Raw genomic sequence first — 144,179 nt, 5'->3', positions numbered from 1 at the left:
ATCTATTATATACTGTTAACATACACATCAACTGCATAAGCCTATTATGATGTACAAATGACTTAATTAAATGCTTTCTCCTACAGTGCTTTGTGCAGTGACCGTTTTCTTTTACTGCATAAACATTTCACATATGGAGCAGTTGAGTGATGAATGTCATACAGAAAATGACATTTAAACAGAGCCTGTGTACTGTGTACGTACATGTGTGCGTACATGTATGTGTTTCTTGTGTTTCTTGTGTGTGCCTGTGTGCCGTATGTATGTGTGCATAAGCGCTACTGCACTTTAACTGTGTTGCCATGGAACTTCTCATGGCTGTGTGGATGGAGGCTAGATTGGAGTGCCCACTGATTAAATGATTAAAACAGCTCCATCCTCTGCCTCATTGATTTTAAAATTGCAGGGACTTTTCTCTCTCCCCTAACACAAGTAATTCCTGGAAAAGCACAAAGCAGCTTCCCACACATAGCACACAGATTGAGGAGCAGTCTACCTGCACCATCCACTGAACCTCTCACCATGACCATAAACTCCTCAGGTCAGCAGGATCAAAGACATCATGTAGCATGTAAAGCTGCGCAGCCGTGATTAATATTAATGCTGCTGAACTGTACTGATGAAAGTGGATGACTGAAATGCATAATAACAGCCCTTCAGTTTTGTATCCTTCCATATGTATCATAATTGAGTCCAATTAGAGTGCATTTAACAGCTGATGTATGTCAAGCACTTGTATGCAGAGCAAAAGTCAATCTTGCTAATGGTTCTCTGTTCATCTTTAAAGACAATAGTACAACTCCCAACAAAGAATGCATCAAATAGGATTGAGATCCTGTTCATTTGGCACCACAGCAATGTACCAAAACATTCTGACCACCTGTCTAATTTGCTCCACAAGCCACCAAAACAGCTCAGACCTGCCGAGGAACAGATTCTACAAGACCTCTGAAGGTGCCCTGAGGTAGCTGGCACCAAGATGTTAGCAGAAGATCCTTTCTATAAGCCACAGCAGACAGGACTTCTTGTTCCAGCATCCCACAGATGCTTGATCGGATTGAGATGTAGGGAATTTAGAGGCCAGGGGAACACCTTGAGCTCTTCATCATGTTCCTCAGACCATTCCAAACAATGTGTGTAGTGTGGTGGCACGATTTATCCTGCTGAAAAAGGCCACTGCCATCAGCAATACCATTGCCATGAAGGGGTGTACCTGGTCAGCAACAATGTTTAGGTAGGTGGCACGTGTTGTGTTGACATCCACATGAATGCCGAGGCCCAGAGTTTCCCAGTAGAACACTGCCCAGAGCATCACATTCCCTACACTGGCTTGACTTCCTCCCACAGTGCATCCTGGTGACATCAATTCCCCAGCACACGGCACACACGTATCCAGCCGTCCACATGATGTAAAAGAAAATGGGACTCATCGGACCAGGTGGCCTTCTTCCATTACTCCAAGGTCCAGTTCCAACCCTCGCATGCCTTGTAGCTACTTTTGACAGTGGACAAGGGTTAGCATGGGTGCCCTCACCAGCTATGACACCCCATATGATGCACTGTGTGTTGTTTCTTCCATAAGCATCATTAAAAATTTCTGTGACTCGTGTCAAAGTAGCCCGTCTGTGGATTCAGACCAAACAGAAAATCATTCATTGACCTTATGCAACAATGAGCCTTGGGCGCTCAACATGCTGTTGCCCAACACACCACAAGCCATGCTGTTTCAGACTGGGCTCTGACCCAGTTGTCTGGCCATAACAATTTGACCCTTGTCAAAGCCACTCAGGTCTTCACACCTGCCCATTTGTACCACATCCAACACGTCAACTACAAGTACTGAAGATTTGCTTACCATCTAATATATCCCAGACCTTGACATGTGCCATTGTTACGAGTTATTCAGCGTTATTAGCTTCATCTGTGGTCATAATGTTTAGGCTCACTGGTATATGTTAAAATGACATGTTATTCAGTGATTTGTTATTTCAAGTGCAAATCAAAATGAATTCTGGACCAAGAGAACTGGTCCGAAATTACATGAAATGAAATCCTGGATTATCAGTGTACCTTTTTTTTTTACTCATCATATTAATTTACCATTTTGGTTTTGCAATAACAGCGACGAGTAACATTCAACAACAGACTAAATTGAAGTTGTGCGGGCAAATGCAAATCAGAATGAAAACCTGCACTGTTTTTGATATAATCTAAAAAGAGGACAGCAGTTTGCAATCTATGTTTATATAACAGAACAGACTAGGCTAGTGGTGCAGGTATTACCTAGCAATGCCTGCCAACAGGGTTACCTGGGAACAACTGAACTCATTAACTCTCTCCCTGTGGTACAACATGATGATGGTAAAGAGGAGAACGAGGTTGGCATATGTATGCAATTCACTGTATATATGTACTGTAAAAAATCTGAGATCACCTTTTCATTTATTTAATTTTTAGTCAAAACAGCCTTAGAGACTCATTTTTCAGTGTAAAAAAGCAGAAAACTTATATTTAACAAAAAATTACACAGAAGACACAACACCTAAGTATATAAGTATTCAGTATTTATTGTGTCCACTCTTTACCCTTATTAAAGCTTTTATTCTTTTCAGGAGTCTTGCTTTCAGTTTTGCAAAGAAATCTGCAGAGATTTTTTTCCACACCTCAAAAGTTTAGTCTTAGAAGTTGGTTGCATTTTCTGCTTCTCACGATCCAAGTTAATCCCAAATTTGGTAATGTTAAGGTCTGGTCAGTCTATTGTTCTGGGAATGCCAACAGCTTCTTTGCTTGATTTGCAACTCTTTTCTCAGTTCCTTTTCTCATTACACATCCTTTCAGTCTCACAGTGTTGAGTTGTCAACCATTTAGGACCCCTGGGTGTCAACAGTTTGTAATCTTGACATAGTTTTTGATAAGCAGTAAGAAAGTAGGCTGCATCACAATAAAGTCTATAAGACGTATGAGTGTTGTCTCTTCCTCATTGGCACACAGTGCATGACATACTGCTGCTGCTGCACCCATATCCACCTAAATGGGGTCATTCTTTGGTGCTTTGCTCGATTTTTGAGTGGTTATGAAGGCCTCCGCACGGATATTTCCGTATTGTCCACAGATTTGTTTTCCACCATTATACCCCATTCTCCTGTTGCACCTGGGCCTTCAGCCAATGTAATTGGCTCATGCATTGTCATGCCAGCAGTCGACGGGCCTTCTCGGCCAAATCTGGCACCCAGGAAAAATAACACACAGTTGGATCTGTACATGACATTTCATAATGCACAGGTACAGGCCCTGAAGAGTCACGTTCTTAACCATAGTTTTATTAGATCTACTGTCAAAACACAGTGTTTTTTTAGCATTACACCATGCAGGCATTGTAACTGTACTGTCCAAATGTTAACCGAACATCTAGATATAGACAATATACTGTTAAGATACTATCTTAAACTACTTTTCTACTCAAACTTCCTAGGATTGCAACATGTCAAGATTACAGTCTGTGGTATTTACTCAAACATGTCATCTGACAGCCAAGCATTCATGAATAGCAGGAGAAATTAAGTTGGTTATGGTCTATAGGAATGCATTGCATCAGAAGAAATCACACTGTGCACATACACTGACATACAGCAGAGTGGCAGTGGGACATAAACACATTATTCAGAATTAGTCTAAGACATGAGGTGCGGAGGGAGGATTAAGGGAGAACAAAGGGAGAATTACATTCATTAATCCAAAGGGATTTCATATCTCTCAGTGGACATTTAGTCTGTATGTAATGCAAAGTATTCCCACTGGCTCTTTTCTGTACTTTGGAGGTAAAAACATGTTGCTCTATCTCATTTGCACCTTATTGATTGCTTTCCTTCAAAGGACAGACAATAAACTCTGGAATTAAGTTCTGAATCGCAGTTGTGCCATGTGTTGCCCGTTGACACGGGTGCTCAGGAATCTTCTTCAGTTTCATTCTGGAGGAAATTTAGTAAGTCAAATTTTAAAGAGTAACTAGAAAGGGAAAGTTCGTGAACGAACTTTAAGTTGGCTTAATAATGCCAGCTACTGTTCCCTTAATGCCACTGATACCTTAAATCCAATGCCTCCTTAAATTCGTTGCTGCCTTAAGTGCACTGCCACTTTGAATTCAGTGCTGCCTTCAATTTACTGCCACCTTTAATTCACAGCCACCTTAAGTTTACTGATACCGTAAATTTATTGAAACCTTTAATTTACTGCCACCTTAAATTTAGTGCTACCTTAAATCTCCTGCCACCCTAAATGCACTTCCACTTTAAATTTACTGCCACCTTAAATTCAGTGCTACCTTAAATCTACTGCCACCTCAAATTGAGTGCTACCTTAAATGTAATGCCACCTTAAATTTACTGATACCTTCAATTCCCTGCCACCTTAAATGTAATGCCATCTTAAATTCAGTGCTACCTTAAATGCAGTTCCACCTTAAATTCAGTGCTGCCTTAAGTGCAGTGCCTCCTTAAATTCAGGGCTACTTAAATGCAGTGCCAACTTAAATCCATTATTTGTGTCATATTGCTGTGCATTAGGCTTTCAAGTCTTGTTGAAACAAAATTTTTTAACCATGGTAAGGCCTATAGGAGAGTTGAACCAGAGGCCTTACCATGGTTAAAAAAAATTGTTTCAACAAGACTTGACTTACAGCCTAATGCACAGCAATATCAGCACAAATAATGGATTTAAGTTTGCACTGCATTTAAGTAGCACTGGCACAACATAGCTCAGTACTAAACTAACTAAACTAACAATGGGCCTCATTCTCCAATATCTTCCTAAGTTTTTTCTTAAATTTGTTCTTGAGAAAGGTCCTAAGAAAAAGTCTACATCAGATTCGTGACATGTTCTTAAACCACAGAATTGTTTGTATCTTTGTGCTCTTGAGTGTGTGTAGATTCTGTACTTACCTATGAGCAAACCCCAGATCCCAAGAAAACACTGGTGAATGTCAGAATCTTTGTGAAAACTGCATAAGCGAGTTTTAAGAATTTCTTTCCTAAGAACGGTTGGTGAATGAGGCACAATATTATGTCACATTTTGCAAGAGTGAGTTACGCAGTTTACACCATGCTAAACAGGTGTCTACAGCTTCCATTAGTTGTTAGCTACATTAGCCTCATCGCCTCAAAAGCCTCAATGCAAAACTAAAGAGGAAAACCTTTGGAAACTAAACATGTCCTAACTGATCGACTACATTTGAGTAAGGTTGATGACTGTGTACACTTGATTTTTGGCCAAACTCTCACTTCAAATAAATGTGAGAAATGCACCCACTACAGTTCCCATAGGTGAAGATATTTTTAAATTATGGTTATTCAACATGAGAAATAGATACAACATGTATGACCTGAAATGCAACATGTACACAGTCTACACTCACTGTATAGCTGCACTGATACAGCAGAGCTCAAAGTAGTGTCATTATAGGGCACAATGTTATCTGCTGCTCACAAAAGACAAAAGTGCCCTTACAGTCACCCAGGACTCTCTGAAAAGGCCATGAAAAGTGGGTCATACTGAAGCAACAAGCATGAGTTGTCGACATTCTGCCTTAAAAATACTGACCATTATCTTCCTCTTCTTTTACAGTGCATAATGTCCCATCATCTTCAATTGCAGTGTCTCTGCATGTGATACGTGTCAGTTCTCAGCACACTACAAAGACACTACAAAAACAAATCAACTTCAAAATTCTTCTCAGTTCTGTCTTAATGTGCCATTCTCAAAAATGATTTCTTCTAAATGAAATTAAAATGATACTGATATGTGATTCATTTACTGGAGTTGTCAAGGGGTCTATAACAGCTGATGCCTCCATGAGGAGAGAGTTCACAATATTAAAATCTTCATGTACATGACTGAGACATAATCAGTTACAAAATCAAACTCTTTCGCAATCATGGAGGCTATTTCTTCTAAAACAGGAGTTACGGTAAGAGAGGATGAGAAGAAGAGAAGCTAGTTTAAAAAAGAGGACCTGACTTTGTTAACACTGTCTGACACTTGGGGATTGTGGACAGAGTCTCATTTCATGATTCCCAATGTGTGGAAGATGAGGAGGGTAAAGGAGAAGAAAAGAGAATGGGGTGGGGGGAAAAAAAGGAAAGATGCCTCGGAGCAGTGTTACCATGACAACTCCTTTGTGGCACATTCATTTTTTTTTTTTTTTTCATTAGAGCCCAGGGGCACAGAGCAGCATGTGTGTGTTTGTGTGTGTAATTGATTAGCATCATAGATAGGCTCAGGCTAAGAGACTAACCTGTAGGCTTTGTCCTGTGGCATTACATGCCTCATTTAGAGAGATTAGCTTTCTCAGTCAGTCATGTCAATATTTATCAGTAGGTAACTCAGCCAATCTCATAAGCAATGTGAATATGCTCCACCCACAAATGCTTTCGTAGCTACTGTTGCATGGTTGGGCAGGCTTGGCAAAACTCCCATTCAAACTGCTAAAACATTTTAGCACAGTTTCGGCACTATATAATGCTGAGTTTCTAGTTTACCAAGCTGGACTATGTTGACAGTTAATCAGATTGGAAATGATGATGAATTTTGCACCATGTTAGCTTTAGCTCAATTACATTAAAAAACTGCATCCAATCTATTCTAACAATGCGGCTTCTCAAATGTATACAAAACAAGCATCATTTGAAATTAATAAGGTGCTCTGAATTTTTGGGTATTTTGACAAAAACTATGCTACAAATTATCTTTAGATTGAATGGTATTTTTGTCCTACAATGCTTATCCAACCTAGCAACAGTCAGTAGTAAGAACACATCTGAGGGTGGAGCCAAATTCCTCGTAGGAAAGACTGTTCTTTTGGCGACCATCTTTGAAACGCCTCCGGGCAGTTATTTCCAGTCAAACAAAAGACTCCTCTCTATTTAAATGGGGAGAGACCTAAAAACTCAAAACTGAAGGTCAAATTGCTGTTTAAAAACATAGCGTCACTGTCCGAAGAACAACATGTATCTCCGTTTTTTGCAATTTTCACTTTTCTGCATCATTTGAGCATGACACTTGCACTGTACATTGTAGTGTGTACAATATACTTCTAACATTTTAAAGTTCAGCTTTTGCTAGTTGGAATAATATTTTAGCATGTAGAAAACTGAGTTAGCGCATGCTAACACTTCGTTTGTACTGGCAAAAATTGTTTCTTCCATGGAAATGAATTAGGAAAAGCATGAGTTACTGTTAACTCAGGGCCTGTATTTATTGGGCCTGTAGTCTATTCATACAGAACACAATAGGATTGCTGATCTAGGATCTGTTCCTAATAAGGTCAAGGTACATAAGAGAGAGACCCTAGAAAAGCACTCCTACTCTGAGAAGCTTAGGCCCTGAAATCTTACATGCTAAAAGCTTGATGTTACATTTATATTTAGATGTGCAGTGAAGTGACACTCCATTACTAGCCCTGCTAAACACTGTTCTAAAGCCTAAAGTTACAGCCAGACAAAGCACTGTTGATAGTAGAGTTTATTTTACTGTTGAGATAAGTGTTTCACTCCATTTTAGTCAGAACAGTGGAGCGAATTAGATGATACAGACCTGAATGTCTGCCAGTGCCTTGAGTCTGAAACACTTCTACAATAACAAACACCAGTTACTAAGGAGCTTAAATGCTGAACCGGCAGAGCGCCCTCTCTATCTTCAGCTCCCAACTAGCCACTTTCATTCCTATTTAAAAAAAAAAATCAGTTGGCCGTGTTTGCGACCCGGCTGGAGTAGCAGATGAGCATCTCTCCCCATGGCAACCGTGTTCAATATTGCCATGACAACCAGTTTTGTGGGGTAAAAAAAGACAACAAAGGTGGGGTGGGGGCACACCGAGCACCGAGCTGGGGGATGATGGAGAAAAGCACTGAGAAACAGCTCATCTCCTTAAAGCGGAAAGCATTTTCTCTCTAAACTTTCCGTAAGCTTTTTTGTCCAGTCATGCTGGTGCTTCACTGCTCACGCTGCACCAAACAGCTGCTGGTGGAAGATAGGAAAGAGGTGAGTGTAATTACCCACACAGGTAATTACTGTAGTAGAACTAAGGCCTTTTCTACTGCTGTCATATTAGAAATATACATGGCTGAGATAAATAACACAAATTCACTAAGGGGGACTATGGAAGCCTGTTTTCACCACTTGAATAAGAAAGCCATATAGCATGTCATTAGAATGAAAATTATGACTTACTATCTCATAATAATGACTTAGTGTCTCATAATAATAACTTACTGTCTCATAATAATGACTTAGTATCTCATAATAATGACTTAGTGTCTCATAATGATTTAGTATCTCATAATAATGACTTGGTGTCTCATAATAATGATTTAGTATCTCATAATAATGACAGTGTCTCATAATAATGACTTAGTATGTCATAATGATTTAGCATCTCATAATAATGGCTTAGTAGCTCAATAATGACTTAGTATCTCATAATAATGACTTAGTATCTCATAATAATGACAGTGTCTCATAATAATGACTTGGTATCTCATGATAATGACGGTATCTCATAATAATGGCTTAGTAGCTCATAATAATGACTTGGTATCTCATGATAATGGCTCATTATCTCATAATAATGACTTAGTATCTCATAATAATGACTTAGTATCTCATAATAATGACATAGTGTCTCATAATAATGACAGTGTCTCATAATAATGGCTTAGTAGCTCATAATAATGGAGTTGGAGATGTAATAATAATAATAATTAATAATGAAGTTTCTCATAATTATGACTTGAGATCAAAGTAATGACTTCAAATTGATCATCAAATTCTAAAAATGTTATCACAATTATAAGATGCTAAGTCAGTATTTTGAGACACTAAGTCATAAGTATGAGATTGTATGGCATAATTATGACATAGTAAGTCATAATTATGAGATGCTATGTCAAAATTATGACAAATGGTCTTTACTATGAGATAGCAAGCCATAATTATAAGAGTATAAGTCATAATTATGACACAGTATCGCATTATTATGTTATTATGGGACAGGAAGGAATGATTATGAGATACTAAGTCATAATTGTGGGATATCATCTCATTATTATGAGGCAGCAAGCCATAATCCTGAGATAACACATCATAATTATGAAACAGTCATAATATTGTGAAACGTTCTCATTATTATGACTTACTAAATGGCTATTTTTTTCTGTGGTGGAAATGGACAGACAAGAGCGATGCATTAGACAATGGTGTGAAAATGTTAGAAATAAGCTAAAGCATTATCAGTTAGTTTGGCATCAGAGGTTTTTGGATGGATTGCAGTTAAATGTGTCAGCTTTCTTGAAAATCTTGTGAAGGCAGTTCTCTAGTCTAGACACTGTCAAAAAGGGTGCTGTCCAGGTGAATTTTAGTCCACTAAGGTACAACATGGTCATTAATGTCCGACTGTACTGTATACCTTAAAAACGTTTTAAAGATACACATCAATTTTCTCAGGAAAAAAGGGATATACACAACTTTTAAAAATATAAAAAATACAATAAAAAGCATGGAGTCAAGACATGGCGTATGGAGCCAATGCAACTTGCAATGGAATATAATACAATTATGTTCTGTAACTAAAGGTATTGAAGTTGTGTATTATTTTCTATAAGATAATTATATCTTGAATATTTTCACTTTTGCATAATATTTCTACCATACTCTCTTTATGGAAGAGTATAATATTAGTTTAGGACACTGTAGTGTATTATAGTATAGAATTGACCATTTTAGAGTATAATAGGAAACCTGTAGAAAGTCCTTTAGCATTACTATAGCTCTTTTTCAGAAGTGCAGAGAGAGAGAGAGAGAGAGAGAGTAAACATGAGAGACAGGCAGGAGAGAAAGACAGAGGGAACAAGCAAGCTTAACAATAATTAGAAGAGCTTATCTGTCCCAATCACCATGGAGACGCATGTGTTTTCCTCTCCGTTTAGCGTTTAGCATGTGGCCGTGGAGGTCTGCAGGCAGGCAGGCAGAGGGAGGCTTTGGCAAAGCTCTGCTTTCACACATCCAAACCACGGCAACACACCCAACATACGCACACTGCCACCAGAGTTCCAGCAGCAGGAACCTTCAGGAGGGCTTTGGAAGATTATGAATTAAGAGTAATGTTCCAGCTTTCAGTATTTGGGGAATATTTTATTTATTTGTATTCCTGCAGAGGTGCATAGAAACACATGCCTACATGATACGATATATTAACAGCATCACCATAGACACACATTATACAGTTTCATTAACGGTTACTGTACTGTACCATACAATCTTATATGAGGAACCTCTTATTGGTGTGTTTCGTCTCCCCAAGTACACGCACAAATGTTTTGGGGGAAGCAACATTAAAGATAAATACAATAAAAAAAATAATCTCTCTTCATTTCATGTATAGTTACTGTTATAGCAGATAATGCATTTGTGGCAAGATTATGCTAACTGTATAATATATGCAATGACCTTACATACTGTGCTACATATGACTGTGCTTTTATTTACAAATTGTACTTTCTAGTCTAGGAGTGGGCTTGTACATTAAAACGAAACTAACATTCTGTTTGCTTCTTAAACATAAGGCAACTATGGCAGACTATATACTGGACAGAACGACTCGCCTGTTTGACAGATTATACTCTATCTTCCTCTGTCCATGTGTCCAAATATGATGGACATACGTTCACTTCTCCAAGAACAATGGGCAGTTTTCTCCATTACGTGACAGTAGGCACAACTGGGGCAGATTATAGCATGTATCCCTATATAGGAGGTTTAGGTAGTCACTCACATATACACCATAATGGTGCTTGGTCCCCTTTCAACCAGTGACATTACAGATGGTCACAAAAAATGAAGACAAGTGATTCAAGGCTCTTTTATAAGGAATTGATTGGTGGTTATTTCAATTGGAGCCATGAAAATCAGAGCGCTTCTGTGCTCTTCAACAGAGGTGCATCAAAGAATCTTTTTTTAATCCCTACAATAACCCCTTTTCAAGTGGTTCTTGGAAAAAAAGGGGGAAAAAAAATCATGTCTTTGGAAAATGGCTCTTCAAAGCAGCTGTCTAAAAGGGTTTCCCAGAGACAAAAGGCTTCTTAGAAGCAACTTCTTTAGTTCCAGTGTGTTCTGCGGGTCCATTGCACACTGCTGCTGTCTCTTTAGCAGAGAAGCAGAGCTGTGGAATGATGCTGATCAGATACAGACCTGCTATGCTTTAGTCAAAACAAAGCCGAGCTCCCGATTTGTATCATAAGGACAGTGATGATTTATAGAACTAGATTTATCCGATATAAGGGCATGACTTCACTAAGCAATTATCAGACATTGGTTCTACAGTACTCTATGGCACACCTCATGAGCTTGTGTTCGCTTCTGAAAATCCAACTCTGATATCATATACCTCAAAAACTTCGCCACTCACAAACAGTTTAAAAGTTCCTGAAGATTAAAGGAAATATTGCTCATATGGAACAAAGGTTTCCACAATGATGCTTACAATGTTAACGGCATTGTGAGAATTCACCTCAGGTAAGACGACATAGAGTACACTCATGTGCCCTAGTTATTAAGTACATCAATGTTATTTCAGATCCAAGGTATGACATACAGAGCAAGGTCATGCAAAGACATGCTGGGATGCTTGAAGACAAGTAGATGTGTACGTGACTATGCCATCAAAAGCGTTACATATACTACTAGCACGCGAATGTGTTGTTTAAGGGAAGGGAACATAATGCATGGATGTGACTGCTGGATGAAAGAGTGACCCCAATCACCCCTAAAGAGGTCGGCAGGCTCCATCATGATGCATTTGGTGCTTCAGGTCAAGGTAGTAACTTCAGGCTGGGTATAGCTGGCTGCTGCCGCAAGGGCGTCTTTGCAGGTCTCTGTAACAAAGAAACAAATGAAAGCACAGTGACTATGTTAATATTTATACCAGTTGTTTGATCTTGCCCTAAAGACAGCTAGTCTAACACATGATTATGTAAATAGCATGGTTCAATCACTATGGTCTGACGTTCAGTACTGTGCAAAGAGACCACCATTTATTTGGTTTCCAATCAAAACATTAATTAAGTACAAGTTATTCATTTTTAGGAGATATTTCTGAAGGGATTAGATATAAGAATCCACTTGCATAGTGAAAGTAAAATAAGAGTGTTCCCCAAACTGGATTTAAAATATATTTAAAAGGACTCCCAGAAACCATGTAAGCCCTTGTAGACCACCGAAAGTGTCAACATCAGAAAAACAGTACTTAAAGCCTTTATCTTAGAGAGAGAGGAGAAAATCAAGCTCCACTTTTGATTCAGATCTGAAAAAATCCACAATTGTTTCTGTCCATCCTTCCACTGTAAGAAGACAACTCAGCACTATGAGTCTGAAAGGATGTGTAACTGTCAAGAAGCCGTTTTCGAGAAAAAGAAATGTGTGATCAGAACAATGGACTGGCCACTATAGCTCAGACCTCAATATCACTGAATATGTTGGAGATTACTTGGATCGTGAGAAGCAGGAAATGCAAAAAACTTCTAAGACTGAACTTTGGAGACGTGGAAAAATATCCCTGCAAATTTCTTTGGAAAACTGAGAGCAATTCTCCTGAAGAGAATGGAAGCTGTAATAAAGGCAAAGAGTGGACACTAGAAAAATGTATATTGTATTTACAACCCAATTTCCAAAAAAGTTAGGATGTTTAGGATGAAATTTTGATTTTTGAAAAATATATGCCCATTTTGAAATTGATGCCAACAACACGTTCCAAAAAAGTTGGGACAGGAACAACAAAAGGCTGGTAAAGTTAAAAAACTAACTAAAAAAAATGGTGGTTGATTGGCAACAGGTCAGTAACATGATTGGGAATAAAATGAGCATCGCTGAGAGGCAGAGTCTTTCAGAAGTAAAGATGGGGAGAGGTTCACCACTCTGTGAAAGACACATGAAAATAGTGCAACAATTCAAGAATAACGTTTCCCAACGTAAAACCGCAAAGAACTTTTACTTTTCATCATCTATGGTACATAATATCATTGGAAGATTTAGAGAATCTAGAGAAATCTCTGTATGCAAGGGACAAGACTGAAAACCAGTATTTGCTATCCATGATCTTTGGGCCCTCTGGCAGCACTGCATTTAAACAGACATGATTCTGCAGTGGAAATCTGCATGGGCTCAGGAACACTTCTGAAAACCACTGTCTGTGAAAACATTTTGTTGCTGCATCCACAAATGCAAGTTAAAACTCTAAAATGCAAAGAAGAAATCATATATAAACAGGATCCAGAAATGTTGCCACCTTCTCTGGGCCTGAGCTCATTTAAAATGGATTGAGGGAAAAGTGTCCTGTGGTCTGACAAATCAAAATTTGAAATTCTTTTTGGAAATCATGGACACTGTGTTCTCCGGGCTAAAGACCATTAGGCTTGTTATCAGTGCACAGTTCAAAAGTCAGCATCCGTGATGGTATAGGGGTGCATTAGTGCACATGGCATGGGTGACGTGCACATCTGTGAAGGCACCATTAATGCTGAATGATATATGCAGGTTTTGGCAACATATGCTGCCATCCAGACAACATCTTTTTCAGGAAAGGCCTTGCTTATCTCAGCAAGACAATGCCAAACCACAGTCTGCACGTTGACCCCGAACTGTTGAGCAGCTAAAATCCTATATCAAACAAGAATGGAATAACATTTAACTTTCAAAACTACAGCAATTGGTCTCCTCAGTTCCCAAATGCTTACAGAGTGTTGTTAAAAGAAGAGGTGATGAAACACAGTGGTAAACATGCCCCCAACTTGTCCCAACTTGTTTGGAAATGGGGTTGTAGTTGTTGAGGCTTCTGCGTAATTTTCTGTCAGATATGTTTCCGCTTTTTTCCAATACTGAAAAATGAATAACTTGTTCTTAATGGCTGTTCTTACTGGAAATTAAATAATGAAGGGTGCTCTCTGACTTTTGCATAGTACCGTAAGTCTTAGTGCGATTAAAACAAGTGATTCAGCCCAACCTTGAGATTATTTGAGATTGATTTGGACATGTAACCACTTAAATTGCGAAACTGATCGTCTGTCCCACTTGTGGTTTTGTGTCCTTGTGAGCACAATCATGTGCTTTCCTGTTGGTGTCCAAGTGTTCTCCATTTCTCAAACTTGTAAAAGCACAGTGTGCAAGATTGTTTGGGTGGCCATGGTCAAATGACACGTTTTGTTGATTTTGATAAAGTGAAAATAAGTCCTCTAGAAAGAACACACATCTGCACATTTTAATGCACAATTACTGTTTATTTAGCATTTTGGAAAAAATAAAACATAAAATGCAATGCATAAAAAGGCCTGTGCAAAAGTTATGGCACATTTTAAGTTTTGTTTTATTTTTTTGTTCCCAAACTGTTAAACTTAGCTTTTTAGTTTGTTCCCTAAAGATGTGTTAACTTATTTTCACTTCAAAAATCAAAAACACATGTACTTTGATTAGGGCTGTATATACCATAGTTCAGCATGTTGGTGATGTTCTTACATGTTGTTTTGGAAGTACTGGACAATAACAATAATGTGTGAGAACATCTGCGACTAGCTGTCCCACAAGGATAAAATACATGTCACACCTGCAGTCTAGACAGGTTCTGGTGCACTTTTGCCAATTTTGGAAATCTTACTTATCTTGGAAATCAACTTAAACTGCAAGTGTGGGACAGGCCGTGACTCTCATGTGTGATTTTTTGAGACATTTTGTAGGAATTCCCACAATATCACACTGCTGATGTAAACTTTTTGACACAAAAACAAAAATGAGTGACAAAAGGTGAACAGACTCTCACTTTTAGGGGATAAAAAGACCCTCCCTCATATTAAACATTTTGTCAGAAACAGATATTAATGATACATTTAGATAAAAGAAAAATCACTAATATCAACAAGCATTACCTTATTGAATTGAGCATTTCACGTTACAGGTAAATCAGACTATGACGTGCATATAAACAGGACAATAAATGAATTTTTGTAAATGTCTTAATTTGGTCCAGCTTCTAATACTAATGAAAAATATGGTTGGGCTATTCTGTGCATGCCAACATAGCTAACGTAAAGCCAGAGTTTTATACCAGAATAGATTCCTTTTTCTCTATTGCCGTTATTTATTGCAGGTTGGAAAGGTATTAAAAGCCATAATCCTCATAATTGTGCTGGAAGTCAGAACATTGCAGCTGTAGTACATAAATATTGACATTGCAACAATGTGTAATTTTATTCCAATACAATTTTACACAGAAAGGCTGGAGATAACAGTAGGATTCTGTTTGTGCAACTGAACAGTGCTCCAGCACCTACCAGCCCAGATGCATTTATATAAGAATGTACACAGAGATACACTCCTGCTCTCTGGTGCAGAGCTGATTTAAACCAGACCACCTCTGGCCCTCGCAGACACCGAGCAGGCTCCCGCAACACAGTGGTGATCAAGAGAAAGGCCTTGAGGTTCACCCATGCTGCTTGTGAAGGCCTATTAGCAGCAATTAAAGTAGAGATGTCACTCGGGACCAGAAGCACGTCCAGAACTCACGCTGCTGCTGTGCCTGCTGATGGTGCGTTTCAGAGGTGGCTGACTGCTCTGCCACATCATTACACTCCCATCAGAAAAGAGGCAGCCTGAAACCGGCAGTGCTGCTCAAATGCACATGCTAATCAGGCAGGCTATTTATGGGAGAAAACCAGCTTTCTGAGAGGCATGGCTGTGACACATGAGAGCTTCATCATTTCTTCATTTTTTGAGGGGGAACAAATATTTGCAAAGCCTACAAAGAGCAAGATGAAGTCATTAGGAGCTGATGAAAAGACGAAAACTAATTTCAACTAAGAAATCACAATTAACAGCACAATTTAATCTGGAATTAGGCGGAGCGTATGGGCCAATGACATATTATATACTGTTTGCCAATTACAGTGAGTTAGATCTAATAATAGACCTTAATAAGGAAGTGTCAGATGTTTAGATGAAAATGTACTTGAGCTGCAAATCCTTTCAAATCCTACAAGCTCCACCAGCTTTTTTGCACTACATTCCAATGTTCTTTTGATAGAAGAAACTAGTATATAACAAAAACAATATATAATATCAGTTTTCAAGATATTTTCACCAGTAGAGAACCCTCAGGGCCTTCTAGGCCTTCACAGAAGACCTAATTATTTCTAGGAGCTAAAAAATTACATGACTGTAGTTTTTAGTTTATTTTGTATTAATCATACTTGTATTCTGCAAGTACAGTAGCAATCTTTGTTAAAGTTTGGTTAAAAACAACAGTGTTAAAATCTCGAAATGCCCAATAAAAAATTATTCAATCAGGATTTTTTCCCCTGTGGTATCTAGATGAAGCTAATTGAGCTCTTTCATAGGTTAGGCCTTCAGGGGCTGGACAGAAGGCCTTAGACCTTAGATTACCCTATATGGTGAGAGGAATCAACCAATCAAGTTTTCATTTATAATTGGTGGAACCAATTTTGTGAGTAAAAACATCACTCTAGGCCTTCTGGAAGCCCTAGATATGTCAATGTTTGCAAATATAAATAGCCTAACCAGGTTTCAGATGTTGGAAAATAGCAGCAGTACTGAAGAAATATGTGTAAAATATATGTGTGATATACGACAACATCTGTTACAAGCTTCAAGCGAAAATAAAGGAACGTCTTTTACAAGCATCGAATGTGCTTAGTCTAAAACAGCCAAAAATGTTTAAGAGCTTAGTGCTTACATACTATTAGAAATCCCACAATGGAACTGGCAGTAATTATCATTATTGTAGAGGTGGGTCTCTTCACTGTTTTTTGACCACGTTTTGCCATTTATGACTCAAACTGAAGGTCTAGCTATGATAGTCATGGTTCGCCACTGCAAAGGCACAGGGCAGTATCTATGCCAAGAGGGAAACAGAGAAAAATAGTTTCAATATTATTTTGTTTTTCAGTCAAATATGTTGTCTGTAATCATACTGATGATGAATGACACGTGACTTACATACCAACAGCACATTTATCTGGACAACAGAACATCCTCAGTTTCACTGTCAGCGTACTTACTGATGTTTGCATTTGTAGGGCAGAATGAATGTTTTGACTGACAGAACTTCCTTAGCATATATCAGTAAATTTGGCAATGACACGTCTAATGATAGCACGGCATCCAGAGGTCTGGTCATGGAGTCAGCGCCCTTAATCGCTGTTCATTTTCTGACAAGGCCACAGCTGCCACCGCTGCTGCTGCCCAGACTTCTATCGATTCTTCAAGTGCATCTGTCTCAGCACTGGCAGGGGAAATTACACGGCCTTTCAAACAGACCAGAAATCAACCGTCACAGCATGTCTGAACAGGTTATTCGCCCTTTGCTTGAGTCTTCTATGAATGGGGAGGAACCACAACATAACATCAGTATGGTTGAATAAGATACCATTCAAATTCTAATTAAGTTCCAAGCCAAAAACTGAATACTTCAAAATTAGGACACCAAAGGTACATTATCACTGATAAAAAAAATCAAAAACACCTTTTTAAATCTTTTTCACATTAGCTATACATTGCAATGGAATATATTTTAATGGAAGTTTGTATGATTTACAAAACTGGAAGTGACCTGGATTTTTATGGTTGTAGGTGAGCAAGCAACTATTATAAAAGTGTTTTAGTTGTGTTGAAATTTTATTTATTATTGTGGCACCTGTACACAGTTTTATGATATGAAGAAAGCTGTAGTTGTGGTGTCTGTTTTATCTAGGCACGGCCGTGGAAAGTGTGAATTTTTTCAAAACAGAAGGTTCTACCCTTCCCCTTTCACTCCTCATTGCTTGCTAGCAGTCATAACATTTCACAGACAGAAAGACAATCTCATAATAGATTTACAAAGAATATATTTTATTATATTTGTATTTATATTTTGTTGGAATGCAAACCTGTAGCCACACTGGCCCTTTGCGGAATAGACTGGACACCCCTGCACTAGGGTTAGAGCTACAGAAAAAGGTTAACCCCTTAAAATCTCAGGCTTTTTACATACTAAGGCTTATTATTTAGTAACTACAGGGACTTCAGTGCAAACTGGCTGAGCTGTTCTTAGGCTATAGAACTGTGTAATAGGACTTTGCATGGCCATTTAAGAGGTTAAATGCTGTAGACAGGATATTTATGCTGGCTGTGCACTAACATACCACAGTAGATCATTCTGGGTACTGAAGCACAAATAGCAGCAGATCTGACCCTACAACCCCTCTGGTTCTCCATATTTTCAGGCTCTAAGAGGTTAAAATGTCACAGCTAACAGCAGTTAATTCTCAAACATTCAAATATAAAATTGTTATTAAAATTGTGCATAATGTGATACTGCCCAGGTATCTTGTTGTAAGGACTTTTATGAATGTTTACGTATCGTCCATGTGCATTTTTCAAATGTTTATGTATTAACCTTGCACACCATTATGCCCAAAGTCACATCTGAACAGTTATCAATGGTACTGTTTCCACAAAACAAAACAAAAAAGAATTTGGCTTAAAAATACATTAATATAAAACAAAAAACACAAAGAAATGGGAAAACTGCCTTTTGGCATGTATGGCTTTTAGATTCTAATCATAACCTATATACTGTCGAGGACCCGTCCAGTACATCAAGACATGGTAGTCTGTCTTTTATAAACCTGAACTGCCTGGCTCAGGTGTGTTGAAAAGAATAAGAATGAGCAGGTCTTCACTGGCCTGGGAACATTTTGTCTCCATTAGCCTCATTCATGTTAGGGTACCAGATTTTTTGTCCTTATGCCAATCTACAGATGGGGCCTTCCAGGATGTAGCAAGGTACAAAAAGCTTATTCTCAGTACACTTTTGTATGTATCTAGATTTGGCAAAGCATAGCAAACGTCTACTGTTCACATTTTCCATTTCCCATTCCCCAAGAGACATCTTCAGATTTGAAAAGTGAATGTTTATGCTCCAGCTGAACACAACTTGCCTGCCTATCAGATTATTGGCCGGACACACTGTTCATGGCCAAGCTCTCTGATACTGCTGATATTCAATCCTGTAACTGTCAGATGTTAGGGTGAGTTTTATGACTGGAAGAAACACCATTCATTTTGTGGTTGAATTTATAGAGACCGCCATAAATGATTTGTATATTGCTAACATACAATGCTTTTACCAATCGTCCCAAAACTGTTGTAGAGAAACACTATTTGTAAGTTGATAAGATACAGTCATATGCAAAAGTTTGGACACCCCAGGTCAAATAACAGGTTTTGTTGTTTTTCTAAGTGAAAATGAATCATCAAAAGTGATTTAAAATGGCACCTCTCCTATTCCGAGATCTAAAGTCTCAGTAAAAAGTACCATCAATCAGTTCCAATCACTACAACTATGGGCTTCTTGGTATGGCTGATTGATGGTTTGAATGAATTAACTTCAGTCAGTATGGACCCGAGTCTGTACAGTAAGCTACGCTTACTTACACATAAACATAAAGTATGTGGCTGCATTTATTGCACTCAAGCCCTACATTTGTATAATAGACCAGACAATAAAGCATTAAATCAATCAGTATTACGTTTTGAAGTAGGGAGGCTAATAGACTCAAAGAGCTAAAGGGAGCCAATAGACTTAAAGAGCTTTTCCTATGACCTTAAATTTCCTATGGCCTTAAATTTATCTGATTTTTGTCTCATGGAAAAACAAATTTACTTTACTATTAAAATATAAGAGTGTGATATTGTATGTAAACATTGTGAGTACTGTTTACTCCCCAGTCTATATGGTCCATAGATGGAAACTAAGTTGCAAAAACAGCCAAGTAATTCAATGAATTCATTGTTTTTTCTTTTTTAATGTATTGAAAACCCAACACATTTATGTATACCCCCCTATTCAGCCTACATCAGTTTAGCCCTGTCCATTCACCTTGACGTTATGAGGAGTTTTTCAGGCCAGACTGCTTTTTGAACAAGGCACAATACAGGGCAGTCAATCAGGACAGAGTACATTTACATACATCGTTCTTAAAGGCACAGTAACAAAAATAGCCTGTTTAATTCTACAGGATAAACAGAGGTTGAAAAATGGACATGTAAATAAAAAAATAGTTCACAAATGTCAGAAGTGGCCTCAGGAAAAAAATAAAATTAAATACAAGAAAAATGTGGGATATGGGCCCTTTAACTTGGGCTGTTTTGGGTCTTCTGGACAGTGTTTAACCCCAACAGACAGCACAATACCATACAAGCCTGATTTGTGGTTGCGGTCTAGTGGCTGTACCTGTGCGGATGGTGGGATCAGCTCCACAGGAGAAGTCTCCGGAGGTCAGGAGGAAGCAGGTGCCCTCTTTCTTGCCCTTGTCTCGGTTGCGTGAGCGTCGTAAGGACCACTTCTCACTGGGGGAAAGTGGCTGGGTGAGACTGCAGCCCTCTTCATCTGACAGAGCTGCATTAGCATCCCCATTCTGCTTTGAGTCTGACAGCAAAACAAAGAAGAAGGAGACAGAGATGTCAATGGATTGGCTTTAGTTGTTATGGATGTATGATCTATTTGTCTACTTTTGCACGATGCATTCATTCTATTTACCTGAACGGTTTCTCACAATGTTCTCCTCAGGTGCAAGAGGGCATGTGTCACTTTGCGTGCTGTTCCTATGGGAGTTGCTCTCCGATTTTCCAAACGAGGCTGAATCCAACACTGCATCAGGGTTGGGGAGGTGCCTCTTCTTCTTCTTGGGCAGCTTCTGTTTGGCCATGGCCAGGGAGTAGTACATTCCAAAATTATTTACAATAACAGGGACAGGCATGGCAATGGTCAGCACGCCTGCTAACGCACACAGAGCACCAACCATCATACCCAGCCAGGTCTGAGGATACATGTCCCCATAACCCAGGGTTGTCATTGTGACCACTGCCCACCAGAAGCTGATTGGAATGTTCTTAAAATGAGTGTGACTGATGCCGTGAGGGTCATTCGGGTCTGCACCGATACGCTCAGCGTAGTAGATCATGGTGGCAAAGATGAGGACACCAAGGGCAAGGAAGATGATAAGGAGGCAGAACTCATTAACACTGGCTCGCAGGGTGTGGCCAAGCACCCTCAACCCTACAAAATGTCGAGTCAACTTGAAGATCCGCAGAATCCGCACAAAACGCACCACTCGCAAGAACCCGAGCACATCTGAGGCGGCTTTGGAAGACAGTCCACTCAGACTCATCTCCAGATAGAAGGGCAGAATGGCCACAAAGTCAATTATGTTCAGAAGGTTCTTAATGAAGACCAGCTTGTCAGGACAGCAGATGATGCGCACCAGGAACTCAAAGGTAAACCACACCACACAGATGCCCTCCACTAGGGTGAGCACAGGCTTGGTTACCACCTCCAGAGTGGCCACCACCCTTGTGGTGTTGCCTTCAGCAATCACCTCAGTACGGTTCTGAAGGTCGTTAAAGGCCTCGTGGGTCTCTAGGCAGAAGTTGGTGATGGAGACCAGGATGAAAAACAGAGAGACAAAGGCAATGATCTGCAAGACAAAACAACCATGTCAGCAGATGAAAGAGAATACATCTGGATCAAGAATAACATTACATAATATACTTCTCAAACGCCGCTGGTATTACCTTTTCACCTAAATCATTCAAATTTGATTGCATTTATGAGTTTTCACATCAAGTCTCATTGTGATACACTGATCATCACAGTGTGTCGATGATCAAATAGAACAAACCTGTTACTGCTGTCATAACAAAAACTTAGAGGAGAAGAAATAAACATTCTGTACTTTTAACATAAGTTAATGCAATGAAATTTTATTGGACCATTTAAATCCATTTGTCATAAAATATTCACACAGTGTAAAGGGCAGCCAGCATTTTCAGGAAGTGTGAAAAAATGAAAATTACATTTAAAAATTGAAATTAAAAAAAAGGAGATTTTATATGATAGCAACAATGTTCCATATCAAAATAAAAAAAGCAACTGTATCAATTAGGAAAATGCAGCTTAATCCATGTACATACAACATGATGTCAGCATAACTTTACATGTTTATAATAGGATGATTCTTTATATAAGCCTAACTACCATTTTAATTGAATTTGATTTTATTTACTTGTACTTTCTTTTTTTTTTTTAACTGTTACCAACGCACACTGACCTGTACTCTAGCATTTCAATCCAAATCACTGCCTTAGTTTGATTTAGCCAACTGGCATTAGATGGATTTATTCAGCGTGAGCACTCACAGCGCTGATGATCGTCTTCTGAAACTTACAAGCTGAATTTAGACATAGATTTTGGAGCCATACTCTAAACTTTCAAACTATACCACATTTGGGTTTGTAAGTATAAGAGGAGATATTTTATTATGATTCCAGTTTAATGAAAAGTTATTGTTGTATTGTTATTTTTTTTGTTTTGCGAGAAAAAATTCATTTGCGTCAACTGTTGACAAGAAACAAACAGAAGTGTCAGAATTGCTGACTCAAACTGGTCAATACAGAATATATACTGAATGCAAACTACGTAATTATGCCATTCTATAATTACATTTACACTGTAGCAAAATGAACCCTAGAATTAATGAATCCAAGCATTAATTCAAACAATTTGAAAAGGCCAAAAAATGTGGACTGGAAGCAGTTTTAGACTTTTTTGGGTCTCAGTCTCACTTGGACACAGATTTGACTTGGTCTCTGCACAATTTCTGGCCTCCATTGTTTATTGTAGGCAACATACTTGCTAACACATTTTGTAGAGACACCCTTTCAAAAACCTAAAACAAGGTTAAGTTAAACGGAATCTATATTACTATACATGCTTTGAATGTCAAGGTCAACAGGCCCTCACATCTCAATTCTAATTCACCCTGTTATCTATGCAATATCTGAATTAATCCCTGCAGTCAGATAACAGAAAAAACATATACCGGAAAGTGTTCTATGGCCCCATCCACCACTATTCTCAAGATGCAAAAAGAACATTAGTCTCTATTCAAATGATCCCATTATTTTATCCCGTCAAATAATTTCTTTAGGAATAGAAAAAACGTCTCTTACAGAATCGTCTCTCGAGTTAAATTAATCAAAGCAGTAACACACTGAGCCATGCTGTGTGAAAAAAAATCTCAATTAGCATTAACAATTACAGCTTCTTGGTTTAGTCGGCACAGCAGGTAGGCCTTCGTTTCAGCTCGACAGCAGCAGTGACAATTAAGACAAAGAGACAGAAATAAAGATACATACAACAGATGGCATCAGAGTGGCTCTTTTCTCAATGTAATGATCACATAAATAACCAGGCTATGGAAAGTTTCAGGCAAGCTTTATATTCGAATTATGTCATGGTACTAGGTGGAGATAGAGGGACAACAGAATGAGCAGAAGAGACATTAAAAAAGAAGGGGGTCTCTGGATGTACCCTGAGGTCCTGTAGCACTGAAAAGAATTTTTAAAAAGGCCCATGTCCTGCATTTATTTCGTAATTTATTTTCCCCTGAGGTCTACTTACAACGTCTGTGTGACGGCAACGTCTGTCATAAATCACTTTAACACGACCATTTTCCAACCTCCCTTTATACCTCAGAATTAAACAGGCTATGTTTGTTACTATGCATACATATATAAGAGTGACATGTAAATCAGCTCTCTTCTGATTGGTTGTCCTGTGTTGTGCCTCATTCAGAAAGCAGTCCAGGCTGAAACACTCCAGCATGAATGGGTATAGCTAAACCACGGTAGGTTAAGTAAGTCGATATTCAGCTTTCAGGTTTTCAGCTTAGTTTCCAGTAATGAACTGGGGAGTGACCAGTATGTTCTGAAACCTTAACAGTGTTTATATACTACATCAAAAATGCAAGGAAATAAAATGTTAGTTTCCATTATATGGACCCTTTAAGTGACACTAAAACTAAGCCATAAAAACTGTAAAGAGTGTGAACAATCAGAGTCAGCATTGCTGGAATGACAGTAATGTTGTTACACATTTAGACTTTAAAACTGTAAATGTGCGGATATTTAAGAATAAGAAGACTTAATGGATTTAATGCCATTTTTTTGTCAAGCTAGCGCTACTAGGCTGATGGTTTCAGGAAATAGCTGCCATTACTCATCCCTAACTAGGTTAGCATGCCACGGCTAGCTCTCTGAATGACACTGTTAGCTGTATGTGGAGACAACTAAATGCATTTTGAGGGAAGAGAGGGAGAGATGGAGTGAATGAATGGAGACAAAGGAGAGGAAGAGAAGGGGAAAGGGAAGGTGAATGAGAGAGGAGGCCATGGCAACGACGCCGTGCTTGTGCTTCACAGTAGGAGACGTGTACTCGTAATGAGAGCGGCAAGCCCGCCGGCATCACATGTTGCTAGATGTGCTAAGGTTTGTTTGTGTTTACATGTGCCCTCAGGTCAACCCCCTAACTGAATATCATGGTGACAGAAGCACTTACATTCAGTTGACTCTTTGCTGATTTCACAGCCACAGCAAGTATAGACAGCCTTGATTCAGCCCTATTCTGGATGTACTTTGAAACAGAGCCTAATAGAGCATCCATCATTCTGCTATTGACCATGTCATGAACACAATACCTGCACCTCTATTCTTCCGCTCTCAGCAGCTGTCTAAATATGCGCTCATGCCATACACACTCACAGCATCAAGCATCTCGTTTTCGACTTCAGAATCATAGAAACCACATTTTCACAAAAAGAGGAAATCTAATTTAAGTAGGCTAACTGCAAATTTCTATTCATCTGTCAATACCATTCATTTAACATGGCTCTATGCACTCAGAGCTGTTGGAAAGGGCAGTTTAATGTGCAAGTGTGCAACACTGAATCTTTAGTAAGGCCTCACCAGCTGTTATCCTGCAGCCTAATAAGCTTTTACTGATCGTTTTAACATCATTTATTCAAATGATATTGACGTTTTAAACGAGTTAAAGGTTTCTGTGGTCAGTTCCTCAACAATTTGATTCGATTATAGGAGAAGTTAATTATGGTCAGATTGAAGATTGCATTACGGCCAAATTGAATATTTATTTTGCTCAAGGTTTGCGGGAGGCTGGAACTTCGGTTTTAAAGTTTAGCTGGTCAGACATTCCTTAAATTAAACATGATTGAAGAATACAAAATATGAGCATAGCCAGGTTTTTGGCTCTTTAACAGTAACTGTAAATAGGGGCAGCAGTAAGAGGATGCAAAGTGATTTTACTATACACCTTACACCATCTATCTACATCTTCTAAGACAATGAAACTACACTTTTTAATAAAACGAATCTAACAAAATATCTTAAAGGGCTTTACTTTAAAGGGCTTTACATGTTGCCTTCCTAAACGTTCTAGTACTCTAAATGCAAAACCAACATTTAATCGCATGAATAATCCCATTTAAAATCTTGAAATGATTTAAATGTAAAAAAAATGTTCAGGTAAGAATAGCTGTATTTGAATGATAAGGATTTTGTAATTATAATATTTAATAATGAACCAGAATATAATACATTTGATAACAAAACACGCTTTACGAATGAGAACCTCATCCACTTGCAGTAATGTGCCGTCCTCATTGCTGAGACTAGATAAACTATAAGCTAATCACACTTAGGCTTTAATGAGAAAATGGACAAGTAATAACATCAAGTAGTTCTCACATTTCTTGAAGTGCAAAAGTGTAATATCATTATGTAAACCTTACACTAATTGGGCTGAAAACAACCTAAATGCTGTTTGCAGTTGTTGGACGAGCTAGAATATATTAATAGAAAATGTCTACTCATCTAATATAACATCTGTTTAAGTTATGTGATATACTGTTGCATAAATGATGCTGCTACAAAATGAATATGACAGACATTCCCACCATAAATAAACAAAAAAGCAATATTAAACTGCTTGTGGTAGAAGAAACGGAAGCCATGAACAAACCACTTCCAATATAGTATCACTCTGCTGAGTAGGTAAATTCATTATACAACTTTTCTAATTTGTATTTCCTTTCTGAAGAGTCAGGAGAAACAGAGTTAGACACTGCTAACTGCCCGGTGCCCTGGCAAAAAAAGCATTTACATTTTGATTCTCTTACAATGCAGAGCCTACAGCGGGAATGGCCCCTTGACTGGTTTTAGTACTGAAGAATGCTTGTCAATTGTAAATACTACATACATACAATAAACATGTTTGCTCTGGCAACAAATTATGGCCACACGATTTATTTATTCGCAGATTTTTGTGGCCACAAATAGAAACCTTCATTTTATGACAACGTGTACTCCTGGTAACTAAACATATTAGTAAATCTATAAAAAATACTATAAAAATACTATAGCAGGGAGATGTCAGAATTAGCAGAGTTATCACAGACAAGCTCCTCCATACACACACACACTCAGAGCCTGGTCAAGGTCGGCATGTCCAGATGCTTCTAATCTGGGCTCAGTCATTAATACCAGGACTTGCAGAAGCGCGCACACACAGAAAAAAAAGCCCAGAGCAGACACTTGACAGACACACCAGTCTGAGTGTCTGAGCGCATTTGTGTGTGTGTGTGTGTGGGCACAGCTGTATACACTGCCTCACATGCCAGCTGTTCATTATGCCAGGCCCGTACCTCACTGATCACACAGGGATATTACTCAGCAGGTTATGCACCTGTTGCTCATTCTGTGACTCCTGCTCTATTAACAAGCCTGGCTCTGTCTGAGTTCGTCTTCTTAAACCAGTCTAACGCAGTAAATTAATAATGCATTAGGCAAAATCTCACCCTGGATCAGCTGTGAACAATCCAATCAGAACACTACTCGGATCTAGACCACCGGGCAGTCTTAGCTACTAAGCAATAGACCTCTGAAGTTTTGTAGTCAGCCTATCCAGCTTGGGATTTAAGCAATAGGAACGCACTGATGTGGGAGCTGTAGATGGAAATATCCGATATTTTTCCTCAATGTCGGCTTGTGTAATTCCTGGTGGGTCGGTAGAGTTTTGGGCTGCATCCAATGCGTACATCTGTAGTATTTAAGGTTAAACCAGCAGCCCTCACCTCAAGTGGTTCAGCCCCAGTGCTGATTGTAACTGAGTCTCATACAGTGGATAGAGAATGGATGAAGATGAATTTTAGCCTCAATTTCCATTCCACCTTAAATGATCTGGTAGTTATATTCAGATGTGTGTCTGTTGCACTATTTAAGGTGAATGGAAATTCGAAAAAGAAGCTAACATCAGCCTTGAGAGATTAGTGTACCAAATTCAGCACGACAGAATGTATCTGGTTCTGGCGGACACAACAGGCAGTGCTCTACAGAGTGCATTACTTTTTCTGCATTACCAATGTAGCAAATGTTATTTGTGAATCATCTGAAGATGGACAGCAGCAGCAAAAAACTGCAAAAAACAAGGTGGCACAGAGAACACAAGAATGAAAAAGCTATTTAAGGAGGATAAGGACAAGCAAGGGGGCAGTGAGAAATGCTGACCTTAACTTACATAGCTAGTATTAGTTTGCAGCTTACTGACTGTTATGATTGTGTGACATTTAAGACAAAAGCTTTTGGCAGTTTTCATTTAACCACTAGCTGGCCACATCTTAGTGTAGCATAGACATAACACAAGACAAAAGACAAGAGACATAAGACAAAAAACATCAACAGATTTTAGAAAAAGTTATTTTGCACAAGTGCAGTACTGTGGTGTGTGTGTGTCTGCAGTAGTAAAACACAGTTAGAGTTTAAGGTAAGATGGACTGCATCATGTAACTCCCGGTCTGGAAACAAGTCCAACTCCAGCCCTGTTTTTCACATGGAAATCTGCCAGTGCTGACCCTGATTCACATTCCAGAGAAATGTAGTGTTTATTTCTGTACAGTTACAAATGGAGTGAAATGAATAAAATGCAGACATTTCAGCATCACCTAAACATTCAGCTCTTCTAGAGAACAATAAATACATCATCAAATATCAGTTTGAAGTATTGCTCACATCTAAACATTTGTCCAATGCCAAAATTTCTTATTTAAGCAATTATCTCCCAATAATGACCAGTTCTAATATCATTGTGTATCCCATGTTTTCTCCTTTGGAAAAATGAATGAAAATCAAAATATGAATCCTACAAACATGGTATGAACAAGCTAACACTCCTGCGAAGGGAAATGATGCTACATGAAAGTATATCTTCTTTCAAACTTTAACTTTTATTTTTAAAGACACCTTTATAGCACACCTGACAAAGCTTGCAGGGGTATTCTGATAAGGTTGCCAGTCCCATGATTTCAATTCAGTGTGCAGCAGTGTTAGTTTGCATCCATATTTTGACTCTTTAACAACCTCATAATTCAGAGGATTCAAAAAAAGCCTTCGCATTTGGAAGCTTTTTGTTTACCACAGAGTGTGACAGCAGACATTTTTAAAGTCATTCATTTTCCCATAGAAAAAAACTACCTAGACCTGGAGTGTACGACATTTTGGGCTCTGACATTGTCATTTTTAGTTGTTTGATACTTTTATTTTAATGCTGAAGCAAAGTCTATTCTAGCAGTTCCGTCCATCCATTCAATTAAATTGAGACTGTTATGCCATTTGAAGACAATATAACAGCCCGTAAAGTTAAGCAGGGTCTAATAATGTGGCCATCGAACCATGAAATTGTACAGCCTTAACGCATAGCATGGAAAATGATACATCTTTTTATTATTTTTATACAGTATAACCTTGCGCAAGAGTTGGGAGCTGGTGAGCACATTAAGCAGTGGGGCTAAGCACTGAGGATAAATTAACTCGCCATTATTTTGGCTGTCAAATAACTTTGCTCTAAGCTGGGTGTCAATGAGCTGTGCTGTACTGCTGTACCGCAGCTGCTGTACTGCTTTCTAACAAAGCACACTGACAAAATAGCGCCCATTACATCTATCACTGCTGGAATGTTTAGAGGTAAATTCTACCATGAGAAAGGGTACTGAAAGAAAAAAATGAATACAGAGAATTATCCTATGTTTGTGTAAGGGGTAAAACTGAGTGTTTAAAGGAGCAATATGCAATATATTTACTGTATTAAATATGTCAGCAGAGATTAAGAAAACATCCTAAGTTGAAATACTGGCTTTTTCATCAGTAGAGCTACAGCCAGTATGTCCTCCTTTGAAAATTTTGTTCCATAGCAAAAGTCTGTTTGTGTTTTGGCCTGTGATCCCACCCACTGCCCATTTCCTAGTACTATTTCAACACCTCGTGTTGCCAGATATGAGACAAATTGGCCGGTAACCACAGCGTGCTGCAGCCATGGAAGCAAGCAAACAAACTGGATCCCAACTTAAAAAGCCTCTGCAGCCTTCTAAAAAGCTCCAAGACCACAGACATAGTAAAACGCAAGTAAATACTGGCAGTGCATTTGAAAGATGGAACAGCTCAGAGCCCAAATGTTCTTCAAGATGGACGCCAAGTTGGCTAATTTTCTCCTGAACAGGTCAGCATTGAGCTTCAGCTAAGCTTCAGCTAAGCTCTGTGGTTCGAGTGCAGCTGGGTTATTAAGGCAGATGAGGCTGAAGTCAGCTTCCTATTCACCAGCCTCTTGTTCGAATTTTCCCATTCCACCTTAAACGGTGCAGCAGTTACAGGTGGCAGAATGTAACTGCTGCTCCATTTAAGGTGGAATGGGAAAATTCGAACAAGAAGCTGGTGAATAGGAAGCTGACTTAAGCTTCGTTCAAGGCAGTGAGTATTTTCAGTGCAGTGGGCTTTTGTTTTTTGAGATAACGGGCTAAGCTTTGGCTACCGTACATAACCAGCCATGCATCTAGCTAATACTGACAGTTATAAAAAATCCACATGAGCTGGTTTATAATTAGCAAACAAAACATCGCAAGCGTACACAGTGGCTGATCAACTTACAGTGTAGGACTTGCTGTCGCTTGACATTGTCAAAGTTTATTGTTGCGCTCGTATTGTGCTTGTTTGTCGAGTCTGGGGAGGAGGGGCCGGGGGCAGACAACTCTCTCCAATGTTTTAAATTTGGACTGCAGTAACCATTTTAAACACTTGCTGTCAGTATTACATATTGTTCCTTTAAGTCTCTTAAGAAAAGACAACAGCAAACAACAACTTATTCAAGTCAACTTTATCTCTTTACTTAGAAGAAAACCAAGGACAGAAAAACACTTCACAGTTTTACCAAGCACGCTGCTTCACTACTATTCATGCACTGTCTAATGGTTAACGATTTATGTGCTGACAGTAAAGAAAAAAATAAATAAAACAAAGCAGATAAAAAAATCTCACACCAGCTTTCTACATTTTTAAAGGCAGCTGAAACCAAACAGTGCCTTCGCCAGAAAGAGCTTAGTTTAGTCATATTATTATGGCCAGTTTAAGGGGAGCCTGGACTGTTCTGTTGGAGCCTGTCCTGTTTCTCCTATTATATCAAAAACATGAGTTTAAAATGCCAGAGCACAATGAATGGGATGAATAAAACTAAACGTGTAAAAACGAAAAGTTGAATTAGTTTCTAATCATTTGTCCAGGACCTTCCATTAACTTTGGAAAGCAGAAGGATGTATTTCACTAAAAATGCTAAGTATACTGTGTCTATTTGCTTTTCTTCACAGCAAACGAGTTTTGGGCTGGAAGATGCTAGCATTACTGAGTTCTGATTGGTTAGCATTACTGCTACTGAGTGTTGATTGGTTAGCATTACTGCTACCGAGGGCTGATTGGCTGGCGAGCTGATCAGCTCAGTGGATGAGTGAAGGTTCTCTCCAACTGAGATCATGAACACGCATGAGTTTACTAAGGAAAAATAACAGTAAACAAAGCTTTAACTGGTCTGTGTTCTCCTCAATCCTTGCTTCAAACGATAGAAATAAATCTTTGAAATACATTGAAATGCCTAATATCTGATGAACGTAATTAAAATGAAAATATTTCATCGTATTTGAATAAATAATACAGCAGTAGCTGTAATCTTCACTTGTCGCTCCTGCTGCGCGGGAAAAGCGGTGGGAGGGGCCAAAAGAGCAGCTGCACAGCTTCAAGTTCAGCTAAGGCGCGAGGCTGGAGGGGCGGGGCCGCCACCCGCAGTCCTGCGTTTATCTAACCGACAAATGGTTTATACCACTGCTAAACAGACAGGGGGGAGCTGCCCACAGTCTTTTCCAAAGAACTTTACGAATGATGGTGACAAACGTCTGGCACAGCAAGGAGACGCCATCACTGTGCTCATAAAAGGCTCCTGCGAGGCCTAATCATAACATACAGTACACAAAGGGCCGCTCGTGCTGCCTCTGGAGTGTGTGTTTGTGAGCCCATACATAAAGATGAGTGAGAGATGCGCTGGGACTGCTGCCCGTGTACTCGCGCTTTTGCCATGGACGCCTCTGGGGACCTACCGGACTTCTCCTCTGTGTACTATTTCACACAAAGAGTTACCATGACATTAAGTTTACAATAAAGTAGGCCGTTTTTTAAACCCTGTCACTTGGTGTGAACCCTTGCCAGTGGTAGCAGCAGCTTTCCAGTGTAGTGTATTTCTGTTCTGAGCCTTATTCTGAACTGCTTGTTATGTTAGTTGCAGATATAAGAGACTACCGAAATCAGGAACCAGGCCTATTACTGTCCACTATAAGGACCACCTAATGTTTATGAAATGAGTTTAAAGGGCCCATATCATGGTAAGTGAATTTTCCTTACTTTTTTGTGAAGTCAGTGAAATTAAACAAAGTTTAAATTCACTCTGCAGTCCATGTATGGAACCTAAGCTACAAAAATGGCCCATTTTAATTTCAGTGTTTTTGTGATGCCACACAAAAAAAAAAATTCATTTGCACACATTACTAAAAGTCTATCTTGGCAGTGAGTGTGTTTTTAATTATAAACACTATTTAACATTAGTATAACTACAAACAAACATCAATATGTTGAGAAGAAACAACACTTGATTGTAAAAGAAAAAAGTGCTAGATATTTTTTGAGCTAGTTAGAACAAAAAAGATTTGGTTCTGACTTCTTATCAGTGCCACCGACCAGATTTGTTCAAATCCAACACCAGCACACCTGATTTAATTTAATGCAGCATTCCAAACCAGCCACACCAGGTATTTAAATGGTAGCTACAAACAATACTGAGCTTCCACAGGGAGAGTTTCGGACTGGGCTGGCAGTATACTTTAGCTGAAAAATTATGTTTTGAAGAGAAACGTCATCTTTTTGACCCAAACAGTGCGGTCATTGGAGTTCCTGTGGTGCAGCGTGCACTGCTTGCTGAACTCCTAATCACCACATCATTAATTCTGGGACCTCCAATTGCTCCACAGCATGAAGTGGGTGTCTAGTGGTGCTGAGATGTACATTAAGTTCTTTTTAAAAATGCTTAAGACAACATGTCCATCTGTAGTTTGGTTTTGCTTAGTTCGTTCGTCGTTTTAAGTGTATGGCTGAGTTATGAAATAAATGATTTTGAAATTGGATGAATCTTTTTGAATCACCCTGTATTAGCAAATAAATGCTTACTTTCAAGACCTTGCACAGTACTGTACATCTGTACAGAGGCCTATTCAGCCTACAGTAGTTTAGCCCCACCCATGCATGTTGAAGTTATAGGAGAGTATCAGTCTTAGACACTTGGAAAATGGTTATGTGAAAAAGAATTGCGGCTGTATTTGGTACACCTATATAATAAGTCGAATAAGGGAAATAAGGGAAAAAATAATGCAAGAGAAATGTACAATATGAGCCCTTTTAAAATGTAGCCACCCTCCTATACCTAATTTCAAGTGTAGTCAAGTAGGTCTACACAGTATGTTCCACTGGTTTTAATCAGTTACATCATTTTTTAGAGAATTAGAATGGTAATATCCTCTGCACTGGGGTGTCCAACCATACTCGACATGCACCATCCTGTCCTGCACAGTCTAGTTCTAATCTCTAATGTCCAGATCTTTCTGAAGACCCTGATTATCTACTTCAAGTGTGTTAGATAAGAGTTGAATGATAGGTGTATATTGATGAGCAGGTTGCTGTACACTGCAGCTACAGGGCTATATGATGAGAGTAAAAATAACAGTACTACTCGCAGAATTCACAGATTGAGAACAGCTCCCACTGTAAGACCTTGACCTGGCTCAATGGAAAACTCACGCTGTTGATTACACGAAAGTGTCCATGGAAAAAATCAAACCACCAACACCAAAGGCTGCACTGTGTGCTGAGTCATAACTGCTGTTAGTTGAACAAAAAGAAACTTCATCACTGATACACAAGCCATTTTTCAGTGCTATGTGAAAACCATTTGCGAATGCAGAGTTCAAGCAGGTTAGACAAGCTTAACGTTTCTTCATGTTTGATACTCAAACCTCCGCATGAGCGTTCCAAATGGTACCTTTTAACAGCTATGCACTAATGTTTTCTCTAATGACCTAAGTGGCTGTTAAGGACTAGAAATGGACTTATGGTATACCATGCACTGCTGCCTGTTTCTCTTACACTGCTATCTACATCCATGAGAGCATTATCGTCATGTTCCCCAGGGTACCGAAAAGCACTCTGACCATGCAGCCCGGATGAGGGTAGTGGATGTTGTGCCCCAGCACAAACAGCATACTCGCCTTGTGGTCATATAGATCAGTTTTCATAATCCTGTCCTTTATTTTGCACCACTGCTTGTTCTATTGTAATCCAGCATATATGACCTTACTACAGAAATGACCATCAATTTAAATGACATTTTTTCCAAATCTGCAACAAAAGCACTTGTTGTTGAGGACTGCAGTTTCTGACACTTAAATGTCCAGGTGGGCAAATTTGGTCTGACAAGTGGGAAGTTGGGGGGCAACATCAGGAGGGTAGGTCATACTATACATACATGCATACAGTTGTATACAAAAATTTGAACACCCCAGTCAATTTACATTTTATGTCTTTTTTAAATGAAAATACATCCTCTACAGGGAACAAACCTAAACATGGCACTTTTTCTGTGAATTTCTATTGATTTTCTAGGTTTAACATTTTGGAAAAATAAAACATAAAATGTGCCATAACTTTTGCGCAGAACATATTTTATGCTTTGTTTTAGTTCCCCAAAATCTTAAACTCAGCAAATAAACTGTAATTGTGCAATAAAATGTACTATGAAGTCTATAGAGAATGTGTACTTGTTTTCACTCATGTTGTCTAATGCTGTATGTCAATATTAAAAAATATCAAGAGGAATATAAATGTACTTTTTACAACACATTCAATATAGGTATTTAATTCCTTACAATGGCATGTTTATTCCCAATATGTTACTGAAATTCTTATTAAGTTTACTTGAAAAAGCCAATTTAGTTTTCTTTGCTTTCTTCTTCTTATTAGTCTAGGGTCAAAAATGTGCAATGCCACTTCTCCTACAGTGTTTCAAGCTAGAGCTATGAATCTTTAGAAAGCCTATACTGAAATAGGTTGCTTGTGCCAATTCTACTTATTCCACCACAGTCAGCCAAACTGCTCTTATGTCACCACCATGCATGTGTAGCAGCACCTTACCAACTGCCTGAGATGGCAATTCAACAGCCTAGCAACACCTTAGCAACCAACTGGGATAGCATAGTAGCAGCCTAGCAACACATCAGCAGTCACCTGGCATAAAATAGCAACAGCTTTGCAACACCATACCAACTGCCTGGAACAGCATAGCAAGAGCCTTGCAACACCTCAGCAATCACCTGGCATAGCAACAGCCTAGCAACACCTCAGCAACCGACTGGCATACCAGAGCAATGGCCTAGCAACACCATAGCAACCTCCTGGGATAGCATAGCAACAGCCTGGCAACACCTTAGCATCCACCTAGTGTAGCATAAAACAGCCTACAACACCTTTATGACCACCTGGAATCCCATAGCAATGACCTTAGCAACCACCTGGGAGAGTATAGCAATGGCCTACTTTAGCAACAATCTGTTTTTGGTTTAATTAGAGTTAAACTTGTAGGAATAATTGCAAATACCAGAAAGCTCTTTTGCAACTCAGCCACTTCCATCTGATCTGCTAAAGGTGGCAGACTTTTTCTGAGAAGCCAGTGCTACACAGACAATGATCCCGTAAAGGTGTGGAAAATGTCATGGAGTTATTCTCAACAAAGTTATCAGTAATATAAGCTATGCACTTTTTCCGACATTCATTCCGCAACAGGCTGAAATTATCTTGTGTAATTTCAAAAAAGTAGCAGGAACATGATCGCAGGAACATGATCCCCCACCCCCCAGTGCTAGTTCAAATGGCCTACATAAAAGCAGCTTCGAACAGTCAAACAGAGCTGCCATGTTAATTTGTATTTGTATTTATTACAGATAAAAGGAGCTTTGATGCCAATAAATGAAATGCAACTAATGAAAGGCTATTTTTCTTTCATTCAGACACCTGGCTCAAGCTCCTTTCAGTATGGCATAAGAGCAAACAGAGCAGCCAATGAGAGAGTGTTCCTTATGCCGTAGCCAATTACCCAGCCGGTGATTAATTACTGCTGAGCCAAGGCATGAACACAGTAATGATGAGGTAGGGCTGCAACAACAACAACAACAACAACACACACAAACACACAAATAATCGTGTAGTCAGTCTCTGAAGTACAAGCTATCAAAGTGGATCTAATTCACGTGCTATAGAATGACTCACAGAATGTGGTTTAAAACGTTACAGTTAATATTGTGGGGAGAACATCTGGAGCTGTGACTTTTATCATACATCTAAATCACAGGATGTGCACGTTGGCAGAAACAAATGATCCTGAAGTAACAGTCATAGACAATGGTACAGAAAACAGAGTTTAATGTTAGAGTAGTTTGCTGGCTGGTAGAGCAGAGAGTGCTCTGTGATTGGCTATTATATCTACACTATTAAAAATAAAGGTATCAGGGACACCATAGAAGAACCACCTTTGGCCCCTTTCAGTGGATGGTTCTTTAATTTGAAGATGTTTCAGTGTGAGGAACCTTTTTAAAGTTTCAACAGCCTCCAGATAGGGCTAGTTTTCTGGACAGGGATTAAACCTGGTCCTGAACTATACAGTCATATGCAACATTTTTCGGCGCCCCTGGTAAAGATTAAGATTAAACACATTCTCTACAGAACACACTTCAGCACATTTTAATGCACAATTACTGTTTATTTGCTGAACTTAACATATTTAGGAAAACAAAAACATGAAATGCGGCCTGTGCATAAGTTATGGCACATTTTATCGTTTGTTTACTCAAATTCATAACAATTATGCACTAAAATGTGTTGGATTTAAGTTTATAACACATAAAAAACATGTACCAACTTTTATGTATGACTGTATTTCCCTTTCAGTGGAAAATCTCCACTCTGGGAATCTTGGCCTTTAATGTCAAGGTTCTATACCAATAAAAGTTTTTTTTTCCCTAGAACCTTGTTTCCAAACCAAGAACTACCTTCTTTATAAAATGGTAAAAATCAAGCGATAATGCTTTTCACCATCCTCCCTACCTCCTATGTGTGCAGGTCTTTTTTTCTCTCTCTCCCCCTCTCTCTCTCTTCCTCTCTCTCCTCTGATTTACGACACTTCTTACAGACTGATTAACCTCCTGAATTCTGTTTCTAACAGCATTAGTCAGCCAGAGAAGCAGCTATTCAGGAAACATGAGCCCTCTGGCCCATAATGCGCCAGCAGTGAACACGAGAGGGCCAGAGACCACAGTAGGCAAAGCATCCAGACTGGACCCAGGCAGGATGTGAGGTACATCTGTTCCCTGGTTTTACTGAGAGATTAGAATGCACTGGTGTTTATATATTGTAAGAGCTTTTATCTGAAGCAGTGTTTGTTAGAGTGTATCAGCTTTGGCTCTCTCTCTCTCTCTCCCTCTCTCTCTCTCTCTCCCCCTCTCCCTGATTACCTGTTTTTCAAGAGGGCTCAGCTCTGCTTTAGACTGTCATGCTTGCTCACACAATGCCCATCTAAATTAATTAGAGAAAGAAAAACAGAGGGAGGTGGGAGTGATTGCGAAGCAATGGTGCAAATGTGTGTGCAAGTGTGTTCAGGTGAAGCACTGCTGACTGCTGAGACAGAAACACAGAAAGAGGAGATGGTGGGATGCATTATATTTAATGTGCTTTAACCCCTTAAATCGCCAGGACAAACCCGTGGGTCTAGAAGAGTTAATAAACTTAAGAATAACTCAGCCACGTTGCATTACTGAATAATACGCCTGAGATATAATATATTGTGCAAAAGTCAGAGGATCACCACAGGAGTTTAAACAGTACATAAAGCTTTCATCTTTGAGTGACAGGACAAAATCAAGCTCCACTCTTCTTCAGATCTGAGAAAAACCACAGGTGTTTCTGTCCATCCTTCTACTCTGAGAAGACAACTCAACACTATGAGTCTGAAAGTATGTGTAGCTGTCAAGAAGCTGTTACTTACCACCCTGGAGAGTTCAGATCCAGCACACCTGGCTCATATAGTCAGATGCCCCTGAAGGCCTTGATAACTTGGATCAGGTGTGTTACATTAGGGTTGGAGCTAAACTCTGCAGGGTGGTAGATCTCCAGGACCAGGACTGGGCACCTCTAATGTAATGCAATAACAATAAGTCCTGAAAAAATATATATTTAGTTGTTGAGGCTTCTGTGTAAATTTATGTTTCTGCAAATTTCTGTTGAGGCCTCTGTGTAAATTTATGTTTTTTTTGCTTTTCCTCCTGACACACCTGAATAACTTGTCTCCATTTTGACTGGAAATGTATTTTTTAATATATTTTTCAAACAGGGGAGTGATTTATTTCCTATTTAAATTAGATCCAAAATATCAAACTCTCAGCAGTAAAATCCGTTTGTATGCTCAATAAAAAGCTCTCTCACCCAAGCTTAGTCTACTTCTTTTGTCTTTTATGCACCAGCTTGCATTGATGCAATGCAATTTGTTGCAACAGAATCCAACCTAGAAATTTGCCTCAGTGTGCTCAGTGTCTTTGACGTGAATCCATTAGCTACACACAAACAGTGGAGCATGCTAATAACCCACAGGAAATCTGATTCAGGAAGCAAAACACCTCAACTGGTAATGAAAATTTTACAAGCAATTACACTAACGCATAAGAAAAAGATTCCTTCGGGCCACAAAGCATGCCATCTACTCATTGTCGAGTCTTACAATAGTACCCATAGTATTATATGTGACTGATGTTAATTTTAGAGAGAGATGTCTGGGGGAGGTATTCTTTGTCATCCAAACTGACAAGCTGACTTATGTCATTGCTGAATAAAAGACATTGTACTGAGCTATAGGGATTGTACAGTGTACAGGAATGTACAAAGGTAGAGGTAAAACTAGAAAAACTATGGCGAGAGTCAGTGGCAATGATTTACATCACCACAGCAACTGTAGAGGCCATCCTGTGACAGCTCTGGCTCGTCTCAATCTGATAGACTCAGAGGTGTCAGCACAGGCACATTACACACACTACGGGGCCTATCTTGCTCTCTTTTCTTGCTCTCTCTCTCTCTCTGTCACTCACAGCTGCCCTTTGCAGGCATATGAATGCCCGTGGCTCACTCAGCAGAAAGTCGATTGGTGAAGTGGAAACTCCTTAATTTACCACAGGAGAGAGCTCCGTGCCCCAGCCTTAGGCCAGTGCAATGGCTTCTCCAAGCATTTCTACACACTGACATCAGTTTTACCTTGTAGATAGCACAACAAAAATCCTTTAATATGAACAGCATTCTGTGTAAACACTGAAGATGATTCTGAATCTTTTAAAACTGTATAAATTGTATGATAATTGTGCACATTTTAGGCCTGTACAGATATGACATTTATGGGCTGATTATCAGAATTTCCCTTATCAACTAGTAACAATATTTGAGATCCAAGAAAATAATGACCATATCTTGTATGAGGCATCTTTTATTAGTTAAAATGGTATAATGTCATCTCACCTGTAACATGGACTACTGTGCATTCTGGAGTGTGGTAATACCCAAATACTGAACACTAGTCAGGATATATTAGTTAATATTAGTCAGTGCCCACAATACTATATTGTTATTATACACACACGGCAAAGCAGGATTGTATGCAGTGCCAAAAAGGTTGTATGAGTTATAACAATAGCAAAACCCTTTTGGAACTATGAAGAACTATTTTTTTAAATGGCTCTTCACAAAACGTTTTCCATTATATAGAAGGACCATTTAAAGGGTGCATATCATGGAAAACCAGATTTCCCTTGTTTTTTTAAATAGTGCAGTTTAAAGTAATATGAAAACACTGTCAATGTTCCAAATGGAACAGCAATGTTAATTCAAACATTGCTGTTCCATTTGTGTGACAGCAATGGACATCAGGAGAACTGCCTATAGCAGTTTAGCCCCGCCCATTCATGTTGAAGTTTTAGGGAACGTTTCAGCTCTGAGTGGTTTTTGAAAGCAGCACAATACAAAGCAGCCAGTCAGAACAGAGCTCATTTACATATAATAGTCTTATAGGCACAGTAACAAAAACTGCCTGTTTCATTCTAAGGGATAAAGAGAGGATGGAAAATGGTAAAGAGAAAATGAATTATGACCATTTTTGGTAAATAAACCCACACAAATATTGTACGTTGACATCAAAGGGAAAAAATAAAATACAAGGAAAATGTAGCATTAGTCATGCAAAGAACCATTTATGCATGTCAAATGTGTTCACGGCGCTATAATCATTGCCTTTACTAAAGAACCCTTAAACTGTTTTCTAAGAGTGTACTATTAGATTATAATAGCAAATGTTATCAAGTATCTGTTTTAACATCTACAAAGTAGACAGAATGATGCCATCATGGACACATTGGAAAGATTTTGTTATAATACGAACCTACGTACATTACTTATCATATGAATCTGTGTGCACTACTTATGAGCCTGTGTGTTAGTTTATAATATGATTATTGACAATAGATGTTCTATTCTGTGTATAATAAAAATCTCTTACTTTAACTGCTTTAAGGCAGCTCACAATGCAACTGTGTGGAATCTGACTTTTCCGGTGACAGCTCATCTGTCTCTGCCTGCTTTCCGTCCAGCTGCTGTAAATAGTTTTTGCTGAACTGTGTTTGCATTAAAGTCACCCTTCAACTCAAAAACTTGTTCACAGATCTGTTTAGCAGCCAACACTTCTAAGGGTAACCTGTTGCATATAACACCGCTATTAGTCTACTATGTCTACACACTTGAAAAAGATGGTTCCATGAGTTCTATATAGAACCACTTCATGCTTAACTGGTTTTCTAGACTGATGGCTTAGTATATATATATATATTTTTTTTTAAATGGTTCTATCTAGCATCAAAAAGGGTTCTTCTGTTGTTAAATGCTTGACTTCATAACAGCAGAACCCTTTTTAGTGCTGTTTAGAACCATTTACAACATATTCTCCGAACCAGTTCACCATGCAATGAATCACTTAAGCATGAAGTGGTTCTACACAGAACTCATGGTTCTAAACATGGCACCTGTTGCTCGCGAGCGTAACGGGAACTTTTCCCACGTTTTGTCCTTCACTGTTTTCTTTTCTTTTCTTTTTTTTTTGCTGACTTACCCTTGCGGCTCGAGAGGAGTAGGGGTCTTCGAAGAGAGCCCATATCTTGGGCTGCCAGGCGACGAAGCGGCCGCGCGCGCGCTCGGGCGCGTCCTCAATGCCCAGGCGCTCGTCGTCGTCGGCGTCGTTGTCGGGCTCGGGCGGCTCGAAGATGTCGAGCGCCTCCTCGGCGTCGCGGTGCTGCCGGTACGTCATCCAGCAGCATGGCTCCACGTCCGTCTCGTCGATGCCCCAGAAGGCGAGCTCCTCCTCGAAGAGCGGCCCGCACACATCGGCGGGACAGTGCAACTTGCCCGTGCGGTAGTAGTTGAGCACGTAGGCGAAGATGGCCGGGTGGCGGTCGAAGAAGAACTCGTTTGCGGTGGTGGTGGTGGGGTTGTTGGTGGTGGCTGTGGTCGTGATGGTCGTGGTCGTGGTGCTGGTCGTGGTGGCGGTGGTGGCGTCCGTGTCGGCGAGCCACGCGAGCCGCGTGCCCGGCAGGCTCCTAAGCGTGCTCTTGTATGTCTCGTGGCGCGTGCCGCCCACGTTGAGGATGATCTTTTCCGAGTCCTCGGCCCTGGCCATCTCCTCCTTCAGACATGTTTTGGACGGAGGTTTGTTGCCTGACTTGCGCCCGCGGTAAGACGAAACACACACCGAGCTGATCATAGATTTGGACGGGCGGGCCGCTGGCCGATGGCGAAACGTCTGCGCTTTCCAACGTCTATCATCTGCACGAGCGACAGGAGCCGGGCGCCGTGACGAGCCTCAGCATGGTGCGATCAGCAGAGCCACATGGGTGCCGGGGGGCCGCGGGGGACACGACACAGAACCACCTGATGCTCTCCAGACGACTGAGACCAAAGCAGAGGGACGAGCTGGAAGCGGCTGGAAACTTGTCCTTTAATTTCGAATTACTGCGATAACATTACATTAAGTTCCAGGCGGCTGCATAGGAGGAGCGTCTAGGGGGGATTTTTCACGACCTTCAGCGCAGAAGCTCCATCATGTAGTTTTGCGCGTCCTAAGGACAGCATAGATATGAGCCAGAAAGTTGAAGTGTCGTCATACGCTAACATTAAAGCTCCTCTTTTAGTATCTTAAAGTATCTAACTTCATACATTAAACACAGACAAAAATCATACAGTACTCTCACCTCACCTGCGCTCGCATTATCTCCGCATAGCACCCAGATGAACAGAAGTTTGAAGGAAAATAGCGTCTCTACAGACCCAGAAAGAAAGGACGTCGTCAACGTAAATTAGAAAAATCCATCATTTTTCTGCCGGTGGAGGACGAGACGATGGCAGTTTGTTGGGAAAAGATCTGTTGCATCTCCTCAAGTATCCTCCCTCAGCACAGTCAGGCGACCCAACCAGCACCCAGGGGGACGGATCGGCGCGTTAACTCTTTCCCTGCTGCAGCCAAAGAGAGAAGAAGTGCCAAACGCAGGATGCTGCCTCCATGTTGAGTAAACTGCTCTTAAATTAAGGCCAAACTGCCACGAACGCCGTGTTTCACTGAGCAGTCTGACACTGAGTAAGCAGAGATGCAGTTTTTAGACCTCCCCCCTGCTTCTGTTCTTTAGAGTTGTATCTCATGCTCTGCACTGTGGCTTCATGAAAATTAGACTGCGAACACAAGCCCAATGATTAAAATCAGGACTGAAGTATTGATACAAAGGAAATGAAGGATCTGCATTTAAGGTACATAAAGTTGTGGTTATTATCTATTTAATAATTATCTATAAAGAGCTATAAAAGTCAGAGAGAGTTCTTCGTTTATTTATTTCCAGTCAAAATGGTCATTAACTACAAGTTAATCATTTTTCAGTGTCCGAATCAAAAACAGAAAAAATACTCTAAACAACTAAATATAATATCATATTTTATTAATTCTTAATGTGTCTACCTTTTGTCTTTCCTACAGCTTCCATTCTTTTCAGACTTGCTTTCAGTTCCAAAAATTCTGCTGGGATATTTTAAGTACAGTCTTAGAAATTGGTTGTATTTTCTTCTTCCTGCCATCCAAGTACACATTTAGTGATGTTGGGGTTGGATTCTGGGGTGTTCAGTCCATTCTCGTGAGAACTTGTCAGCTACACCTCCTTTCAGACTCTCACAGTGGAGGGATGGACAGAAACACCTGTGGATTTTTTTCAAAACTAAAGCAAGAGTGGAGTTTGATTTTCTCCTCTGTCTCAAAGATAAAAGCTTTCAGCAGGAGCAGTTTTGGTGGTCTTTTAGATCTTGCACATTTGTTAGGAGTCCTGTTTTCTCTTTTAATCATTTTCTAAACTCTGGTTTTGGAAACTCTTGATTTTTCCACTTATTTTTATTTGACCTTCCCCTTTCTTATGATCTTATAACTAATCTCCTCAGAAACTCTGCTGTGGCCATAATCCTCCTTAATAATGACCCCTCACACTTCCATCTTGTGTAATCAGTTGCGCACACACTAATACATTACAAATTTATAAAGTATATATCCACTGCTCACTTCTTCAGTTGTACATATTTTATGTAATTTGTAACGTACTTTTTAACCTGACACTTCAATCCTTACAATGTAAATGTACAGAACCACCAGTATGCCTCTTTTATTACTACATATGTTGTGTATTTTATGTATTTCTATATCTAGTTTTCTTTTGTATTATTGGGAGAGCCGCACAGAAGTGGTAAGGAACAGCCCTTTTAAAGGACCAGTTTTAGATATATCGTGTTGTGCTACCCATTATGTGGCCCATGGGCCAGATTTAGCTCGTCATATCTTCCTGTTTGGCTTGACAAGTGACCTCTATTTTGACAGTAATGTGAGTTTTGCGCAGCTGGTGCAATCATAGACCAGTTCATTGTCTTCTTGCTCTGTGAAAATATATTGTGACTCACTTTCAGCTAATGTTTCAGCTAATGTTCTTGGCCTGCAACGGCAAAACAGTTTAGTACTCCTCATGTGAAATAGCCAAAATGTTCTGAACATGTTCTGTATAGACTGGCACCAAGAATCATGTAGGCCTAGATTGACCTTTTTTTTCTAACAGACTTAAATTAATCTTCTTTGTAGGCAACTCAGTATGATTCACATTTAATTATATATCAATACTGAAAGTTCTAGCTGTTAGTGGAGAATTATGGTTCCATATTAAACTTGCCTATGACTCTCAAATTAAGCCATGACCATTTGTCCAAGTAGTCCTGCAATGCCATCTAGTGTACACAGTAAAGATTTAACACCTGGGCCTTTTGCAGATGGTAGGGCTTACACTTGTTATGTCTTCTTACATGTACATCAATTGAATTCAATTACAAGAAAGAGAAGCAATATTTGTATCCATTATTTTATTTAAATCATAAAGTAATATAAAAACAGGCAGATAAGACAGTACAGAGATAAAAAGTGTTCACAAAATGTATGACAGTGCAAGATGTGCTCACTTGTACACTTCCAAAATAGACCACACCATTTGGTTTGTACCAAAGCACTTTATATAATTTAATCAACTTTCTAGGTCAGTCAACTTCCCATCATCTTCAATCCACTTCTTCAATGGTAGGGCCCTGTGCACTGGACTCTGCCTGAGCTCCACAGCCGCCCATAGGAGGCATTCCTCCCTGGTACAATTTAGAGATGATGGGATTACAGACACTTTCCAGTTCCTTCTGGTGATGCTCATACTCTTCCTTCTCAGCCAGCTGATTGTTCTCCAACCATGTGATAACCTCCTTACACTTGTCAATGACCTTCTTCTTATCATCCTCGCTAATCTTGCCTTTAAGCTTTTCATCCTCGACGCTGTTCTTAATATTGAAGGCATAGGATTCCAAATTATTTTTGGCTGCAATTTTCTCCCTCTGCATCTCATCCTCAGCCCTGTATTTGTCCGCCTCCTGCACCATTCTCTCAATCTCCTCTTTGCTCAAACGACCCTTGTCATTGGTGATGGTGATCTTGTTCTCTTTGCCAGTGCTCTTGTCCACGGCAGACACGTTCAGGATACCGTTGGCATCGATATCAAAAGTCACTTCAATCTGGGGTACGCCTCGTGGTGCTGGGGGGATACCTGTGAGCTCGAACCTGCCAAGCAGGTTGTTGTCTTTAGTCATGGCTCTCTCACCTTCATAGACCTGGATCAGCACACCTGGCTGGTTGTCTGAGTAGGTGGAAAAGATCTGTGTCTGTTTGGTGGGGATGGTGGTGTTGCGTTTGATGAGGGCAGTCATGACTCCTCCAGCGGTCTCGATGCCCAGTGATAGCGGAGCAACGTCCAGCAGCAGCAAGTCCTGGACGTTTTCGGAGGTGTCACCCATGAGGATGGCAGCCTGCACGGCTGCACCGTAAGCAACTGCTTCATCTGGATTGATGCTCTTGTTGAGGTCCCTGCCATTGAAGAAGTCCTGCAGAAGTTTCTGGATCTTGGGGATTCTTGTGGATCCGCCAACCAAGACAATATCATGAATCTGGGACTTGTCCATTTTGGCATCTCTCAGAGCCTTTTCTACTGGTTCGAGGGTGCCTCTAAAGAGCTCAGAGTTCAGCTCCTCAAAGCGAGCTCTAGTTATGGAAGTGTAGAAATCAATGCCATCAAACAGGGAGTCGATCTCAATGCTGGCCTGAGTGCTAGAAGACAGGGTTCTCTTTGCTCTCTCGCAGGCTGTGCGCAACCTCCTGACTGCCCTCTTGTTCTGGCTGATGTCTTTCTTGTGCCTTTCTCTTAAACTCCTCCACAAAGTGTTTGACCATGCGGTTGTCAAAGTCCTCCCCACCCAGGTGAGTGTCGCCAGCTGTCGCTTTCACCTCAAAGATACCATCCTCTATGGTCAGGATGGACACATCAAAAGTGCCTCCGCCCAGGTCAAAGATCAGGACATTCCTCTCCTCTCTCTTGCCCTTGTCCAACCCATAGGCAATAGCCGCTGCGGTTGGCTCATTGATGATCCTCAGCACATTCAAACCAGCAATCACTCCAGCATCCTTGGTAGCCTGTCTCTGTGAGTCATTGAAATAAGCTGGAACTGTGATGACAGCATTGGTGACTCTCTGACCCAAATAGGCCTCAGCAATCTCCCTCATTTTGACCAGGACCATGGAGGAGATCTCCTCTGGGTAGAATGTCTTCGTCTCCCCCTTGTATTCCACTTGGACTTTTGGTTTGCTGCCATCGTTGATCACTTTAAAGGGCCAGAGCTTCATGTCAGACTGAACTACAGGGTCATCAAACTTTCGACCAATCAGACGTTTGGCATCAAAAATTGTGTTGTTGGGGTTCATGGCAACCTGGTTTTTGGCAGCATCTCCAATGAGTCTCTCAGTGTCTGTAAAGGCGACGTAGCTTGGAGTTGTTCTGTTGCCCTGATCATTGGCAATGATTTCAGCTTTCCCATGTTGGAACACACCCACACAGGAGTAAGTAGTTCCCAGGTCGATTCCAATGGATACTCCTTTAGACATTCTGATGGTTTATTATGTGTAACCTGTAAGTCAAAGAACAAAACACATATTTGGTATATCATACACTAGTAGAATACTGTAACTGTTTTTAAAATGTGCTCTGAGTAAAAGCTCTAATATACACAAATGACACCATATAATGTACGCTGACCAAATAGACAGTTTCCAATTATTTGTTTTGTATAACTCTATTCGCATACTTGTCACACACTGCTTAATTTTCTATATATCTGCATAACATATAAGAAGTTGAAGTAGTGCTGGGATTTTGCTTAAAGTTCAATTCCACTGATTTCTCTATATTTCTGTATAATTCAGAGTGGTTTGATGATAATGTTATTTCTCAAATACAGATCCAGATGTGGAGTACATTGTAAACAATATGATTTTAATGGGTAAATACTATATACAAAAATAATAAATTTGTTGACAATATCCAAGTGTGATTTCTTTTTACTGGACTTTTAGATTGGTGAACAACATGAAAAGTTTAAAAACTTACAATTTATGATATTATGAATGCCTCATGAGTCTTTTCTTGCTTTTAGAGGTGGGAGATATGGCAAAAATACAATATTGCAACACTTCAAGAATTTTTTTTATGATACATGACGTCATGATATTTATTTTTATAGACATCTGATCCGTTGGAACAGACAAAAAAGAACCAATAGTGCTACATTTTAAAACACACTATCAAAAACTCTGAACACAATGATTTTTATTCAGTATTTGGCATACTGTATTGCACTTCCAGTTGTGTTGCAATCCAGTTAGACAGTCTAATTTTGCTCTCTTTATAAAGAAACAGGCAGTTGATAGTACTGATGATATAGATGATACGTCCAGAAAAGTGTATTGTACTGTGACATCATTCATCACAATAATGATAGATACTGTCATATTGCACAGCCCTACTTTCTCTTAATGCTTTTATAGAATGTATTTTCTGTCATTCATATTTACTCTATATTTTTAATTTATCATATTTTGTTAACCAATGATTTGCATTAAAAAATGTCTCAGGAATCAGGCAACATATTCATAACCACTTCATGTAATAGCTTGTGAGGGAGCTTTTAAAGGTATTGCACTCTTCCCACATACGTTTCATATCAAACCATTCTGAATGAGTTTGTTTACATCTTAACCATTTAATTAGCAGTTTTTTAATAGTGGAATTCCTCTTTAATATCATATTATTCTCAAATGTAAATGGTAAAGTAATGCTACATTTTAATGCTATAAAATCTGCAAGTACTTTAATACTTTGTCATGTTAATACTACACCTGACTTGCAGTCTCGGACTACAGCTAAAATGAAGCAAATCCAGAGGGACTTACAGTTCGGCTGTAGTGGGGCTTCTCGCGTTTCTGAGACTGGACTCTCCTCAAGTCCTCGTTGCCTCTCGTGTGGTTGGAGTCGTCTGTGCTCGTCTGCCTCGCAGAGTGAAGCTCCATTACTTTTATACACTCCATGTTGTTTCTAGAACTACTAGACTCGTCGCGGGTCTGACGAAGACGTAACTTTAGACGCTGACGAATCGCTCCGGAAGGTTCCAGCTATGGACCACGTTCAACATACTGCACTGACACCGCAGGCCTGAATTAGCACAGTGGGCGGGAGGATAGCGTCATCGACCAATCACGAATGAGAGATCAGCTATCTACACTGTGATAGGCTCTCGGTTTATATTTTGATAGTAAGTTGAGTGACATCATTTTATAGTTTTCTACCAACTTGTCTTATAGACATAAAAGTCTCCCTTAAAATGACTTATAACTGTATCTAGCTAAATATAAACTGCGCTCTTTAAAAAGGCATGTAACAATAGAAGAACCATTTTTGGTGCTATATAGGACCATTTTCAAAAAGGTTCTGTATAGAACCATATACAACACATTCTCTGTCAACCTGAAGTACCATTTTTTCATCATGCAAGAACTATTTAAGCATGCAGTGGTTCCATATGGAACTCATGGTTCTAAATAGAACGATGAACCCTTGAAGAACTATGTTTTTTAGAGTTTAGCTAAATTTAACTCTGCTGATTCTGACACCAGCGAACCCACATATGTCTTCTGTAGTTTTAATATGTAATGCTGATAATGGGAAAATAGTGATAAACTTTAATAAAAATGTTTCCGTTGGGCACTATTTTGCCTTAAGTTTCAAGCATGTACCTCTCCACCATGAATAGAAAAAAAAATGTCATATTATGGTACAACAATGTGTCAGCTCCCTTTGTTTGTACCTTTTTTCTGACTTTTCAGTTTTCATTGCAAGAAAAATAAAGACTACCTTTAACATTGTTGCATGATAATATGTTATTTCCAAAATATAGATCCAGATGTGTACTCAATAGTAAATAAACACACACACATTTTCTAAACCGCTTATCCTTCTGGGTTGCAGGGGGGGAGCTGGAGCCTATCCCAGCAGTCATCGGGCGGAAGGCAGGAAACACCCTGGACAGGTCGCAAGTCCATCGCAGGGTCAATTGTAAATACTATGATTTTAATGGGTAAATACTATATACACAAATATAATATTTTTACGACCATACAAGTCTGATCTTTTCGTACTGGACTTTAGATTAGTGAATAACAAGAAAAGTTGAAAAGGATTTATGATTCTATGAATGCCTCATGAGTCTTTTCTTGCTCTTAGAGGTAGGCGATATGGCAAAAATATAATATTGTCATACTTCTCGAAATTATCACAATACACAATATGTCACAATATAATTTTTCAGACATCCGACGGGTTGGAACAGAGAAAAATTAACTAGCAGTTTTATATGTTACAAAATATGATCAAAAACTGTGAACGATATAATGAATTTGGGATTGTTTCTACTGCAAAGTTTTCTGGATTTTTCTATGAAGGAAAGTAACTTGTGACTTTCAGCCTTAAGAAGCCAAAAATCTATATACACAAATATAGATTTCCAATAATAACCTATATATATATATATATATATAGAGAGAGAGAGAGAGAGAGAGAGAGAGAGAGAGATACACATAAATTCTTTGTATGTACAGTACATGACACATTGTTCTATAAAGCATGTTTAGCAAAAATAGAAATAAAATAGTGTAATGAGTATTTTTATGATAAGACTAACAGACTAATCATTAAAACAAAATAGTAATCAGTAATCATTAACTGTGTTGCATTATGTACATGCATATTTTCCACTCCAGACAATAAACTTAATAAACCAGCAATAACCAATGAACTAATCCAACTTTGAACAGAACAAACATTTAATGAGATAACAAGGCAGGGAATATATGTCATTTGATAAAGAGAGGCATATTAACAAAGAGGATTAAGTACAGTTAATGTTAAGATAAACAAGTAGGCCTACTTCAATGTCTGCATTCACAGTGATTTATCTTTAAGACTCATTTTTTAGTGGTTTTAATATATTAACACAAATCGGTGTTCAACCAGGCCTGGGAACCACCTATTAATTAAAATTTTATTAAAAAAAGGTGAAAACTTTAATTACTCAGTTGATTATTGTAGCCTAATTGATTGTGATTACTCATTGCGTAAAGCTCATACCAAACTACTGAAGTTTATTTTTGATTAAAATTAATTAAATGAAAAATTCTGTCAAAGGCCACTGACATGATGTAAAAAGGACAAATGAGCAGAGCATAGAGACCACCTGTTGGTGTCACTATTTGTATAAATATCATGCTGGCTACCTACTGTGCCGATACTCCCAGTGTACTGTGGGTTTACAGTATCTCTTTGCCAGAACACTCTAGCGCTTGGGAGAAATAAACACACTGCAGTTTCAGTAGCAAAGACAAAATAAGCCTACATTCACTTCTTCTGTAGAGCTCACATGTGTACTTCTGATCATTTCTTACTCAGGAAGAAAGTGCAAATCATTCTGATATATATATAAAGAGTAGTTTTTGTGCGCATATCCAAAGACTAAATTAAACAGATGAAAACAAACCAAAAAAACCCTCACTGTCCACTGAAACATGCTCCTACAACAAGGATTTGGTCAAAGAGTTCCATTAGCTAAACCGCTATTGGAGCATAATTCAGTGTGTGGGCTTTTTTTTTCGGTTTCCAGAAACATAAAGACCAGTCATGTAACACCAAATAAAACAAGCACTGAAATGTATGACCACAAAGATATAGTACAGAATTTACCCCTCAGACCTTTCACTACCAATATATGGCACGATTTCAGACCTATAGTCAATGGTCCTCTTATAATGTGATTAAAAGATAACAAGTACATACAGTATATTATAATCCAATGAAGTGCTAGCAGAGTATAATCAGATCTAAGTGACAAACATGTATTTGGTCACTATATGTTAATAACACTATAAATAAGAATTCACTTAAAATGAAGTTTTCCTTTTAGAAATTTACAGTAAATAGAAAATAAATCTCTTGGTTTGCTTGGTTAATGCAGGTGTCTCCATCCCTGATGAAGGTCGTTGTGAGTCATACAAATTAATATCTGTGAATGTAAACAGAGATTTATGATCAGTGCACTATTGAGCACAGCATTAAACATCATTCATTTATTATTATTATTATTATTAGTAGTAGTAGTAGTATTATGCTGTATATTAATTGCTCTACTGGACTTACAATACTAAACTAGAAAGTTCTACTTTGGCATATGCAGGACTCTGAAAGGCACTTCTTTTTGGACACACTAGGGGGCGACAAATATTTTATTTTCCATGTCTACTGTACGTGAGAGATGAAATATTCTACAAAGATGTAAATAAAAATCTAGATACATTCATTGGCCACTTTACCAGGTACACTCTTTGTATCTACACACATTGTCCATTTTATCAAGTCCACTTACTTATTAGGTGCACTTTGTAGCTCTACAATTACAGACTGTACTCCATCTGCTTCTCTGCATAATATGTAGGCCCCCCATTTTACCCTGCTTCACATGTCACTTCCATGTCAGTGTCACTGCTATGCTGTAAATGATCCACCACCCACATAATACCTGGTCAGTACTGGTCCTGAGCATTGATGGACAGGGTAAAGGCATGCTAACAAATGCAGAGAAACAGATGGACTACAATCTGTATAACTGCAAAGTGCACCTGCAGTTCAGTGCAAAAGTCAGAGACTCTTCATTAATTTAATTTCCAGACAAAGCAGCAATCATGTTATTCATTTTTCAGCACCAGGAAGAAAACTAGTTAACAGAAAATTTCCCAGAAGCCTCAAAAACAAAATGTAATGTCAGTTTTTTTAGGATTATGTCCACTCTTTGCCCTTATTACAGCTTCCATATCAGGGATATTTTTCTCATCTCCAAAGTTCAGTCTTAGACTTTGGTTGCATTTTCTACTTCTTACGACACAAGTAATGTCAAACACATTCAGTGATGTTGAGGTCTGGACTCTTCTTTGTTGGATATAAAAATAGCCTCCTTTTTTACTGTTTCTTTTTCTCAGTAAGGTCTTCTTGACAGCTACACATCCTTTCAGACTCGTACTGTTAACTTGTCTTCTCACAGTGGAAGGATGAACAGAAACATGTGTGAATTTTTTCAGATCTGAATCAAGAGTGGAGCTTGATTTTCTCCTTTCTCTCAAAGACGAAAGCTTTAAGTACTGTTTATCTAAAGGTTTTGGTGGTCTAGCAGGTCTTGCACTGTTCTTATGAGTCACGTTTTTCTGTATCTTTTAACCGTTTTCTTTTAACTCCAATCTTGGAAACTACTGTTTTTTAACACTTATTAACAACATTCTCCTTCTTTATGCAAGTGGATAATCTTATATGTAGTCTCTACCATAATTTGTACTTAATGGCCACTTTGATTAGGAATTAATTAAATGAAGGGTGTTCTCTGACTTTTTGCACAGTACACAGTACCGTATATGGTAAGTGGACCTGACAAAATGGAAAATGAGTGTAGATAACAAGGTTGGTGTGTTTCACAGAGTAGCCACTGAGTGTATGTTGCACTACTCAGATTGCGTTGAGTGATGCTGGTACCTGTAGTAGTTTGGTTTGAATGGTCCATTCTTATTAAGGCCCATGTACTTGGCCTGCTCATCTGACAGTTCTGTGAGGTGAGCGTCAAAGTTGGGCAGATGCAAACTTGCCACATATTCATCTGTAACATGCACAAACAGAAAAAACACTACTGTTGTACATTTTGTGATGGTCAGTGTTTCATTAATGTAACTATCTTTAGTGTAGTGTGCTAAAGCAAGTGGGAATAATGCAAGTTTACCCATCTTTTTGGGCAGCAGATACACATCCTGTCTGTAGCGCCCCTCTGGTGCGTTGTACAGCTCTATTAGGGCAAGGGCCTAAACAGACACAGACAGGCATCAGTATCAGAATAGTTCAATTTTACACACCAATTAACTTCGTGCAGACTGCATGCCTAAGTCATCACACACTTGTCTAAACCTTGTCAGGTTGCTCAGTAATTTCAAACAGACTTACTTTTTTGTCTTTTGAGAATTTTCTTTGTATACATTGCTGGGATGTCTAATATCACCTCTATTAGAGAAATAAAAATGTGTTTTCCCCCATACATCAGCTGTTATTCTTTTCAAAAACGTGTTATAACTGTAACAGGCATATTGATGAGGTTAGTATTGGTGCCAATAACAATCAAGTATATCATCTCAGTGCCTCTCTTTCTCTGTTTCTCTCTCTCTGTCTTTCTTTTTTTCTCATCTTTTTTCCCTTGTTACTTGTTATATCAAAACTTGTTATATCCAAAATTGTTACACATTTTACACATAGACATTCAGCATTTTTAGATGACACTCTGCAATTTTTGATGTCAATTGGAGTATATGAGGATATATTAGACTGTATTTCCCATATAGCAGCCTTATGTGGTCATTTACCTCTAAAAACCCCAAGAAAAAAAGTCTATTTATTTGCTGTTTGACATAATGTAAAAAACTAAATCGCAAAGTATAATGTGCCATAATATTTGCATAGGCCATATTTTGTGTATTTTTCAGCGAATACACAGTAAATGTGCAATACAGTGTGTTCTCTGTAGAGGAAGTGTTAACTTACTTTCACTTAGAAAGAAAACAAAACACCATTTGACCAGAGGTGCCCAAACTTTGCTGTGCTTTTTTAACATACTGGACAAAAGTAATCAGGCTTCAGTGTTGCTGCTGCTGTTTTTAGCTATGTGACACACTTTTATCCATTTTTATAGATAACAGTATGTCATACAGTGAAACCACATAAGCAAGACTACTGGAGATTACTTAACTAACAACATGACGCTATTTGAGGCAAGTGACAGATGATTCAACATGTACTTTCCACAGTGCTAACTGGTGTGGTAAATTTCCATTATTTGTTAGCTACATTAACGTCATAGCTTCAGTGAAAAACTAAACAAGCAAACTTGGTTATTCCTTTAAGTGTTTTATATTCATAAAAGTCGAAACAAAAAAAACTCTCTGACCTGTGTCGTGGCTGTAATGGACAGCACAAATGAGGGCACTGTGGAGCAGCTCAGGTTCAGAAGACGCCCCTGAAAACAGAGCATAACCAGCTATTGCATTTTGTGATACGCATTATTTGACCATTTCCGAAGGATAAAGGTGAAAGTGATGAAGCACCTCTGCCAGCAAAATGACTCTTTTCCCATCAGGCCAGATAATGTGGTCCACTTGAGAGCGAACCCTCTCCCAGGTCAGCTCTGGGGTCCGCAGACTTGCCTAGATACAGAAAACATGAGTAAACAGTTTAAATGCACACACACAAACACAAACAAACTTTTATATCTCTTACCTTACAAAACTAAAGCACACATAGGATACCTAAACAAAAATACACACACCCACACACATCCTCTACTTTAATGTGCACCCTTGAGTTGAGAAACAGCCAGATAAGAGGCTTTCAGGCTGTTTAAGTAAAAGCCTTTCAGTCCTACAATCTCACAAACATGCTAAGCATATTTCACCCACATACTGCATACAGCAGGATGGAAAGAGCCTTACTTTTGTTCTCAATCAATCAGATAAACATATAAGATGTACCGAGCCAATTTACTCGATCATTACTGGCACCAACACCAGCCTTATTAATAGGCCTGTCACAATTATTACATAATAGACAAACCATTATTATTTGAGATCATCCCAGTTATTTAAGCTGACTGCAATCATTTTCCAGCCATTAGATTCCAGTCACATTATGCTAAAGCAAACAGAATGTGAATTGGATTGGTGCTGGGTTGTTGCAAATAAACGTAAATAAAAGAGAAATAAATCTATTCATCATGGGGCTTATGAAAACAAAAAAATATCAATTAATCATCAGCTTAAAGGTCATGATTATGACTGAAAACAGTATTGAATGTGGATCAGTCATGTCTGACCGACATCTGACCTGTTTAATAAGCACTGCTGACTGATCCACATTCAATACTGTTTTCAGTCACAGTCATTATAAAACTGTAACAATGCAATTTTTTAAAATAATACACTTAAAAATTTGTACGATCCTAAAAAGACTGCTATAAAAATATAGATTTTAAAATATTCAGTAACACTTCATTTGAAGGATACCTACACAGAGAATTAATAACACATACATAAGCATTGCATGACATGGTTATAAAGCAATACCTGAGACATAGTTATAAAGCAATACGAGTAATATGAGTAAAATGACTTAAAATGTTTTACGATGGAAATAACGTTGTATTGACAGAAGGGTCTTATACTAAAGTGATGGACATTTGTAACCGTCATTGCTAAGAAATCGTGCCGCACAGAACTGATAATATGGTGTTCTTAACTAGGCCTCTGCTGTACCATTTCTTAGAAATGATGGTTACAAATGTCCATCACTTTATGTCTGTAGCCACACAACTTTCTTTAATAGAAATTGTTCATCAAAATAGCATAACCAATGGAATAACTCACAGTTTGAAGTGCATTTAAAAGCAAGTTCTTTTGTATTCCATCAGAAATACAGATAGAGAACTTTTACTGAAGTTATATTTTACCAAACATATTCTAGCGTATTCGGATTTATGTATGTATATATACCCTGGATCAGAAAATGTATGAAATGTACCACTTACGTTCAAGGGCATCAGAATCTTCCATAGAACTAATACATGGTGTTCTTAACTAGGCATCTGCCTTTTAAGTTCTATTACCTGAGAATGATGTCTCATAACTGTGGGTGTTATAAATGGAACAAATGACTTTTGACCTCATATGTCAATACAATGTCATTTATGTCATAAAACATCTTATGTCTTCTTGTGGATAATGCCGGACGCTGTTCATAAATGCTCAGGTACTGCTTTATGAAACCCCTATGTTACGAGCCTTTAAATAAAGTATTACCAAATGATGAAAATATGAAAGCATTTGCATGCATATGATTGCTATTACTGAGTTTTGTTAAATACAGAAAACACACATTTCTAACCTACTCGTCAGAGCATTGCAACAAGGGGCAATATGTCTAACTTTGCTACTATTAAACATGAATGTCATAACAAAGCATTGGTACTGGTATAGGATTAGTACTTGGTATCTGTCTTAGGGGAGAAAAAGTTGGTGCATCCCTGTAGAACCTACAGGACCAGAACAGTTCGTAACAGCTTCTTCATAACTCACCACATCAATCTCTGTGTTAGAGTGGCCCATATTACACACAATGCAGCCGTTCTTCATACGATCCAACTGCTCTCGGGTAACCACATTTTTGTTCCCTGTGGAGATACAATCACCACACACTGAACCTGACTCTGGAAACATTACCATGCATCCTTTAGGTATACAGTCACTGTCACAATGAAGCCTTATTTCTTTTATGTGTTTTGTTTTTCAACAGAAATGTCTGCCATCATTCACATTTCATGATGAATTGGACCAAAAGAAACTGTAGACACTGATTTAAAAGCACAGTTTCTCTTCATTTGCTAAGTTTAAAATGTGCAGAAATGTGTTCTCTATAGAGGATGTATTATTTTCAATTTGTAATACTTGTAATTTGACTAGGGGTGCCCAAAGTTTTGTATTTCAGTCTCAAAGGAAAAGTAACAAAAGCAGCCTGTGAAGTTGGAACATCATGTAAAACTGAATTACTGAATTTTTGCTACGTTAAATCACACAAGTGTCATTGGTAGACCTGGGGGAAAAATAAACTACAGTAAATGTAGGATATGAGCCCTTTAATGTATGGTTAGTCACGTAATTAAATTTTTAATTAGACCGTGGACTATGATTATATATTAAACTTTCTCTCCAATATGTTCAATTTCAGCAAATAAACAGTAACTGTGCATTAAACGGTGCAGATGTGTGTTCTCTGTAGAGGTTGTGTACCTATTTCCACTTTCACAAATCAACCAAATATGTCATTTGACCGGGGCGCCAAAACTTTTACGACTGTATGTTCAGGAAATTGGAACCTACTAAGTGATTGTGTTCTCAAGAAGCCATTGTGTAGCCATGCGTTAGACTAAGGGCACCCAGATCTCCGCCCAGTACAAACGGTAGTCACCCTCTCTGCCTCTTTCACACTTCATGACACACTGTGATTCATAAGACATCGAGTGCAAACATTGGTTTTCTCCAGACAGTTCAAACAAGTGTTGCACTCAGCGGGCGCTGCTAAGAGGCTGGAAACAAGGGCATCAGGTGCTGTGTTTGAGCTCTGATTAGAGCTGGAAGTCACAAGGGAGAATAACTCTGGAAGTGAAAGTGGTGCCACATGGAAAAACACATGCTGTTAACATCTGGAGGCAGCTACCTGTGCAGGTTATCACCATGTCCATTTGGCGGACCACTTCATTCAGCTTCACCACTTTGAAACCATCCATGCTGTGGGAAATAAAACATCTGGCTTTAGTTAATCCTAACAGGTACAACATGGGTTTAAACGATTAGCAACATTTCGCAAAGATGTGTAAACCCACCAGTTGATTGTGTTCTTTTGATTGAGGTATTTATAAGCTTCTCATTGGGATTAATGCGCTTGTTGGTTTGTTAAATGTCTTCCAGTGTGAAGAAACCTTATTTACTTGACTTCTGAGGTCCTGCATCATTTTGTATTTGGTGACATGTCCAAATAAGGGTACTAAGCCATATTTGTCTCTGGGAAGAATGAATGGCATTTTAAACCCAAACCCAACCCCCCACCGCTCTTTTACCCTGATAAACAAAAATGTTCCAAAGGCATTTCCCCCCGAATGTTACTAGTGCTTCTCTGAATTACAAGGTCATCAACGAGAGCTGCACAATGTGTAGAAAGTTCAATACTTTTTCAATGTGGCAAACAATTCAATACTCTAATTGCCAGTGCTTTCAGTACTTTATTTAGATGAGCTTGCACAAGGTTGACATTGTATTTTACCTACATTCTTGAAAATAAAGTGTCAGAAAGGGTTCTTAAGAGTGATGTTATAGAAGAAGATGATTCTGTTAAAAAATTATTTTTGTAAACGAGATGTGTAGGTGTGAGCAACATTTTTCAAGTTTAAAGACGGAAACGACATAAATTAAAGATACTATACCAATGAAAAGTTTTGGTCTCACCCCTATAGATTATCTACACATGCTCAAACTGTTAATAAACTATCTGTTGAAACTAAACTGTTGATTCTAAATGGTGGTGGGGTTAGGCTTAGGATTTGGACCAGTGTTAGGGCTAGGACCAGGATGAGGGTTGGGTTTAAGTTTGGGTTGAGGTTAAGGTTAGGGTTAGGATTAGAGCCAGGTTTAGAGTTAAAGAAAACTGTGGTCAATTTAGTAGATATTTAGCTGATTGTAACTTGAAAGTAAATTAAGTGTCTACAAAGCATCGAAAGTGGACTATCCAAATAAAGTGTTACCAAAGTTTTTCTTGAACTGTGCGTCCCAGCCAAGAATGTTTATTTTGAACAGACTATACGCAAATCAAATTGTGCATGCTAATTTGACTCAGATGGACATATATCCTCATAGGCCTAACAGTAACACTTTAAGGGTGTCTACATAACACATTTATAACATCTTACATAAACACTTCATCCCACGTTAATGAATTTTTAAATCAACATTTATGAAGTATTCATGACATGATATTAATATGGACTACTATGTCATTTTATTGAGACACAATTTTCAAAATAAAATTGTAATTTTTTTATTTTGAAAAGGTATATTGTTTTCAATAAAAACAACTCACTACTACTTTTAATTATCTGTTTTTTCTTAAGCATTTGTTGCTTTGCATGTCACTTTACTACATGGGCAGTAAATTAGTCTTAAATATGCTTAGGAACAATTATTTGACTGAATCTCAGTGTGGTGGTGTGCCAAGTGTCAAAGCATTTAATGACCTTAGGGTAAAGCAAGGTCATTTTGGCTGTGCAAAAATGAGGCGTTTACTGAAAATGTTATAGTTTTTCAAAGAACTTTTATTTTGAAAATGGTCTCTAAGTAAAATTACATAGTAGTACATATTAATGTAATGTAAAACATGTATGCTTTATGAATGTTGATGTAAATGTTCATGAGCCTGTTATGACCCTTCAAGTAAAGTGTTACCAGCCTAACACACAGGTGAAGAGTTTTATTCAGTAATATAGACATCATACACAGACGTTTGTACACCCCTAAGCATTTTCCTGAACATTTTAGTGCACAATTTCTATTGATTTGCTGAATTTAAAATATTTGAAAAAAGAAAATATAAAATATAAGGTGCAACTTCTGCACAGGTCTCATTTTATATTTAATTTTTTTTCCCCATTGTGTTAAATTCAGCAAATAACTAATAATTGAATCCACAACCAGCAGGAGCGTCCAAACTTTCACATAAACGACTGTACAGCTACACCTGCTAAAGAAGCAACAAAAGCAAAGCACAGTAATGATCCTGATCACATGGTTTGACCTTGAGCGCAGACAATGCTCTGTGTGTATGTGTGTGTGTCTCACCAGGCCTGGAGGGCACAGATAGGGTCGATCTCTGTCACACAAACAATGGCTCCCAGAGCTTTCAGAGCAGAGCAGCAGCCTTTGCCCACCTAAATAACAGCAGATATCCACAGACCCACATTCAAAACAACTAGGACATAAACACATATTCAGCACTTAAGAAAGTAAACTATGGAGATATTTTTAAAACAGAACACTTTTATCACTACATCTTCAAATCAGCTGATGTTGACTCACCTCTCCATATCCACAAACCACCACCTGCTTCCCACCAAACATGACATCAGTGGTTCTTTTAAGTCTAAAAAAGAAGTAAAGACAGATCAGAGCGACATGCTGTCGGAGCAGAGCTTTATCTGTGTGAAATCACGGCAGGAAGACGTGACACGCCAAGCTAAAAATAGCATCTTAGCATCAGTGCGCCTCACCCATCCAGGATGGACTCCCTGCAGCAGTAGAGGTTATCGAACTTCTGCTTGGTGACAGAGTCATTAACGTTCATAGCAGGGACGCAGAGCTTTCCGGCCTTAGACAGCTGGTAGAGCCTGAAAACGTGAGTGAGACATATCAAAACAGAACACGAGTAAGATCAACACTGATGTTGATGAAAATATTAATTTAATATTCAGCTGATGGTTCAAAACATCAACGTGACCTTTTCAATAACAGTCTTTTCAATCTACACGTGGCACATTGATCAATATAGTATTAGGGGTATTATTGTCTCTTACCTCACAATGATTCTACTCAATTCAATGCAGTTTGATTCAATTCAGTTTGATCTGATTCATTTATTTTGGTATCTTTCCCAACTATTTTTAAAAATGCAATAAATACACAAATGTGACTAGAGAAACTATTTACTCTGTAGTGGAATGTTGACAGTAAAATGAAAACACACAAACAAAGCTAGCTTTTTTTAGAATTTACATTTGAAAAATAGCCTGAAAAAATTTAACTTGGCCAAAACAAATGCACAGTTTACTCAATGTTATTAGTAGGCTCATTACTCATTCTCCTGATTGCAATTATCTGAGGTGATCGCAATTATTTGGGCTGATTATTCTTTTTTAGCTTTCACAATGATTGATTTTAGTTGCAACAAAGAGAATGTGAACTGGGTGAGTTCATCAGTTGGGTTGAGGTAAATCCATGTAAGTAAAAGAAAGCAGAAAACACATTTATTGAGACATTTCATGAGTCTTGACTTGGTGCTGTAACACCTTTACAGGGCAGCAGTAAGTGATGTTTGTATAATTGAACTTGAGCTGTGAAGTTGGGAGCAGCTAAGTATTGACAGGCTAATTTTTCAGCCAATTTGGCGAGTTTAGGCTTTACTTCAATAGTTGCATTCAAAAACAATTACATGATATACCAGTTAATTGTCAATTGTATTTATTTCTAACATTTCAGTGATAGATAGATTCAGTGAAATGGCCACCTTCAAATTTATCCATCACAACGCATTTCTCCACCCCTACACAGTATACTTCACAGTGCATAGGCCCATCATGAAATTTCAGCTGACAATTAATTGCCATATAAATAATCTTACATCACTTATTCTATTGCAATAACAATTTAATCGTCTTTTTTCTGTTTATTGTATGCAACTATTAAAGTGCAAGCCTAAAGTCTTCTTAGCTGTCAGTGCTTAGTAACTCCCAAATGAAGACAAACACAGCTTGAGCTCAAATAAACAAACAATACTCACTGCTGCCCTCTAAAGGTGTTACAGAACCAGTCAGAGGTAAGAACACTGTTATTGTCTCATGACGTACTTCAGTAAATGAGTTTTCTACTTTCTTTTGCTTGCATATATTTGACTCAGGACAATAGATGAAACTGCACCCAGTTCACATTCTGCTTATTATAATGTAAAAATATGATTATAAGTTAACTGTGAAAAATAATTGCATTTAATTCAGCTTAAAGCTGTAAGATTTTTTTGTTAAAATCAAAAGTAGCATTACTAAGTCAGGAAAAAAACACGCTAAAATATGGTATGCATGCGCTGCTGTGAGTCACCCTGTAAAGCATGAAATAATCATTTAACATCAGAGACGTCAGGTCAGTTTTCGCAGAGATTTTTCAGACCATATCACTGGTCTTTACATATTAACGTCACACAGTCTCAAAAAGAAGGTCTGACTCGATGTTTAGGTCTCAAATACAAAATCAACATTACACTGATGAAGATATGATGGCTGTAGTAGTTAGTTCACTTACACCCTCAGAAGACGTCCTTCACGAAGGTTTGACTGATTTCTCTTTGAATTCTCTTTCAACACCCTCGCGATCATCACATTTATCCATTAGGAAAAGGGGTTCGAAGCACAACTGACGTTATAAAGCGTCCCTCGGCACATTGCATGCGTTTACCCTTTTCCACCAAAGAGGTCTCCAAATCCCCAAAACTTACATAGTGCGGCTTTAAATATTTGTGAACAGGCAACTGTATAGTAATTGTGACAGGCCTAACAGCAAACTGGATTAGCCATGTCATCTCACCTATGAACTCCTGTGACGCTCTCTTCCACTATTCCTTGAACCTTCTTAAACACACTGGGGTACTTTTTATACACCCAGTGAGTCAGATCACCACCATCATCCAAGATCTATCAGCAAGACAGTAATCAAAGTCAGTCATATACTGGCATTCAGTGTAGAAATATCCAAAAAGGTATTAATGTTTAGTGCTACCAAGTCTTCTAAGAAAGTTAGCAACTGCACTTAAAGTCCTTTAAAAAACTCATCAAAACACATCAATAAAACATCCAATGCAGTAAAACAATGGAATTATTATGTCTGGTCAAAACAAAAGCGCTGTGTACCATGTTTGCCTGCCAGCCTTCGGTGTTGACACAACGGTCGATGCACCACCAGAAATCGTCCTCAGACTCTCCTTTCCACGCAAAAACCGCCACACCTTTTAAAACACAGAGAGATGAAAGAGTTTTACTCAACCATAGAAAGCTGGCATGACAACAAACGTGTGGTGACCCAGATTCATCTTTTAAGTACTTATTTAAGGAGCACAAACATATTTCTTTATCCAGCTCTAAGCTCTGGTGCACATTGCTCTGGCTAGTACCTGCATTCCATAGATGCTTAGATGGATGTTTAGGGGGTCTCACTGTAGAAGACTTAAATTGTTTATTGGAACAATGTCAAACTCAGGTCATAGAGGGGCAAGGTCCTGCAGAATGACTGTTTACTATGCTTTAACTCACCAACATTAACTTTAACATCAACCTGAAACCAAAATTGACCTTCTTTACCTTGCTAGTTTATGGTCCTGGTCATACTAAGCATAATTCAATATATTAACTCAGTATATCAGCCTCTGAAATGGCTTCTTAGTTCTGGCTTTATCACTGTGCACAAGCAGGTAAAGAGAAGAATACCAACCAACAATAATAATCATGTTTTACTATTCCTTCCACTACCTATCATCAAGTGAAAATGCCCAGTTAGCTCAGAGACTGTGTTTAACAGTACAAAAGGAAAACATGTTATGATTTCTGATTCACACTGACCCTAAAGGACCCTTGTGGGTCCTTTATAATTAATTTTCCTAACTTTTTTAAATAAAAGAGTGAATTAACTGTTTTTGTAATGTCACAACAACCAACATTTACATCTAACCACCAGTTCAACCTACAGCAGTTTAGACTCGTCCATTCTCAGTGGAGTTATAAGGAGTGTTTTTCCACCCTGACTGCACAATACAGGACAAATAGTTAGAATAGAGCTCATTTACATGTATCAGTCTTGAAGGCACAGAAACAAAAACAGCATGTGTAATTCTAAGGGATAGAAAAGGACAGAAAATGGTCGTGTAAAAGTAAATTGCTGGTATATAAACCCACACAAATGTCTGTATTGTCCCTACAAGGCCTTGACAATTAGCTGATGAGATGTTAGATCTGTGAAAACACTGAACTCTGTACCATTGTGACTGGACACTGACACATGTTGTATATAGTGGTATATGGTTTAGGTTACCAATCTCTGCCAGAGCAGCAGCCACTTCATTCTGAGTGGAGTAGATGTTACATGCTGTCCAGCGACACTGAGCACCCAGGGCCACCAGCGTCTCAATCAGGACCTGCATGAAAGCAGCACAGACAGTCCAAAGATGCAGAAAAGCAAACTAAGAGGAGGCATTTGGACCACAATGCAATCTAGATGTGCATATTTAACAGCATATGTCCACATTTACAGACCTGTTCACAAAGTTTGGAATCACTTTTCAACGTTTTCAATAATGTGAGACCAATATGGTTGCAGATAAATGTGTACAATTATTCTAATATGCAAGTCTTTTGCAACTTCATAGGTTTTACATAATTTGTATGAAGCTATGTCTCTTGAATGATGAACACACAGCTGCATATGATTCTAAAAAGACTGAAAGTTTATAATCAAATGAATATCCAGAACAAGTGTTTCAAAAGTGGTGATCAGATCATGTGGCAGATAGGGGTGCGGGAAAAAATCGATTCTTAGATGCATCGCGATGCGGACGTGAACGATTCTGAATCAATTCACAAATGTCAAAAATCGATTTTCTAAATATTTAATTTATGACGTAATGTTGACGGAACGCAAAAGGCGGAACTGGGAAGTGCGGAAGTGCAGCGCCCGGACAGTCTGTGGCGGCACATGACAAAAACACGAGTGGAAAAGCAAGAAATCCGACCGGCTCCCTCTGCATTAAAAGCCAGGTTAGGTCAGGAGTCACAACACAAATGTTAAGTAGAGCCATTTTGACCTTTCAACAAAAATCAAACCACCATGGGAGCCACAACATTTAATGTCCAGTATGTGATAATGTCCTAGTATAGGCTAAACAATATAAACGAAAAGACAGATTTACTTCGCTCTGCTTTAAGCTTTAGCTCAGGTATAGCCGCTTTCCTACCATCTCTGCCAGAAAACTTTTCCTAAGAAGTTGATCAATTTCTTGTAAAATGTCTCTCAACGACTGTTTTACGAGGCTGAAGTACATCACTTCCATTCGTTTTATTAAAAAAGATATTGGAAGTAGATTCATTATGGATCATTACAAATACTTTGCTTTAAAAGTACCAAGTCACTTTAAATAACAATAATACCGAGTCACTTAGTCACTTTAAAATGTATATTGTCTCTACATTCTGTATATATTTTCTGTATATTTTGTGTATATTTAATATATTTCAGTTGGTTTTTCTTGTATTTTTATTTTTACTTATTTACTTTCTGTAGAGTGATTAGCTGAGCCTCACCACAAGCATTTCAATGCATAGATGTCCTGACATGTTGTGCAAGTGACAAATAAACTTGAAACTTGAACTCGAAACTTGAGCTCACACAGTGGGAAAATATAAATGCTATATAGAAAAAAAAGCTGCATCGAGATGCATCGATAATCTTTTTATAATCGCATTGCAGCCCTCTGAATCGTAATCGAAACGAATCGTGAGGTGCCTAGAGATTCCCACCCCTAGTGGCGGACAACATGACAATACTGTGAATAAATACAGTGGTGCTTGAACGTTTGTGAACCCTTTAGAATTTTCTATATTTCTGCATGAAGTTGAGCTAAAACTTCATTAGATTTTCACACAAGTCCTAATAGTAGATAAAGAGAACCAAATGAAACAAATGAGACAAAAACATTAGACTTGGTCATTTATTCATTTAGGAAAATGACCCAATACTACATCTGTGAGAGGCAAAAGTCTGTGAACCTTTAGGATTAGCAGATAATTTGAAGGTGAAATTAGAATCAGGTGTTTTCGATCAGTGGGATGGAAATCAGGCGTGAGTGACCACCCTGTTTTATTTAAAGAACAGGGATCTATCACAGTCTGATCTTCACAACACATGTTTGTGGAAGTGTATCATGGCACGAACAAAGGAGATTTCTGAGGACCTCAGAAGAAGAGTTGTTGATGCTCAACAGGCTGGAAAAGGTTACAAAACCATCTCTAAAGAGTTTGGACTCCAAAGTCAGACAGCTTGTGTACAAATGGAGGAAATTCAAGACCATTGTTATGCTCCCCAGGAGTGGTCGACCAACAAAGATCACACCAAGAGCAAGGCGTGTATACTCTGCGAGGTCACAAAGGAACCCAGGGTAACTTCTAAGCAACTAAAGGCCTGTCTCACAGTGGCTAATGTTAATGTTCATGAGTCCACTTAGGAGAACACTGAACAACAATGGCAGGCGTAGAAAGGTTACAAAACCTAATATTTTTGTATCATTTGTTTAATTTTGTTCTCTTTATCTACTATTAGGACATGTGTGAAAATCTGATGAAGATTTAGGTCAAATTTATGCAGAAATATAGAAAATGGAATGGCAAGGTTGCAAGGAGCCCCTGTTCTCCAACAAGAACATTGCTGCCCATCTGCAGTTCGCTAAAGATCACATGGACAAGCCAGAAGACTATTGGAACAATGTTTTGTGGAGGGATGAGACCAAAATAGATATTTTTGGTTTAAATGAGAAGCGTTATGTTTGAAGAAAGGAACACACTGCATCCCAGCATAAAAACCTTATCCCATCTGTGAAACACAGTGGTGGTAGTGTCATGGTTTGGGCCTGTTTTGCTGCATCTGGGCCAGGATGGTTTATCCCTGCCCATTCACACTGAAGTTATAAGGAGTGTTGGCCTGGGCTGCTTTTTGAATGTGGTACAATGCAGGGCAGCCAATCAGAACATAGCTCATTAACATATATCAATCTTAAAGGGAAAGTAACATAAACAGCCTGATTAATTCTAAGGGATAAAGAGAAGTAAAAATGAGTCTTGCTTTAGTACAAACATCCACAAGTAAAAGAAAAATGCAGGATATGAGCTATTAATAAGTTCTTTTGGTTCTCAAAATAGTTGAACTACTGAATAAAACATTTATAAACATATTGTAAAGTTATAACTGCATATAAAGTAATGACGTGTATAGTGGCAACTGGACAATATTATTGTGGGTATAAAGAAATGAAACATAAAAAAAATTTGCAATTTCAAAATAAAAACAGTTTTTGTAAACTGAAAGTGTGCATTTTGCAGTAGTGGATGAGCAAAACGTACTGCGGTTTGTGCAGTGATGTGAGTGCAGCCGACCACTTTGGCTCCAGCGAGGGGCTTCTCGCCTTGAGCTCGCTTCCTCAGTGAGATCAGAGCAGACATGTCTGGGGAGAAATCAGAGAGAGGAGGCTTAAAGTTGAAGATGATGACCAGTTTACCAGACATCAACTAAGCCACGTCCAAGAAAGCTTGGCTACAACATGATTTACAAATGGCCTCAATAGTAATCCTAAAATGCATTCTGTATTCAGAGTCGTTTTTATCCTATTTAAGCAATCAAAATGAGACATTTATGTTTCAAACAGATGTATGGAAACAAAGAACTAGAAAAAAACAACTGAAACTGTCTGGTGCTGCCACAATCAGCTGTTAACCAGTCCTTGCAGCCCACTGGAGAGTACTTTTCTGAGTACACTTCTTTCTAAGCAACTATAAATAGACATACAATAGAACTTCCTGAGCTTTTCCAGAAGCATTTTTGTTTAGTAGTGTCAGGAATACTGAGGTTTTAGCTGGAACAGTGTAAATTGGCCCAAGAGCTTTTCAGCACTGTGATCTGAGTGAGTACACCTGAGTACAATGCCGAGATCTGTAATTAAGACTAAAACATGATATAAAATATCTATCTTTATCTAAAGTGTTCCTAGTGCTGAGTGCTAGAAGTCACTTTGAAACTGAAGTGAAAGAAAAGAGTTGGGTGGCAGATATTTGACAATTTAAAGGAAAATCCTGAATAAATAAATAGAAAAAAGTGCTTTTAGAAGGGTGTACAGCATGATACAATTATGCTCTGCAGGATGTTGGATCAAGATGGCAAAAGGAAAATGATTTTGAAAGAGCGTTTATTATTGGGGCACAGGTGGCAGGAGTGTCAGTCACAAAGACTGCTCAACTGGCTAGTGTTTCAATAGGAACAGTGACTAAAGTGACACCTGCATTCAGATCTATGGTAAAGACATCACTAAATGGGGTTAGAGATTATAGTAGAAAGTACACATTCAATGTGCATTAGTGCAATATGTAAGAAAAAACAGGAGCAGCTGCTCCTCAGTTGGTTGAGAATGTCAATGAAGCATGTGATCAGACTTTCAGCAAGAACAGTCCATCCACAACTACATAGAGAGGCATATTATAGTAGAGTTGAAGTGCATAAGGCCCTCATTACAATGATAAATGCACATTTGAGAGTTGAGTCGTGTAAAAACCATAAACACTGGTCTATAGACATGGAAAACGTGACATGGTCAGATGAGTCATCCTTCACCATATTCTCCACGAGTGGGCAAGTGCATGTGTGGTGTACACCAAGAGAACAGTACGCTCTGTTATTCTGTGAGGGGCATTGTGCTGGTGTGGTTTGGGCCCTTTGTCCCCTTAGAGCAGGAGTACCCATTCCTGTTCCTGAACATCTACCACCCTGGAGAGTTCAGATCCAGTACACCTGTCTCTAATGTTCAGATGCTCCTGAAGACCTTCATTAGAGAGGTAGATTAGGGGTGCAGCTGAACTCAGGATGAGGATTAGGCACTCCTGCCCTAGACAGGGATCCTATGAGGAAACTTTTCTATCCAGATGGGAGTGGTTTCTTCCAGGATGACAGTGCCCCATCAACAGGGCATGAGGGGGTCACTGAATTATTTGAGGAGTATGAAAATGATAAAAAGCAATGCTGTGGCCTTCGCAATCACCAGATCTCGACCAGTTGAACACTTATGGGAGATTTTGGGCTGCTGTGATAGACAGCACTCTCCAACACCAACATCATCAGAACAACAACTGAAGAAAATATCTTTTGGAATAACTTTCCATTCCTCCAGTAACGTTTCAGAGACTTCTAGAATCTATAGCAAGGGGTTCTGGTGGCTTGTGGTGGCTTCTATTAACACATTACTCTGTTTTTTCCTTTAATTTGTCAGCTAAGTGGCTCAGGTTGTTAGTGACCTGGCACTTTTAACTCAAACAGATCTAAAAACTGGCACTATAGTGTAAAACTGTCACTGTTACTGACAACAACAAAATAATAATAGTATATATTCTATTATGTTTTGCTTTCCACTTTTCTGAAACGATGTTTAAGGCAGAGTGGGTGGAAATGAGGTCGCAGGTTGCTAGCCACCGCAGCTATGTGGTTTAAGGACAACTAGAACTAAGTGGGACCCAAGAGGAGAAGATCTTTTTCCACTGCTGTCTCCCTGGAGAGCTCATCTCCTCACCCTGTTCTGCAATCTCGATCTCCCGCCGGCCGAACTCCGCCTGCTTTATGTTCTTGACACAGAAGTCGCTGCTGCCTTTGGAATTGACCTGAGTCTTCTCTCGAGGAGACGTCTCGTCGTCCGAGCTGTCCGTGTATGAGGCAGCTGTGGGATCAGCACACAGAGACACAATGTCTGGCTATAACAGGCAGTAAAATTGCAGCAGATAATAACTCTATGCTATAATCAAGCCCAGATTATTAAACTGTTTTTTTCTCATCACAAAATTAGGCAGATCAGGTTGCTTGTCTGCTGTCATAATCAGGTTAGAATGTTTTAAGCATCATGAATGGCTCAGTAATGTATTAGAAATCCCATTAGGTCCATTCAACATATCATCAATGTCATGAGAAATCCTCATAATCTCGCTGTTTCTTTTTTGTGTGTGTGTTGTTTTTATTTTTTACCCCAATTTGAAAATGTCAGCTACATTTAAAGGGGATTTTTTAAAATTTCTGCATAGTTCAATAGCTGAGTTGTAAACAAAGTCATTCAGAATGGTTTGATGTGAAATGCTCAAATGTAGAGAAACTTGCCAAATTTCTTTACAGTGCTTGTGATAGGAACCAAGATGATGTAAATATAGCCATTTTATTCACTAAAATACCAGTGAACCTACACGTCTTCTCAGATTTTATATGTAATGTTGATGAAAAGTAAAGATGTAAAGTATTAGTAGTTTAGAAAAAATAATATGCATATTTTGCCTTACAACACCCTTCATATACCACTCCACCAAGAATGTATTTTTAAAATATGTTTTAGGCCAAAAGCTTCTTGCAAAACTATCATAAAACAATATTTCAGGCATCATGCAGCAAATTCAAAACCATTTCATGTAATAACCTTATGTGAGGGAGCTTTTAGAGGTGTTAAACTCTTCAGACATCTGGTTACTATCGCCAACACTGTGAACAGTTATGACTCAGTAAGTCTTTCTATACCAGAGCATTTCACACCAAACCACTCTGAATGGTTTACATCTTAAAAATGTAATCATGCAGAAATCATGCAGAAAAAAAATTCCACTTCAACATAGCTCTTTACATGATGAATGGACCAACAGAAATTACAGAAATTTAAAAAAATTAAAAGCAAAGCTTTTAAGGTTTGTTAAATTACATTAAAATGTCATCACTGTAAAAATATATCCAAAATGCTAACTGTACAGGAGGAGGCAAGTACATTCTTAACTTTTAAAGCAAGTGAATGTAAAGGTATTTATCCTATTATTATATATTAAGTCATTTTGCAACATTTCTATTGTTCCATGCATCATTAAATTTTCAGACAATGTAGAAGGGGCTGCTGTGTTCAAAAGATGTTAAAAAAATGGAGATAGATGGCTTTTTTAGACAGAGATGATATTTAAAGTGGAAAATTAGCCATTTGGCTAGATCTGGCACATATCTGGAGCATATCTGGCACATCATAGAACAAGGATGTTATGGAGTGTACATTGTTCCTGTAATAAACAAATAAACTTAAGAACATTTTCCTTCTTCAGTAAAGTTACTGTGTCAGAGATATGAGGTTGCCAATCAAGTAGTAAGAAGTAGCCAATCAAACCACAGCCTGCCAAGCTGCTTTGACATTGACATTTACCACATGCACAATATACTACTTTTAAATGTTATACATATATTCTATGTAACCCTTGGCTTTCTGTGCAAGCAAGTCTGATGTGCAGTAAGAGAGGAGAATGCGTGAGACCAGAGCTGTAGCTGTCGGTGGACGACTGTGAGATGGAGCGGGACAGGGAGCGGCGTCCAGTCTTAGTGGGGAACTTGCTGAACTCCTGCTTGTCCTCCTGGTTGGCAAACTGAATCTGCTGCAGGGTCAGAAAGAATAGCACAGTTAATCTATGGCCAAACATCACATTTAACTATTAACAAGTGACAAAAGAGTCATTATTGTTAAAATACTACAGCTAATTATAGTTAGCCATAGACAGCAGGTAAATGAACTACACGGTGTAGTTGATTAACTTCTTAGAAAATGCAGTGCAGCATGACTCTTACATCATTTAACCTTAGTGTCATGTGTTCAATGTATTGTAATGAATTGCTGAAACAATATATATCTGCATGCAGTGAGGATTCACATAACCCAACGTAATGTGCACACTTTCATATAGCCTGGAAGATTTCTATAAATAGTACCAACTCTCAGCTGAGTTGGAAGTTTGTACAGTTATATAATAGACACTGGGAGAAAACCCCAGAACAGGGGTTTCAGCTTTACCACATAAATAATTTAAATAATGCAAAACAGAGTTTAATTAATGATGAGGCCTTTGTTTGAAAGCTGTATGCAGTTCCCTGGCAGTGTGTTGTGAGGAAGCTTCTGATTTGTAACTGCTGTAAACTGACATTAGTGTTGAGCTGGGCATTTGCTTGGGTCAGTGGTTTCAGTTTCTGTGGGCAAATTAAAGCACGTGCTTAGAAGGAGCTGCGTCTGTTCTTTTGCTAGGCTAAAAGGGAGGGATGGGTGACACCATTAATTTTCATTTAGATCCAGTACCAGATACCAATACTTGTGCACATATAACAATTCAAATGACATATGTTGTTTTATTCACACAGATTGGGTGAAAATCAAACATCTTTTTTTCAAATTTTGAGATGCATGACATGCAGTGGGGTCCAAAAGTCTGAGACATTGAACATTTGGATTTTTTCTTTTAAATAATACCAGAAAGTTTTAGAAATTTTGAATAATTTAAAACAAAAAAGTGACACGGTGAAGAAGAAATTTTCAAGATAAGGTCACTATTCAAATTGGAGCAATGTAAAATTGACCATGTTGTAGCCATTGTACAAAAAAGTCAGATTTTTTTATTCTTATTCCTTTCATTGAAGCTCATGTTCATGCGAGTCTTAGGTGGAGCTGATCTACTGATCCAAGGATTTAGTACACATTTATGGAGCCCATGGCAGCTAAAGCGCACACTGTCATTAAAGCAAATGGGAAACATACTAAATATTAAGAATTTCACGTAAACTTTCAAAGATTCTACTTTTCACTGAAATCATCATGCTGACAGTATTATTTGTAATAACAAACTTGTGTTAAATTTAAAAAATGAATGCAAAATAGAAGCATTTTCATCAGTAATCTCAGACTTCTGGATCCCACAGTATGTCTTTTCAGTGCACTTGACTCTATTATCATTGCCCTCTAGCTCTTCATCAGTGCTCAGTTTCTGATCATGACTGCTGTTAGCTGGATATTTTTGGTTGGTGGACTATTCTGAATTAATTTAATATACCCAATGATTTCTTTTTTAATACACTCTTTATGTACAGTCTTAGAAACTGCTACCACCAATAGTAAAGACATTTTAGATGTTTTGTGAACCTTTTCTATGTATTTTAACCCTGTTTATATTTCAGAGTCTTTGCATTAGTATTAAGGTCAACATGAATCAGAAAAGCACTTTCCTTCTGTATCAAGAAGTATTTCTGAGTGAAACAGTATCAGGGAGGGTCTCTGAGCTATCTTAGCGTTTTCACTCAAAGATAGGTTGGGGAGGTTGGGGAGGAGGTGAATCATGATTTTGGGATGTAAACACAGTCATTCAGAGTGGTTTGATATGAAGTGTTATATTCTAGTTAGAGTTAGAATTATTCACAGTGGTGGTGATGAGAACAGGAGCAGCAGCCCTTTATATGGTGTGAAAAATTAGTGACGAATGGAACAATAGAAATGCTCCAAATTCACTTTCAATTAAACATTTTTACATTAACTTACATTAAAAGTAGAGGTTTTATAAAAAAAAAAAGGTAAGAACTATTTTGGAGATTTATTTTTCCTTGAGATTTGCTCACTGGCAAATGACTGGCCCTTTAATGTTGGCCCTACACAGGCAGCCCTAACTCTGCGAGTTCGTCCAAGTCCACAGCTCAGTGGGCCACTTTCCAGAATGGTGGTGTGTGCCCAGTGTGGCTATCTTCTGTAGGGCCTTGTTGGTTTTATGTGGATTTGCCTAATCCTACACTGCCCACAGTCAGCACACAGTGGGCTAATGGGGGCATGTTTTCTGGGGTCTTGGGCAACACGTGTTCTGCATACATACAGTAGTGTGTAAAATTCATGGACCACCCTTTATTTATTTAATTTTCAGTAAAAGCAGCTATTACATTATTCATTTTTCAGCTTCAGAACAAAGCAGAAACCTATATTTAACACATTATGCAAGTAACTAAAACAGCTTCAACCTCAAAGATGAAAGCTTTAAGTAAGGTTTATCTGGTGGTGACAGTTTTGGTGGTCTACCACAGTCTGTACACTCTACAACTTTGCATCCCCTCTTCCGGTTAAAAAATCAGGCAGCCATGAACTGTGGTTTCTGTAGTATGAAAGAAAAAATATGCAGAATGTATGCCCTTTATGGTTTTCCCTGTATTCAGGGTAACATAGCATGTCATGTAACTCAAGCCTAAACTGTAGTTCACCCTGGATTACTGTGACCTTAACGTTTGGCCGCTACCTCAACGTGACTTATGTTAAAGGAAAGAGCAGATTAGATGAATGTGTAGTTTTTCTGGGCCAACTGTTCATATCTTATCAACTACGGTATCTTTACTATAAACAAAGCATAGACTCAGTGTTGCCTGGAAGGGCAGCGACTCTACAAATGAAAGGGAAACCTGTGGCTCAGTCAGTGGAGATAAAGCCCTTTGAATAGTTGGGGTAGTTTGAAACTATGAGATATGATGAAAGAGCAGGTATTTGTCCTTCTCTTAAGATTATTGACCCTGACAGACAATATGGAAGAGGCAGAATTAAAAAACCTGACTAAAATGGCAAATGTTGGCCTCAGGCTTTATACCAGACAGCCCAAAACAAGCGGACTAGAGATGTGTTTGGAGTAAAAACTGCAAGACATGCCATGCAAAGTTGACACAACATGCTGGTGGTGGTTTGAGGATATTGCAGTGGTAAAGAAAAAATGGAACCGATGCCTTCAGGGCAAAGGTGTGACATTCCATTGTCTGAAATAAATATCAATGAGAAGATGGAAAAGGATCCTCACTGCTAAAGGACAAAGAAAGTGAAACTGTCCAGTTTGACTTTACATGCCAGAAAAATAATTTTGTTTAATATAAGACAATATCTTGTGATGTCCAAGGCTTTTGACACAGAAGAGAAACCTGATATTTTTATGGAGAATTACTGAACGTTGCAACAACTATGTGAAAGCCAACAGAGCCCAACATAGGTGTAGAATTCAGCTGAGTGGGAAAATCCTTTTAACCATATAAAGAGGTGACTCAGCTGATCCAATGAGCTTCATCATAATGAACACCTGCAAATGTGGTGGAATTAAAATTTCTGATAATGAGGAGCTCCTCCTGGACCTGACAAAATCTAGACCTTCCAAATACAAAATAAAGGTACTCTTAGAACCTGAGGCACCAAACAGAAACACTTGTCCACTTTGCACTATGCTCCTTCCATCCATGGTCCGGGGGTACCCCTGCCCTTCATATGGGCGCAGCGTGGTGACTTCCCTCATAAAGGGGTTGCTAAAGAGCTGACCAGCTGCATCAGGTGTGTTAGAGCAGAAGAAATACCAAAATATGCAGGGCAGGAGTACTCCAGGACCGGATTTGGGAAACAATAATGTAAAAGATATATACACTAGCATTTAACAAACACTTACCCTTGAATAACCATAGCCATCCATTGTCCCTGCTTCTAGCTCTAGCTCCTGGGCTGACCTCCCGAATAGTGTCACCTCTGTATGTACCATCCAGTGTAGTCATCCACACAAGGGGGAGGTTCTTGAGGATGGTTAATGATCCTCAAAGCTGATATGCAGCTGTGGGAGGTGAGGGGGGGAGTCTACTACCCCTAACCAGACCTGCCTTCTTTCACCTTTTCCTTAATTCTCTATCTATGATGTTTCCACTATGAGAGCTTTATGAATTAAGGTACATATGTACTTTTATAAAAATAAAAGATTGTGTTGTTTCCAAAATAAAGGTTTCTGACATGGCTGTGAGATTATAGCACAAACTTTTCATTGGTATGGGAACTTTATATCATTGGGAGGTTCTTTAAATTTTAAAACGGTTCTTCACACACACACATCTGATTTGCAAAAAAGTTCTCTTTAAGAATCGTCCACTGAAATGTTCTTTGGGGAACCAAAAGTGGTTCTTATATGGCATCGCTTTTAGTGTATAAACTCTTGGCCCATCAGCAGGTCTAAACTTCAATTCCACACTCTTGTAACTACATACCATATTTGTTAGTTTCATAATAGTTACTGCACAATCCATAATAAGCCTTAGCACAAACAAACTGACCAATAAACCTTTTAGATCCTCTGAAGTTAAAAATATGTTTTTTAAATAGTTAACTCCTTGAGGGCAGCGGGCCACTGTTGGCAAACGCTGGCTTTTTGCCCAGCGGTTTTTTGGGAGACCCACTGGTGGTTAAGCAGAGTATTAAACAAAATGCACCTTTTCATTGCTCATTGTCCACTCATAGTCCAACTAACTTATTTTCTCTCCTTGCTTTCTTTAGATATCCTCTGTAAATTAGTTTAGAAAATAATTTTGATAGCTATCATAAATACAGCTGGTTATACAGCTGTAACCAAGCCAGCACAGTAACAGCAACAACTAAATCATTTTATATTAGGCTTTGTCATTATTTTTTCACTCTTAGTTGTTTATTTCCAAAATAAAATTCTACATGCATTTAAAATCTGTTTGGGGAGATTAATAACTAGTTAGTTCTTGTATTCAGGACAATAATCTGGGTGGTGCGAGGGTGGACCAGCAGTGGCATACAGTCAGCGGGGTGCTGGCCTTATCAAACCAGTGAACCGATATGCTTGGATGGCTTATTATTATTACACAGATGGGTATTTTTGTCAAATGTATTACTATAGATTTATGTGGTGCTACTTACATCCCAAATGAGCCTGAACATCTCTCAGTCCAATATACTAAAATATGAGAGGATTACAATGTGGCTAAAGCCCAGGTAGTATGTAGCTGATACAAGGTTTGAGATGTTTAGCTAAAACAGACATGATGGTATATTTAAAATTATGACAGTGTCAAATTTATGTTCCACAAATATCTAGACTGTTAAATATAGTGTAGAAACGTCCTAGTAGATACCAGTCGCAGGTTCCAGTAGCGTAGCATGTTACAGCTTCACATTACAATGCAATTTTATTGGATTAAAAACTCAGATGTGAGCAAGTGAAGTCAAGTGATTGTTGGAGTGACAAAAACACAGAATCTAACCTGCTCTGTGGTGTGTGTCAAGTTATTACTCTGCTAAGCTAATACTAGCATAATCAGCTGGAGATGGACAAAATTTCTGGAACTAAATAACTCTACCACTTGCCAAAGGTACAAATACGTGCACAAAATAATGGGGGAAGGGGCAGGGTCTGGAAAGTGTGAGGCAAGGGGGCATATACAATTTGCATAATCCTGCATATTCATGAATCTTCTCATTCTTAATGAGTGAAAGTGTTATTCCAATGCCAATTTAGTAGTTTTCTGGGCATGACAATAATACATTCAAATATTTACCAATTTATTATTCAACATAGATTTTTTGTGGTTTAAATAATGAATTTAGGGGTATTTTAAGGGGTTAACTGCCCCGTGAATATTAAAGGTACTGGTCTAGTCTGGCAGAAGTTTAACCCAGCTGTCTCCCTTAGCGTTTGCCAGCTTGAGCCCCTCCTGCCGAGCGTATACTCAGCCCGGCTAATAAAAAAGGAATCAAGAGGGAATTACGCTGTTGCCATAAGCCCTTAAAACATCTACTACAGGTCACACAAAGCACAAAGGTCAGGAATCAGGCCTGGTCACTTACTGGTGCCCCGTCTTGAACTTCTAGGCTCAGAGGTGCAAAAGCTGACAACATGCTTTGTGCCAGCAGAAAGCCAACACTGGGCGGATGCTCCAGAGCTGTTTACTGTGACCCTGCTAATACCTGCTCTACTCCTAATGTTACTGTCCTGGCCCTCTGCCATTTCCCATAATCCCAGGCCTAGGACATTCGGTGCAGACTCTATGGTCTACAAAACACTGTAAACAACACCAGAGATGTGATTATAAAACACTCTGAGCTCCTAAAGTTTGGAAAACTTTTCTGTTATAATATTCTGTATAAATTGTATGTTTTTCAGTGTTTTGGATGTAATTTACTCAGTGACAATGAGGATAAAGCATACGCTGTCAGGTGAATCATTCTGAAATTAATGCACCATTTACAAATGAAGGTACCAAAACTTTAATCTTCTTAGACAGGTGTGCTCTGCCATGTTTAGCTGCAATCACAGGCCACCCACAACACGGTCAGTCATAATTGTAGGCTTTGCTTTAGTTCCGTTTTGCTTTTCTTTGGTTGCTGAGAATGTGGGGAGCAGGGACACATCAATGCAGATAAATCAGGTCATCATGAACCTGAAATATTAATAAATCAGAGAAATACCAAAATAAACTCTTTTTCATGACATTAAGAAGAAAGAAGCCAGACATAAGCTCAGCCATCCTCAGAAGATTTCTCTAGAGGATGATGAAGAATGCTTTCTGTTTTCAAGGTCAGAAACATCTCTAGAGCAGCCGTTCTCTGAAGCTGAGGGCCTACAGACAGAGTCATTTTCCTTTTGTCAGTTTATTAAATCTGCTTCAGCCATACCTAAAAAGCGATAACCATAGGTGTTATTAAACATTATTAGTATTAAATATGTGACAACCAGTCGGCACCACATCTCTTGTACGTACCGGTCAGTGACAGCCGTGGTGAAAGCTAGCAATATGAACAAGTATCAAGTAAGATAAGGTCTTATCGGGAGGCCTTAGACTAAAAGAAAATGTGAGGACCACTGCTCTAGAGCATATGTGTCAAAGACCACCATATACAGTACATTAGAGACACAACAAGCACAAACAAACCAGAAAGCCCAAGCGTTGGGCGTTGAGTTTTGTGGATGCATAAGAACCAGATGTACCATTACCATAATGACCCAAAACACACTGTCCTGCCAATAAGTCAATTTTTCAGAGCTAAAAGATGAAAACTCTTAACAGGAGATTCCACTAATTTTTTTTAAATGTTATAATTCAGTCACTGAAATAGAAAAACAGTGTAGCACATTTCGACTGGTTTGATGTGAAATAGTTCACTGAAGTTGTAGACAAACTTTTTCACAATTCAGATTTCTTTACAATGTTGGTGACAGGAACCAGGGGTCACAAGCAAAAATGTAGCCATTTTATCTGCCATCTAAAACAACCAGTTAACCAACACGTCTTCTGAGTTTTACATGTAATGTTGATGATGGGAAGATTGTAGCAAATCCATAAAAAAGATTTCTTCTTTTTTCTGGATGTACCACTGAGCTTTCAGAGGCATTAAACACTTTAGACGTCTGCTTTCTATCACTGTTAACAAATCTGATTTGGTACGTCTCTCTAGAATAGAGCATTTCATACCAGACTACTTCAAATGACTTAGTTTATTTAATTACACAAAAATGTATAACAACAACCAGTGGAATTCCTCTTTAACTGGCCAACTGTTCTGATCTAAATTCAAAACAGCACTATTCACATTTTTCAAAGAATGGACTGGAGTTGACTCTGTTCTTCTGGAGTCAAATACTTATGGTGCCTTACAACAAGATTAATATGTATATGCATTTGTTTCTAAGTGGTTTATCTTATGTGGATTAAAATGCATCTAAATGAACACTGATGGGAACTTAATCACCACGTTTTCTGTAATTCAAAATACTTGAGTACTGAGCCAAGCTGACAACAATAATGCACCACTGTATCAATAAATAAATAAAGATTAAGATGAAGATAAACATAAAATAAATAAATAAAAATGACTTACATGCCTACATTTGGGGCTCTTAGGTGTCTTTAGGCTTTTATGCGAGTGTGTTTTCACAAAACGTTTCACTTTCACACTGACTGCCAGGACCACCATGTTTTATGCTCTTTTGTTTGCCTAAAATATCTTCTTAACAGGAACCTATAATTACTGCAATGCAACATGATGGTGAATGGGACACTAATCACTAATTAAGTACTGAAGTGAGCATGTACACGTCCGCCTGCTTTTTCTACACTGCTAAATGATCGGGTTAGTAAAATAAAAACGCATTTGAATTTAGACATACACAGTAAAATGCACTTCACATTTTTTATGCTGACTAAGAACCATAAAACACATTTTATACAGTGGCTCCAAAAAGCACAGAACTCTGCAAAAGTCAGAGACCACCACTCATTTATTTCATTTCCAGTCAAAATGTTCATTAAAGCAGCACTATGTAATACTTCTTCTTAAAACTGAAAAAAGTAGCATTACTGAGAATGGAGAAAAAAGTGTGTCTGCAAGTCTCACTGTAAAGCATGAAATATTCGTTTAAAAGTCAGCGGTACCAGGTCGGGTTTGGCGGGAGTTTTTTGGACTCAGAAAGAAGATCTGACTCAATGTTTAGACTCAATGTCTAGTGCACGATCAACATTATACTGATGAATATATGATGACAATAGATCATTCGTTTATATCCGCAGAAGACACAAGTCCTTCACCAAGTTTGGTTGAGTTCTCTTCGAATATTCTTTCACAAAAAAGTCAGATTCATCCACTTGTGGAGGTCTAAAGCAAATCGACGTTACAATATGTTCTTCCGCATGTTGCATGCAATTACATATTTCCACCAGAGAGGTCTCCAAATCCCCAAGTCCTACATAGTGTTGCTCTAGGTATAGGTTATTCATTTTTTAGCATCAGAAATGAAGCAGAAACAGATAATTACACAAACACCTCATCATCTAAATAGAATGTCACACTGTGTTCACTTTGCCATTATTAGAGGCCCATTCTGTTTGGGAGACTTGCTTTCGGTTTTTTTAAGAATTCTGCAGAGATTTTTTCCCACACCTTCAAAGTCCAGTCTTAGAAGCTGGTCTATTTTCTCCTCTCTCTCAAACATGAAAGCTTTAAGCACTGTTTATCTGATGGTGACAGGTTTGGTGGTCTACCAGGTCTTGCACAATTGTTAGGAGCCCCATTTTATGTATATCTTTTAATCATTTTTAAACTCCATTTTTTTTCATTTACTATCCTTTGACCCTTCCCTTCTTTGTGCAAGATTATCTAATCTCCTCATAAATATCTCCTGAAAAATGAATAACTTGTAGTTAATGGCTGTTTTTACTAGAAATAATTGAAGAGTGGTCTCTGACTTTTTGCACAGCACTGTATTTGGATACTTCAACTACTTAACTACTGGTAATCTTTAATGTTCTTGAAGGTACTTTAAAGCACAGTGGTGAAACTGTCAAAGTCTGAGAATTTTATTTTTTTACAAAAGTGTCAGTGAGCTTGTGTCCAATAATAGGATCATGAATTTGAACAGAAACTTGCAGAAATCAGCAAAAAAAACTGTTCAAAACGATTCTAATTTAAAAGAAACCAGCTGCTTTTTGAAAGAATTCTTTGGCAAAAAGAAAACTACAGTCTTAAAATGGTCTGTTTAAAATAAATGCCACATGGTTTGACATTTTGTTTCCCAATGCAATGAATTTAATACGTTTTTTAGTATGGCACACATATTAAATACTTTTTAGGGACCACTGTAAGCTTGACGGACAGCTTTAGGAAATCAAATCAAACATCTCTAAGCTGAGTAGGCCCATTTAGATAAGAAAACAAAGACACAATTTTGGTGTCAGAAAAAAATTTGAACTCAGGCCTACCAGAGAACAGAGAACAATGATGACAAGGAGAAGGCAAGGTCAGTGCTGAGCTCTCAGCAGGTAGTGCTGGACCCTGGCCTTCAGCCAGCTCTCAGCCTGAGAAGTTCAAGGGATAATTTTCCTGAGCGAATCAGCAGACATGTGTCATATTTCTCAGCTCAATGCAGCGTGCTGTCCTGGTGTTACCAAAACTGCCCCCCCACGCTGGAGTCTGAGCCATTTGAGCCGCAGTGATCCTGTGCATACAGAGAGAAATGTTCTCCCACATTCAGGTCATGAAAGAGAATAGGGCTCATGCTTGCAAAAGAAACAGTGCATGTTTTGTTTGGCTCAGTGATTTTCAGAAAAGCAATGGGGAAGATTTTCTCCCAAAGAAAATCTATGTTACATTTGATAGAGCTCTACATTGTTTGATAAAACTATTAAAAATGACTTCATTGGCCAAAAGATTTAACCCTAAACTGTAGGATTATTATACACTTATTTACTCAACTATGAATCTGAAGACTTGTTATTCTACTAACTACTATGAAACTAATATGTAACTACAGAGGGGGCTCTGTAGTTATGGGCTCTGCTCTTAAATATTTACATATGCTCATTTACATTTGTCGTCATTCTTAAAGGCACAGTAACAATAGTTTTGAGTTTTGGAAAATGATCACGTAAGACTGTTTTAGGAAAATAAAATCACATACATGTCATAATGTCAAAAATACACACACACACACACACACATTATATATATGTGTGTATATATATATATATATATATATAAATATATATATATATATGTATATATATGAAAGATATCAGATATGCCCTTTAAATAAAAACAAGGCCTTCCTTAAAGCAGCTGCTAAAACAGCCCATTTTGGATTCACTGCTTAATCAACATATATTTAGGAATGGAAATGGCCAGATTTTACTGGGGGAACTCCAAGATTTTTTTGTTCCTCACTCACCTTATTTCTTAAAGCCGAAAGAAAAAACACTCAAATTCTGCATAAGTTAATTGCCTTCTACTAAGGTTGCACTGGCTAACGTGCTAATTTATCACAGACCTCTGAAACTGAGCTCACTGATGATTTTCAACAAAAACAAGTGAATCAGCAAAAATACCACTTACATTAAGTAGACTAGATATTCAAATGAATGCCACTAAGTTTTGAGGAGATAAGAATGCAAACCACTTTTCTTACGGAATGTAGAGTTTCTTGGTTACTTTTACAGTCCAAACACACTGCATGCATTATTATGCACACTGGGTAGGCGGAGCCTGCTGCAGCACTGTAACTTTCCATTGGCTGAAGGAGCACGAACTTGCTGTGTGTTTTGGAACTCTGAGCTGAAACACTGTTCCGCTCCAACTGGCACTCCCGGATCGGGGCTTTCCGCGCATTCCGGTCCATTTTCACCCCTGCATATATCTATCTGCACTTTAGCCCCACCCATCCACACTGAAGTTATAAGGAGTGATTCAGACTTGAATGAGGCACAATATAGGAACTATCAGATGATGGCTTATTTACACATATCAACAGTCTTAAAGGCACAGTAACAAAAACAGCCTGTTTAATTCTAAGAGATAAAGAGAGTTTGGAAAATGCTCATGTTTTGGGAACATAAAATCACATGAACATCGTAAGTGGGTCTCAGGAAAAAAATTTCATGTAATAAAAATTTCAGTGCCCTTTAAATAATAATACTAAGTGCTTTGAATGTCTACAAAAACTACTCTAGCAATGTAATTATAAATTAATTCATTCAGTGGTGCAATAGCATGATATTTATATTATGCATGATACATTAACCAGAATAAAGGCATTATGCACATAAGGTTAAAGTGAGTCTTTGGCCCTGAAAAAATGCCTCTGCATATCCTAGAAAACTCTGAAATTCAAAATTATATATCCACAGTCAATGAACACTGAATATAATATTGTTGAGGTGCAGCAGGAATCTGCTGTTGGGACTGTTGTATAACCAACTGACAAGCGAGTGGGATGAGTAGTAGAGCTACTTCATCCACCCACACACACACACACACACACTTCTGTGGGACTCGTTGCATAAATTTACACACTGTGATCAGAATCAGCTGCAGTGTGCCATTTGTTTTACTGCATTATCTATCTATCTATCTATCTATCTATCTATCTATCTATCTATCTATCTATCTATCTATCCACCCATCCATCCATCCATCCATCTACAGTACTGTGCAACAGTCAGAGACCACCCTTCATTTATTTCATTTCCAGTCAAAGCACCCATTGGTGATTAATTACAGTGACAGAAAAAAAGCATAAAACATAGAAAATTACACAGAAGCCTCAACATTTAAATATAATATAAAAATACTCCGTATTTAGTTTGTCCACTTTGCTGGTATTGCAGCTTACATTCTTTTCAGGATACTTGCTTTCAGTTTTTTAAAGAAATCTGCAGGGATATTTTTCCACACCTCCAGAGTTGTCTTAGAAGCTGGTTGTATTTTCTGCTTCTCACAACTGAAGTAATCCCAAAAAATGGTGCAGCAGTTACATTCAGGCACCTCAGCCTCACCATTGTTATCACAGCTCTTTGCCCTTGCCTGATCTATGAACTTATTTTTCAAACTCTGTTCTTCAGATTTTCTCCTCTTTGGCCGTTTCTCGGCCAACTCTCCTTGAACCAACAAGTTCGGGACATAGCCCCTCTACTTCCCCCTGTCCTGTGCATGAGCAAGCATCCTCCCTGTTGCTGATTGGCTGGAATAGTGTTGTCTTTCTTGTCCTGAACCACTTTGTTGTTTTTTTTTTTTCATTTACAGAGCCAGGGCTGTGTACAAACTGGACTTTTTCCAGCATGCACACATAACCTAAAGCTAGTGGACCTGAATTTGACAAAAAGTGTATGGATTGAAATCGTATACTGTGCCTTTAAGTGCTGTTTATCTGATTGTGACGGTTTTGGTGGTCTACCAGGTCTTGCACAGCTGTTAGGAGTCCCATTATCTTTTAATCATTCTTAAACTCCGGTTTCTGAAAGTTTGTTTTTGTTTGTTTTTTATTTAGTTATTTATTTTCCTTTGACTTTCTCTTTCCTTATGCAAGTGGATCTTATCTCTAACCTCAGAACCATCTATCTATCTATCTATCTATCTATCTATCTATCTTTTAAAGAAAATCTGATATTCATGCTACTATACAAGAATTCAAAAAAGTTCTCATATTTCAGAACAATTTTTTTTCTGTGACATTCCAGTGAGCGCTTAAGCCTTTAACAGAGGCCAAATGAAGACATGCGTTGCCAAGGGCTGTGAAGGCGAGTCAGCATGAATGCTGGACTAGCCGTTTCCCCGTCAACATAGCCTTACAAGTGGAATTAACAACCACATATTATTCCCTGAAATCTTGTTAAAGCCTCTTTCTTAAAACGACTGTTTAAACTGTACTACTGTACTACTTAAGTCATTTTCCTGAAAGCGTTTTAAACTTATCTCTCACTAACTCTTTGGCCTGTATGGAAAACAAAAACGGTCACAAAAGTAGGACAGAGAAATGTGCATATTCCTAACACAGCTAGTACGGGGACACCAGGGTTGGGCTCTGCTCTTAACTGACCCAAGAAAATGAGCAGTTCTGTTCCTAGAATGTGGTTTGAAGCCTTTGGGCATCAAACTGGAAATACAGGACACAGATTTCAGTTCCATGAACCTCCATTAAAAAGTGTCTGTATGTTGCTAATCATAGCAAGAACCATCAAGCTACACACTTAAAAAAGAGGGTTCTTTAGTAAAGGCAATGGTTCTATTTGGAATCATGAGTTCTATACAGACGAATTTCAAGCTTAAATGGTTCTTTGCATGGTGAAATTCTTCTCCAGATTGATGGAAAATGTGTTGTATATGGTTCTATATAGGACCTTTTGAAAATGGTTCTATATAACACCAAAAAAGGCATTTCTACTGTTGTAAGCCACAATAGTAGAACACATTTGGTTCTATGTAGAACCATACACAGCACATTCTCCATCAATCTCAAGAACAATTTCACCATGCAAAGAAACATTAAGCATTAAATTGTTCTATATAAATAGAACCATTGCCTTTACTATAGAGCCCTCAAAGAGCAATCTTTTGTGTAGGCAAAATGCCATCAAATAATAAAATGTTGATTCCCACACTCCAGTATTTTAAAACTTTGGGGTTATTAAAAATATAATTATATGGAAACTCATTCATTGCTAAATAACATAACTCATGTGGTCTTGCATGTTCTATATGCAAAACAAGAAACTCTTTTGTTTTACCATGTGGCCATTCACTAATGACGACCAGTCCTAACCTAGGACGCCTCCTTCTTAATGTTCACCTGCTCCTGACCTCTTTGAAAGCTGGATCAGGTTTGTTAGATTAGGGAACTAAACTCTGCACGAGCAGACTGACATTTTTTCACATACCGAGCTCTCTGCATAGGACCCCCTGGTGCTTTGCAAAGTGGAACACTTCATATCCATCACAGGCTACAAACTTAATCACAGGCTGCAGTGAGATGAAAAGTGAACCAGTGAAGCAGCCAATCAGCAGCGTTCACTCCAGGGCAGCGATACACGAATGTAGCACTCCAGCTAAACCTGCCAGTGACCGAACTCGCCTGGATTACCGTGGATGTTCCCGTGTAGTACCGGCGAGAGTCAGCAGCCTGCCTGTCCCGCAGTCTGACAGCAGCCATATTCCGTGTATTGAATTATCACACCACACCGTATTCATCCCATAACAGGCGGCTGGTAGCCAAAGCAGCTCTTACCTTCTTGACGGACTTGTGAGCGGGAACCGCAGTGAATGCGGCGGACAGTTCGCCCACGTTCATGTTCACGTCGCTGTTCTTGGACACGGTCATCGCCGAGTACTTCTCAGCCACATTCTCGCTCTCCTTGAATTCTTTACTCGCCTGTTTCACCTCCAACTTCGCGTCAACGGTAGATTCTGTCATGGTGAGCTGATGATTCTCGCCAAAATGAGTCGACTGCTTCGACTAGGACAGCTCGGTTCGCTACTGTAACCTTTCGTCTTGTCCTCTAGCTCCGTGCTGTACCACTTCCAGAGGAAACGAGCGAGCGAGGACTCAAATTACACGACACGACGCTACAGAAAGACACGGGCGAGGCTTGAATATCAGCAATAACGCGATGTCGGCGCGCGCTGCTGAGTGTTTTTACTTGTAAAGCGGAGCTGATCACAAATTATTACATTTGGCTGTCCGGCTCCAGGCAGGCAGCATCAGCGGTGGGTGGAGCTTACACACAAGCACCTGCAAGCAGACAGCGCGCGAGCGGGGGGGGCGGGGTGAGATGAGTCACGTGACATCAAGCCGGTGCATATTAAACAGCAAAGCGAGCTTCTCGTAGTGACGAGAAGTTCGATTCAGTTTGCCGGACTGATTCTTACGAAGCTCGTGCTTAAATGAATCGAACGTCTGATTCAGCGATTCACTGATTCCCGAGTCAATTTTATTCTCATCTCCTGCATTCAGCGAGTGAGTACACCACTAAGCCTACTTCTACTGACTAATGGAGTCCACACCACGTGACCTAAGTACGTGGACACCCAAACATCATATCCACATAGGTTTGTTGACCATCCAGTTAGAAAACCATGTGCATTAATATGGACCCACTGAGTCCCCTTGCTTCTATAATCACATTTCTGGGAAGGCTTGCCAGTAGGTTTAGGAACATTGCTTTAATGTTGCAGTTGACTGGGGCAGCTCTAGCAGAGTAGAAATTTCACAAACTGACTTGTTGGAGAAGTGACATGGTATGATGAGTCACTGAGCACCTCAGAACATCCCATTCTACTTCCTGTTTTTTTTTATGGAGAAAAAGAGAAAATTAAAGCAAATTCAAAAAGGTTACTTAAGTGGTATATTTATGCACTTTTTGTGATTTTATCCAAATGGTTCAAGGATGTAAACATCACAGATACTGGAAAAAGCTAATCCAATTGGAACCAAGACGTTCGGCTGCATCAGTTTATGGAAAAGAACCAGTTCAAAGAACGCTGTTTACAAGTCGAACGTTGCTAATATCTCAGCCATTACTTGTAGGAGAAATGTTAAATTTTAACAGTTTATCATAATGACAGCTTATGTAAAAAATATCATTATTCCTGTAGATCTTTTTAAGTTTAACCAAAGCGAGAGGTAAGTTTACGTTCACAAACTACACTTGGTCACAAGAAAAGCAAGAATGCAGTGGATGTACAATGACTAGAAACTAATATGAATAAATTGGGCACTGAAATCTTTGATTTCATTCCATGAAACTAAGAGGATTAAAGGACAGAACTCAACTTGATCACATTAAGATCATTTACAGCCTCCAACAGTACAAGTGCTTGCACAGATTAGACAGGAAAAAAAAATTCACGCTCACACGAAATGTGGAAGTTTGCCATTGACCGGACACAATTTAATCAAAATACATCATGTTCAAAGACTGCAACGTCTAACATAATTCATCAAAAAAAAGTATCTACATTTGCCTGCCATGAGGATAGGCAGAATAAGGGAAGAGGAAGTAATGGCTATTTCAAATGAAACAGGAAGACATGTAGTGCGGAAAGACCATCAACAACGGGCACAATGGTAAGAATTGCAAAAAGACTTTCCTCTAATTACAAATCCTAGTAAGATTATCAAAATTTGAATGTAAAAAGTATTCGTGTTACAAACAATAATGTAACAAGGCTGAGCCCCAGAGGCACAAATCCCCTGGTGGACAGGATACATTGCAAAATTCTTTGCTTTGGCCCACCCCTCATCCCCCGTTGTCCCAATGAAAAAGAGAAGAACTACACAGAGCACTGACACTATCTTGAGCAAAAGATACAAGATAAATGCAAGTTTGCACTAACTAGGTCACATGACTCACTATCCTGACTTTTTTTTAAACCAAAGCTTTTTTTTATATGCAAAAGCGCCACATGACAAAAATCAGAAGAAATTATAAAACTGAGTTACTTTAAAATCTTTATACACTAACTACCTAGCCAGCCTTCAATGTACATTTGTTCTATGGTCTGTTCTGAGGAACAGATCACAGTATCCAAGGCCATTTGTTAGCCTTATACCTTCCGAGCACAACGATCCAAATTCACTAACCTCTACAGGTAATGTAAATGTTTCTCCTTTATGCTTGTCACTATTGGTAATGGCTGAAACTGGAAAAAAAAGCCAGACCCTTGCTTACAGTGGAAAAGGAGAGAGGGGCGAGACACAGTATTGCCTTTTGGGCTAGAGTTGTGTTAAGGGCTGAGTTTACGATATGCACTGTCTTATTTTTGGGGTGCTGGTTGTATAGGGCTTCCGAGTCGAGGGGGTTCTCGAACCTGCTGCTACGATACGCGTATCATCTGGGACACTGTCTCCTCTCCTGCCTGATTCTGCTCTTGCTGCTCCTACAGAGAAGGAGGGAGGAGGGATGAGTAAGTGGGTGGATCAATGATTACACACATAACCCAACACAAATACTCAGCATTTAAAGGAGTCATGACTCTCTTTACTAGTTAACACAGACCAAGATATGTGGAGACACTAATCTGTGCAGGGGTCAGAGAGAGAAAGCACACCCTAAGCAAGAAACAAAAATAATTATGTTAATTATTTAACTATATTAACATCACGATTTAGCCTACATTTGCGTATTAGTCACTTTTTAGAAACCTTTTCAGGGAAATGACTGCACTGCTATGCATGAATCACTGAACATACCTGTAGTTGGGCTGATAAAGATGGTGTTTTTTAAGTTTATCAAGATAAAATGCATGAATATGCAAGATGACAAAGACATGCAGATGAAATGCAGCAAAGATACATTCCCAGATGTCTCAGCTTATTCTGAAGTGTTTTTGCACATAAACTCTTAGGAGGGGTTGTTGAACATTTGACTAGTCTGCATCATTTATTCATGAAAGATAAAAATCACAACATATGACAACCATGCATCAGTGTCAGAATTGCAAAAGCAAGTAAACAAAGGCAGAGAACAAATACAAAACAAAAGTGCAACACAGAAGCATGCAGCATGTGTAGGGTAAATCATATAAAGACTGGGGGCAAGACTGCAAGCAACATTCTCTGTGCTGCCAAATTCTCTCTACATTAAACTTGACTGTTTGCTTAAAAATGTAACATGATTCCTACAGCTTGAATGCAAAACATCTTAATGCTTAGTAAGCTTTCACCCCCCCCCCATACATATTCTCAAGACAGTGAAACGGAACAGTACATTTTTGTTCAAAAGCAATATGGACTTCTTACTCACAGGAGTTCTGTTTTTTTTTAAATAAACAAACATACATTATTATGTAACTGTACATGGTATATAAAAGCACATAGCTCTTCTGATATTTGGATAGAGCTAACCACATAGCCTTGGCTACAGCGGCGCTCACTAGAATCCTGTGGCAGAGGAGCAACAATGTGTGTTGTGGTATGTAAGAAAAGCATTGCAGCCTTTAGCTCATCATCTTTGGTTCGCAGTCAAACTGTCCAAGTGTTAAAATGCTGACAAAGCACAAACTCACAGCATGTTAGAAAAAACAACATAAATCACCCGTGAAAAGGGCTTAGAAAAAGCAATGATTCAGCTAAGCAAGAGGGCAGGTGATGGGCACAGCGTTGCCAATGAGAGCTCAAGCAAGGGAAGATGTAGCCAATGAGAGCAGAAAACTGCAGCTAAGCGAGAGGCGTGGCGGGCTCAGGTAGCCAATGGAAGCAGTGAGCTAAGCAAGGGGTGGGGTGTGCTCAGGCAGCCAGTGAGAGCCAATGATTGTGGCGGCCCTTTGTAAGTCCTCCTGTTTGACTCCACCCTGCACCAGGAGCCTCACCTGCCCAGGCAGACCATCCTCTTTATCCTTTGGCGAAAAGAAGCGGCCACCGTCACCCCGCTTCCTCTGCATGGCGTGTCTGTGCCGTGACTCATGCAGGTATTTCTGAGAAAACAAAAGTGCAGTCAGGACATAGAAAGGAGAAAAAAATCTGATCAGAAACACAAACCTGAATTATGAATGCATGGGGTGCTTCCATTTTTGATTTAGAACATTACACTGTTTTGGTCCAAACGCGTAACGTATTACAAGGAAAATAAGTTAGAAAATTAGACACTGAAAAATGTTTGTTGTCGTATCGAGTAAGGAAAATAGGTGGTTAGGACAATTTTCTGGCAGTCCAAAATGTCCTTGTCCCACTTTGAGCAGCCCTGGCATAGATAAATTAGGCTTATGCCTTTGAGAACTCTACTTTTTACACTCTCTGCCCTGAGAAGTGTCATGGTTAAAACATAGCACCCTCTAACATATGGAACTGGTTATTATACCAGTCTGCCACACTGGTGCACCTGCCAGCCGTCCCTTACCCGCCTCTCTTTGGGGATCTTGCCCTCAGCCTCGAGCTTGGCACGGGCTTGCCGTCTCTTAAGGATGCGGTGGTACTGTTTGGCATTGACGTAGAGCGGCTCTTCCTCCAGCATCTCAGCCCCTGGCAGAGGGATGCGCTGGATGGTGGGTACTGTGCCTCCTCCAGGGACCATCTGAAACACGAGCACAAATGCACCAGAACCACATTAATTCAATCCACTACCAGCTAATATGATTTACATGGAATTTTGGCAAGGTCACTGGGAGAAAGGACACCCACGGAGCAGCTGTGTGCATAATTTGTAATGAGAGGCCTGGCATACTTTGCTGTCATTTAAATTTTATACCATTAGCTCAGTAGCATGATGGCTGTGGTGGCAGTGATGGCTGTCCATTTTCCACACTAATACCAAGCAAATTCCTCAGACTCATCACAGATTTCCCAAAACCAGGAACTACTTATTTAGGCCTCAAAACTACATAAATTAAGGAATTAAACACTAACCTTAATTCCAGTGGCATTAGTTCAGATTATTACAGAAGAGTGCATTTTTGGGTCTCACGTACAACACAATTCAAAGAGGAGGTCAGTACAGTACAGCACACCACCCCCACCTGCAGTTCTGATAAAGAGGTGTACTCAAGCTTATGTAACTCATTCTGAGCTCTTACCATGACCATCCCTCCAGCATTGACCACGTTGCCGGACACTGGCAGGGTGACTGTGACTGTGCCTTGGCCGCTGTTGGTAGTAGAGGTGTTGGCGCCCCCTGCTGCCTGTACAATCTGGGTGCCAGTCAGAGTGCCTGCTGGGATGGTTATCATGCCTATGAAGGGAAATTTCAGCTTTAATAAACACTGGGAATCACCTATTTAACATTAGGATGCTCTTAAGAAGCTGGATTCTACAAAGCTACAGTTGTACGATTTAAAAAAAAAAAAACCTTCATGGTTAAATGGTTAACTAAAAATTTAACATGTATTGCTCTGTCATTAGCTTATTAGTGGTTTAGTCGCAGTTTAACCAGATGTAATCTGACGTTACATCGTGACCATCCCAACTAGAACATAATGTTGCATAATAATGACATTTCACTCTATAACAAGTGTTTGATTTCATATTAAAATTAAATTGTAACAACTATTGTAACTATATTACATTTATATTATTGTATAATACAATTATTGGCTGTCGTACACCATATTCTATTATCATTTCTATACAAGTAAACACTGCAAAACAATTTTCATACTGTACTTTTAAATACATACAAGTTTTATAACCTACATAAAACTGAAAGCCATTCATTTGTGTTTAGTTAAACAAAACTGACATCAGCTAAAAATGTCCCTGAAGCACACAAACCATAATGGTGGGAGATATATAGATTTTAGTATGGAATGCTAAAATATCTGAGCTGAAGACATATTTCATTTATAACTGTCTTGTCTTAAACCACAGTAAAATCATGTCTATAGCAGGTTTAAGATAAAACTGAGTTAAACCTCATACAGTGACATCTAGTGGCAGATCTGTTTTTTTCTTAAATGACACAGCAAGTGTGTTTAAACACTAGAACCACAGCTCCCAATGACACAGATTAAAACCCCGCACAACTCATTCAGGTTTAAACTTGGGTTAAACTTGAAATCACAGTTAAGCTAATAGCCACGTAATGTCTGATGAGGCTTTTACTTTCAGGGTTCATGTCTTGTCAGTAATAAAAGTTAAAAACTTCTTAAACTTCATGCATTTTGATAAGCCAGACAAGCTAGCATTTGTGAAAGTAGACAATTAGAACAGTGCCACAAGTTTGCTCACAATACTGACTCAATATCTGCAACTATTTACAAAGATCTGTTAAAAGTAACTGAAATAAATTCAAAAAGCATTCATATAGCTCCAATTTTAAGAACATCTGGCATGCCAGTACAACCATATGTATGAAGGGTGTGTACACACATACAAAATGATGTTCAGCAACTATATGTAAAAATCGACATTTATGAAAAAACCTGACATAAGAAGGTGTGTACTCCTCAACATACTTTGGATAATGGCTAATAATGGGTTCATTTTTTTCCAAACTCATATGAGTGGACACAAGCACATACACTTTGTCCCAAATCTATGATGAATTCACTATAATGCTCTGATTTATGATGAGAAATGTGTGTCTGTGGCTTTATGATAAACGACTACAGGCAAATCCAAAAATGTGTATATATATATATATATATATATGTCTGTACACACTTTCATACACGTGACCTCAGAAAAAGCGAGGCAGAGGGAGGCAGAGGTGTGGTCTGTAGGTCAGTACTTACCCTGCTGCAGCACAGTGCCATCTGCATTCACAGGCTGGTACACAATGGTCTGCCCTTCAGCAGTCTGAGCAACTTGCTGCCCCTGTACTGCGATCTGTTGGCCCTATCACAGGTACACACACAAAAACATTTTTAACATACAGACAAAGATCTAGAAAATAGAAATGGACTCTGTACCCATAATGTTTATAATCATATCGGAATCAAGTGTAATATCCTGTTTACATGTGAAATGCAATTCATTTTACAGCACAGAATTGAAGCAAAAAGTTTTGTGAGGTGTAATGTGTTCATTACTGGTTGCTGACAGCACTTTTGACTGCTCAGTACGGGGTGGTTTTGATGATAAGCCACAGTATAACAAAATTAATTTTAATAATTTACACTTGGTCTTTTTAAACATTTCTGGTTTAAGTAAACAACCTACAGAAAATCACGCACCAGGACACCCATCTCAATAACTATAATCTGAACAGTAAACATAAGCGGTGCTTAGAGGTGAGCAATATGATGATACTTTGTTATCGTTACAAATTTCGTTTTTGTGATAAACAATGCTTTTGTGAGCATATTGTGGATGTCGTACACTAACCGACTGCATGTTTCGTGAAAAAGAGAGCATAATTACAACTGTTCAATTAGATTTAGTGCAGTACAGTATGTGAAATGTTGAGGGGAAAAAAAAAAAATCATTGCATCCAAAGTTTTTGATGGCTGTTTTTAAAATGTGGCACTACTAGTGTATTGCGTGTCAAAGTACTGTGATATGTATAGTGTATAATTTCACATTTATTTAAAATACAGTTGATCGAGCAGTTAAATAATAAGTATAATAATCCCTCCGGTGGAAATACTTTATGATGTATAAGTGCTTTTTCAAATTTCTAGTACATTTTAAGAATACCCTGATTATACCAAAAAACTATTGTGAACAATGATATCGCAATTGGAAATATACCTACCTCCCTATACATATTCCAGATGTAGAGTCTAGATCTTAGTACTAATTAATTTACCAATATTACAATATTCAAACACAAATTTAAATTGCAAACAGTACAGCAGAGAGTAAGAGTGGCCGACCTGGTTCTGTCCTGCAGTGATCGCAGTTTGGGGCTGTTGGATGATAATCTGCTGGGCCTGGCCCTGCTGTCCCTGCAACTGCAGGGTCTGCCCCCCCTGCAGCTGGATCTGCCCCGGCTGCACTAACTGGATCTGAGGCCAGATAAGAATAAGACATATTAATGCATATGTAATGAATATATGATAAGAAGAGAGATGCCATATATAATCCAATAGACCAGAAACATTTTTGTATTGTCTTTAATTGTAACTCAGATACTTATAATACTTTTGTTCTGCTCTAACATTTCATCTACAGTCCTTAATTATCACTTCATGAACACATGTAACTCAAGGTAAAACAATTACAATAAAAGTCTAGAGGAAAACCGTATGCGTTCTCACCTGCTGCAGGCCTTGAGCTCCAGAGACAGGCACCTGCATTATAGTCTGGCCCTGGCTTCCAGACATGGCCTGCACCATAATGGGCTGCCCAGAGGAGGTGATCAGCTGACCTCCACTCACCTGCACCATCAGAGGTTGACCTTGGACCTACACACAAGGGAAGGAGCCCATGCACAGTTAGTTCGGTGCCTCATCAAGAATGATATCAACAGGTAAACTTTGCATGCAGCTTCAGGCTTTTGACAAGCAACCAAAAACATAATGTGCATCTCTGTTGGCTTATCAGACCAGTCCAGAGGACACTCTGAATCATGTTAGACAACAAGAAAAAAAAAAAGCTTAATTTCAGAAAAAGTCAAAAACTGAATGTTTACTGACTACTTAAAGAAGTAGAAAAAAAGCCATCTGGAGTGGACTGGGCTGATAATGATGACTGAATGAAGGGTCGTGCTGTTCACATGTTTGAGACAAACATGGTCAAACATTAGAAGAACATGCTGAACGTAATGCATTAAAAGTCTGTAAAATGCAACTTTGCAGTTCAATCAGGTGCATACAATTTATTCTTGTGGTCTTTCTTTCTCTCTCTGTGTGCGTGTGTATATATATAAATATACAGACAAAACATTAGCCTGTGAACTGCTCGAACAGCTCATGTTGCACACGAAGCAGCATGCAAACGTACTGCAAACATAAAAAAAAGCTTAAGAAAGGCAAGAACAGGCACCCAAAGACTGCCTCTGTAGACCTTCTTAAGACACACAGGATAAAGGATATGAATATTTCAGAGACAAAACCATAGTAGAATGGCCAAAAGAAACAGTCAAGGTGTAAAATGTCTGACTCAGTCAACAGATCAGGGATGAGTTTCCAAAAAGTCTCTTATGTAATATAGCATAAGACCACTTATGTAGCTTAAGTCACCTTCAGAAACTCCACCCTGGCCCATTAAGAACTGAAGCACTGCATGCTGGTCAGCTCACGGTATCACAGACACAAGCTGCATGCGACAGGTTAAGACTTAAAGCTCAGAGTTCTCACAACTACCTGGAGGGTCTGCACTTGCTGACCCGTCGCCGTAGCGACAGGTGCTTCGGTCTGCAGCTGTACAGCTGTTACTGTGCCCTGTGCCTGTGAATAAGCCCATATAACTGGATCACACCTAATTCGTCGTCGCTTGATGCAGGTTTCTAGGCTGTTATGTACTGCCACTCCCTAGTGGAATGTTTGCATCTGAATTGTACCATTAGATCCTCATTTAAAAAACAAAAATGTGACTGTAAAAAACTTTGTGGGTAAATACTCTACTGATAAGGTGTGCTACTGGATAATGGTCTCACGCAAAAATCACAAACAACTGTAATCCAAATTTGTTCATTTGCACTTGAATAACGCACTCAAGAACATAATCAGACTTTGTGTATAATGCATAATTTCTGTCCTATCAGGTTCACGATCTCACACAAAGACTGCAAGGATAAGTGTGGAAACTTTTTTTTTTATTGTCCCCTTCTCCTCTCCCTCTCCTCCCCCCCACCATGGGCTTACCTGTTGTTGGACTTGCCCATTCGATGGCTGAACGACTATCTGCTCCCCACTGCTTGTGGAGTTGTACTGCTCCATTTTCGTCCCAAATCTCCCTAGTCTGGGGAGGAAGCATTCAGTTTTTCAGCACATGCCCAATACTAATAACAATACATGCTATATAACAAAGAACGCAAATACAGCTTCAGACATCTAGCTATAGTAGGGGCTGATCTGCAGTTATCTGTGTAGTTAAATCTGCGTGTAAGTGAGTTCAACAGATATTATCACATTTTACAGAACAAGAGTCTCTGCTTATGGGTAAGAACAGACGACTGAGTGCAGGAGGAGTAATATTATTTTGAGAAATGCTTTTTTTATTAAGAGACTGACGGATAGTTACCTCGCCAGAGAGAAAACAGAGCAGGCTAGTAGCAATGCTAGCTATAGGATACATCTAGTAAAATTGGCGGCAGTTTAACATTTTAAATCCCATGTTTGTACAACAATGGCTAGTAGTAGGTTAGCTTGCTAAGCTACTGTATACAACAAATGGTAAAATGACAGAGAGGACGATAAAGTGTACTTGAAGGGTAACGTAAGCTAACTGTAGTCATCAGGTAACCTTAACGTTAGCCAGCTAACCAAATGCTTGCTGCTTTTATCAGTTAACGTTACTCCTTAAGCAGCGCTGAGCTACGTTTGTAGGTTACCCTCTAGCTTAGGTATGAGTTTTTTTCCTGAACTACTGAATTACTAGGCAGTTAGCTTGCTAGCTAGCGGCTGAAACCAGACTGCTCAGGCTAGCCAGCCAGCTAAGCTGCCTCCTTTGTTTGTTGGCTGGTGAACTACAGAGCTAACTGCAGCTCAGCGACGTCCATTTTAGCCCTGTTTGTTTCGCCGACACGCCGTTTGTCCGGTTCTCGCATTACCGATTTGATTTCTGTATTTTGCAGAATTAGTAATTTGGTTGGTCAATGACAAACCAATCCGTGCTGTCAGCTACCATTCCCCAGGAGCCTCGCACTCTTTTACCGTTTCTCGGTTGTCCGGTGTCCCTCTGATTGGCTCCAGTACAGCGCGCAGAAACCCAATCACCACCGCGCGCTCACAAAATGGCGCAAATGAGGCGCGCGGGGGGCAGGAGCTTCAAGGGAACGCGCTCAGGCACGTGGGGGCGCGCCCGACCGGACACGCGCCGCGGGAACGCGCACATGTGTTAAGAGTTCCGGTGAGGCCTCGGTTTGGAGTTGTTTGCTCGTGAAATGAAACTTACCAGTTTACAGTGAGGTCGACATAACAGCTAAATACGAGTCAGTGAGGCAGGTACTCGTGCTCCGTTTGTTTTTACTATCCATATGGCTGCAGACATTCAGGTCGAAGATTGTGCTGTTGGAAAACGTAGCTAGTTAGCGTAACTTTACCTGTTATACTGATGGTGCAGCTTTGGCTAACCTAACGTTACCTTTGATTTCTGATAGATGGGCTACTAGACACGCATTTAGATCGCTACTTGAATAGTAAAATCTCTCCCGTTTCTCCAGGAATTCACAGTGCAGAGAAGAAGCATGTCGACTAGTTTGGCTCTGGTTCTGAAAGGAAAAAGCTAAACAGAAGTTAGATTCCTATTCGAATGTTTCGGTTCCACCATAAAAGGTGCAGCAGTCACCGTCTAAGGTACCTCAGGCGCCATAATGTACGTTAACTGCCGCACCGTTTAAGGTGGAGCGGAAAAATTCGAATGAGAAGCCAACTTCAGCTTCATAGATCTGATGCGCTCTGCTTTTCGGGAGTGATGTCTACTACACAGCATCCTATTTATTAATGTCATAGTCTATGGGGTGTTGAGTTTGGGGGGTGAAATGATGAATTTGCTATCAGCTAGATAAACCGAACAGCTGAATGATAAAAAAAAATGATCACAACGATGTCCTTCAGTAAAATGACCCAAGTTTCTCCCTCTTCCTCTCTTCTGTGTGATGGGTCAGTGGCTAAGGGACATGGACTCCACTGGGGGCGCAAGTTAAAGTGGAATATTCAATCGATTTCTTTAGGTTTCTGCTTAATTAAATGTAAGGAAAAATCTTTGAGAGTGATGTGAAATGCTCTGTTGTAGAGAAACATAATCGAGTCAGGATTGTTCAGGGTGGTGGTGACAGGAACTGGTGCCTCTGAAAGTTCCTCCTCAGAAAGTTATTGCATGAGATTGTTCTGAATGTAACTTACGTTGCATGATGTCTGAGGCATTTTTTGGCCTACTTTTTAAAATCTATTCTTGGTGAAGAGGTACACCCAGGGACGTGGACAGATTTACCACTCACTATTTTACTCTTATCAACATTACATATAAAACTCATAACACACGTGTAGGTTCACTGGTTTGGATAGTCAGTGAAATGGCTATGCATTGTAGACATTGTGGCCCCTTTGTCCTACCCACCCTGCAAAGAAATTGGAGTCAGTAAGTTTGTCTACAGTGCACCAATTCACATCAAACCAAGTGGCCTGAGTGTGTTTTGGTAAACCCAAGACATTCATGTGATCATTTCTGTTCCTGTCTGTGGTAGTGAGAGTTTAATATTCTTATTTGTTCTTGCTCAAAATAGGCCTCCATCATCTCTGCCAGGACGAGGCTCTCTTGTTTGCTCATCAGCATGCTTGGCACTCTGAGGCTGGTTCGCTTGGTGAAGCTAGCTGCTCTTCCAGGGCCTGTAACTGCACCGATTTGCTGCCATGCCAGCCATGATGCCCGTGTGTGGTTGGGCTCTGCTGGAAAGCATTCCACATCTGACAACAGAAGGAGAAGCCAAGAGGATGCTTCAGAGGAGGAACTTGATATGGATGCAGTGGAAGCCAAATTGGAGTCCCTTGTGAGGTAAGACAGCATAAATTTAGGGTAGTGATATAATTTCTGCTGTTCTTTCTTTATTAATAGGTTGATGTTTGTTTTCTCTTCAGTGAGGAGAGAAGAGTAAGGAAAGCTGCCAAATTTCACAAGATCAGGCGGCAGTTGAGCGAGCGCGGAGCCCCAGAGAGGAGATTAAGTTGGGATGCCATTGAGCAGATAAGGTACTCTTTGAACCCTAACTATTTATGAAGACAAGGTAGTTCTACCAATTCCAAGTTTTCAAAATGTCTGTATAATTTAATTGTTCAGATGTAAACAAAGTCATTCATAGTGGTTTGATGTGAAATTTGGTTTGATGGTGAAATTGACCCTAATTTCTTTACAGTGGTGGCAATAGAACCAGGGGTTGTGATGTCTACAATGCAAATATAACTATTTTACTTGCTGTAAAAAAAAAAAAAGTAAAAAAGTATGTCAAGTTCTCTGTATTTGTATTTTGGTTTTCACTAACACTTGTAACAGTTATACTGACTCAGATACATACAGACTATGAAAGTTTGTATTAATGTAATTCATTTATCACATTTTGAAATGGGGTTAGTGAAGTAGTGTAGGTTAACATTACCCACTTTGAGCGCAGCAATTTTACATTTAAAAGAACATGCATATAGCTGCTAATGGAATAAAACCTCATGTCCGTAAAATGTTATCTTTAGAAGAGGAAAAAACATTTTTATATTGTAATGAAAGTTAGTGTAACACGCCCCCCCCCCCACCAAGTAATTTTTGACCATTTCTTTTGGTTCGTTCATCATGAAATTTTAACATTTCAAATTATGCAAAAAAGTGGAAAGGGAGACAGAAGGTTTTTGGATATCAGCAACAAAAAATAAGACTCCTATGCAACTGTCCAGGAATTAAAGAATGGAGAAGTTGGTTCAGCATTTAGTATCATAAACCACCCAGCACACGGCACTGGTTTTGGCACTGAAAACATGGGCCCACAAGAGCCAATCCGTATTTTTGCTATGTTGTTCTTTAAAATTAAACTCCCGCTTTATACTCCTTTAAGCACTAATGTGAATGTAACCTGTTCACAGATACCTAAAGCAAGAGTCACCACAGGAATGGACAGTGCAGAGATTAGCGGACAGTTTCTGTGTTAGTCCTGATGTCATCTGCAGAATCCTCCGCAGCAAGTTCACCCCCACTCCAGAGAGGAGGATCAAACAGGACTCTAAAGTGTTGGCCACAGTCAGACACCTTTCACTCGGAGATGGTCAAACTGACCAATCTAAAAAGGAAAGGTTGAGACTGCCCATGACGGATAGGACTGTGCCAGCTATTTCCTCAGGTAACACAGATGCCCTGACAGCCCTGAGCTCTGAGGCCCTTGCACCCACAGAGTTTGAGACAAGACTGGTTCCCTCTGGTGGTGATTTTACACTACAATCAAGAGGAACATCTCAAATATCAGCTGCCCCAGCTATGGCACAGAGCATATCATGGGATCAGACCTTTGAGAAACAAGAGGCAAAGAGTTTAAAGCTGGAGGAAGAGCAGGACTGGGAACGAGTGTTTCTCACAGAAGAAGAACTTGAGGAACTTGTGCAAACACTGCATGAAAAGCCCTGTGCGGTGGAACAGAAGGGCAGGGAGTTTTTTGACAGTGAAGGCAACTTTCTTTACAGGATATGAACCAACCATTAGCAGTCCACTTCCCAGTAAGCATCAGTAATGTTGCTTCTTAAATGAATGTTCTAGTGTGACATGTTGGGGATTATTTGTTCTCATATGCCTTTAGAATAATAAAATGTGGAATTTTGATTGAAAAAAAGTCATCATGTATGAATGTTCTTGAATGGTAATATAATATTTTGCAAAATAAAATAACACAAATTATTTAACATTGAAATCTCAGTATGTTGCAAAACACATGAACCCAATCCAAAAGCTCAAAAAGAAGGGGACAGGTTGATTTGTCAAACATATTTTTTTCCCAAATATACAGAGTGAAAACAGCTGGTACAAAGATGATGCAGGTATATATTTACAGAGCCTGCATGAATGACTATTATATACAGTAATTCTTCAACACCAAGAAAAGTGACAGCTCTCAAAGTAGAAAACCCCTTTAGTCTTAGATTGTGCTGCAGCCAGCATACCCAGCTTTAGTCCCCAGTGCAACCCAAACAAGTTATGATTTATTTGCTAAATTAGCATGCACAGGAGTACTGTTGTGGGATCTAGAAGATATCAAAGTTTATGTTTTATCATATTGCCAAAATCTCAAATTGCTGTAAATCTGCAAAGCAGCAGGCTAGATCAAACTTCACCATATGAGTCCGTACTGAAAGACATTCAATCAGGCAGACCAAGTGACAGCTTAAACAGTTCCAACACCTCTGGTTACCAAGTAATCTCCAAAGAAATTAGATACACATATCTGCTTCCTCACTGTTAATTATTTAACAAGATGAACTTTATGGTTCTTTCTGAAGGCACACACCATACCTTCATGGTAGGCACTTGGATGAACACATATCAGTATTTCTTTACTGATTACTTCTCTCAAAGAATAAATAAAACCCATTCAAATTTGCACAACTGAGGCATAACTGCCATATATTACAAATGATTGTTGTAGGATTTAACAGGAAAAAAAAGAAATAAGTAAAACAGATTTATAAATGGGTTTCTGGGCATTTGTAGTCTAACAGTTTTATAACTAAAAAGGAACAAGTAACAGAACTCTGGAATCATAATCTATATGAACTATAATCCAGGGGTTTATATTCCAGACCTCAGGGACCCCCAGCCAGTCCACAGTTTTATTCTGTTACAGTTCTAGGCACTCAAATGCTGTAGAAACCTGGGTCCATATACTCAAAGCACTTAGAACAGTCACAGGAACATCATATTTTGTGACTTTGCTCATAAATGGCTGCTCCAGTGATTCTCAAAACATTTCTGGTGGCATTCTGTCATATCACCAGTCTTATCTGTGGACATGACTGTAGCAAAATTTAGGACCACCTCAAAACTTCAGGCAACATATTTTCTGATTTACCAAGAAATATTTCATTCTCAACATGAAAAGAACACGCCCACTTGTAGTAAACTAAACTGAAAAAGCCATCAAAACATGTAGATACTTACATTTGGCCAACAAGAATGCTGAATTTGTTTAATAGCAACAGGATCAAAATGTTGTGTATTTTTTGTGGTTGTTGTGGGTTATGTCCCTGAGGACTGCATTTAAACCCCTGCTTTAATTTGCGAAAACAACACTAACTAAATTAGACCTCAAAACAGTGGTAGGAGAGAAAAGAACATCCTTATAAAAAGAGGTAAAGTGTTCTATTGCATTTGAATAGTCAAACACAGAAATTGCAAACTGCATGGGTTTCTTTTCTCAACTTCAGTTAAACACACGGGCATATCTACAAACACTGATCTCACACATTCAAGTTAAGCTCATTTCATGCTGGAATTGTAGTTTTAAGTTAAAACATTTTTAACATTTTAGCCTGAACAGTCTAACTCAAAACTCACATATTATTTGTGTACTTCAAGCAATACTGGAATACTGTAATTACGAGTTTCCAGCACATTAACGCTGCTAAGATCTTTATCATTTACTAATTCCTCACATACAATTACATGTATGGGCTCATAACTTATGCTGGTGCTCGTAACTGCAATATTTCCAACAGAACTTTTCCAAAGGCAGCAGTGAACCTCACATACTTGCCTCATGTATCACAGTGCAAAAACTGCTGACCATCAAAAACTTCACGAAAATCACTGTGCCTTCTATAAAATTATTGGAGTAAAATTTCTCTGGATATAGATACTCATAGATACAAGAACAGCTTTACTTTTCTTTACATATCCTTTCCTATTTCTGTTGGTTCCACTCTGTAGAATAAATTAACTTTATATGCAAAGGTAGTTCACAAACTATGCAGCGACATAAACTGTCTATTATTCTAACACAGAGGCATAGTTTCAGGTAAATTAAATATTCTTTTTGTCATTTTTAAGAAACAAATGGGATAGTTTATGTGGGTGCCTATATCTGCAGATGCACTGTATCTACACTTTGTATTGCTGCTTTAACAAGATTCTCCAATCACAAAAAAAGCAAAAAAAAAAAGGCCATAAAACTTCAGGCTGCGTATTTTCTGATTATCATATTTAACAAGAATGGAGAGGGGTGTGGCAATAGGGTAGTCAAAAATATAAAATGTCACAGAACCACAGTTAATTTGTCCATCTAATATTGCAGTGATATGATTCATTGGTCTTCCTATGCTAGCTTCATATGCTAATAACCAGTCATAATGGGATTTTGAACTGTGCACATTTCTAAAAGAGGGGGATTCTGTATAAGAGTAAGTGCCGTAATAGTAACCCACTGCTAATTTCATCCAACAAAGTATTCTCCAATTAAACCAATAAGATCTAAGCTCCCCAGGCAAGAAAAAATTGACATCCTCTAAGCTGTAGCCATTTAAACACTGGCCTGCCACCCTGCATTATTCTGGTTCATCAAGTTACTATCTATATCTACATTCATGAGATACCTTTATAACTGCATTTCACTCCACGGGAGAATTAAGAACTACAGCAGTATTTCTGAAGGACTGCAGAGCCTGGGGGCTGGGTTGTGCTTTCTAGCAGGAGTATAAACTGCAGCAAAGATGCCTGAGGGAAAAGGAGATAGAGATCTCCCCTGTTCCTGCTGGTGCTGAATCATCACAGTTATTCCAGGAGGTCCTACACAAACAGCGCCATCATTTACTTTAGATTGGTTTTGGAATGCTTTGCATACATGTGAAAAATGCAAAATGGAGGTAATGGCTCCGAGCTTCCTGGAAGCATTGCTTTGCATGGATGGGTCTTAGCAGTGTTTTTTACTGGAAAATTGTCAGTCGAGTCCATTTAGCGACAGCTCTTAATGTGCGATTATTTAAGCTTAATGCACTTAATTGTACCTCATCTGAATCATCATGGAAGCCGATCTTGGCATGTCCAGCCACGTCTGTATCCAGAGCTTCGTCTACTCCTTCTATGCCATTAGCCTCTGCATTGTGCTGCAGAACTGAGTACCTATGCACCAGGAACCTGCAGCACACAGAAAAGGCAGCTTCTTCTAATGACCATTACATTACCCCCTCGCGCATTTACTCCAAACGACTAAAGCAATCAAGTCAAGGTCCCCCAAACAGTGGCGAAACAGGAAATTCATTCATTCATTCATCATCATTAACCGCTTAATCCACATAGGGTTGCGGAGGAAACAGGGAAACAACTTATCAAACTTTCATCTTTTTTGATTCTTTAAACCAACTAGTAAAACCAACACCACTCCCTTTTTGGGCTATACTTCTATAACCCCATTCAGATTGGATTCATTCATCAGGAGTTTTTCCGTTGCATCTGGATGGCAATGAAATTACTGCCCAAGTTTTTAGTCGGCTGTATTTCCTACGAGCCCATACATTTGCATCACATGTGGCCATATGATAACATTGTGAATACAAGTAATGCTTTGCTTATATATTTAGCTGTAGCTGCCTATTTAATCAGCCTGTGGGATCTCGCTTTACTGATTGACTTTGTCCCCCCATATGCTCTCCTAGTGTAGAGAGGACAGAGATGAAGTTCTACCACTTGGTCTAAGACCAACTATCTCCAAAGCGTCTGTCGTTTTGTAACTCAGGAAGTGTTTGAAATGGATACACACAGTAGGAGACTAAATGCAGCCAGCAGCAGCCGTCGAAAAGATAAGCATATCAGGACGGGACTAAAATTATCACAGCACCACTGAGTTCAGTGTAAAGGTCATTTTCATAGGGGAGTAGGCAGACAAGAATAATCCAGATAGAAATAAAAACACCAAGCAGCACCTGTAAATGAGAAAATTACCCCTGGACCCCATGTAAATTTGACCCCATCCAAATTGGGCTTCTGGGTGAAAAAGGTTTGCAATCCAGTTGCTTTGTAATTGACCTTATACTGCGCACATTATCTGGGACCTGGACATGAAGGACAGACAGTACTTTGTCATTTTTTGTGTTTATTTTTTTAATAGCAAAGAAGATATTAACACCTCAAATCTTGCAGTGGCCGAGTGACCTTGAAAATGATTCTGAAGTCATTAAAATTGGTTATAATCCATTGACAATGTTAAATACTGTTATCTTTTGATATATATATATATATATATATATATATATATATATATATATATGATTTATAATGAAATCTGTGGATGGATGAACAGACAATCATACATATAGACAGACTGACAGGGTGATTAGAATAGACCATATGCATTTTATGCAGGGATTCACTAATAAAGTATCAACAATTATACCACAACAGATTTGTTTAAGAAAGAGAAATAACTCACCTTCCTCCACAGATGTACTTCTTCACAAAAAGAACACCAGCTATACAGCTGATGAGTAGGATGGCTACGACTGTCACAATAACAGGGGCAGAGTGTGAGTGTTTCATCTCATCCTGCTTCTACCAGAAAAAAACAAAAACATTTACATAAAATAAACTTTATATATTACATTAGTTTCCAGTGTCTCATTAATTGATGCATTTATTGCTGCTTTCCTTTATTCGTAAACACATTCACTCACCCACTCAGTCACATTCCTTATGTGCAACACTGTTACTGCAGCTATTCTCACCTGCAGCTGTGGTTCCAGTAGATTGCTAACACATTTTGATCTCACATCAATGACTTTTCTTTCAGGTTCTTTGCCTCCTTCACACTTATCTCCTGGAATCTTACGATACCTGAGGATAGGAAACAGGAGTTTTTATTGCATTACGCTAACCACCTCCATACACTCTATATAGCTTCCCCTATTTACCTGAGACAAAGGAAGGCACTGTGTTCTTTCAGTACATTTCCTTGAGATAATGCAGTGAATTTAGCAGCTATCATTTATTATGATTTATTATTAGTTTATTACCCACTGGTCTGTAGGTGTTCTTTCTTGCCATGAATGCAGATCTCTAGATCATGGCCTCTGAGCTCAGCCTGTTCCACACACTCTGAGCTGTTTTCCTTTCGGTAGTATCCAAAGTCACTAAGACAGAGAAAGATGGATAAAGATATTTTGAGTCACTTGCAAGTAGAACTGAAAGATTAATGATATTAAAATTACAATGTAAAAGAGTGCAATTTTTATTTTAGCCTGTATAATCCACAATGTTTTAATTGGGAAAATTATACCTAATAACAGGTTGAGCTTGAAACACCTGTAGATAAGGGTAATCAGAAACACCCAAACAACTATGCTGCGAACATAACAACACACCTTCAACCAACCGGCATTCTGGCACATGATGTGTAGCGTTTAAGCCTTAAACCAGAATGTGGTGGAAGAGGACGTGCTGGTTTTCATAGCAAAAAAAAACAAAAAACAACCAGGCCTGGAGCTCAACTTACAGAAAATAATTGCAATTGAAATTATAGTCATGATATTGGTCAATTGCAATGAAAAAATCTGGCCCAAATTATTTAGCCTTACTTTAAAGCTAAGGAAGCCAAACCAATAAAACTGTTTTCAAGCACTTTGGTTGATCTTTGTTGAGTTCTTTTACCTACAGGAAGTGAGTAGGGTTTTTTCAGCTATCATGAGGTTGTGGCTGCTAAGAATAACAATGCAGCAAAACATGTTATGCATAATGTACTGGTCTCACGGATAGAGACTTGGCCTAGTACTACACTGAAAGCAATTTTCTCTCCAAATTTTACATACCACATTTTCCAATACCAGTATGAATACTGACCACAGGAAGTCATCCAGCGTGCAGGGGCATGGTGTGGGCTGCTTGCTGACAATGTAATCTCGCCCATTCCAGCACACCGAGTCCTTCTTCAGTCGTAGAAAGTGCTCCTTATAACCAAGCATGCAGCCATCGTTAGGGTCACTGATGTCATCTGAATGTGCCAGCCACGGCACATAGTCTTCATCACCACCTAAAAAGGCAAACAGTACCTTTAACTTTCTACCGAGATTCACACAAATAATTAATATTAATGAGACATGACCCCTTAAGATTTATATTAAGGTAGGCCAAGTAAAAATAATTTTTGTAAGCTGTTGCAATGTAACATTCACAGACTTTACACATAGCTATTTTATAAGTACGTAATTAAATATAGATTGGCACCAGCAGCTCTGTGTGCATTATGATCACAGTAAAAAACACCTACAAATGACACTCACAGTCACGAGTAAGCAGCTCTCTGAAGTCGATAGTGACGGAGACCCAGTACTGTGTGAACAGATCTTCTCTGTAGCCCCAGATGCTGACATTCATGGAGCGCGCCCCTGGCTCCGAGGCAAGCCCAGTGAAGTAGAGAGGCTCTTTAGTGAAGTTGTACACATGCCAGCACTGGCCCTCATCTGTGGAAAACCTAATAAACAAGGTAACATTTAAGTGTTTAAGCTTTTGACTGACCTACTATCACACCCACAACTAATATTAAACAGTGGCTCTTCAACCAAACAGCCACTTACAAATCAAGTGCACTCACTTGACCTGAGAGATGGGCATATTGGGTTTGTGCTCCACAGCCACCAGCAGGCCTCCTGAGTCCAGGATGGCATAGTGATGGGGGCCCTCAAGTGCACGCAGCCATGTGTATCCACCGTCATCAGAGACATACACGTCTGGAGTCAAGACTGAGATGGCATCACCCACGCTACCTGTGAATGGAAGAGGAGTATTGAGGCCAAAGCCTGTCGAAATGCAGGAGAAACTTATACAAACACCTACTGGCGGTGTACTGGCACTACAGCACTCTACTGTTGTCATTAATATGGGTAGTGGTAAATATTGTGCATGCGCTTAATGAGGACCCCTGCACTATTCAATGTGTGTGACATTAAGACAGTTTAATACTTATTAAGGCCTTTATTTGTAAAATGTAATTTTAGACAAATTAAGACTTCTTAAGAACCTGCAGACTAGCGAGACCCCATGTGAGCGCTGAACACAGAGGGTAGGGGCACAATGATATCTGGTAGCTTCCTCCAAAAGAAGTCCACTCATGCAGGGGATTAACTTAAGGGAGAGTGGAGTGAGGACTCAACAAAAACACTCTTGAGAGTCATCAAGAGGCACAAGCAGGCTACTCACTGGTTATGTCTGAGTGTCAACATATCTATCGTTGTTATGATGAGTGAGACTGACTTTTCTTGACTGTTTTTTACAGATAAACTGCCATCTGTAAATACAGGGTAAGCTGACCTGAGATAAGCTTGTCTATTTTGTAAGCGGACGTCAAACATTATTTAGAGTTATTATGTGTTGATACTATTTGCCTATCCATTTCCGTGTTAGACTTAGCAACTGTCAGGGTAAACGTGATCCCAGGTGCAGAATTTGGCTCGTAAAACAGTAGCAGCTCAGCTACATCAAGGTCTAGTGACACTGTTTGCATAAGAGGTGGTGAGACTTTAAACATGTGCAGTTTATCAAGAAGTGTCTCTGTGTCACAGCTTATGTGAGTGTGTGCATGTTAAAAAGAGACAGAGCATGTTAACCCTGGACAGTACCGTGAGCAATTATCAGTCCCACAGCACTGGGCTCACTCAGAGGCAGCACTGGCACATTCACCTTCATGGAGATACTGTAGGATGCATGGATATGTAGACTACACTGCATTGAGTAAACAAACAACAGATTAATACACATATAAGGCACATAAGGCATAAGGCACAATGGAAAGTCAAAAGCAAAATTAAACCAAAACAGTTAATTTTCAAAACAACCAACACAGAGATAACAGGAGTCACACATAGTTTCTTCAAGTTACACCTTGTTTTTGAAACTGTGTGTTTGTATTGGGTCACAATGAAGCTGCATCGATGAGTATATTTATAGTTTTACCATTCATGCTTGCATATCGCTGTTATTGGAAGAAAACCTCGTATCTCCAAAACGATAACTTCACAGGAAATTTTTACTTTTTACTTTTACCTAATTTACTTTTAATGTAAGTCCAAGTCATTTTGGGCCATTTCTATTGGTCCATTCTTCATGAAATTGACAAACAATGTAAAGGGCAACAGGCACTTTCAGATTGTGTCAAAAACTGAAAAATGTTTTCTTCCGTCAGCAGCGATATAATCATATAGGCCACATGCAGCAAGCATATATAAAGTTTCATGCAAATGCCAAAAGCTTGCTTTAGCCTAATTAATCTATGGCGATCAGAGTGAAAATCTAGCTGACAACATGGATCACAACAAATTTCAATATGTAGTGTCCAACTAAACTAAATTATTGAATAATAAATGTGTTCATACTGAAGGTAAAAGCTGTCTGAATTACATCTAAATATAGAACAAATAACTGTTCTCATTGTTTTATTATTTTTCAATTAAAATCTTATTATGTGTGCAATTATGTAGGTTTACATACATTTCATTCTTTTATCCTGCTCACTATTGTATTTGCTAAACAGTAATACAGAGTGAAAGCGGACTGAAAATATTTATTGTGGGTATGTGGGTCCTGGCATGAAAAAGTTTGGAAACTCTGGCTTTTAAGTGAAATTTCTCATTCCCTCACACTGGCCCTCACCGCATCTTTATCTTTAGCTGTGGAATCACACTTGCTGTTCTCTGGTTTCTTCAGGGGCACCCACTCTCCTCCTTGGTCAAATGACACCACAGTCTGCACGGAGCCATCTACAAGGTGGAACATTCACAAAGAATGCCAATATAATCAGCTGATCGTTGTCAAGCTCAGTCAATAACTGAGTTCAGGTAGGATCTGAGATAGTAGCTCTGTGCTGAACAATCACAGCAGAAATACAGTGCACAGGGTTTCTAGGACTGAAACTACTGTAAAAAAGAAAATAGACTGTTCAACATACATCAGTCTGCCATCTTATATACAGCAAGTAGCCTTACCCTCAGCTAGCACGCTGGTCATGAAGACTCCTCTGAGTGAAGTAACATTGGTGAAATCATTGTCACCCCCTGTGGCTGTGTACAGGTGGCGCTCCAGAGACTTAGAGTACACCATGCCCCTGTCATCTGACACATAGATGGTGCCAAAGCCAGTGTCTGAAAATATAGAGACAATATATAAACTTTAAAATGCATAACAAAGGAAAATACAGATGGTGTATTGTCAAAAACTTACACTCTTGGTAGTATCAGATTCAGTTAACTTTAGTTACTAATTACTTATAATAGGAAAATGAATACTTGAATATTTTATGTAGTGGTGCACAATGATATCAGATTTATATGGGTTTCAGCAGATATTCGCTTGAAAAAATATATAAGACAGATACTTAGATTTATCCATTATTTGGGTAGATGAAGTACCAATGTCGACAGGTAAGCAAATGAAAAGTACTCAGCCCACAATTCCAATATCAGTGCATCCTTAATTTTATGGTGTCTGAAGTGATCAATTACATGTGCCTGTTCAGAGGTAATATATGGTAACATATGATAAATTCACCGCCTGGTTCATCCACATGCATAAAGACCACGTCATCGTTAGCTGCCAATATTGAGTAGAACTGCTCATGTCCTACTGGAGGAAGCTGTGCCATGTTCCACTCCTCACCCTGATCCACAGACACATGGATCATTCGCATCACACCCTGAGAGAGACACATACTGTGAGGCCCAGCACACATTTACTCAAATACAAACCACGTGACAGCCCTGATCTAAACACATTACACATGCAGTGCGGTACACAAACACCCACATACATACACCATCTTATCACAAGCCGCACCTCATGATCGGCAGAATGCTTACCGTTCCCATCATAACTGAGGCAAACAAGAAACGGCCACCGATACCAAAGGAGTAAATCTTCTCAGCGATTGTTTTAAATGTGACACCATTGTCTACTGTCTTCCTCAAAGTAAGTGCACCTCTGTCATCTAAAAAACAGAAACAAGCAGTGAGTAATATGAAGAGAAATATGAACTGGTTCATCCATTATATTATTGATCCTGTTTTAAGGTCACTGAAATAGTTTCATAAAGGAAGTGCATCAGGAAAATATTTTATTACTTTTGATACCGGGCTGTAAAGTTAAGAGAGCTCCACATATAAATGCATTGGTCAGATAACTGGAATGAGCAGACACAACATATCCCTACAAGGAAGACAATGGCACACATTCCCATCACACCACACCTTAGGTCAACACTTGTGTAATAAACATTACTCACAACAGGAGCCATTCCGGTTTGTGGAGAAGAAGAGGGTATTGTCTCTCTCCCTGTGATAAAGCATATACCAAAATTACTGATGTTAGACACATAATTTAGTGGGTAATAGGAAATGGTTATTTCAACAAAGATTTCAAACAAACATTACATCAGTCAAAATGCATGTGCTGGGGATCAGGCAAGTTAATCAACTAAAAAAAAGCTTGCTTCCAAGAAAGTTGGGACACTGTGCAAAAATGTAAATAAAAACAGAATGCAATGATGTGCAAATCATTTATATCCTTAATTTAAGTGAAAATACAACATACAAACATGACATATCAAATGCTTAAACTGAGAAATTTTGTTGCTTTTTGAAGAATATATGCCCATTTTGAATTTGATGCCAGCAACACATTTCAAAAAGGTTGGGACGGGGGCATGTTTACCACTGTGTTTCATCACCTCTTCTTTTAACAACACTCTGTAAACGTTTGGGAACTAAAGAGACCAACTGCTGTAGTTTTCAAAGTTAAATGTTCTGCCATTCTTGCTTGACATAGGAGATCAGCTGCTCAACAGTTTGGGGTCTATTGTATCAAATTTTTCACTTTTTACTGTGCCAAATGTTTGAATGACAAATTTGGCGTAGTGAACTCTTTTACTATGGAGCCATGCTGTTGTAATATACACAGAATTCTTGGTCTGACATTGTCTTGCTGAAATAAGTAAGGCCTTCCCTGAAAAAGATGTTGTCAGGAAGGCAATATGTGTTGCTCCATAGCCTGTATATATCATTCAGTGTTAATGGTGCCCTCACAGATGTGCAAGTCATTCATGCCATGTGCACCAATGCACCCCCCAGCACCATCACAGATGCTGGCTCTTAAACTGTGCGCTGATAACAAGCTGGATGGTCCCTCTCCTCTTTGGCCTGGAGGACGCAGCGTCCATGATCTCCAAAAAGAATTTCAAATTTTGATTCGTCGGACCACAGGACTTTTTTGCACTTCACCTCAGTCCATCTTAAATGAGCTCAGGCCCAGAGAAGGTGGTGGTGTTTCTGATTTCTGCTTATACATAGTTTCTTCTTTGGTGAAGTTTTAACTTGCATTTGTGGATACAGCAATGAACTGTGTTCACAGACAATGCTTTGCAGAAGTGTTCCTGAGCCCATGCAGTGATTTCTACTACAGAATCGGCTCTGTTTTTTTAAATGCAGTACCGCCTGAGGGCCCGAAGGTCACAGCCATCCACCAATACTGGTTTTTGGCCTTGTACCAAGGCCGAATTGATTTCTCCAGGTTCTGAATCTTTTAGTGATATTATGATATTATGTACCATAGACGATGAAATCCCCAAGTATTACATTGCTATTACATGTTGAGAAACATTCTTCTTGATTTGTTGCAATATCTGCCCACGCAGTCTTTCACAGAGTGGTGAACACCTCCCCATTTTTACTTCTGAAAGGCTCTCTTTTTCTGTCCAATCATGTTACTGACTTGTTGCCCATTAACCTAATTAGCTGTGAGATGTTCCACATGTGTTGCTGGCATCAAATTCAAAATGGGCACATATAGTTTAAAAAAGCAAGACAATTTCTGTTTCAACATTTGATATGTTTTCATGACATCACAAAACAATGAATTCAAAATGGGCTGCTTTCATAGATAAGTATCCATATATGCACTGGGAAGTGAATGGTACTTTAACAATGTTTATATACTACATCAAACTCATTTATTCCAAAACAAAAGCAAGTTTTTCCATGATATGGGCCTATGAGCAGTTTTGTTCATACAGTCACGTGTAAAAGTTTGAACACCCTTGATCAAATTCAGCAAACAAACACTACTCATCAATCATTAAAATGTGCAGAAGTGTTTTCTCTGTGGAGAATGTGTTAACTTATCATCATCTAGAAAATCAACAGACGTGTCCTTTGACCAGGAGTGAAATTTTGCATTTGGCTGTACACTTTAAAACTTAGAAAGCAAACTTCTAGCTTTTATTTAGGGGTCAAACTACTGTGCACCATCTGTTAGGCAAGGCATTCTGTAACTAGGCAGCTTCATTGTCTAGATCTAAATTGTATACAGATCACTGTTTTCAAACGGTGCGATTTAGTCTGTTCCAACACTCATCAGCTAATTACCAAGCTCTTTATGAGTTTTGAAGCAAGGGCACTCCAGGGCCAGAAACACTCAAATACTATGTTACTCCATAGTTAATTCAAAGTAGTCAGATCTTTAAATCATTTGCAAAACAAATTACTTTTCTCTTGTACCAGCTTTGCTCTGGCTTAAACTTTTCTGACAGAGTGCAACAGGTAGCTTAATCATATTTCTCAGATTTGCTTCTGCAACGCTGTCTTTAATGGTCATCTTTGCATGCACCACTGGACTCAGTTAACATAAAAGAAACATGGTACCTCATGCTGATGTCTTAGCACTGAATAGCAGGAAAGTCACGTGAGCCTTTTCACACACCTGGGTGTCAATTTGCTCTCTTCAGTTCTTTGTCACCCAGACCTGACTACCAGAGCGTGAGTCATTTTCCAAGAAACCAGGTGATCTAGCCAAGGTCAGGTGAAACAGTCTGAGCTAGCTACAGTGGTGGCAAGATTGTTTTTCAGCGCTAAGGTGTACACATACACACTCATACACAGAGTGCACTTTATGTAAACAATCCTACTGCAGTCCCTTTGTTCCACACATAAGCGAAACTAAAACTGAGTGTTGAAGCCAGTTCCTGACAGGGCTATTTAAGTCAAATATTAATTGTGCAGCCATATTGCTTCGAAGGTTTTGATGTGCCTCCTTTCCAAGATAATTTCCCTTTTTGTAAACAAGTTACTGAGGCATGCGCCCATCCCCCAGGTCCTGATGACAGCCACAAGAGCCAGCAAGAAGGCAGGGCCCGAACCACGAGCAAGGACTTGCGCCCTGTCCACCACTCTCTTGCAGTTCTCCTTCTCTCTCTGCCATCCTCATTGGGTTTCTTCTTCATTTGGGCTTCAGGCCCCGCCTTCCCGCCAGCTCCCGCGGCTGTCATGGGGGCCTGGTTTTTCTTATAGCCTGAGCTTTAGTCGTATTATTATGATCGTCTCACACACTCACATGAACACACACAAACACACACCTACTCCCCTCACAGTGATGCATAAAATATCCCAGAAAGCAAAATATCAGGTGGTATATGTAGTAGTTGCAGCCTAAAATGCAGCAATCCAATACAGCAGGCATATTCAGTTCAGTTTGACTGCAATGAGTAGGGTCAGTAAGTGTAGGGCAACTGTTCAACATAGAAAATAAATGTACATAAGGCAATCTTATGAACTTACTGTATGATATTGAGGCCTAATAACAATAATAATAATAAGAATAACAATAATAAGAAGAAGAAAAAGAACATCTTTATATGTATAACTCTTCTGAAGTAACGTGAAATTAGTTTTATTTGTTTGTTATTGCATTTCAGAAAAGGTTTTCTTTAAAACCCAGATTGTAATGTGACACTTAAATGCACTAAATGGTTTAGGTTTGACAGATAATATTACTGTACCTAATCTAAGCAATAGAAATGTTGATTTTTCTAAGTAGGAAACACTCATGCCTTACTTTACTATTTTTCTTCAATAAAGAGAAAGTATTTCTACACCAATTAATTGATGGAATAATTGGCAGAATACTCGATTACTAAAATAATCAATAGCTGCAGCACTACTGGATACTAATGAAAACTCGTTGACTTACATCTGGACGATATGCCAAATGTTAAATACATACATGCTCACAAACACAAGCAAAACCGTTACATTTTTCAGTCCTGTTGAAACATAAAAGTGGCATTTCATTGAACTGTTATTCTGTATATTCCCCTGTATCTTCCTTTGCGGAAACAGAACGGGTACCTGAATAGTGATTTCAGTATCTGAATACTGGCACTTTGGACAGTCACAACCCTAGTTATATTAGAAATCTAGCAAGTGTGAATGAAAAAATTAGGCATAAACAGAATTAAATACATCTGCTTTACAGACCAATCTGAGAACTGTCCGAGCGCAGTCCTAATTTTCAAATGAGCACACATAATTTAGTCCAACACTCCTAGCCTGCTACACCAACGGAGCACAACTCAACAAGTGAACTAGAGAAATAAGTGAATTAGTTATGCTTAATAGTTTAGCTTCTCGCTTGGTCATTAGCTTTCTCTCTGTAAGTTTTGTCAGACTTAAATTGGTCATAAACATTATAGACTTCCTGAAGTAAACTGGCTTTACCCCACCTCCCTATGGTAAACTATCCTGTCCGAATAAGGATTTAGAGAGATTACTGTTAAAACTTTCTGAACAGACATGAACCAATTTTGTGAAAGTGATACAGAGGTTCCTGAGACTTCGCAAGGCTGTGTTGAGCAGGAAGGTGCTCAAAATGACTCAGCAGAAAGTATCAGCTTGGTGCTATGGCAGCCATATTGGAATGTTTATTTCTGTAAACGAATAGGCCAAAAGCCTCTTACCATTTCACCACACACACAGTGTCATGGATGTTCCTCCACGTCTCACCAAAGTTCTCGGAAATCCAGAGGTCATACTGAAGTAATGCAAAAGATAAAGAGGACATGCTGATACAGTAGAGCTCAACAACAGCAAGCATAGGAAGAACTAATCACAGAAGTAAAAAGTCTAAAACCAAGTAGCCTTATCAGTTGTTTTTGTTCTTTGTTTATGCTTTGTTCATGTTTGTTTAGGCCCATAACCAATACACTGATCACATGTCTGGCAGCCACAATTTCACACAGTGATACTTAAACAAGCACCTGTATATATATATTATAATATATAATATATGTAATATATATATATATATATATATATATATATTACAGTGGATATTGTGAATTATGAACCAGATAAGAGCAAAAGTCCAAACTGCAAATAAGCTCAATAAAAAAGGAATACCAATAAAAGCAGAAATAGATAACTATAAACATTGTAAAAAACTGTTTATCATGCTTTCTCTCTCTCACCTTGGTGCTGATGGCCACAAGTACACTGGAATTTTGAGGATTGTACATGATTTGCATCAGTGGGCTGAAAGGAAGGTCTGAATGAGTGAAGCTCTTCCCGAAGTCTTTGGAGAGGAAAATTCTATAGCCACTATTTCCAGACAGATCTCCTGTAAGAATCACCTAGAAGAAAAATGAGAAAGGACATACACAGCAGTGAAAAAAATCTGTCTCATTCCTAGACAACCCACAAAATACCAATTGTTGTTAGTAATGTTAAAAATCTTCTGGCATCTTTTTGTCTCATTTTTAAGCACAGTGGAAGTTATTAAACCTCCCTGCATGTATAGTGTCTAATGTCAAAAGAAATTAATATTTGATGAATCAATGTTGTTAATTAATCTTTAAATAGTTCAGATCAGTTACTGGACATTGAACATTATTAGAGCAACCTCTCACCTTCCCGGATTGCTCAGGGCCAATGGCAATCCCAAAGTAAGTACTGATAAAGGTGTTATTGATAAGAGATGTGACATCCTTAAATGTCTTTCCATAGTCCTCACTGATGCAGGGAAAGAAAGGGAAGAGGTATGTAAAAGAGAGAAACAGGTAATAATACAGAACACATTGAACAAAAGAACAAAATATAAGAAAAATTGGTCATTAAATGATAGGCATCCAAAAATATTCATAATGATGGACACGCAAGACCAAATTCAACAGCAGCTTACCTCCTATAAAGTCTGGACTGGCCAAATTTTAGCATGAACAAAGGCACCTGAAATGTAGTCAGGGCCAGAAGAACCTGGAAAGAAGAAAGTAGACACTTCAGCATCAAGCATAAACTTCATTTACACTGCCAAGGACTACACTCCCCTCCTAGACCAACAAGGGAGGCCCACCTCCTAGTGCACAGTGGACAGCACCAGAACTCCAGTCCAAGGTTTTCCTTCTACATGTTTACAATCAATATGTGAAACCACAGTCATAGTCTGCACTCTAAACTAAACTGTCAGAACAAAAACCTGAGATTTCTGGGTCAAAATACATTTTCATTCTCATTCATTATCTATTTTGAGCCTACGTGATAAGTATAGAATAAAAAAAGCAGCGAGCCATAAAGAGTATTTTAAATACATACTTATTTCATAAAGTTTCTCAAATTGTTTGGTAGAGACTTGAAACCTAAAAACATTTCCAAACATATGACCTTCGTACAAAGTCTCAGTTTATATCTGTATCATACTTCTTGAGTTTCTCTGTGCTAAAAGTTCCTTATTATGAAAGAATGTTCCATGAAGACAACAACTTTCTAGTACTATTAAGCAGAACACATGGAAAAAACACAGAGTGGAAAACAAAGCTCAATCCAATTCTCACTCAGCAGTGTGCCACAATGACAATTCTTGACCAATCCCAGTCAATACTACTTTATCTCTACATCTGCATATGACAGTGCAAATACCATCTGAGATCATCTAAACCGAAATATGGACAAAAATTGATTAAATAAACCAGGTTCAGCAAAGTTTCCACAAGATGAAAGTTTAATTCTCACTGTAACCCAGCTGTATAAAAAAGAGGTTCTGAGCAGTGTCTACTGAACACAGGTTAACCCCTTAATGGCCAGGACCCACTGGCATGCCCAGTTTTATCATACTTCTATAACCAAAGAATAGCTCAGCTAGTTTGCACTGAAGTCCCTGTAGTCACTGAATAATAAACCTTGTATGTAATAAACCTGGGTTAAGCAATGCCTCATCAGACTAGCAGTAAAAAAAACACTGATCTCATGATTTTAAGCAATTATCAGCTGATACCAATGAAGCACTCGTCAAACCATCCATGCCCCACTTCATCTCTACCACATGCTTAAAATCCACTGTATTTAAAAAGATATATTAGCGTAATAACATTGGTATAACACATTTAACACTCACCCCTGTTCCATCTCCAATCCAAGCCAGAGACACTGATCCACTAAGATCATTAAAGACATACTGCAAGCAAGAAAAGAAATCATTAACAATTCTGACTTTGAGGAGATGTGTAAGGCTTTGCCCAAGTGCAATGCATTAAAACAGAGATCATTATAAAGGAGTACACAGAAACAAAGCAGCGCAGATCATTTTTTATAAATTAATGATCTTAATTATTTGAATTATTAATGATCCACAGTAGAAAAGAGGTTTGTGCAACTATTATTTCATATATTTGATGCTAAGTCACAATAAAAATGATCCTTAAAGGGGAATGCCGAGATGTAAACAGTCATTCAGAGTTATTTTAACATGAAGGGGTGAATTATAGAGAAACATACTATCTCTAATTTCCTTACAGTGGTGGTGGAGACAGGAAGCAGGGGAACCATGTCTACAGTGTAAATATACCCACTATTTTACTATCCAAAACAACTAGTGAATCCACACTTGTCTTCTGTTGAGTTTTTGTATGTAATGATGGTACTATTTTGCCTTACAACACCCTCCACATCTTTCTCCACCGTGAAGGTATTTCAAAAATACATTTTAAGCCAAAACTTTATCTGAAAACTCTCAAATGATGTTTCAGCCATTAGGCAGTGTATCCATAACCATTTTGCGTAATAACCTTCTGTGAGGGAGCTTTTTCTGGGGCATTAAACTCTTCAGAAAATCATCAAAACATGTCATTTTATCAGGGTCATCCAAACTTTTGCATATGACTGTATGTGTCACATGCTCCTGCAGTGAGTCAGAGAGGGACTTTACAGGTTAAAATACTAAAAGTGTACACATGAAGATGACACTAAAATACTTTTACTTTCCATTCTAGGTTGCTCTTGCTCCTGTGAAGTCAGGACCTGAATCCTCAAATCCCATCAAGTTTCCCCAGCAGTCTCAATTTGATCAAACATTACACAACAAGCATTAGAGCATCAGTGGCTGCTGTCTGGGCTGCTCTTAGGACCCATACAGTGGACTCTCTAAACAAGAAACAGGTCCTACTGGACTTAAACGGCGACAGTGCTGGGGAATTGTAACCACTGCGTCTCATGAATGCATAATCTGGGTCAGACTGGACCCTCAGAGATGGAAGAGCAGGTTTTGAAACCGGCAGTACAGGCCGGGCGAGAAGAGGGCGAGTCACATGAACTGAAAGAAGTTGCATTGCCAGACTTTACCTTAATGTGCAGTTCATGCTTCCGCAATGAAATGATGATGCAAAAAGAAACAAACGCACACCTTCAAATGCTCTGTTTTTAGGCTTTTTTAACCACTAATTTAAAAAAAAACGTCTGAAATAGTCCTGCATGGCTCACAATGGTTATACTATAGACCTATTGGCACTGCTACAAGCCCAGTTTGCCATAAAATCATCTGAATGTTACCTTTCTATTTACAACCTCATAACCATTAACCAGATGTTACCAGCTTCAGCTTAAGGGTGATTAAATTCAAGTGGCAAGTATTTAAAAAACATCTTTCAGTGGAGAAACGTAAAAAGAAAAACAAAATACATTTATGGAGGACAGTAATTAGGCGGCCCAAACAACGAGACAAACTGCTGAATCCAGTCTCGGAGTCAGACCACTAAAAGGGCTTCTGGCGCACATTCACTCGAGCATTTTCATTACACAGTAGCGCCATGCAAACACGGCCGACCCGCCGCTTCTGTATTCTCCGAGCTACTGCACTACTGTAAAGAGCCTGAGTGTCAGGTTCATACAAAACGGTTCAGACGAAGTGGCGAACTTACGCTGTGAGTGTTGCTGGATAATTTGGAGTCATATCCCTGCAGAGCTTTACAGGTGTCTCCTCCTTGGTCTGTGCTTCTCTTTTTAACGCTGTGCTGAAAATCCGCTGCGGGTTCGATGTGACTTTTCGCCGATAAGACAGTCGTGTGAAGCGACCGGGCGTTACGTGATGCCCTAGGCTCTATAAAATCTAAACTCAAAGCCACGGGAAACAGAAGAACTAAAATAAAGTGCGGCAGTTGCCTCATTGTTGTCGTTTACTCGGAGTATCAAATTTGTTAAACGTGCATCCGTGTCGACTCCTTCCACCGCTGCCGCTGCCGCTGCCGCTGACGACGTCAACAAAAACAAAGTGGCTGTGCAGCAGAGCTACGGCTTCTCATCGCTAACTCATCTCTGCTCGGCCGCCCGGGGGGGGTTACAGGCTCTCACACGACGCCCTTCGCGCTAATATGACCTACTTTCCAGACTACAGCCAGCAAGGAGGTAAAACTGCTATAGTAAAGGACATTCACACGCGAATATCGCAAAGAGCGATGAATATGACCTCAAAATCCACCTTAAGCTAGTTAAGCTAATGAAAATGTTTAACGATGCAAAGTATGCACCTTGCAGAGGCTGCGCTCTGATTGGCTAGAGCGGTGTAGGGAACGCTCTGATTGGCTGCTCTCTGTACATCAAAGGTTAATATGAGCTCGTGCTTGGTTGTGATGTCTCCTTCAGGTTAGCAGCACGTCACTTGCTGCCAAAATCAGAGATTTCTCACTAGCCAGGAACGTGAGGGATTTCCTAGCATATCAAGATTTTATAAATATATCCTAACATAGATTTCACAAACGAGAAATCCGATCCAGAGTGTTTCTATACAAAAACTACACAATGAGTGTACTCCTACTGAGCGGTCCTCCAGTCCTCTCTGTGTGCTGCTCCTCGCACAGCGACAGAGAATGAAGATACATAAACAGAAGAAAACAAATGTAAAACAGTGTATTCACATTTTTATTGTTTAAATCTAACTTAAAGATACACACATAGAAGAAAACAACATGAATGTAAAACAGTGTATTTCATTGTTTAAATCTAATTCCAACCTAATTTAATTTGCAATAATACATCGGTCATTTGTGCTAATATGTGTTTTCTGCAAGGGAGTTATATTCGGGAGCACATTAAAGGGCCCGTATTCTACGTTTTACTTATATTTGATTTTTCCCTGAGATCTACTTAAGATGTTTGTGTGGGGCTCTCTACCAAAAATATGTCATTTGGTTGTATTGTGTCTCATGGTGTTTACTGTGTCTGGTGTTTACTGTGTCTGATCCACTCATACCAGAACAATAAATATTAACACGCCACCACCACATCAATGTTACTGCAGTGCTAAGAATGATCCACCACCCAAATAATACCTGCTTTGTGGTGCTAACACTACACTGTGCTAACAAAGTATGTAGAGAAACAAAGTGCAAGTATATATTTGGATAATAAGTGATATATACACACATACATATACATATACATGTATATATATATACACACATATATATTGCCCTTTACATTGTGTGTAAATTTCATGATAAATGGACCAAAATGACTTGTAAAAAAGTTTCATCGAACTCTTTTAGTTAAGAAAGACGAGGAAGATTTGTTTCACACTTGTTTGCGCTTTTCTCCTAACATTATGACTTACTGACTGTTTCCTGTCAGTTTCGGGGATGTCCTTTGAAAAGCATATATTTTCCAACAGTCTAAAGTACGAAAACCTGAAAATGGTACATTACATTAATGATAATTAATGATAAATGATAATCCTTGTCCACTGCTGTTTTCTATTAGTTGTGATGTGCAACAGAAAAACAATGTGATTCTGATCAAAAGAAAGTGAAACACTCAGTTTTGCCAGATGATTATAACTAGTCCATCACTGTTCAATTATAGTTAATATCCATTCACCTATCAAACTCACACTTTTTAATATCCATTCACCTATCAAACTCACACTTTTCCTTTTATTCATGAATTCTGCATTCATATTTGAAAAAAAAACAGAACAAATATCCTTTATCACAAATCTTATTATACAGTTTTCAGTTGTGCTCCAGCTGTGTAGCCAGATTCCACTGACGATTAGGCTGTGTGCTTGTTTGTTTGGGATTGTGTGTGTGTGTTTGCTTGTGCATGTGATTTGGTGGCAGGCTCTGAAGCATGAGATATCTCATGACTGTAAATCATGTGATAACTACAGAATAAGACCCTGTATGTGACTACCACTCTAAATAATGAGCTTCGGCAGCTAGACAGAATCTCGACTTGTCGTACTCGAACTGTTGTTCCGAAGCTTTTAGATGATGATCCTAGAAACTACACCAGGCTGGATACTCTGCATAGTAAATCAAGCAGAAGATTCTAGCTGTTTGCTAATAGGTTGCAGGACAGGGGAAAAAGCTGACACTTCTTAACTAAGGGCCATGTAAATGTCCCTCAGTCTCTTTATTTGTTGCTTTCTTTCATTTTTGTAAAGTCTTTCATGGATTCCTGATTAGTTCTTGTTATTCATTCCCACAGATAGGATAGCAATCAGTTACTGTGTTGTTACTTGCAAGGATCTGTGTTTTCGTATTCACATTCTGCAGCAGTACATCAGCTCAGATAGGCCTGTACTGACCAGCATGGTCAAAACACACACACACACATACACACACACACACACACACACACACAGCCTACTACCAAAAGACGTAGTGAAAGCGGAGACAAATACCCAAAATGATCAGTGATTTAAATGATATTTGGCATGCATTTACTATGGGATTTATTTTTAAATTGAGCAGCTATAAAATACAATTAGTTTAGTTATTGAACTGATGAATCATTTGTTGCTCATAGACTCTGAGTTCAGACCAGCCTAATGAGTTTTGTGCTGTAGAGGTGGCGCCCCCTAACGGTAACTTTACTTTATACACGCACATTTACATATATAGTTTACTAATTTACTATTATGTAAGTTCAAAGTCTTACTGCTAAACTTTAAGATTCATCTGCAGTCTGCATAAAAAAAACTCTGAGACAGTGTGTTTTGTTCGTTTGGTTTATTTAGTTTGATCATAATTCTTTTTCTTCTTTATTATTATTATTATTATTATTATTATTATTATTGCAAAACAACATAATAATGACAATAATGATATAAAATAACATAACAAAAAACAAACAAAAAAAAACATAATGATCGTAATTATTCACTACCTTGGGCAAAGATTATTGCATGGTACACAGATCTACGATCCTGAGGCATAATATGACCAGCAATGACAAGCAACAGTGATAAAAACATGCAAAAAGTCATTGTTCTTAGTAAAAACATAATAATAATAATAATATGAACAAGAATAATAATAACAATATTAATTATAATAATAACAATAATAATTTATCATATCTCATATTGCACTGTCACTTTGTTTATGCATCCATAAATGTCAAATTGTTAAAGGTAAACTGTACAACTGGTAACATTTATTGCTACAGTCCATAGTCAGTAGTTCATTCACTGGAGGGACAGGCACCACTGCATTGTCTCATGCATAGTATTCATGCAATTACTTTGTGTTTTTGTACTGCACATTATTCTTAATGTTTATTGTTTTAGTATATTTTATTTTATCTCTACTTTCTTTTTATATATCTGCAAATAGTGTACGACAATACTTTGATCCTGTTCATTTTGCTCTTGTGATGCTCTTTACTGTGCTTTATACTTCTGCAATAGAAGAATTTCCCTCAGGGATTAATAAAGTGATCTATCTATCTATCTATCTATCTATCTATCTATATAATAATAATAATATAATAATAATAATAAACGCTAAGGCCCTAAAAGGTCCTGTTTGCACCCCTTCACTTACAGACAGCCCTCCTCCAGAGAGGAGCCAACTGATGCTGCACTAAAGCAAGACTGCTTTAAAGGGGAATTTCACCGATGTAGAAATTTTGAAATATTTTGATATATTGAAAATATTTGAAAAAATTTGAAAAAATGTTGGAGTTCCCCTTTAAGACACTGACGTCACGGGTCACGTAGACATTAATTTGCCCGAAGAAAAAAAAAAAGAGAAAAAAGTTTGACAAGTTTCCAGACATCTAACTGTCAGAAGCGCAGAGAAGCAGGATTCCTTCACTATCCGCTTCAGACTGCTGGACAAACGAGGTAGGAGTGGAGCTGTGGTTGGAGTTGATGGAGGGTGTAAAAACACCGAGGAGAACATAGCAGAAATGTAGCCGAGACGCATGAAACTAACACCAAAATCGCAGCGTTGCTTTTTCCGGGTTTGCGGACGAAGTTTGCTTGACTGAGGGTGTCGACTGATTTAATTTGTCCTTTTATTTTTCCTCTAGAAAATGATGAGCGCTTTCAATTTAGATATCAGACCACTGAAAGAGCCCCTGGGATTTATTCGTGTCCTGGAATGGGTGAGTGCTGGTGTTCATCATGTCAGACACAGGCCTGCTGCTGCACACTGTTACATTTCATTTCGAGAGCAAGTCGAATGAAATGCTCTTTAAGCTGAAGTGGGCGAACTGTGGCCTGTGTTAGTTAACGTTGCTCAGAGCCCGTGTGTGCTGCATTGCCACCATTTGCTTTATTACTCCGTTATTTAGGACTGAACACCATTGTTTAGCTCTTCAGAGGTGTAGAGACGAATGAGCAGTGCTTTATCCGCCTTTGCAACTGAACATACTAGGTCTCAGGAAGCCTATTAGACACAGCCTATGAGTAACTGTACGCGAGTTACAAATGGTAGATCATCTGCTTTCCTTTTACATTTTATTGGTATCACTTGACAATTTTTTAAGACTGGTTAATTGATTTTTTTCTCCTGTTGGAAATAGTAATTACTTGACCCATTTATCTGGTAGAATATTTTATCTTCAAATGGCATAAGTTATAGGACATTTCCTACTATCTAAGCTTGTATTAAAGGGGAATGCCAATTTTTCAAATGTTTTTGCATAATTTTGTTGTTGCAATGTAAACAAATTCATTCAGAGTGGTTTAAGGTAAAATGGTTCATTGTAGAGCAAATTACAGACTCAGATTTCTTTACAGTGGTGGTGATAGGAACCAGAAGTCGCGATGTCTGTAACACAAATATAGCCATTTTATTTATTATCCAAAACCACTAGTGAACCTACTTGTGTCTTGTAAGATTTTATATGTAATGTTTATAATGGTAAAATAGTAGAAAATCTGAAAAAATAATTCTTGGGGGGACTATTTTGCCTTACCACACCCTGCATGTACCCCTCTGCCATGAATGGATTCAAAATAAGCCAAAACTTAGGCCAGAAATAGGCCAAAACTTTATCATAAAACTGTTGTAAAGCAGTGTCTCAGGCATCAGGCACCATATTCATAACCATTTTGTGAGGAAGCTTTTAGAGGCATTAAACTCCTCAGACTTCCCTATCACCACCACTGTGAACAAGTCTGACTCAGTAAGTGTCTCTAGAACATCAAACCACTCTAAATGACTTTGTTTACATCTGAACCAATTAATTATGTCTAAATTTTGAAAAACGTAAGATTATAAAAAAAAAAAAACAGCCATCACAGCAGCACCAAACTGGCTTCTGATTTAAGTGGTTTTTGGTTTGCTAACGCCCAAACTAGCACATCCTGTGTGGAGGAGGTTCTTGGTGAGGAAGGGAGACCAGCGAGCGCTTATTTGAAAGTAAATGAGGTTTCAGTATCTGACCTGGAGTGTTTTTTAATGACAGCTAAAACTGAGCAGAATCCCCAAGCCTCCATCCACCTCAGGCCTCTGTGCACTTAACAGCTTTTAAGTGTTGACCTCATTGAACTGTGACTCAGAATTATAACATGTCATCAGTCATTTGATTTTAAGCAAGTTGCTTTCCATTCTGAGGTCTCTTATGTGTTTGTTTTTATGGACTGTGGCTTCAGGTTTTTGCCATATTTGCATTTGCATCGACCAGCAGTTACTCTGGTACCACAAGCTTTAATGTCCAGTGCCAAAAGACTGAACCTGTCCATGAAATCAACATCACCTTCCAGTACCCTTTCAGGTAAATATCGTAAACATTTCTATTGAACATTATCATAATTTATTACTACACACCAGTATGAACTACCATGTGTTATCATTTGGAAAAATACAAAGTGTTGTCCTGTTTCACACACAGGCTCAATGAGCAGTCATACCACGTCCCAGCCTGCAAAGTCAATGCCTCAGGTGAGACCGTGGAGTACAAGCTGACTGGAAACTATTCATCTTCAGCTGAGTTCTTTGTCGCTGTTGGAGTCCTGGCCTTCCTCTACTGCACCGCTACTCTTGTGCTGTACCTGGGTTACCAGCACCTGTACCGTGAGTCTAACCGCGGACCTATTATAGTGAGTGCATTAGTCTGTTATACAAATGTTTGAAATCAGATTTGGGTTGCCATTGTTCTCGCCGTTCTAATAGCATACTAAAAAGTTACAGTTCTTTTCTGATGCACTGATTTTACCAAATACAGTCATGGTGACAAACTTCTGGTAAATTTGTTTCTTGCTAAGCTCTGCATCTTCTTGTATAATATAAACGCTGTAGTGTCTGTAGTTGTTTTTACACAGTAAAAACATGTTAAGAAAGCAAGACCTAATTAACAATGTCTGAATCTTTCTGAGCCAAACAAAAACAGCTGTAACAGATGTGTCAAAGTCTGTAGTAACATTTTAAGCATTATATTAAATGTAATGAAAGCAAATAATAACAGTTTTAAGAGCACATAGACATTGAAGAGCAGTGTTTATATGCTTCAGTTGAGATGCTAAATGTAGATCTGTAGAACCTAATATACTAAATAATATTAATACAGATTCAAGAATAATATTACATAACCTTTATGGTATTCTCTGTTATATATAGTGTATAACATTTATGATAAATGCACAGTAAGTGGGATTTTCTGAAATCTTAAAGCTGTTTATGGTAAGTCATGTACTTCCTATTAACATGTTATATAGTAAACCTGTGGACCACCAGAAAGCAAGTAATACAGTGGCCCCAAAAAGTGTTTGGACACTTTCACCATTTAGTCACTGGTAAACTTTAATGAAGTTATTTAAGTGACTATAAAATGTTGAAGAAAATGATATTTGTTTCAGAGAAAAACTCTTTAAGCGCAACATCGATCTGATGGTAGACTCTTTGTGTGGAGAAAGCCTGCATGAGCTTGAAATCAGATGTAATGGTGACAAATGAAACAAAGTTTTTCGCTTGCATGTGGACTGTTGAATTGTACGGGCAGTGTACATTGTTTCTAGAGGCAGGGGGCACAAAATAGCTGAAGCGGCTTCATGTGCTGTTGTTGCGTGGCTTGTATTAATATTGTTTATCGTTTGAAAACGTTTTAATTTCTTTCTTATTATTAAGGAAATTATTTTTTCACTGAGTTTAATGCTAGAATGCTATCACCGGCCCACTATGGATCACTGGCTCCACCTCAATATTAGTCTAGGACCACCAGAGGGTGCTTCATAGCTCATTTGTGATCTGCAACCCAGTGGTTGACAAACCATGCTGTAAAGCACAAACATGAGAATGTCAGTGTGTGGGTCTGTTTTTACAGTGCTGTTGGTGAGCTTGTGTTCACTGATAAGATCATGAACTCAGAAAGAATTTTTGAATGCAAACATGAGGAAACTCTGCAAAGAAATTGTTTACATGATAAAAATCTTTTTAAAAAAAGAAAAGCTTTTTGAAAGCATGGTACAGTCTTGGGATGGTCCACTTGAAATAAGTATTACTTGGTTTGACAATGAACTTAATATATTTTTAAATATGGCACAGCCACTTTTTGGAGTCACTGTATATGAAATATGAAATATGCAAATGTTAGGTGTGCCTTTTCACAATTTTCAGCATTGAGCTCAAATTAGGACTGAACTGAATGAGCTTTACATTGGTGTTCTGTGCTGCTGACTGATGCTGACTGATGTTGAGATTTAATTAGATTTCCTCACACATTTGTGCAAATGAAGAAACAGAAGAGTGTGTTTTAGTGAGTAGTTGCAAATGTGGGCTTAGGAGGCCAGGAGCAAAAGCAAAGGCATTTCAGGAGACCTGGTTCTAGAACTAGCAGATACATGTTAGCTTTACGCTCATGTGATCGCTTTCTGATAAAAGACCTGAACCAGCAGAACTAGAAGGATCCAGAAAATTGACTGGAAAGGAAAAAGAGTTGGTGCCGGCAACAAAACACACAACTAAACACTGGAATAATTTGATAGCACATGCCATTATGGCATATGCTACTTGTGGTGATTTCGGTCCATGTGATCTTGAGCACAGTGTGCACACTGATGTTTTTCGCCACAATATTTACATGAACTTACTATCATTCAACAGGATCTGCTGATAACAGGAATCTTCACGTTCCTGTGGCTGGTGTCCTCCTCTGCCTGGGGAAAGGGTCTGACTGATGTGAAACTTAATACAAGCCCAACTTTACTTGTCTACATAGCTGAAGCTTGTAAGAACAAACACAATAACTGCACAGCGGGGGCACTTCCTGCCCTTGGCCCCCTCAATTCCTCAGTGGTAAGATGGCTTTGATGGGCAGCATCATAGGTGGATACAGAGTCTCTTAAACTTCTGAATATTTTATTTACCTTGTACTTCTGGTATCTGATGAGTGTTATTAAAGCACCTGTCAGTATGTTATAAATGGTTTTAATGATTGAATGATTCTATAACTATAAATACACACAGTTGCTTTTCTCACTATGTGCACTTTTACACTTTTTACAGATTGCTGGATTCCTCAATCTCATTTTATGGGCGGGAAACTGCTGGTTCATCTTTAAAGAGACACCTTTCCACAAATCGTCAGCTCCTTCAGCCACTCAGCAAGAAGGAAGGCAGCCTTGACAGAAGAAGAACTTATGTCTAATCACCAAGCAGGTGTTGTTATAGTTCTATTTTGCACTGTGTTTATTGAATTTTGCCATAATTAACATTGCACATTATAAATACATAAATAAATGTGTGCACAAGGATATTGCATTTAGACAGTTGAATCTAGATGGAGAACTTGTACACTGAAGAATAATATCAGATAGCAGTACAGAATGAAAGTGTTAGTCCCTGGGGAACTCCTGCGTGTTCTCAAAGTAGGTGATAAAAGAACTCGACAGTAGAACCTCAGAGAATTGAAGTTAAAGTTTTGTGAAAAGTACTACATCCTTACATCACTTAGAAGCTAGATGTACAGATTTCCACAGAAGAACAAGTCGCTCTTGCACTACAGTTTCAATGCTGAATGAGGATCCTACAATTTTAGCTTCTTCAGTATTGAAAGAGACTATTCTTTGCCGGGGCGGCTTGTCCATAAGCACAGCTTAATAAAAATAAGATAAAAATAATACAGACAAATTCATTTCAAAATCGTAACTCATTCATAATGTTTTCTTTCTTTCTCTTTATTTGGGTCCCTCCCACCCACTTTGCATTACCTTTCCTTGAATTGTAAAGTCCTTCAGATTGGTTTATTGTGACATGCATTTTAAATAAACTTACCAACTTGGATTTCTTTGCAGTGGTGGTGATGGGAACCTGGGGTCGTAATGGCTGCATCCAAAAGTGACCAGTGAACCTACAAGAGTTTTTATATATAATGTTGATGATGATAAAATAGTAGTAAATCTTAAACAAGTATTATTCTTTGGGCACTATTTTGCCTTACAACACCCTGCATGTACCTTTCCATCGTAAAAATGCATAAGTGTATTTTTAAAAATATGCTTTAGGCTGAAACCTCACCTCAAAACTATTGTCAAACAATTTAACTATTCAGACATCCGACTCGTATAACAACCATTGTGAACAATTCTGATTTAGTAAGTTTCTCTAGAACAGCATTTCACATCAAACCGTTCTGAATGACTTTTATATCTGAACGATTTAATTATGCAGATGTTTTCGGAATTCCCCTTTAATTAATACCCTGACTCAACCGCCAGCCCCCAGTGGTCTTCGGCAATTCCAAAAATTGTCCTTGGGTTCCTTGGGTCACTCTCTAGAACCTCAGAGACAAAGTGTCAAAGAAATGACTCAAGACACTGATGTTCTGGACGGTAAAAGAATGTGGCTGATATTCCAGGGTGAGCTGTGTCATCTATCACACCTGTTTTCCAGGTTTAGATATACAGTAGCTCTGGCGATTGGGACATGGATAGATGGATAGTGTACAACTGTACAACTGTATTGAAGGCCAAGCCAGGCACATGTTTTCATACATAATCTATCAGCTACCTTATCCCACCAATCCTCTGTAATCTCAGCATCCATTTCTTGTTCCCAGGCAGATTTTGTTTTGCTAATTGAATGGATTTCAAAAGATGTAAGATGATTATAGACCAGTGAAGTAATTGCTTTTTTGATGTGGTGTTAAATTCAAAATGACAGCAGGGAAAACATGAAATGGGAAGAGACATAATGCCTTATTTAATAGCATAATAACATAATTTAATAATTTAATTTAATCAAATAATGTCTGGAAATAATTGAGAAGGTGGCATCATAGGTCATAAAAATTGTACTTGGAAGGCAGACTGATAAAACTAAGCTAATATTAGCTTAGTAGATAACGCCTTTACTGTTTTCAGAGAGTAAATGCAGAATCTATAAGAAAGAGAGGAAATTAGTGATTGTTACACAACAGACTCAGTGTTGATGCACAGTAGAATTTTGAATGACTTGTAAATTGGTGCCAAATTTTGAAAGTAGAGGTTTTTGTCAGCATAACAAGAGGGAGAAACTAATAGCAAGCAAAGTGAGAAAGGCTGACATGCATGACTTTTTTTTCTGTGACCTGTAGTGTTAATCTTTAATGCAGATTTTAGGCTGTAAAATCAAGATGTGAAGAGAAAATGAAAACGAGTGACATTTGTATCATGATTCTAAATGAAAGGAGAGGTCTGTCGGTCAAAGCTGCTGTGCTGCCGCATTCATGGGAGTTTTGCAGCATGGTCACGAAGGAAGGCTTAGTTTAGGGTTATGCACATAACAAAAAGTAATGAATAACCATGTAATGCCATTTTATTCTGTGTTATTTCTTTGCAGGTTATACCATAAAAAGAAGAGAAAGTCCCAACTACTTTTGCTGACAGCTCTGTTGCAATAGCAAAAGTAAAGGAGATACTGGACAGCGTTTACAAGCCCCATGTGCCACTGGAAAATATTGACAGCATAGATCATTGTTTCAAACCCTAGCCAGTGGAAAGAAATACAGGAGCTGAATTAAGAAGTTAAATTTGTCCTCATCCTGCTTTTTTGAGGGCAAATTTAATTCCAGCTAAAAGATAGCTCTACTTTTTTTTGTCAAATGCTGTTTCCATGCTTGTTCACACTTTAGGAAGCATGGATGAATATATTATGTTTAAATGTGTTTGCATATCTTTAAAAAATAACCAGTGTTCTTTAAAAAAAAGTCAGTTTGCTCCTCTGATAGGACGGCTCACCAGCACCTTTGTAGCACTGAGGAAGGACAAGCCATGTAGGTACTTACATTTGTGGAGCCAAATGACCATAAAACTTTACAGTGTTATCACCACAGGAGAATAATATTAAGGATTTAGAATCTTTGGTGAATAGATTACATTATAAATGTAAAACAGACTAAAGTCAGTGTTGAAGAAGGTTTCCAGACTCTCCCATAACAGAGACCAAGACGTAAAATAAATTTATCAATAGAGGCAGAAATAAAAAAAATCTGCATCAGAAAGAAGAATCAAACCATCATAATGCGAGCGTGTAGCAACGATTGCTGCAGTTTTGAAACGGTACACAGCAATGGTTTCAGTCTGGAACTTTTAATGTGGTTGAAATTAGAGCAGTACTGGCACTAAATTACTTTGCTGTGAATTATACGGGTACCTAAAATACCTAAACCGTTATGTTAATTTCATTTTGTTAAGTTAAAACAAGACATATACAAGACTGAGCTGTTTCAGATGGACAAGAACAATACAAAGCACAAGCCATTCAGATGCAGGGTAATGTTACAATGCTTTATTTACATTTTTGGTATCAACTATAGAAACTGTGTAAGTGCCTCACAAATTAAAATACGCATGTCTGAATGTAATTCTGAATACTAATTCTGAAGGCCACAGCTTGAAACCTTGCCAGGAAACAATATGTTTTTGTAGGAAAGAAATGGTTAAGATGTTACTGGTAGTGTTTAGGTACATTTTTGTTTACACAGGTGTTTTTCCTAAGCTGGTTATAGAAACTGTGTACATTTCTGCATGAATATGAATGTATTGACATCAGTTTTACTGATAGTATTACATGTTTTGCTCCAGAAGTATTTTGTGAAATATGATATGTTTTGTTATATACATTTTCTCCTGTTTTTGTAGACTTGAATTTGAGGTTACATTTCAGTTTTTCAGTATGCTGTATGTTTTCTATGTAGTTTTATACTTGGACCACTATGGTAAAATTTTGTGGCTTCTATCATCTCCAGCAATATCACCACTATCTTAGTGACTGAATGTAATTCTGTTAAGGTATTCATGCTCACAGACCTTGAAAATATATATAACAAACTAAAGAATGTTTTCCTTCCCTTTTGCTTTTGTTAAACCAGAAGTGCCCAGTCCTGGAGACCTCCCACCCTGAAGAGTTCAGATCCAACACACCTGGCTTTAATATTCAGATGCCACTGAACGCCTTCATTACCTGGACCAGGCGTGCTGGATTTGGGCCGGAGCAAAACTTTGCAGGGTGGTAAATCTCCAGGAGCAGGACTGAGCACCCCTGTGTTAAACTCTGCAAAAGTGATGGGCAGATGCTTTAGTTTATTTAGAATAATAATTGGCAGTGTTCCGTTTAAAACAATTTATTTTTATGTACCTCAACATTTGTTGTCTTATATATTAACAAAGTTTAAAAAAAACATATTTTGACCTTGAAATGTGCCTTAATTAAACAGTGTTTTCTTAATCGTTCAATGAAGTAATTTCATTATGTGTTTGCATGCAAGAACCAACATTCAGAGAAGTATATATGAGCGGTGCATTCATGAATAGGGTGAAAACTAACCTAAAGTGTAATCCATTCTCTCCAATGTAATGATGATTTGAAGACTCCATAGATGTATGGCTGTAATAATATTGTTAGCTATCAGATATCCTTTTGCATTCGACAGCTTTCATCATTCTGTGAAAGACTGCGCGGGCAAATAACGCAACAATTCAAGAAAAACGTTTCTCAACGTAAAATAGCAAAGAACGTCTGGATGACATCATCACTGGTACATAATATTAAAAGATTTAGAGAATCCAGAGAAATCTCTGTGGGCATCTTCAGGCCTCAGGTGGCACTGCATTAAAAACAGACACGCTTCTGTAGCAGAAATCACTGCATGGGTTTAGGAACACTTTTCGAAAAACGCTGTGAACACAGTTCGTTGCTGCATCCACAAATGCTAGTTGAAACTCTACCATTTAAAGAAGGAACCATATATAAACAGGATTTGTTTCAGGGTCCAGTTTGAATGATTATATTTACTGCACAAAGGCTTCAGCATAAAATAGTTCTTTATTTACATATTATTCATTATTTAGGCTGTATTATTTATAGATACTATAGGCTATAGTATCTGTTCTGCTGCCTAAGAGATAAATGCAAAGCAATATCATTTAGAAATGCATCACTACCCACATTCAAATGAGCACAGAGCAGTAAAGTAATGCAAGGTGAGCTATAAGAGTACATGCAGGGGTGGAATAACTTGGTTGTGTCAGTAGGTTTAAATTACTTCGTGACAATAATTCAATATTTGGTTTCAATAGGTGGCCTGCACACCATGTATTTCTCCAATCAAAGAGCTTAATTTGGGTTCATTGCAGCTATGGCTTCCTTATTCATCATTACTATAATAATCATGCTGTCATTTTAAACTAAAACTCAGATTGGTTACATGCTGCACACACTGATGCAAAGAAGTCTCGAAGCAGCATGGAGCCGCAGCACTTAGCCAAACAGCTACCATAGTGAAACCATTATATGTTTGAACATCACATGATTATTAGTTAACTCGAAGTGTCCGCGTATTGTCAGATAGTGTGCAAATAGTTGTTGTTTTGCATATTTATGATCAGAAAGGCCATGTGCTACTGTGTGCTTGGTTACTGCGCTGATATCAATTCCTGGCCTGGGACATGGGTGAGTCAAGGGAGGTGAATTGTGGCTCAAACAAGGCAGGGAACCACTGCACTGTTTTCAAGCAAATCAAAACTATTTAATCTGCCTTTGGCAGTTTTCAGACAGTTTTTACTCATGCTTAGGTTGGGGGACCTACATCGGTCAGCCCATGAGTACACGTGTATCATCTTCATTGGGTCTCACAGTAAAATGGAAATATTATGTAAGACTAAGTAAGGTTTATTTGGCCATATCTTGCCTGCTTTGACAAAAACAAACAATATCAAAATGGATCAAAACTCTGAACACTGTAATAGTGTTACTTTGTGGAAAAAAGATGAACTCTTCCTTTAACAGTTTAGTTTGCAAAGCATGTAAACTTCATTTGAAATGAGACATTGTGCTGCTTCTGCATGGAAGGTTTACGTTTAACTGGACCAGTTCTTACGGGTAAGCCGACTGATACTCAATTCTGACCTTTCTGAGAATCGACCCTCACATGAATATACTGATGGTAGTTTTTTCTTTAAGCAGTGAACTTAATGTTTTACTAAATATAATGACTTCAATGTTAAAAAAATTAAAAAATTGTAAACTGTAGGATAGGAACTACTTTTTCTTCCGCCCTCTCAGTTTATGTGGTAGTTTATTAACACAAAGGCTTTCAAATGTATTTTTTTGAGATACACATATTTACTGGAGTTCACTGTATAAATCGCATAGAATTCCCATTTATATGTGTACAAGACAACTTTTAAAAGTACCAGTGTTGGCATGTTCAGCACCTGATTAAAATCCTGTGGTACTCCGGGGCCCCCGTAATACCCCATGAGTTTTCTGAAAAGGCCTTAGGTTTTAGTGAAAACTCATTCTACTGATTCTTCACAAAAAATCTCACCTGTACCAGAGTTAACTCCTCCTCTAAGACATAAACAAGATCAGTCAGATATCACTATGAAATGCCAAAATAAGATGCCTAAATGATCCTGACTAAGTTTTTCCCTCATAGATGCCACTGTCTGCCGAATTCCCACAATGATGATCATTTTTGGATATGTATGGTTAGTTTATCAGGCTGACTGTTGTGGTGTATGAAATGATTTAAAGTTAATTGTTTCAAAAAGTGATAACAGACTGAAATAATTTTAAACCTGCACTTTTTTGAAGCAACTTTTTGGTGCCCCTTTGTATTGGGTGCCCCTGGGCAGTCACCCAGGCCACCCATATGGTAGATCCGGGCATGTGTATGCTGGTCTTTGTATTACTTGTTGTCGGATCAAAAGAAAATTAGTGGTATCGCCCACCTCTAGCTCTTAATTCTGGACTGGTGCTGCTGCCTGGAGCAGGTGGTGTAATTGTTTAGTTTAATACAGGTTTGGTGACAGCCCTGTTGCTGGGAGAGCTGTTTCTACGGTCTGAAGCAGAAGAACTCCGCAGACTGAAGCCTGAGCACAAATGAAATCCAGGGATCGTGAACGCGCGCAGTGACGTCGCAGCTGCGCTCCTGTAGCGATGGTGGCGGAGTGCGCGCGCGCTGGACAGTAATGGCTGCCCTAGATCGGCGGATTTCTATCCTTGATGAATTTGTAGGGCAGAGCTGGAACACCTGGGTAGATAAGGCCGACGTTTCCACACCGGAGGGTGAGTGATGGCTTCGCCCTGAACCCTATCTCGTCTGACAGCGCGTCTAACGGCCACAGTAACATCATTTCTTTAAAACGGACAAGACCCATTCACCCCGAGCCAAACAATAGACCCGCCGGGTCCTAGCGCGGCTCGGGTTCGCGGCCGGCGCAATACTTCGGCAAACCTCCCAGGTCCTAGCGCTCAGTTAGCCCACTGACAAAAACACGACAGCTCGTCAAAATATGTGTGTGTGTAGGGACAGGGAGGTGGGCGCGGCTGTGGTTGCCGTGTGTGTATGAGCCTTAATATTTTACGTCTAAAGGCTTGAGGACGCGGTCCAGTTGGCAAGCTAGCTAACATGCTAACCGAGCTTAGGTGGGCTATGGCAGCTAGCTTAGCAAGCTAAAATGAATTGAAGACAACGGGAAGTGAAGGTGGAGCTCAGGCCAGCAAACTAACATGGCAAATAACCCACTGAGCTCAGTTCCACAGTATACACACCTTATTCAGCCTTACTCACTGCCCTGTTGACAGGCCGTTCTTTTGGCTCAGGGTTGCCTTAAATTTTGGCCTCAAACCTGTGTGTCAATAGTGGAACATCTCCCAAAGGCTAGCTGGGATGTCTCGGTAAAACCAGAGTTGCGCCTTCATGTTACATTTCCAGGGACAAAACCAAAGGCATATTGACTTGGATGCTACATTTGATACTATTAGCATGTGTCTCACCGTATTTGACTGCTGAAATGATGTCCAGACTGATGCCCCCCTGTACAACAACATCTTTACGGCTCGCTACTTCAAATAAATCCACATTACACGCGGTATTGTTGGGGAGATTATGTGTCAGAATAACTAGGCCACTTATTCTGGTGGGAAAGAAAACACTGATCAACCAACTCGGCCAGCACTGCCTCTGTTACCAAGCGGGCACTATGGTTAATGTGGGTCAAATAAAATAAGTTAAATCCACCCGTCGTAGGCTGAGGTTAATGACAGCAGCATTTTAAATTAAGAAACAAATTGTGCCACAGTGACTTTTGCCTTCTGATCGTTTGCTGTGTCTTCTCTGTAACTTCACATCCGATGTTCCTTGATTGCTCCTGTCAGGGACCTCTGGGGAAGAGTGCAGCAAGAATGTGAAAAAAAGGTTGGAAACCATGACTCTTAGAAAAGAGGGTGAGTGACTGTCACTGTCTCACTTAACCGATTTTAAGTCAACAACATTTTTATGACTGACATAGGCGGTGTCTCCTGTCAAAGATGGCAGCTTTCTTTGAATTGCTATAAACATTCAGCCACCTACATACTAAAATACGCTTCCCTGTTCACAGACATGTGCATATATGGACACTGCCCAGCGCAGGATGAATTCTATTTGGTGGTGTGCAGCCACTGTGGGCAAGTGGTGAAGCCGCAAGCTTTTGAGAAGCACTGTGAGCGACGCCATGGTCCCCTCAGCAAGCTCTGTGGCCCTCACTCTTCCCTTTCATCTCCTCCGCCACACTGGCCACAACAGGGACGACCACCCACCCAGCACAGTGGTCTTCATGACAGCAGGGAGGGAAAGCAGCAAGGGGCTGGACCCCCTCGAATTCCACCACTGCATCCTCCCATCCACAAATCTCCAAAAGCCCAGAAGGATGGAACCAGGTGGGGAGAGATTAAGCCTTTAATTCAAAAAGTAGCTATTTCTGCCATTTTATCTACTGTTCTACTTTAGGAACATGATTTCTCAGTGCTGTTGTCTCATTTATTTTGATGTGTAAACGACATAATATAACAAAGCCACAAATTTATAGTTCTTAATTGTTTAGTTTTTGTCAAACTGCCATTTACTTTGCCCAGTATGGGCATACACACAGCCTCTGAATGTATCAGTGATGATAGATGTGGTAAGATAGGACTGATCACAGAATGTTTAAGATACTTTTACTTGTGTAAATGTACTAAATCTAGAGTGTCAGGTATTAATTAGTTTAATTAAACATACTGTTGGGAAGCAGTTCTGAAAGTTGTTAGTCTAAGGCTCCTTTTGTGGATAGTAAGTGCCACTGTGCTCCCCGTTGCCCACCCACTGCCCCAGTCATTGCTTTCATTTCATTAATGAGGACCATGTTTTACCCGAACCTTTTATTCTTTTTTAGCCTTCTCCGCAGCTATCGCTGATCTGCACATACTAGAAACGTGGCCCTGTTCTGTGACATTACAGAGGTTTAGTGGGCAAAGTATGGCAGTGAAAAGTGATTGGTTGGCATGTATTTAATTGTAATAAGGTTTAGTAACGTTAACATCATTTTTAACCCCTTAAAATTCCAGGCAGGCTCTTGCCATTTAAGGGGTTAAACAAAGTACTATGTTTTTAGATATGGCTGTTTAATAAACTGGCAAAATTAAGACCTGCTAAACCTCTGAGATTTTTCTGCACCTTCCTTAGCACCCCACTGCGTCCCCTGCAGTTTGAGAGCTGCTCCAGTAGGGAGTCACAGCAAAGTCGGCCACACCTGCATACAACTGTAGCACTTATTTCTTTGTCTGTACCATTAAACGTGTCCTAAATGCAAAGCTTTTCTTGTAAACTTTCCTTTATCTCTTTGTATTTTGCAGTATTTTGCAGCTTGATAAGTTCTCCCATGGGAGCCCTTCGTCACCTCCGTATTTGTGCACACCAACTCCTCGAGACCTACCATGGCATCCGGGGTCTACGCCACCCAAAAAGCCCCTTCCTTCAGAGAAGCCACTGCAGAAGGGAACGGACGTGCACAAGCCCCTGCCTGGACCCAGGACGTACAGCAGAACTTACAAAAAAGTTCCCAGTATGACTGTTTTCTTTTATATTTTTAGGGAAATGGCTATAGCTGGCTAACATAATTGTTTAAACAAAAACAGCTGTAAAGCTGCATTTATAAGATTAGACATAACTATCTATTTAATTTATGTTTTTATTTTTCCAGAGAAGGAATGCGACTTGGATAAGCACTGTGGAGTTCTTGATCCTGAAAGGAAAAAACTCTGCACTAGGCTGCTTACATGTAATGTAAGTACAAATTGAGCATACATAATAGAGAGGTATTCACATAAAAGTTACTTATCCACTATGGCCAGTTTCATGGACATGCACTAAGTTTAGTCTAGGACTAAACTGCAACATCAGTAGTAATTTACCTGCTGATCAACCATTTCTTTTGAAATTAAGGATTTTAATTAAGGATGCACCAATACCATTTTTTCTAGACATGAGTAACCTACTTAGATTAAGTAGTTAGTGTAAATGAGTGTAATGTACCTTAACAGTTACATCATTAAAAACTAGCTTATTTTAAATGATGTGAATTAGCTAGCTATGTTATATTCTTTAGCCTTCCGCCCAATGACAGCTGGGATAGACTCCAGCACCCCACCGTGACCCAGAGGGAAAGCGGTTTAGATGATGTGTGTGTGTGTGTGTGTGTGTGTTATATTCTTTACCTTTGATTGAGCTGCACTGCAGTGGGAAAGAGTGGGTTTTGTTCCATGTCATAAGAGTGCTTCAGTACAGCTGTAAGTAAAATATGTTTCATAGGTTTGAACCCCGATCTGTCTCTTTCAACAACAGGATCTGTAACACAGCCACAGCAGGAATCTCATCCGAAGAGTTCACTTGTGGAGTTTTATGTCTGGAGTAGTTTGTTTGGCTGGTTGAGCTGCAGTTGAATGTCCTCTAAATCCAGACATACCCTGTGTGATTTTAGAAATCCTGTTCTCTGGTGACTCACACATTCGGTGTGAACAGACCATCATGTACAGACAGAGCCTGTGATTTATATACTCACACTGTACGAAAATGCTCCGTCATGCTGCGTGAAACACAGCCTCTTCAGACAGCTCTGTCTATTAACAATTTCAGATAAAGCTGTTTCATTCAAAGTAATTGCTGCGCGCCGAGTAATGAGCAAAGAGAAACTAAGCAGCACTGCTAATACTGTGCTAAAAGCCAGCTGTATATATACATGGTAGGACACCAGAGTCTCTCTACAGCCTGTTTTACAAAAAAATCACCGCATTAACATTTATACCTCGTCATTCTACTCAGTCAGAGTAAAGTCAGCATATATGGACTTTGGTAGGAAATGTCATCTCTTTTGCCTCTTTTTTTCTAGACTTGGTAGATATAGGCGGAATGTTTAAAGTGACCAGTGACTTTGTGTCCGACCTGCATGGTGTCAGTAACACTTCTTTGTGTGAGCAGATCCTCTTTCACTGTCAGCCTGTCAGAGTCTTTGTTCATTAGCGCAGCGGTGTACACTTGGCTTATGTCATCAGCAGGTATCAGAATGTCGGTATCTTTGAATTTTTATTAGTATGAATATGAGTAAATGAGCAAGGTGTCGGCTCAGTACCCAGTACCGGTATCGGTATCGATGCATCCCAGGTTTTAATAGAGGAGTAATAGCCTCTACTGTTCTGGAAAGGCTCTACCTTAGATGTTGGAACATTGCTGTAAGGAATTGATTGCATTTAGACATAAGAGCATTGAGGGGTCAGTGAGGTCAGATACTGATGTTAGATGATTAGTTGTGGATCACAAATGCCACTTCAAGTCATCCCAAGTGGTATTGGATGGAGCTCCATCACTCCAGAGAACACAGTTCCACTGCTCCACATCTCATTGCTGTGTGCAGCTGAACACCTCTGACAGCAATGTAGCTGAACCTGCTAGAGAAAAGTGGAGTCTGGATGTTTTTGAACACATTGTGTGTATATATGTGATGTTCCATACACACTTCTGTTACATTCCCTGGAATCTATTTTTTTTATTCTACACTATAAGAATCACAGTATGATGTAGCTTCATGTTGCCACCTCAAAGCATGGCATTAACTTCCAAACTATATTAACTTCATATAAATATATATATATATATAATATATATATATATATATACACACACACACACACACACACATACACATATATAGTGTCATGTCAGGTCATATTGCTTCATCCTTCAAGAAGTTAACCATTAACTGTTTGAAGACCTAATATCTTGTGCATGTGCTCTCTTGTTCCTTAGATTCACTCTATCCACCAGCGCAGGCAGGTGGTGGGGAGGAGTAAGAGCTTTGATCAACTGGTTTTGGAACTGAAAATGAGCTCTAAAGCTCGGGAGCGGGCTCCTCCTGTGATTAGAGATGTGCCTGAAGAAAGTTCTCCTTGTCCTCAGGCCCCCACAGGAGATCCAGTGCCCCAGCCCTGCAGGCGCCAGATAGCCAGCTATGTTTCTCTCAGGTTTGGAGCAGTGCTGTTACATGAATATATATACACAAGATTAAAGGTGTGCATGAGTTAAATTCAGGTCATTAATGATGAACATATGTAAATGGTTGTGCATGTGTGGTAGGTCCAGGACTCCATCAGAGAGTGGTGTGGAGGTGGAGGAGCGAGGGCTGTGCTCTGAGGAGGGAGAAGGCATACCAGCCCAGTGCCCTCCACCTCATTCAGCCTCTCTCTCCAGTGAGGAAAGCGATGGTGAAAACCAGGAAGAATCCACGGATCTACCCACCAGCACCTGCCACCCCAAACCTTTGGGGGTGAGCTGGTCACTTTAAGCTATTTTTATATTTTACTTAATCTTTACAAACCCTGAAAATTGGAACCTTGAATACAAAAAGACATGAATTGTCAGTTAATGGTTGTGACAGCTCAGCTGCTGTGCTCTACCATTAGCAGTATTGCACCACTGCATGCACTGATCCCAAACAATATAAAAAATATTAGTCTTTATTATTTAAAATTCTCTCCTGCTTTCTCTCTGCAGCTGTGTACTTTTGGCGCGCGTGTGCTGGGATGTAGCGTGTTGGCGTTTGACCGCAGGCTCTTCCACCTGCGCTCTGCGCTCAGTGCCATGGTGGAGCACCATCTCAGCGCCCACCTGTGGAAGTGAGTCAGCCAGCTGCACCAAATGGCTAGCATGCTGTTTGAAGCTCCAAGACGTAGACTGTGTCTGTGGAAATTAGTAAAAGAAGTACGATTGAGAGTGGCTGACTTTGCTGCACTAAAGAATTTGTCACACTAAGGGATTAGAGGTTTGTTAGTACCAAAAAAGTGTATGCAGTATTATGCAAAAATTTGAACAGCCCCGCACAAGTTTTGTTGATTTTCTAAGTGAAAAACAGCTAACACATCCTCTACAACTTAAAGGTGGCATTTTTCTTAAAATATTAGTGCACAATTTGTATTTATTTGCTGAATTTAACATATTGGGGAGTAAAACATAAAATATGAAATGTGCTAGAACATTTGCTCAGACCACATTTTTGTTTTTTTTCCTCCACAATATGTTACATTCAGCAAATAATCAGAAATTATGTATTAAAAAGTGTGTTATCTGTAGAAGATATATACTTATTTTTACTTTAAAAATGTAATTTGGCAAGGGGTGCCCATAATTTTGAATATGACTATAGATACTAACACTGTTAATAAAGTAATAGTTTGTCAAAAAGTGATTTATTTTTAAATTTTCTCCTGAATCCAAATGTAGTTGATCAGCTAAACAAGCAAAGGGGAAATGCTGTAAATAATTTTTTTAAAGTAATATTTTTGAGAGTTTACATGGTTTTCCTAAAGCATTTCTGATCTCCATAGGAAAATCCCTCAGGTGTCCGAGCTGCGCTCTCATCACTCTCCATTAGCCTTCACATCTGCTTCTCAATCCCACAATGCTGTCCGCAGCCCACCTAGCAGAGTCCCTGCCCCGAGTGCCTCCTCTCTTAGGACTAGCACCTCCTCTGTCCCCAGACGTCCCCTTGGGGACACCAGCACCTCAGGACAATCAGAGCCTAGGGCATCCAACCGAACGCCCCCTTCCAAAACCCTGACCAAAGCCCCCGAAGCCTCTGGCCCCGGCCGACCTCGGAACCCTGTGGGCCGCCCCAGCAAGCAAACTGTGCAGGCCAGGCTTGGGCAGCTGCAGGACAGCCCCACGGCCAGAAAGCGCAAGAAGTCTCCCCCGCAGGAAGAAGACTCAAAGGGCCAGAGCAGGAGCTTCTCCGGCCCGAAAGATCGACAACCTTCCTCAGCCAGACCATCCCTCTCCCCTTCTCATGGACCAATCAATGGCGTCTTTTCGCCAGGCAGTAAGCCACAGCCACAGCTCCACGTTTCTGAGATGCAGGGCTTGGCCAAGCAAAGCCCCACCCCTATCCCTTCCCACATGTCTCCACCCTCTCCCCCAGAATCCTCCTCTAATGATGGTGGAGGTGCCTCAGGGCTGCACCGGAAGGCTCTTGGCCACGATCACAAAGGTCCCAGCAGGAAACGCAAGACCAGCGGTGCCTCTTCCCCCGAGCCTCCCTCACGCCACCCCAAACCCAACAGCCTGTCCTCCTCCCACTCCCCTTCCAGCCTGTTCTCCTGGAGGAGAGACAGCAAGACAAGGCCAGTCTCACTCAGTATGGAGAAGAAACTGGATGCACAGAAGGTGGGCTCCTTACTAAACTGTCTTTTTCCCCATTAGAGATTTAGGGTGCAGCTTGTTAACTACAATTAAAATAAGAAGAATGGCCAAGGTTGCACTACAAGGATAATGTAGCTAACAAGTAATGGTAGCTTATGTCATTGTACATGCATAAATGTTTCACACACTCCTCAGTCGACCGTGAGTAATCTCAAATAGACTGGCTTGTGTGTTAGCCTTGGGCCGATAGCTTATATCATAGAATATTGAGATAATTTGAAGCTACACTATGAAAGTTTTGGGGGTTTTAAGACTTCTCTGGTGGAAATGTGTAATTGCACGCAACATGCAGAAAAACATTTTCTAAAATCGTTCGTGCTTCCAATGATGGTGCAGCTTTGAAAGAGTATTTTAAGAGAACTTTTAAGTCAAAACGGCTTCAGAGGATGTCTCTGAATTGTCTTCTGTTGTCATCATATCTTTATCAGTATGATTTTGCCTTTGAGACCTAAACATCGAGTCAGGCCGGATTCTTGGAGGAAATGAAAGAGGGAATGAAATGGAGGAAATCAATGAATTTGTCCAGAGGCAGAGTGTCAGCACACCAGTTCGGCAATGTTTTTGTTTCTTACTAAACAAACATGCAGAAACATTGGATGTTAACAGTGTAACATGTTAATGCAAAGTATATAGGTAGTGCAGAACTGTAAAGGCTTTTAATCTTTATGAAGATAATAAATTGCGAGGTTATTTTAGAAGCTAGACCAGTTGGTAATTATATTAGCTTATGGGAAAACATTGTCCAAACTTATTATGCTGTTTCTGACACTGTACTGTATACATGGCACAGTGTTTTCCATGCATTGTGCCAGTTATACACCTTTACTTGCTCACTACATTAGCCTTGTACCTCCAGTGCAAAACTAAAGTAAACCTCGGATAGCCAAATATATCTTGGCATTTAGAGTAAGGGGTAAATTGTGTAAATTTGCTCAAACCATCCCTTTAAGTAATAAAATGTTTTCTTACTGGGTACCTTTTGTCTCCTCCCAACAGCCAAAGCTTCATCACTGAGGGCAGTCTGCCTTAAAACCCACCAGGAGTTAAAAGCCTACTGCCATGTTTTGCCACAAACTTTATGCACAGGACGTTCAAAGCGTTTGCAATTCACCCCAGGAGGATGTAAGTGTGTATGTTTTTGTGTGTGTGGGTGTGTGTGAGAGAGAATTTTGTACATTGAATTTATGTATGTGAATGGATGAATTGAATTCCTGTGTGTGAGTATAGAAATACCTCAAGTCCTACCTTATGCTGCTAAACAATGTCAGATGTTGAAATATAAAATAAATATCCCATACACTTGAATGAATACCTTTCTCCATTGTCATACTGTTGTAAGATGCAGTCATCCCCTCTCACCACTAGATGTCGATGCATCATCACTTTGTTCAGGCTCATGTGGTCACCAGGCCTGAACAATTAGAATATAAACATGGTTATGACATCAGAGTGTGGCACACGATGTGTTCTGTAATCATTTGTTTACAGTATATATAATTAAACTGCATAAATATTTAATTTTGGGTTATCAGAATTGATGCCTATGTGAATTAGCAATGCGTATTGATTTATGGACGACACCAAGTACAGTCGTATGCAAATGTTTGGGTGCCCCTCATCATGTGTTTCGTTTACAAAAATCATGTACAGAGAACACATTTCTGCACAATTATAGTCTATTTGCTGAATTTAACATGCTGGGGGGATAAATAAAATGTGGCCTGTACAAAAAGTATAGTGCATTTTGTATTTTATTTTTTTTATACATTAACCTTAGTAAATAAATAGACTAGTACTAAAATTTGCAGAAAAATGTCATATTTAAATTTGTTCCCTGTAGATGTGTTCACTTATTTTCACTTAGAAAATCAACAAAACTTGTAATTTGAATGGGGTGTTCAAGCTTTTGCATATGACTGTACATGTATGTTAAGGTTATACCTCACTTATCTATTCATGAGTGTTGTACTAGTTTATGCTCCTGTAATGTTTAGTTGAGCTCTTTACAATATTTAATTATTTTAAACTACACAAGGGCCATTAAGTTATAATAATAATGCAGTTGCATTGCCATTTTTATTCACCAAAATGCAGTATCTGTAATTATCAATAGTGGCTGGTATTTGATGACTCTTGTGCCAGCCTAAATGTCAAGTGTTGTACTGCAGAAAGATGGGAACTGGGAATAGCACTCCAAGACCAGTC

At 39.0% G+C, this 144,179-nt stretch overlaps 8 protein-coding genes across 19 annotated transcripts; 3 read left to right on the top strand and 5 right to left on the bottom strand.

Annotated features, from left to right (window-relative positions):
• Nucleotides 1-10,644: 10,644 nt before the first annotated feature.
• Nucleotides 10,645-42,260, bottom strand: kcnc4 (potassium voltage-gated channel, Shaw-related subfamily, member 4). 2 transcript variants are annotated; one of them, XM_036579329.1, is made up of 5 exons: nt 41,744-42,260; nt 40,604-41,606; nt 20,630-21,566; nt 20,324-20,518; nt 10,645-11,921 (listed from the first exon to the last, which is right to left on the bottom strand). In XM_036579329.1, the coding sequence occupies exons 2-5, from the start codon at nt 41,249-41,251 to the stop codon at nt 11,854-11,856; spliced, it is 1,848 nt and encodes a 615-aa protein (XP_036435222.1). In that variant the 5' UTR covers nt 41,252-41,606; nt 41,744-42,260; the 3' UTR covers nt 10,645-11,853. The 2 variants fall into 2 exon arrangements, with proteins under 2 accessions (XP_036435222.1, XP_036435221.1); XM_036579328.1 differs by having other exon boundaries at nt 41,739-41,858.
• A 1,654-nt stretch (nt 42,261-43,914) lies between these two features.
• On the bottom strand, nt 43,915-47,613 carry hspa1b (heat shock protein family A (Hsp70) member 1B). The gene is given in 3 exon segments (XM_036579327.1): nt 43,915-45,288; nt 45,290-46,056; nt 47,378-47,613. Coding segments are annotated over 2 exon segments (1,917 nt in total). The 5' UTR covers nt 46,034-46,056; nt 47,378-47,613; the 3' UTR covers nt 43,915-44,115.
• A 1,666-nt stretch (nt 47,614-49,279) lies between these two features.
• On the bottom strand, nt 49,280-85,370 carry ahcyl1 (adenosylhomocysteinase-like 1). 2 transcript variants are annotated; one of them, XM_036579325.1, is made up of 17 exons: nt 84,880-85,370; nt 70,038-70,155; nt 68,286-68,429; nt 66,076-66,176; nt 62,999-63,101; nt 61,825-61,919; nt 61,502-61,608; nt 59,419-59,535; nt 59,228-59,291; nt 58,991-59,079; nt 56,820-56,890; nt 55,682-55,776; nt 53,660-53,758; nt 53,503-53,571; nt 52,291-52,369; nt 52,050-52,170; nt 49,280-50,535 (listed from the first exon to the last, which is right to left on the bottom strand). In XM_036579325.1, the coding sequence occupies exons 1-17, from the start codon at nt 85,063-85,065 to the stop codon at nt 50,529-50,531; spliced, it is 1,665 nt and encodes a 554-aa protein (XP_036435218.1). In that variant the 5' UTR covers nt 85,066-85,370; the 3' UTR covers nt 49,280-50,528. The 2 variants fall into 2 exon arrangements, with proteins under 2 accessions (XP_036435218.1, XP_036435219.1); XM_036579326.1 differs by lacking the exon at nt 84,880-85,370 and adding an exon at nt 73,993-74,072.
• Nucleotides 85,371-86,512: 1,142 nt separating this feature from the next.
• On the bottom strand, nt 86,513-95,955 carry nfyal (nuclear transcription factor Y, alpha, like). Of its 6 annotated transcripts, XM_036579320.1 has the most exons (10): nt 95,844-95,955; nt 94,833-94,929; nt 94,329-94,415; nt 93,285-93,431; nt 92,901-93,032; nt 91,818-91,920; nt 90,162-90,316; nt 89,489-89,662; nt 88,962-89,066; nt 86,513-87,530 (listed from the first exon to the last, which is right to left on the bottom strand). In XM_036579320.1, the coding sequence occupies exons 2-10, from the start codon at nt 94,905-94,907 to the stop codon at nt 87,468-87,470; spliced, it is 1,041 nt and encodes a 346-aa protein (XP_036435213.1). In that variant the 5' UTR covers nt 94,908-94,929; nt 95,844-95,955; the 3' UTR covers nt 86,513-87,467. The 6 variants fall into 6 exon arrangements, with proteins under 6 accessions (XP_036435213.1, XP_036435217.1, XP_036435211.1 ...); XM_036579324.1 differs by lacking the exon at nt 94,329-94,415; XM_036579318.1 differs by lacking the exon at nt 86,513-87,530 and having other exon boundaries at nt 88,857-89,066.
• Nucleotides 95,956-95,995: 40 nt separating this feature from the next.
• On the top strand, nt 95,996-99,558 carry ngrn (neugrin, neurite outgrowth associated). Of its 3 annotated transcripts, none has more exons than XM_036579317.1 (4): nt 95,996-96,039; nt 97,415-97,683; nt 97,767-97,877; nt 98,757-99,558. In XM_036579317.1, the coding sequence occupies exons 2-4, from the start codon at nt 97,463-97,465 to the stop codon at nt 99,352-99,354; spliced, it is 930 nt and encodes a 309-aa protein (XP_036435210.1). In that variant the 5' UTR covers nt 95,996-96,039; nt 97,415-97,462; the 3' UTR covers nt 99,355-99,558. The 3 variants fall into 3 exon arrangements, with proteins under 3 accessions (XP_036435210.1, XP_036435209.1, XP_036435208.1); XM_036579316.1 differs by having other exon boundaries at nt 95,999-96,130; XM_036579315.1 differs by having other exon boundaries at nt 95,999-96,134.
• A 1,439-nt stretch (nt 99,559-100,997) lies between these two features.
• sort1b (sortilin 1b) lies at nt 100,998-119,220 on the bottom strand. Of its 2 annotated transcripts, none has more exons than XM_036579312.1 (20): nt 118,640-119,220; nt 116,842-116,901; nt 115,633-115,706; nt 115,361-115,463; nt 114,923-115,084; nt 114,413-114,486; nt 109,910-109,959; nt 109,488-109,615; nt 109,180-109,324; nt 108,618-108,773; nt 108,286-108,392; nt 107,256-107,358; nt 106,232-106,403; nt 105,921-106,111; nt 105,481-105,670; nt 104,658-104,774; nt 104,370-104,478; nt 104,078-104,196; nt 102,657-102,786; nt 100,998-102,438 (listed from the first exon to the last, which is right to left on the bottom strand). In XM_036579312.1, the coding sequence occupies exons 1-20, from the start codon at nt 118,883-118,885 to the stop codon at nt 102,424-102,426; spliced, it is 2,451 nt and encodes an 816-aa protein (XP_036435205.1). In that variant the 5' UTR covers nt 118,886-119,220; the 3' UTR covers nt 100,998-102,423. The 2 variants fall into 2 exon arrangements, with proteins under 2 accessions (XP_036435205.1, XP_036435207.1); XM_036579314.1 differs by having other exon boundaries at nt 104,078-104,193.
• Nucleotides 119,221-122,729: 3,509 nt separating this feature from the next.
• sypl2b (synaptophysin-like 2b) lies at nt 122,730-131,658 on the top strand. 2 transcript variants are annotated; one of them, XM_036579310.1, is made up of 7 exons: nt 122,730-122,844; nt 123,033-123,107; nt 124,603-124,724; nt 124,842-125,049; nt 127,049-127,240; nt 127,451-127,603; nt 129,764-131,658. In XM_036579310.1, exons 2-6 carry the CDS (start codon nt 123,036-123,038, stop codon nt 127,568-127,570), a joined length of 714 nt encoding a protein of 237 aa, XP_036435203.1. In that variant the 5' UTR covers nt 122,730-122,844; nt 123,033-123,035; the 3' UTR covers nt 127,571-127,603; nt 129,764-131,658. The 2 variants fall into 2 exon arrangements, with proteins under 2 accessions (XP_036435203.1, XP_036435204.1); XM_036579311.1 differs by having other exon boundaries at nt 122,736-123,107.
• A 2,707-nt stretch (nt 131,659-134,365) lies between these two features.
• Nucleotides 134,366-143,418, top strand: atxn7l2b (ataxin 7-like 2b). The gene is given in 11 exon segments (XM_036579309.1): nt 134,366-134,387; nt 134,390-134,494; nt 135,587-135,655; nt 135,811-136,129; nt 137,084-137,292; nt 137,431-137,513; nt 139,530-139,744; nt 139,857-140,046; nt 140,274-140,395; nt 141,104-141,938; nt 142,971-143,418. Coding segments are annotated over 11 exon segments (2,187 nt in total). The 3' UTR covers nt 142,989-143,418.
• The last annotated feature ends 761 nt before the right edge of the window (nt 143,419-144,179 follow it).

This window comes from Colossoma macropomum, unplaced genomic scaffold (assembly GCF_904425465.1).
Source record: "Colossoma macropomum unplaced genomic scaffold, Colossoma_macropomum, whole genome shotgun sequence".
NCBI classification, from domain to species: domain Eukaryota; kingdom Metazoa; phylum Chordata; class Actinopteri; order Characiformes; family Serrasalmidae; genus Colossoma; species Colossoma macropomum.
The sequence above is the reverse complement of the archived record's forward strand: the minus strand, read 5'-3'. Positions and strand labels throughout refer to the sequence as shown.

Excerpts from the sequence above, each read along its gene's own strand:
- kcnc4 (XM_036579329.1), bottom strand. The coding sequence starts at position 41,251 with ATGATCAGCTCGGTGTGTGTTTCGTCTTACCGCGGGCGCAAGTCAGGC. Across the intron at positions 21,567-40,603 it reads ACTCCTCTCGAGCCGCAAGG|ATCATTGCCTTTGTCTCTCT; the intron begins GTAAGTCAGCAA and ends TTTGTCTTGCAG. Across the intron at positions 20,519-20,629 it reads CATTGTGAGAAACCGTTCAG|ACTCAAAGCAGAATGGGGAT; the intron begins GTAAATAGAATG and ends TTTTGCTGTCAG.
- ahcyl1 (XM_036579325.1), bottom strand. The coding sequence starts at position 85,065 with ATGACAGAATCTACCGTTGACGCGAAGTTGGAGGTGAAACAGGCGAGT. Across the intron at positions 63,102-66,075 it reads ACATCACTGCACAAACCGCA|GTCCTGATTGAGACGCTGGT; the intron begins GTACGTTTTGCT and ends GCTTTCATGCAG. Across the intron at positions 59,292-59,418 it reads AGGGAGTCCATCCTGGATGG|ACTTAAAAGAACCACTGATG; the intron begins GTGAGGCGCACT and ends CTTCTTTTTTAG.
- nfyal (XM_036579318.1), bottom strand. The coding sequence starts at position 94,907 with ATGGAGCAGTACAACTCCACAAGCAGTGGGGAGCAGATAGTCGTTCAG. Across the intron at positions 93,033-93,284 it reads GAGCTCAAGGCCTGCAGCAG|ATCCAGTTAGTGCAGCCGGG; the intron begins GTGAGAACGCAT and ends ATCTGGCCTCAG. Across the intron at positions 90,317-91,817 it reads TGGCACTGTGCTGCAGCAGG|GCATGATAACCATCCCAGCA; the intron begins GTAAGTACTGAC and ends TTCCCTTCATAG.
- ngrn (XM_036579317.1), top strand. The coding sequence starts at position 97,463 with ATGCTTGGCACTCTGAGGCTGGTTCGCTTGGTGAAGCTAGCTGCTCTT. Across the intron at positions 97,684-97,766 it reads AAATTGGAGTCCCTTGTGAG|TGAGGAGAGAAGAGTAAGGA; the intron begins GTAAGACAGCAT and ends TTTTCTCTTCAG. Across the intron at positions 97,878-98,756 it reads GATGCCATTGAGCAGATAAG|ATACCTAAAGCAAGAGTCAC; the intron begins GTACTCTTTGAA and ends ACCTGTTCACAG.
- sort1b (XM_036579312.1), bottom strand. The coding sequence starts at position 118,885 with ATGAGGCAACTGCCGCACTTTATTTTAGTTCTTCTGTTTCCCGTGGCT. Across the intron at positions 109,616-109,909 it reads AAACCGGAATGGCTCCTGTT|ATGACAGAGGTGCACTTACT; the intron begins GTGAGTAATGTT and ends TCTGTTTTTTAG. Across the intron at positions 108,774-109,179 it reads GCATGTGGATGAACCAGGCG|ACACTGGCTTTGGCACCATC; the intron begins GTGAATTTATCA and ends CTATATTTTCAG.
- sypl2b (XM_036579310.1), top strand. The coding sequence starts at position 123,036 with ATGATGAGCGCTTTCAATTTAGATATCAGACCACTGAAAGAGCCCCTG. Across the intron at positions 124,725-124,841 it reads ACCTTCCAGTACCCTTTCAG|GCTCAATGAGCAGTCATACC; the intron begins GTAAATATCGTA and ends TTTCACACACAG. Across the intron at positions 125,050-127,048 it reads CTAACCGCGGACCTATTATA|GATCTGCTGATAACAGGAAT; the intron begins GTGAGTGCATTA and ends ATCATTCAACAG.